This window comes from Carex rostrata, chromosome 18 (genome assembly GCF_964058835.1).
Source record: "Carex rostrata chromosome 18, lpCarRost1.2, whole genome shotgun sequence".
Taxonomy (NCBI): domain Eukaryota; kingdom Viridiplantae; phylum Streptophyta; class Magnoliopsida; order Poales; family Cyperaceae; genus Carex; species Carex rostrata.
The window spans coordinates 8,326,858-8,471,036 of record NC_135935.1 but is presented as its reverse complement, the minus strand read 5'-3'; the positions used below and the strand labels follow the sequence as shown (position 1 = coordinate 8,471,036).

The following is a 144,179-nucleotide window of genomic DNA, read 5'->3' as shown; positions in this document are numbered from 1 at the left end:
TTCTTCTAAGAAATGTACCTAGATCTCACATGTTTTTATGAAAAATTTCCATTCCTTTTAAATGTAACTCAACATGTGCCATCACTAGAAAAATAAACACAATTTTCTTCCGTGATTTTCCGTTCAGTAATTGCTGTATGTTAATTCTGTGACTACTAATCTACATATCTGTGCTTCTACATTAACAACGCCAGCACCATTAAGCTGATAGGTAAAGTATCTTTTTTCAGGCCCTATGATCCGTCCCAAGCCCTATGTATCTCTTCTCGAGCTTTTCAAATTGAGGTCATGTGCTTAAATCAGAATTTCTTACCAAAAGTTATAACTGTTTAGAGTTTCGAAAATAGTGCGTTGACATATTATTACAAAAAAAAAAAGATCAATGATGTGCTGATGTTTTATGCCCTAGTTAATATAGTCTCATTCCGAAACATCGATAACACCAAAACTTTTGTACAATTAATCGTATCAAAACTTCAAATTTTTTGTTTTTAAAAAAAAAACTTGGAACACATGCTTTGTTTGAACACCAAAAAAGGGTGCGCAAACATTGTCTGCAGGCCACCCATATACAAGTGGTGCGCAGATAATGTCAGCGTTCCTACTAACTTTGAAATTTTTACAAATGTGCTGTTAACTTTGGATTTTTATTTTATTTTTAAATGCTAACTAAGAATATATTCGGCTAATAATTGATGTGACAACTTTGATCACATATGATATTAAAATAAAACCACTTAATTTGTTAATGTATAGAAAAAAAAAACATTGGAAATTACAAGCAATACATATATATAGAGATGGGCTATGCTACATTGCAATGTATTGAGCTATCTATGCATTGCATTTCAGGCCATTGGATGTGCTTCGAAAACCGTTCGGATCGCTGATCAGATAGGCTCATTTTAGCGCTGAAATTTTACTCCATTAACCTGGTAATGGAGGCGTCCATTTTCATCTACCCTGACCCCTAGCGAAAGAGAAACCAAATCGCCTCCCCTCTCTCCGTCGCCCCCCTCCGACCCTCTCCCTCGGGAGGTCGCGCTCTCCTCTGTCGCAGAGTATCCAGCCGTTCTCTTCTTACCTCTGCGACCTAGCGCCAGGCTCCAGCACCTGTCTCAGCACCTCATCGCGCCTCTCCTCTTTCGCGCAATGGCACCTGTCCTCGTGGCCGACCCACCGCGTCTCTCCTTCCTCTCGCGAAGTCTGACGACCGAGGTATCTCTCTTTCTCAAAATTTGGACAGATTTTTGCTTATTTCTGAAGTAAATGGCAATACCCATTTTAGGGTTTAATCTAGTTATGTTTTTGCCAATCTAGGGTTTAATTTCTTCCATATTGTACGGTATGGTATATGCTGGTATTCGTTGCATTTTGTATATTTTGTAGAAAGTTAATTGAGTAACAATTAAGGAGATAATAGTATGCTATGAAAATTAATAGAAAGAAATATCATGTATTCCAAGAACAATCTTGATTATCTACTTATATCTGTTGGAACAATTAATATTGAAAATCATGCAATAATACAAACATTGTAGAAGATAAGCACTGACATCCCCTGCCTAGCAACTTTTGATTCTCTTCTATGCTCCTGAAACAACCCTTAATAAGCTTTTACCTGACCCCCATTGATCCTCATGTTTGTGTTCATTTACTCAAAGCAAAACTAAGCTTGACATTTATTGGCTTTAAGAAATGGCTTCACCATCTGATAGGCTAAGTTGATGGATTTCAGCCATTTTTATTTATAATATTAAGGTGATTTCAGCCATTTTCACTTTGTTGAATGTAAAAAATTTGATGTTTGAGGTTGTTTTTACAAAGTATCAATTTTAGTGTATTCATTTGATTACACAGGATTTTGTGGTTGGGTGCTCCCAGCCAATCTGAGGCATATAGGACGCCCATGGTACTTCTCCCATTTTTGGTATGTTAATAAATTTTTTTGTACCTACACGGCTTGTACCTGCTGCAATAAAAAAAAACGGTTTATAATTCAAGGACTTGTCTACAAGTTATTATTTTCTTGTATTATTTACTTTTGCTTCTTTTTAATAATTTTTGCTAATTAATGATATCTTCGTATAATTTACAGAATAAAGAAAGTCCTGGAAAGGGTGCAGAAGGCTTACGATAGTGAGGACGACAATGAAGTTGATGATGAAGAAACTAAGTATAGTGTTGTTAGAGTAATTAACTTCTTTTGTTATTAGAATTTAGTAGTAGTATCAGTAAACAAAAGGCTTACTTGTATTGTGACATTGTAATTGTGAAGTGTTTTGTTCACTTTTCTGGAAGTTCCATGTAATCTATCTTTTGTTAATAATGCTTCTTGCAAATAATTTGATTGATTTCTACAATCTGTAATTCATTTCACTACAGAACGTGTTCCTTTCATAGCTGCCTTTATGCAAATTAATACAAGCAAGCTCTAATTGAGTTGTTCAAATTACTACATAACATCTGTACAATTTGGAGTTGTTTTACCATCTTTTCTTTATGTTTTACAATTTAGACTCTGCTACACGTCGGCACCATATCGAGTTCTACCATGTTTTCTTGTACCAGTATCAATAATAAAAAAAATAATACAATTACTTGTATTAGAAATATACAAGAAAAATATATCAGAAATATACTAGTTTTAATTACTTTGTACTCGACAGCAAAACATAACAAGCAACAATTCTCGATAGAAAATCATTCTCTTTACAGCATATCGGCAAATAATGCTCAATAATTCTGATCATATCAGCATACTAATTTAATAAGAATAAACAACTCAATTTCTTAACAACTAAAGCAATTGAACTTTTAAAGTGCATTCCACTCCAAAATTAGAACAAAATTTGACAACTCAATACATAGGAAAAGATGCATAAAAAATAAAGGGAATACTTGACAGACTATAAACTCATTTATCATCTAAATACAAAATTCTCAAATTTTCAGCTTAAAATTTCTCATAGCATAAACAAATCAACTCCCACCCTACCGGCATCAGTTTTGTGGCATGATGAATTGACAAGTACACGAGCATCCATCAACTAGAAGTTACCAATTCCTGAAAATTGAAATACATGAGACAACCTTGAACATTCTTCAATGCAGACAACTTGGAAAGATGTGGTTAAAGTACTGCAATGCAGATAAGAGGATGCTAATGGGCTCAAACCTGTTACCGAATCCGGATTAGGCTTATTGGATGTTATAGGCTGCTTTAGTGCTGTTGGTTGTATTAATTTCTGTTTTTTTTTCTTGATACTGTTAATTTATCTCAGCTGCTAGATGTTGTGTAGAAATCTATATCAATGGTACTAGTACAGTTCCAGTATTTTAGTCAATACTGGCATGGTACTGGTCAATGGTACCGATTGGTGTCAGCGGTACTGGTAAGACACCAGGGCAGATAGGTACTGTCGGTTGTAAAAAAGATTATTTTGTGAATGTTTGTATAATCCACTTCATGCCTATAAGGAAAGAAAAGAAATCAATAGTCTTCATTTTTTTTCTTAAGAGAGTGCCAAAAGTAATACATTTTGACAGGAACCTTGTTCACTGCCTCTTCAGCCTCTTTTGATGAGAAAAGCTTAGAAGCTTTGATCCTTTCCTACAAAAGTAGAAATTCATCTAGTTTTCACTCTTCATATCAAATTCAAAAGGGATGAAGTGTCGGTTGTAAAAAAGATAGGCAACACAAGTTTAGTTGAGAAGGCAACGCTGAGAGATGAGATCTTACCGAAACCCTAGGTCTCGGAGTGAGAGAGAGGGGATCGCGTGAGAGAGAAATCATGCACTGAGAGAGGAGAGGAGCGGGATCGCCTTGAACAAGTAGCTGGAGATGGGGGGTCGCGTGAGAGAGGGAGGCTAGCGCTGGAGACGGGGGAGGGGGTCGCGTGAGAGAGAGAGGGCTTGGGGTCAGTTTTGTAATAAGTGGACACATCCATTTAAATGGAGATCCGAAAAATCTAATTTCAGCGTCATTTCAGCGAATTTTTTTGAATCAGATCCATCTGATCCGAACGGTTTTTGAAGCACATCCAATGGCCTGAAATGCAATGCATAGATGGCTCAATACATTGCAATGTAGCATAGCCCATCTCCATATATATATATATATACTCTATATATATATATATATATATATATATGTCGCATTTATTTGTATTAATTACCAAAATTATGAAATATCTTAATCGCACATGTTGCTTCAGTGGACCATCAAAGCTAGATCTTCGATCACTATAAAGCAACCATTTTATTATAATTACTAAACAAAACTCAATTTAACAACAGATAAATTAGCAGTAATGAAGCCTCAGTACGTGTAGTTGTCAATGTCATGCCCCGCCAGAAGTTGAGTTGCCAGAAAAGTAAAATTGATGTGTGTCGTATTGCACCATGCAACTAGAATACAGCACCAGGTCCAATCGAATGGTTGTGAAGAACTGGAGGGTTGACGATAGGCACTGAGAGCAATCCGATGGTTGGAGATCCCTTGTGCACTGCGCCAGAGCATAGATCGTGATGTCTTCAGTGTAGTTGGCCTTTCCACGTCCCAAATAACTGCTGTTCCCGGCTGAAACCGCATCTGAAATTGTTGTGTTCACCAGCTCGTTGATAGCCTTCTCAAATGCATCGGTATCTGTGACATTTTTGTCAGAGTATTTAGTGTAGCTGACGATCAGATCGTACTGCCCCACAAAGTTAATGTTGTCGTAACGCATGAAGCAGTAGTCATACCACAGCCTTGCATCGGCTTGTGTCGGGCATGCCTGATATATATATAGATATACAAATAAGTGACAGTACATTTATATATTAAAATTTTAAAATGAATAACAAAATCAAGAAACAAACCACAGGGATCTGCTTAGCAGCATCCGCAAGGCACGAGGAGCAATCGTCTGAACTGACATCCCCTCTGCATTGTGCGAGACCATAAATCGTGTTGCTTCCATTGCCAAAAGAACTCACGGCATAGCCTCCGACCGAGGCCTCAGTTACTAGATCTGATATGACACGGTTTATGTTAGTTTCAATGTCGCTATTATTGTAGCTCTTGTCACAGTGCTTTGTTATTACATCTGCACAATAGCACAAGGGGAGCATAAGAGATAAGAGAAAGATTTGTAGTAGTGGTGCCATGTTTGTGGTGTATGTAATGATAGTTTTGGCTTGTTTATATAGAAGGTATTTTGAAGAGTCCGTGTCCCTCCAGGTACCGGAGGTGCAATTAATAAAAATGGATGGTCCAGATTAATTCCATCCTGGCCAAACTCAATTTAGTAGCTGTTGAGATTGTAGAGAATCTGCTTTGAGATTCGTGCCAAGTGAATGAACGGTCCACATTCACCGCTTGCACCTCAGGTACCTGAGGTGATCTGCTTTGGTCAAATTAGCTATGCATGCTTTTGTTGACATTTCTTAATTTGTTTATTTCCCTTACTATGAACAGGTTCTTCGTATGACTGGGAAATTAAGAAAAAGGAAGAGAGAGAAACAAAAAGATGGAATTTTTTTATCTGTAGAAATTAAAAAAAAAAAGATAGAGAAACAAAAAAAGTATATTGTATAGATTGGTAGAAAGATCAGTAGGAATTCTACTGATTCAAACTTAGTTTTTTTTTTTTTTTTTTTAAATCTGATACAAACTTACTTCTTCTTTTTTTTAAATCTGATACATAAACAGAGATAATTTTTATATTATATATAGATTTTAAGATACTTTATCTATTTTTGTAAAAACCTTTTATACTTTACTAAAAAAATTTAAAGGAAAAAAATACAAGGTGGTTTAAATTGGAATTATTCCTACCGATCTAATTTTTTTATTTTTAGAATCAGTAGTCTACCGATCTTTCTACCAATCAAAAATATGATATACTCTTTCCATTTCTCTCTCTTTCTTTTTCTTAATTTGTACAGATAAAAAAATTTCCTTAAAGATTGCCCAGTCCAACAGCCTTTTCATGTATTCCAATAACAAAGCAGTATGTACGCTTAAGTTTAATGATAAGCCTACAGGCCTTTTCATAAAAAAAATTAAAAAAAAAATAGTAAAGCAGTATTGTTTGATTTTTTTTTTCTACATTATTACCTTTTGCATGATAATTAGCAACCAATTAAGTTTTGTTCTCAGAGAGTCCTTGACAGACTACGACACAATCCAGAAATAAAAATATGATCTACCAAGATGAATCCTTTACGTATGTTGTATTGATCCGATTACTATGATTTTTACTGGTTTGTAACACGTTGCAAAAAGTTTTGACCAACAACTATTAGAGAAATTTGCTTTGACGAAAATTTATCGAGAAATTAAGCATGCTATTACTTTGACAATTACTCCAAATTAAAGTAAGGTAAAAAAACTCAATGTACTCAAATTTATTTTTTCAATGACAACCTTTCCAAGATCCAATTAATAGAACTCCCTCGAGTCAAATGTTAAATTATTTAACAATGAATATCTCTGGAAAATGTGAAGCTCCTTAATTCATTAAGACTTCAATAGGGCATTTTTCTTTCTTTTGAACCAGTCGTGACCAAGAAGATATTTGCATAGTTCTGCAGTATTGCTTAGATAGTTGAAAGTTGAAACAGACATATATATATATGCAGTTTTTCCTGTTTTCTTCTCATATCTCTCTATCTCATAATTAAAAGTAGAGTGTTATTATCTTTCTAAATTAATATCCGGTGATTCCAGAGAGAGATTTCAAGCTAGTCTAGCTAAGGTCCCACCAATCAGTGTTTGAGATACCACCCAGAAAAGGCAGAGACTACTTACTATATTCAATGTCAAAAACAAACCACATGTGTAAAATTTGAATTGAAGTCGGTACATGGATTGGCCAACTTTTAACTTCGAGATGAAGATTGCATTAGCTAGCTAGGGAGGATTGAGCATTTGGCATCCTGCAGCTTTCCTTCTTTCAATCATAGCTAAATATGTTTCAATAATGAAATAAATGTGAAGTAATAAAACGTTAAAAGAAAATTAATAAACAATCAGGGGTTAAATACAGCAATCAATTTGAGTCCAAGCCTTGGATATATAGAGAGAGAGAGAGAGAGATAGATAGAGAGGGAGAGAGACTTGGGCTATGGTGAGTTGCGAAGTAAGAATCTTGTTTTACTTTACGTCCATGTTTTCTATATTTGAAAGTTTAAGAGACGATCCGAACCGCTTAACATGATGTTCATATTTAAATGTGCTAGGAGACCAAATTTTACATTTTCTAAAAATTGTTTACTAATGTTTTACAAGCACATTTCAATATAGATATTATGTTGAGCGGTTCGGATCGACTGTTTGGTCATTGAAAACAGAAAACGTATGGTCTCCAAGCACATTTTAATGTAGAGATCACATCTAATGGATTGGATCGACCGTTTGAACTTTGACAAATAAAAAAACTAATTAATTGCACCACGGCTCTGGAACAAACGTTTTGATATTAACCAATCTCTCCCCCCACCTCTCCATATTAAAATATACTTGGAACCAAATTTTACATTTAAAAAAAATATTTTTTTATGAATTTTTAAAAGTCACTTTTTCATTTTTTTTATTATTCAAAACAGTGATTTTAAAATATCTTTAAAAAATAGTAAAAGTTTATGAATAAATTTTTTTTTTCAAAAGTTACTGATTAAAAAAAATATATAAAATGATGAATGAATTAATTTTATTATAAATTACTAAATAACAAATTATATAAAATGTAATATAAATTATTATAATTTAAAGAAAATTATCTATAAATATACTTACTAGAGGAGGGTTCAAATGCCTTCATTTTTTATGCCTCCATCGTGCCTCCATTTTTAAAAACTTTAATAATTTAAAATTTAAAACTTAAAAGTCAAAATAAAACCAACATCTACATCATTTTATCTATTCACATGAAAAAAATTATGACATTTCAATTTTATTTTGGTTATCATCAAGAACTTGTAAAAAACGTACTAATATGAATAATTTCTAGACGTTGATTTTTCAACTTATTGATTCACATAAAAACAAAATTGAAATGTCATAATTTTTTTTGAGCACATAGAGAAAATAACATAGATCACATCTAACGGTTTTATTTTGACTTTTAAGTTTTAAATTTTGAGTTATTAAAGTTTAAAAAAATGGAGGCATGGTAGAAGCATTTGAACCCTCCTATACTTACTAATACTGCTAAACTAACGAAAAAAAGTTTTATTCATATCTTTCTTATCAAATATGGTATAGATTATGTAAACAGTTAAAAGTACAGATTAAGTAAAGGGTTAAAAAGGATATCATTGACACACCTATGTGGGAGTTCAGATCCAGTGAAGTAACCCAATCTTTGAGTTTTAAATCGTGACCATCCGATTTGAATCCGTGATAATGTATCCGAAGTGGAGCGCACACATCCCGAGAGATGAACTCGAATCGCAAAGCAATCTCGAACGACGGATTCAAATCGGAAGGTCTCGCTCCAAAACTCAAAGATTGGGTTACTTTAGGGGATCCGGACCCCCTACGCAGTACCCTTGTTACTTTTTGTACTACTTTTTCTACATTTTACTTTAGAGAAGGTAGGTTCTCCATTCTGGGCTTATAAAAAGTAATTCTTAAATGGGCTAAATTTCTAGTTTGCAAAGGCCCACATATATAAATGAAGGATCATATTCATACAAGGACTCAAGAAATTGAGCTGTTGGATCTATGTCGGCAGTCGGCATCATTAAATAACCGTGTGATTGAAAAAGTGTTCATTTAAAATATATAATAAAATAGATAGTTTAACCAGTGTTCTAAATAACCGTGTGATTTGAGATTTACTCTCAGCTATTTTGAAATTCGAACTAGCACAAGATAAGTATTTTTATTGGGTTTTGCGATTTGTGCCAAATTAAAAAGAACAGTCCGAATCCACTAATTATAAATATTATTTTTCTCAGATACACAGGGGGATACGGTTTATATCCTGAAACCTGAGAGGAATAAGACTAACTAAAACAACAATACATATCTCGAAAGTTTTGCGAATTTTAAACTAAATAATAATAGAGAGAGAGGAACATAGGTTGTCGCTAGGCATAATTACAGAGAAAAGGATGGAGCTAGTGCAAGTTAAAATGAAATTTTCATTTAAAATATAACAAAATAGGTATTTTAACTATTCAATAGAACTAAATAATTAATCAAAATTTAAAATTTTCATATATAATGAACATAAGAGGAAATAAGAAAGCACGCATCATTATTTTTGGAGCTTCTAATAATTTAGAAATTTTATTAGTTGGCATTTAAAAATAAAATTCAAAATTAGCGTCACATTGGTAATTTTTTTAATATTAATCAGAATGCAAACATTATCTACGCACTACTCATCACCTTTAATATTAATCGAAATGCAAACATTATCCGTAAACAACTCTCGTGTTAAGTGACTCTAAACTCTACTCTTTACTTTATTAATCTTTAGTTTAGATTCAAGTTATTATAATTTCCGATAAGAATAACTTATATACATGCTAGATAATTTAACTTAGAATAAAAAATTAAAAAGACTCTATTTACCCCCTCTAAATATCTTTGGAACCAACATTATATATTGTATTTAAGCTAGTTATAACATAAATCAAATTTGTACAAATAATTAAAGACTTAACAAAAGCATCTATTAAATACTATAGATACTAGAAGATATCATAAGAGAGGCTCTAGTGGAGTAGTTAAAAAATTTGACACTCACCTAGGCAGAAAAAAAATTCAATTTCACCGGTATATGGGCGGTGCACAGGTGTAAAAGCGGTTCACAGTCGCGGCTCATGGATGCGGATACGGTTCACGGGCGCTGATGCAATTTCTGGGTTTGACCATCGGTATCCAATATATTCAGCCGTATCTGGTCGTTACAACGGAGTATCGATGACCGTATCAGCTGAGTAAGGATACACCACGTAAGCAGATACGCCATACACGTATTTAAAAATTCTGGACTATCAAAAAATCAATGTTTTTGAAAATCAGTTTTTGAAATATTCTGGACAATCAAAACACTGACATAATTAGTGACTAATATTTTAATAATATAATAGATGTTTTGTAACCAACAAACTCATTATGAAAAATATCCATATCCGTCCGATATCCGATCCGTATCCGTATCTGAGACTATCCGTATCCAAAAAATTATAACAGATAAAGCTATGGTAAGACCACTATCCGATCCATATTTGACCGTTTACACCTCTAATTGAACCCTAGTATCTTGCCCGTGCGTTGCAACGGAGACATATTATAAGATTGGTAAAGTAACAACGTATTTAATTAAAAAATGTACAAGCTGTATCATGCATCCATGTTCATATACAAGGATCATGCAGATTGGTAAAGTAATCAATCTGTAACTATCTATAGAGTGCTTGTAATTTTCTAATTAAGCAGCAAAGCAGTGACATTTCATATATGCTAGAGTTAAATTTGAAGGTGTGTTATGCAGCCAAAAAAAAAAAAGAGGAAGAAATTAAGGGTAGAAGTACCTCAAGGCCAAGTTCAGAGTAGTCTGCTGGTTCTTTGAGCTGAGGTATTTTCTTCAAATTAACTTCCATTATTCTCCTCTGGAAATGCTGATCTGTAAAAGTATACATGTTAATTATTTTTTACTGGCATTTAATTTATCCATGCAAGTGTGAAATTACCTGGAGAAATTGTTAATTTAACGGTCATAAAATTCAAATATATGAGACAAGTGTTACTACACTAAGATAATATAAATCAATAAAATGCAAAATAGTTGGTTAAATTAATACCTTGGAGATTTTACGCACAAAGCAAGGTACTCATCTCTGACATCTTCGCTTATTTTCTGTAGCATAGGCGTGTCTTGGTTGATCATCAGCCACTAGGTGCAACCCAAATTAAATATAAAAACAAATAATTAAATAGACACAAAAGAAAGAAGCAAGATAATCACAAGTCGAATCTCTTTATATTGATTTAAAAAAAAAAAGAATCTCTTTATATTAAATAACTATATCAGCCCGGCCTGAACATTTTTGCTTCTTTAATTAATTAATTAAGAGGCAACCTGTTGTGAATTTTTAACAATCATTTCATTATTTTGTTATTTATCAATTACTTTTAGTATGTCCGTACATAAGAAAGAAGACTGTAATGTCCTTTTAATTCTATCAATTAAAAAAAATAAATGGCAACTCAAGCATTTACTTACCACTTTTCTTCATTTAATTTAGTTTTGTTTAAAGTCAGTATTAAGTGGGGTTCCGGTCGGATGGTATCGTCTAGTGTTTGGTAAACAGGCCGGGCCGGGCGGTCCGGGCAAAACCCGGGTACGGGCACGGGCGTCACGGGAACACGGGCAAAACGGGCCGGGCATCACGGGTTTTTTTTTCAAAAATCCTGCCCTGCCCGTTTAATACCCGTGCCTGTCACGGGTTCGGGGGCAGGACGGTCCGGGTACGGGGGGCCGGGCGGTCCGGTCCGGTCCGGGTCCGGATCCGTTTTTTTTTTCCTGTTTTTTTCTGTTTTTTTTCTGTTTTTTTTCTGTTTTTCTTATTTCTGTTTTTTATTTCTGTTTTTTTTTTCTGTTTTTTTTATTTCTATTTTTCTTATTTCTATTTTTTTATTTCTGTTATTTATTTTTGTTTATCTTATATCTGTTTTTCTTATTTCTTATTTAAAAAACAGAAATAAAAAACAGAAATAAAAAACAGAAATAAAAAACAGAAATAAAATAAACAGAAATAAAAAAACAAAAATAAGAAAAACAGAAATAAGAAAAACAGAAATATAAAAACAGAAATAAAATTCAGAAATAAGAAAAACAGAAATAAAAAACAGAAATATGAAAAACAGAAATAAAAAAATAGAAATAAGAAAAACAGAAATAAAAAACAGAAATAAAAAAACAGAATTTAAAAAACAGAAATAAAAAAACAGAAATAAAAAACAGAAATAAGAAAAACAAAATTAAAAAACAGAAATTAAAAAACAGTATTTAAAAAACAGAAATGGAGGGAATTTGGGTTTAAATTTTGAATTTTAGACCAAAAGTAAAAAAAAAAAAAAAAATCTGCCACGGGCTCACGGGCGCACGGGTTCACGGGCATGGGCGTCACGGGTACGGGTTACGGGTACGGGGGTCCGGGTTCTCATGGGTATTTTTTCAAAAAACCGGGTCCGGCCCGTTTAATACCCGTGCATACCCGTGGCACGGGCACGGGCGGACCGGTCCGGGTTGGGCCCCCGGGGGCATTTACCAAACACTAGTATCGTCCCAGTTGGAACCGAACCGTTCGATCCATATAAAGTTCGTGTGCAATTGATCTGTACGAATTCTAAATCTGTTCATGCAAATTTTGATGTCGATCAAACGACTCTGACTGATTATTAAATCAAATTTGATCCAATGTGTCCATCAACCGCTCTAATTTCAATATTGACAGCTATCTACGGATACGGATACGGAACGGATAATCTACGGATACGGATTCGAATAATGATATAAAACGAATAAAGGTCGGATAATTAAACTTTAAGATACAAATACTAATTAACAAAATTCAAATATGAAAATAAATAATGTTCGGATAATTTTCGGATTCGGAGTTTTATATATATATATAACTCGTTCCACCCACTCTTCCATTGCCAAAGATTTTTTTATTATTTTTTCATATTTTTTTATTATTTTCTTAAATATTTTTTTATGATTGTTTTGAAAAATTCTAAAAAATTAATAAAAAAGTTAAAAAAAATATATAAAATTTGGTCTCCAAGCACATTCTAGTATGGAGAATATGTTGAGTGTCTCAGAACGACCATTTGGATATTAAAAATACAAAAATGACTTACAAGTATATGCCCTCATATGTTTATGGAAGTAGAGTGGCCAACCTCTCTCTCTCTCTCTCTATATATATATATATATAAAGAGAGAGAGAGAGAGAGATGGGCTACAGTAACACGTTTATACTCCACGCAATATCTTCATTTTCAAAGTTCAAATAGCTGATTCGAACCTTCCAACGTGTTCTTCATAATAAAATATGCTTGGAAACTAAATTTTATATTTTTTGGAATTTTTTTTACTATTTATTAAGCCACTTTGAAAATCTGAAAATCCGGGTGAACAGTAAAAACAGTAAAAATTTATGAACCACCGGATCGGCGATTTTCAAAGTGGCTTAATAAATAGTAAAAAAATTCCAAAAAATATAAAATTTGGTCTCCAAGCACATTTCAATATGGAGATCATGTTGAGCGGTTCAGATCGATATTTTGAGCTTTAAAATCATAAAATATGAGTGTGAAGTAAAATAGTCGCTTTACTTCGCAACTCACCATAGCCCATCTCTCTCTCTCTCTCTCTCTCTCTATATATATATATATATATATATAGCAGTTTGGATCGACATTTTGAACTTTAAAATAGTAAAATATGAGTGTGAAGTAAAATAGTCACTTTACTTCGCAACTCACCATAGCCCATCTCTCTCTCTCTCTCTCTCTCTATATATATAGACACACACACACGCATATATACGAGGGTTTCAATTAGGGTTCAATTAGGGGTGTAAACGGTCGAATACGGATCGGATAGTGGTCTTGCCGTAGCCTTATCTGTTATAATTTTTCGAATACGGATACGGATATAGATTCAGATATTCTCGGATACAGATCGGATATCGGGCGGATATGGATATTTTTTCATAATGAGTTTGTTGGTTATAAAATATTTATTATATTATTAAAATATTAGTCACTAATTATGTCATAGTGTTATATTTGTTCATCAAAATATATATATATCTATATGCAATTTATTAAATAATTGGTACAATATGCAATTTAATAAATCAATTTAAGAACATATAATACATTTGTTGTGGTTTAAAAGTGTAAACGATCGGATACGGATAGTTAAAAGTCTTACCGTATCCTTATCTGTTATAATTTTTGGATACAGATACGGATACGGATCAGATAATTTAGATAATTTTCGGATTCGGATCCGGACGAATTCGGATAATATCCAATCTGTTTACACCCCTAGTTTCAATGCCTCGTGTTTTTCATACCTCATCATATCTTATATTCTATATCTCTGTTTTCAATGTCCAAATTGTCGATCCAATTTGCTCAACATCATATTTATACTAAAATATGATTGATGATGAAATTTTATACTTTTTGTAATTTTTTACTATTTTTTAAGATAGGTACAAAATCACTTTATCTGGATCGTTCAAAACATTAATTTTCTGCCTATCTAAAAAAAATAGTAAAAGATTTCAAAAAATTATAAATTTTTATTATCAAGTATATTTATTATGGATATTATATTAAATGGTTCAGATTGAAACTTTAAAAATAAAAATATAAAATATAAAATATGATAAAGTATGAAAGACATGAGATATTGAAATCCTTCTCGAAGCACACGAAGATGAGGCACAATCAGCCATTTGAAATCCAATTCTGTTTAAATGATAAGTACAATTTTGAATTTTCTTTAGTCACGACTGTCTTTTCTGATCTAGGTCCATGCGCGCGGCTCCACCATGGGATAAAAATCATTCCCATAAGACACCGGTGACCACTGCACGACAGAAGAATTTGAAATCTATACGTAGAAATTTTAGCTATTGCTGTAGCTTGTTTGAATTCCATCGTTGTTAATTAGTTAAATAAATAAGTGAACGACTTGACTAATTAATTTATTGCGCTAGCGTTAGGTATGACTTGTCGAATAATTAACCGGTTAAATAACCGACGTGCTTATTTATAGAGGTGCTATCGGTCGGATCGGATTCAGATACTATTATATTTGGATCCGTACTCTAAAAGTGTTCGGGTCTGAATTTCGATTCATATACTTATTTGTTTCAAATCAGGTCGGATTCAGATTCAGATATTTATCTAACCGTAGATATTTCGGATCCAGTCTTTCGGTTTCGGGTAGATAGATACATATAACTTATTTATAGATTATCGGGACCGGTTCGAATACGAGCGGTTCCGGATTCGGAGCGGATATATGTCACAACTCCAAAACATTTGAAAAATTATTTACATTTAAATATAATAATTTCTTAAACATCTTATATCATAAATCATTATAATATAAATTAAAAATTAGTGCAAAATAAAACTTATACTATTGATCTTGTTCATAAATAATAAAATATATCATGTTACATAACACAATAAAAATAATAACTCTAAATTATTAGTTATCTATCTAAATAAAAAAAAAATACTATCATATTGATTCAACATTTGCAAGTACTTCTTCCATACTACAGATTTTTTTTCTCATTATCTTTAATAATATTTTGTAGAACTTGGGTAGTGTTATTTTTAGAATTTGATTGTTGATTGTTTGTAGTACTCATGGTGTAACAAAAAATATTGATTTTTTGTTTTTGTTTTTTTGTTAATAGCTTTTGAATTCTTGAGGATGAAGAGAAATAACTGTTGAAAATAAAAATATTGAAGAATAAATATAATTTTTAGAAAGTAAAATATTAGAGATGACGATTTTCTTTTCTATGGTTCAAAAAATCAATGAATGAAATACTAATAATTTGTAGAAATGACAAGGGCAATAAATTTTCATTATTATGCAGAGGATATTAAGACAAATATTGAAGGATATATTCATAGCAATAAATTTCATTTAAAAAATTAATGCGACTGTTACGGAAGGAATAAATTTAGCATCCATCTGTGTGTATAAACATAGCAAATATGTGACTGCATTATATTTTCTTACATTCAAGTTCTGAAAAAGTACTGAACTCACTACGGCTTATGTAAAAATTAATATGCAAAATTGTATTTTTATATATTAATAGTTATTAATATATGTTTTATCGAGTATTTATACGGGTATCGGGTCGGGTTTGGTTATGGGTTGGATAATTAAATGAAACCCATATCCTATCCATTATAGTATCGGTTCCGGTTCGGATCCGGATTGAATATTAAATTATTAATTTTGTAACTGTACCCATAAGTTAACCGATTATATTTTTTAAACCATACCTTATCCAAATTAATTGGATCCGGGTCAATTTCGGGTCGGATCCGGTTCGGTTCCAGATCAGATCCGGATAATTGGGTAAAAGTACCACCTCTACTTATTTATAATTGATTTAATTTAACAATTATTTAAACATATCAGATTAATCTATATATAAAAACATATTAAATTATGCATGCAATATTTAATTGGTACTATAGTATATCGGTTTAAGTTTTTCGTAAAACAAGTCACATCATTTTTATACATGTGGGATAGATTCTCACATTCTCATAAAACAATTTACAAAGTTGAAATTCCTGCTCAGAGGTGATTCCCTACTTCCACAACACAGTTCCATTAAATTACAAATTAAATTCAACCTCATATTAGCTATTCCACTAGATGTGCCATCATAATCAATACACAATACCAATATTTACATCAACTATATAAAACGAAAACACATATTATACAGAAGTCTGATTACTTAATAGCGAGATATTCATAATTTCAAATCAGATTACAACGATAGTTTAGAATCACTGCTACATAGTCGGAATTTGAATCAGACATTAAATTAAATCGAATATCAATATTTTTGTCTTGATAAATTCTCTTTATTTTATTCTTTTTCACTTTTCTATTTGATTTCTGTTATATTTTTTGGGTAAGGCTACGGTGCTATGGGTTACATAGAGGGATACGGTACTACGGCTCAATATTTGAGTTTTCAAAATCCTAACGGTCAATCCGAACCGTTCATCTTGTTCTCCATATTAATATGTGTTTGGAGACCAAATTTTATATTTTTTGGTAAAAATTTACTATTTTTTTAGATAGGTAGAAAATCAAATATCTGAATGGTTCAGAATTTTTTAGATCAACTGATTTTCTACCTATCTAAAAAAATAGTAAAATATTTCCAAAAAATGTAAAATTTGGTCTCCAAACACATATTAATATGGAGAACAAGATGAACAGTTCGGACCGACCGTTAAAATTTCGAAAACTTAAATATTGAGTTGTAACACCGTAGTCATCTATGCAACCCATAACACCGTAGCCTTACCCTATCTTTTGTTATTCTCTGAAGAGATAATGAAAGAGAGAGAGAGAGAGAGAGAGAGAGAGAGAGAGAGAGAGAGAGAGACAGAAACAGTAATTAAAAGGGGTTACCAGAGTGCATGGGCAGTTTTTAATTGGAATGGATATATACACACAGACGTGTACGGTTAAAATAATGATTTAAAAATAACAATATAAAAATAAAATAAATTTGATCAAATATTTGATTTACAGAATAAAACAAAAATGAATTTTCGCAATTTTATTTCTCTTTATTTTATTTAAAATTATATTAACCAAGAGTTTGTTTTTCTCCAAAAACATACTAGTGTTGTATTAATAAAACAAGACATCAAAATACCTAGTCTTTATTATATTGTAAAAAAAATGTCTATGTAAACATGAATTATTATAGCTCAATTTTTCGAGATATTACAAATCGCACTTGATTATTTGTTTGTTTAGCACACAACATATGGGGATATATATAGATTTTTATTTGCCAGTAATGACATAAATCGGCTTGGAATTTGGTTATTTCTATCTGATAATTAAAAGTTGCCAGTTGTGACAAGGTACAATTAATGCGATTTATGGTTTTGCCATTTCTACATTTGGACAGCAGAACCGTCTCCTTTCTTGTCTCCTCCCCTTCTAAAAATTGACACTATTAATTAGTCCATGCCAAAAGCTTGAATTTTTTTTTTTAAAAGAAAAAAACTTCACAGAAGCTGCAAAACTGTAAGGGGGAATCCAACTCTCGATTTTTAAATAATCAACAGTTTTGATATTTTTTTCTAACCAACTGTGCCACCTCCTCTTTGAAAAAACTTGAAATATGATATTCTCTCTTTCATGAATAATTTTGTGCAAGGGTAACAATCATAATATCATGCTAGGGAAGAATTACTCCTGGTTTGCAAAATTAGCTGTTTTGGACCGAAATCTAGAGGTACTGATCCGATTTCTAACCGAGTTACGAATTAGACGATTTATTTCATTGAAAATTGGTTGAATAGGCGCTGAATCGGTCGAAACGGACTGATTCTGGTAAAATTTCGGTCAAATAAGCAAGATTCCGGTATCTTCTTCCAATTTTCTATGTTGGGCTCTGGCCTCAGGGCCCAAGAATTGACAACTTTAAATCATTGACCATATTCCTGCTATATTAGTGCTTCTACTTTAGATGTGTTTTCAACACCGTGTGGGACTTTCTCTTGAGCACTGGTGCACATCATCCTTAGGAAGTACATAATTTTCAATTGTACTAATTACATTTAAGAGTGTGTCTTAATTGTAATAATTGTATTATGTTATATAAATGGATTGGTAAACTTTTGTTTAATTATAATTTTTTAACATATTATTTTTTTTACCAAGTTTTTTACTATATTTTAGTGCAAAACAAGTTTTTGTAAGAAAAAAAAAAATCTGAGTTTCCGATTCGATTCTGTCGATTATGATCCCACAATCAAGTAACTGATTCCGATACCGATTTCAGTTTTGCTAGCCATGGATAGTCTATTGAAGGATGTTTCCAATTACATATCTTGAAATTACCAATAACAAACGAAGAGAAAGATATTTTCAACAGAATAATATCCAGGAAACCAAAATGACAACAGAAAAGAAATGTAATACTACTAAGAAATTATTGAGAAAATTAATAAAATATACAACTGACATAAATAGAACAATAGATGTATACGTCATTATGAGGACAACACTTAAAGACACGAATGGTAATTAACGATCGATGGCAATGCTCTCCTCCGCTTCCTGATCTATATTGATATAATTGCCTGTAAGCTCGATATCATTGTCATGGCGGGTTTGCTCGCTGAGCATAGTCTCTGTTTCTTCAGTATTATACTCTTGCTCCCAAGGATGATGCTTAAGCTTGCTGATTCGATGAAGCTCTTCGGCTATGTTCTTCATCATAGGTCGTTCTTCCCTTTTCATGCATAGACATTCCTTTGCCAGCTCAGCAACTGCCCAGATTAATCCCATATCTTCTTCATGTTTAATTTCATCATCTACAAGCTCTTTCATTTTGTTCTCTTCCATAGCAGAGAGGAAGCGAGATGACAGATTCCTCTCGTTTTCTGGTGCGTCAAAATCAATTACGGGCTTGCTGGTTAGAAGCTCCAAAAGAACAACACCGAAGCTGTAAACATCGCTCTTATCTGTCAGTTGACTAGATTGCATGTATTCTGGATCAAGGTACCCGCACGTTCCTTGCACAAGTGTAACGAATTGTGCTTCATCTGTCGGAACTAGTATTGAGGCTCCAAAATCTGACACCTTTGCTGTGTAATTTTTGTCCAAGAGAATATTTGCAGACTTCACATCTCCATGGAAAATTGGAGGAGATGCTGAAGTGTGCAAGTAGGCAAGTGCTTCTGCTGATTCACGTGCAATTCTTAGACGGGTTGCAAGAGAAATGGGTGATCCTTGCTTTTTGAAATGGATATAGTGATATAGAGTACCATTAGGGATGAACTCATATACAAGCATAGGAACCTCCACCTCTAGACAGCAACCTAGGATTTTGACAATATTTCTGTGGTTAATTTGTGATAGGATAAGCATCTCTTTTCCAAATTCTTTTTTTTTGTTCTCATCAACAAATTTACACTTTTTAATGGCAACTGTCTGATCTTTTAAAGTCCCTCTATAGACAGTGCCTTGGCCCCCACGGCCAAGAATATTTGCACTGCCAAAATTATTTGTTGCTTGTTCTACTTGTTGCTTCGTGAAAATTGTAAAACCAAATCCCTGATTTGATTTAATCTTCTCCAACAGAATCCATCCCCCGTGTTGTTGAAAGTACTTTTCTTTTACTTTAGAAAGATTTCTTCGTTGCAGTACCACATATATACCAACCGCAACAAATGATAAAGCGACAACACCAATAGCAGTCCCTACAATATTTAGTGCAAACTAATTACTTTAATTTCCGAAATGAATTTTTTTTATATGTTGTTCTTAATACTTCAATACTTACATAATTTTATTCCTGATTAATATCATACAAGTTGTATATCTGTTTTATTTTTTACTCTCTCTCTCTCTGAGTGTTTCTCTTTCCCAGTTCTCTTAGATTCTTGCCTTGGCCGACTAGCAGGCAGGAGCATGCATGTGATGGTCAAGCACTTAGCATTATGTGGTTTTGATTGATATTGGATAATTCTTCTATATTTATCAAAAACAAAATGATGACAGGATCTCTGATACTATATTCTATTGTTATTAGAAGTTGGTAATGTTATTAGGTGTCTCATTTGTAATTTAGGTTTGGATGTAGACAACCTCAATAGTGATCTACCGTCAATCTAACGGAGTTTAAGCAGTTGAAAAGAACGAGGAGTTAGACTGGATGTTATTTAATAGGGGAAGTTTAATGACATCTGGTGCTTTTTTCCTCAGCAGGAACTTGATCAAATTCTTTGATAACACACTAGTACAAAATACCCTTTCATTGACTATTCAAATACCTGTACACTGACTGTTATAGCAGCGTCAGTAAAGCCGGCGCCAGTGAAGGTTACCCTATACTGACTGTTAAAAAACAGTCAGTGTAGAGTACCTACACTAACTGTTTTTAAAAACATTATAATTAAAAGAAACTATATGTTTGGATGTTGCCCATCGAGTCACCATATTTTGATTCAACAAAATAATGTCTATTTCAATTCCAATTCTGAGTTTCTAAACTATATCTAGTACAGAACAACACAGCACTAACGCTTAATCAGCAACGGTTCTTGTACGTATATATCCTAGCTAAGTGGGCAATCCTTGTTAATGAAAATTATTTATCCTGAAACGATAATAACTTACCTATAACTAGTGCCATGTTGAGGTCGCATTGCTCAGGATTGTTATGATTAGTACGCCAGCCGAAAGAACAAGAGCACCGATATCCTCCTTGAAAATTGTGACACTTTCCTGACTTGGAGCATGTCTCTAGGTCAGCACATTCATCAATGTCTGCAACAATATACCACATATTACTGCAACATATTTTTAAATTGTGCTAGGTACTTGACATGGCAGCCACCGCAAATATTATAAAATATAAACATAATTGAGCAAGAGTGAGCGAGAGAGAGAGAGAGAGAGAGAGAGAGAGAGAGTTGGGAGGATGCGATACTATGGATGCAATATTGCTGAGGGTGCGAAAGCTAAGGTAAAACCAGAATTTATTCTGATAGCCGGTTGTCAGCTGTTTGTTTTTTTCCTCCTTGCTGTTTTTCCTTTGATCTGTGATGTTTTTGTTTCTGTTGTTTTTCATTATGATGTAATAAGAAGGACAAATGTGCTGTAAGGATGTTCATTTATGTTTAATAAAATATACCTTGGCAGCCGCTGCCAAGATTTTCAAAAAGAGAGAGAGAGAGAGAGAGAGAGACCTTGGCAGCCTCCTTCAAGGTAGGGATTGCCTTGATAACCATGGGAGCAGTTGCAGAGATAACCACCATGACCACTGCTTGAGTTTAAACAAACACTGTGATCGCTTCTGCATGCATAGGATAATTTGTTTGTCTGTGCGATGTCACATGTCATGTTTCCTATGGCCCAGTCTATCACCATTGGCAGTGTTGCATTAGAGTAACGCAGCACATCAGTGGTTATGTAAGTGGTGTTGAAGTTGAACTCAGCCTCCTCCACCACCATAGCATAGCTGCAACGACTAAAGTTATACACCTCCAAGTTGTTGTACCTCTCATCAAACTGAAAATTAAACCAGTTTGTTTCTCTGGAGATTGCTGTCTGGCAACAGCCAATTCCAGAGCAGGATCCATACTTCATCACGGTTTGTAGGCTATCACACGAAGAAAGGCACCCTACTGAGTAATTAGTAGTGGCATCAAGGAAGAGATAGCCAAGTGTATTACACCCAATAACTGTAAATATGTTCTTCTCGGTGTTGAGCCAGAATGGTCTCTCACCAAAGCTCAAGTCAGGAAATTGAAAATATAAGTCTGAGTGATTCAAGCGACCATAGTCCGGTACCGAAAATTGATATCCGGCTGGGTAATCCATTGTCTTTGTCTTGCTGTTGTAGCACTGGTAAAATATACGGTTGCTTACACGTGCTTGTCCCAAGGACAGGCTAATATTCAAAATCTCATAGGGAACCCAACTATGATCATTACTTGCATAGTTGCTGATCCCAGATAGGAAATAAGGACTAGGGGTACCATCAATATATAATTCATTGCAATTGATATTGAATTCTTCTGAAAGAGAGCAATTTGTGCCAATGCCAAAAGGAAATGGGATGGGAATTTGACCACAGTGCTCTAGGCACCCGGGAAGAGCGATGGTGTTCTTCACAGATTCAATTATTTTGAACTGCATGAAGAGAAGAAGAGAAAGTTGGGTTAGTATCATTGCCATCGCTGCAGTGTTGGTACGTAGTACTAGCAAGGAGTTTCTTTTTGTTTCGTTCATGATATTGGTAGTCATATCAGCTATGGCAGCTGGAATTCAAAATGAAAGAGGTTGGATTGTATGGTTTAGCATAACCATGGGGTTTGTATGGAAGCAAATGAATGATAAGATTTTTAGAGATAAAGTGTTGCCTTCAAAGAATTTAGTTGATCGAATTCATGAAGAGGGAATTTTGTGGATGAAATTTTGCAAAGGCAAATTGAGATAGATATGAAAAGTTGTAAGGAGAGACAATGGATGTTATTTTTGGTTTTTTTTTTTTTTTTTTTGTTTGGTAGCTAGCTACTACTAACATTGTCAAAAAAAAAAAAAAAAAAAAAAATTGGTAACCATAATAAACAAGTAATTCACTATTTAATCCAGTATTGCATCTTTATTCACTTATAAATAACTGAATAAATAGTCAATTCGGATGTAAAAGTCTACAAGTTGCGACAAAATGTCGTTCTAAATTCTCACAATCAGACATCCAGTCCAAGTTTAGACCGAGTCATAAATGCTATGCCAATAATTCCTTTTCGCTGTCATTTTAAATTGTTAACTCATCAGCTTTTAAGCGTCCACGTTGAGTCGTCGATTACTATTTTTTGTTGAGGATATGGTACTTTGCAAAGAGCATGTGGATCATTGAAAACAATGTCCAAACTGTCACTTCAAATCATTTAATTAGAGGTGCTATCGGGTCGGGTCGGGTCCGGGTACTATTATATTTGGACCCGGACCCTAAAAGTGTTCGGGTCCAAATTTCGATCCATATACTTATTTGTTTCAAATCGGGTCGGGTCCGGATCCGGATACCTATCTACCCGTAGATATTTCGGGTCCAGTCTTTCGGTTTCGGGTAGATAGATACCTGTTGTGTATTTTAGGTATCGAATAATGGGTCAATTTAATACACTTTTTCACTTTTAAATTTATAAAACCTTAGTACACAATAATAGGTCAGTTGCAAGCATACAACCTATCCTTGTAGTAGTTTAGGTATCAATCCAAAGACAACAGGAAATATTATTTTTTACTAAATTAATTGATTCTAAAACAGTGCAATAAAAGTAAATGGGGGGTTTGTTTGAAAATTGGTTTTGTGGGTTCAATACCCGATTGAGAGTCTAAAGTAAACAAAGCAATTTAAACAAACAAATAAAAGGAGTTTTGTGATTTAATGAGATGGAAGTCTAGGGGCTTTTGGCATACAATCACTTGGTCAAATCAATACTTAGTTGGTTTCTAAATTCATGTTTGCAATTATGGGGTTTCTAAGCCTTAAATATCAAAAAGGGTCACTTTCGTGAATTAATGACGTGCCTAAATAATTCGGATTTCACGATTAAGTCCTTCACCCTAGCTATCTAGACCATAAGCACAGGTTAGCCTAGTTTATCCCTAAATATCAATACTTCACGATTAAGTCCTTCATACCAATATTTGGTTCAATTCTAGGGGTCCCAATCAAATATGAGGCTTCACGGTTAAGTCCTTCACCTCAATTCAACCTTTGTTTCTTGTGGTTCCGAACTAAGAAATAGATTTGGTCATTTCTAATCTTAATCCTAAGGTTATTCATGTATACAATTTGGTACCATCAATTCTTTGATCCGAGCACTTTAAGTTTGTTAGACCTAAACGGGACGCTAATTAACGAGCACACAAATCATACAAGCACATGAATTATAAAATCAACAAGAACAAACATGCAAGCAAACAATCATCATAGAGAAAAATATCCAACTAAGATAGATTATAACACAAGTTCATGTTTAAAGCCTAAGCCCCTAGAGAGGAAATCTAGCCTCTCATGGGTGTGTTAACATCCAAGAGAAATACAAGAGTAAACATGATTAAAACTAAGAAAAACAAGAAATAGAATAGAAAACACCAATCTCTTCGCTCGCTGCCCCTTGTCTTCACCTTTGCTCGCTCGAGAAAACCTTCAATCCTTCTCTTCAATCGCCTTCAATCACTTGGGGAAGATAGAAAAGATGTGGAAAGATGTGTAGAATAAAAGCTAAGTTGAAAGATGTCTTCCCCTGGTGTCTCCCTGCCAATATATAGCTATTTTTGTGCCTTGGGAAACAATCCCCCGAAATCTGGAAGGAAATCTGAAGAGATATGATGAAATCAGGCCAGACTGGCATTCGTGCGGCCTCTTGTGCGGCCTTCACAAATTCTCTGCGGCCCACACGAATTTCCTGCGGCCAGCATAGAATGGAGAATTGGCTGGAGATCATGCAGGATTTTGTGTGGCCCACACAAAATTCCTTAAGGTCGCACAAAGGCCCACACAAATCTCTGTTTTGAAAGGAGAAAACTTGATAAATTCCGAATTTTATTTTCGGCTTGAATTTATTTTGTGTGGCCCGCACATAATTCCTACAGGCCACACAAACACCCACAGAATTGCTCCTTTTGCTCGATTTCTGCAATTTAAACAAGGCAAAGGCAGTAACTTGGTTCTTTGGTATATTCTATGTTAAACTAAGCTAAAATACAAGGGATTTGGTGCAGTTTTAGAGGTAAAACCCTAACCGAAAGTATATATAATTGAGGCTTATCAATACCCCTAACTTGTTTGTGGATTATCGGGTCCGGTTCGGATACGGGGCGGTTCCGGATCCAGAGCGGGTATAGGTCACAACTCCAAAGTATTCGATAAATTATTTACATTTAAATATAATTATAATTTCTTAAACATCTCATATAATAAATTATTACAATATAAATTAAAAACTACTGCAAAATAAAAATTATACTATTAATCATGTTTATAAACAATAAAATATATCATGCTACATAGCAAAATAAAAATAATAACTCTAAATTATTAGTTGGTTGTTGGTTGTTTGGAGTACTCATGGTGTAACAAAAAATATTGAATTCAGTTTTTTGTTAATAGCTTTTGAATTCAGGAGGATGGAGGAGATATAATTTTTAGAAAGTAAAATATTAGAGATGATGATTTCCTTTTCTATAATTCAAAAAAAATCTATGAATTGAATGTAATAGAAGAAAAAATGTATAAAATAAACTGGTTATGGAAGAATAAATTTGACAATCATGTGTCATTTGTCACATGTGTATAATATAGAACAAAAATTAAGGGTGTAATTAAAGGGCTAGTTAAGGATGTAATTAAAGGGTAGTGTAAAACAATAGCATAAATTTGGTTAAGTTTTATCAAATTATAGCTCAGCTGAAATATATTATCTAACACAAAAACTTGATGCAGAGTTATTAATATATATTTTATCAGGTATTTATACGGGTATCGGGTCGGGTCCGGTTATGGGTCGGATAATTAAATGATACCCATATCCTACCCATTACAGTATCGGTTCCGGTTCGGATCCGGGTCGGATATTAAATTATTAATTTTGTACCCATACCCATAATTTAATCGGCTATATTTTTTAAACCATACCCTATCCAAATTAATCGGATCCGGGTCGGATCCGGTTCGGTTCCAGATCGAATCCGGGTAATCGGGTAAAAGTAGCACCTCTACATTTAATATGATTTTCGTATGAAAATTTACATGGAGAGCATATTTTATATTTCTTTAAGCTTTTTTTTAAATAAGTAGAAAATCATCTAATATAAAAATTCAAGATAATTCAAAAGTAGTGATTTTCTACCTATCTAAGAACATAACAAACAAAACTATAAAAAAAGAAAAGGTTTTATCCCCCAATTTCATTAGAAAAATAACTGAAGAATTATATTGTGATGTAATTTTTCAAAGAATAAAAAAGATGTTTTAGAAAGGGGAGGTAGCACAATTGGCTAGAAAAATGTCCTAGAGTTGTTATATCCAAAGGTCGAGAGTTCGATTCCCCCTCACGAACTTTGATAGCTACTATCAAGTTTTCAAAAAAAAAAAGATGTTTTATATCTAGAATCTTTTTCTATTTAATTTCACTTAGAAAAAATGACTGAGAAATCAAAATTGTGCTGCATTTTTTTCTTCAAGAAACGTGAAATTTCATAAGCCGAAATCCGGGAAGATAATTAGTGAAAGATTTCTTAAAAATGAGCATTATATTTTGAAACATCAAAATTAAATTTGTGCGCCACCACAAAGTTTATGAAAAGTAATCTTTGGCACAAAAAAGCTTAGGCATCCTTATGATAAAGTATTGTTTATAAAGTCTTAAATAATATTTTAAATTTATCTACTACAACTTATATTAATTTCGATATTTGCAAGTTAGCAAATGTGAAATACCTTTTGATTTAATTCTCTTCCATGTATGGAGACCAACTCCAAATAATTCTTATAATTGATTTGAATATTTTGTTATATTTATTTATATTTTTCACGTGCGATATGGCTATAGTTGCATAGATCAAAAGATGAGGTTTTTAATGACTTTCAAGAATATAAAAATATTCTTGAAAACTAATTCAATACTAAAATTAAAATATTTAGATCGAATAATAAAAACTTGTAAACAACAATTTAACACCTTTTTTTAGAAAAAAGAAAGAAAAAAAAAAAGAGGAATTGTACATCAAACATTCAAACCACTTGTATAAATACTTCTGGACAAATAGAGGTGCTACTTTTACCCGATTATCCAGATCTAATCCGAAACCGAACCGTTTAATGTGGATAGGGTATGGTTTAAAAAATATAACCGGTTAAATTATGAGTACAATTACAAAATTACTAATTTAACATCCAGATCTGATACTGTAATGGATAGGATATGAGTTTCATTTAATTATCCGACCCATAACCGAACCCGACCATATACCCATATAAATACCCGATAAAACATATATTAATAACTATTAATATATAAAAATACAACTTTGCATATTAATTTTTGCATAAGCTGTGATGAGCCTAGTACTTTTTTCATAACTTGAATGTGAGAAAATATAATGCAGTCACATATTTACTATGTTTATACACACCGATGGATGCCAAATTTATTCTTTTTCGTAACAGCCGCATTAATTTTTTAAATAAAATTTATTGCTGTGGATATATCCTTCAATATATGCCTTAATATCCTCTGCATAATAATGAAAATTTATTGCTCTCATTGATATGTTCTTTCTACAAATTATTAGTATTTCATTTATAGATTTTTGAACCATATAAAAGGAAATCATCATCTCCAATATTTTACTTTCTAAAAATCATGTCTCTTCTTCAACCATAGAGTTATTATTTTTATTGTGTTATGTAGCATAATATATTTTATTATTTATGAACAAGATCAATAGTATAATTTTTATTTTGCAGTAGTTTTTAAATGTAAATGATTTTTCAAATGCTTTGGAGTTGTGACATATACCTGCTCCGGATCCGAAACCACCCCGTATCCGAACCGGACCCGATAATCTACAAATAAGTTATGGGTGTCTATCTACCCGGAACTGAAAGACTGGACCCGAAATATCTTCGGGTAGATAGGTATCCGAATCCAGAACCGACCCGATTTGAAACAAATAAATGTATGGATCGAAATTCAAATCCAAATACTTTTAGGGTACGGGTCCAAATATAATAGTATCTGAATCCGATCCGACCCGATAGCACCTCTATGGACAAACTTGAGTATCAGAAAGAAAAAAAATAGACATTCATTAGGAAATGACTAGAGATTTGCTATTTCAGACAAATTTTCCAAAATATTTTTTGGTCAGATGCCATACTTAGTGCTCCATATTTAATTGATAGACTATCAAACACCAAAATAGAAAATAAAACTCCTTTGGAAATTTTCTACCAACGAAAAATTGACACTGCCCACTTAAGACTATTTGGTTGTGTATATTTTTTTCATATTAAAAGAAAAAAAATACTCTTAATCATACGTCAATCAGAATAATTTTTTTAAGATATTCTTCATAAAAAAAGAGTTATAAATACTATGCTCCTACAAACAAAAATTATTTATTTCATGGGCCATAATCTTTTGCCAAAATGAACCATATGTTATTATAAGCGATATACTCTATTTGACTAATTTGTAAAACCTATTATTATTGAATATAACATTTTTTTTTTTTTTGAGTTGAGATATGTGCATGTTCATAAGATTATAATTGCAACATCCACCGTTGAGACTCTTCTGTTTATCTTTGAGATACTTAGCTGCGCCTTTGTCCCAATAACTAATAAGAGTTCAAAATCAATATCTTCTTGATATAAAGCTCCAGTCCAAGGCTGCTATTGACTAAGATAGTTAGTTAGGCTGTTACATGAACTCTAGTGTAATTAGTTACATAAGCTGTGTTCTATAAATAGCTATGTATGCATTGTAACAGATACACTGTTGAATACAAGATTTCTGATTCAAGATTCTATTCTCTTCTCTCTTCTCTCTTCTTCTTTCATCTATCTTTACATGGTTTCATGGTATCAGAGCACCATGTCTACCACCTCTGATCCCCCATCTTCCAATTCTGCTGCGTTTTCTTCTCAGACGGACAAGATAGTCTTGCTCAACCTATCTATCTCCACTAAACTGAATCGCTCCAACTTCTTGGCGTGGAAATCTCAAATCTTGCCACTCCTCCATGGACATGGGCTTCACCAGTACCTTGCCTCTCCACCTCCACCTGCCAAATTGACAACCGAGGGACAATTGCAAGATAATCCAGCTTATGATCACTGGTGTCAGCAGGATCAATTAATCTTAGCATGGCTTCGATCCTCACTTTCAGAAACAATTCTTGGAGAGGTGATCTCCTGCACTTCTATGGCCGAGCTGTGGTCAGATCTGGTTCAATCCTTCTTCTCATCCTCTCGAGCTCGCCTTCTTGAATTGCGCCGACCCTTACAGACAACAACAAAGGGGAGCGCTTCCTACACCGAATTTGTCAAACAAATGTGGGCCATTGCATATGAACTGGCTTTCATTGGCTCCCCGGTTTCCTCTGATGATCTGGTGCTTTACATCCTAGGCGGCCTTGGATCAGAGTACAACTCTCTTGTGACTACCATTATTGTTCGGCAAGGTCCAATCTCTTCTATTCACTCATGAGAAGCTTCTTCAATCACAAAGCGGTAATCTTGCTACTTCCTCTCTCAATTCGGTAGCTTATTTCACCCAACCTAGAAGTTCCTGTTCTGGTTATCGGGCTAGAGGTTCACGACCTAATACCCGACCCAATTACACACCTAGGCACGGTTACAAGCAATGTTATTCACCTAGACCTTCTTCTGGACCGTCTATACTTCCCACTCCCTATGGGCCTCAGATGGATCCTTCACAGCCCAATTCTCAGTCTTTTAGGCCTTACAATCCAGATAGAGACACCTTTTGTCAACTTCGCACCAAAAAGGGCCACAGTGCTCGTAATTGTTGGTATATTGAAGAATATGTGCCTAAGCCTCAGTCCAATTACCAATCAAATTAGGCTCAAACCGCCCAGCCTATTGCTCAGGCTTTGACTACAGTGTCGAACCAGCAAGGGTATGACAGTTCCAAGTGGTACTTGGAGTCGGATGCGACTCACCACAGACACCGGTCCCCACTTCCGTGTCTCTATTTTATTTTTTTTGAATCTCCTTTTCAAAACCTTCCTTCTCCGATCAATTTGTTTCCTTTCTGAAACAATTTGTTTTCGATATTTCTTTGTCGCTTTACGGAGACAGAAATTTGTGGATCTACAAATTGTTCGAACTCTGAAAATTCATAATGTCGACGAAACTCTTAACTTCAATCGCAAAACTATTCCAAACTATCAAACTCAGATTTTGGGATAATAAAGTGTACCAAACTCAGATTTGATGGCTCTTTACAGATCGGGGCGGTGACTTCTGTCTACACTGTTTTTGCATTACATTATTGCTTCGGAAGGGTATGTTTTCTTCGACATGAATTCTTTATTTTAATAAACTATTCAACGGTTCTGACATGGATTTCTTTATTTTAAAATAACTATTCGCTTGTTTTCCTTTAAAGTTTGTGCGAGATTTTTTTTCAGTTTTAATTATTAACTTGTTATATGATAATTCAATTTTTTCTTTGAAATCTTCCGCAAGTTCGTTACTGTATTATATTTATTTGGTAAGCTATATTGTTATCGATTCACTGTTTCTCACGAATCCTAATTCAATCTGGTAATACTTTAAGTCTGATTTGATTTGATCTGACAGGTTAGTTGTTGATTTCAATATCTGATTTGAATTTTTATGACTATTTAACCTTCCTTCCGTGTCTCTATTTCATTTTTTGAAGAGGAGCGCCAGTGATGGCTGCGACGGCAACGAGATGATGTTTTACGGAGATTCTAGTTGATCTTGATCCGATCTAGTAATACTTTGAGTATGATCTAATTTGATCTAATATGTTAGCTATCGATATGGTCTGATTTTCTAATTTTTGATGGATCGACAGTTTATCTTGTTATTTTACAATATTGACCTTGTTGTTTTACAGTATTCATCTTGTGGCTTTACAGTATTCATTTTATGGCTATACAATATTTTACAAAATCTGTCAAATAGGGAGGCTGAATTCGTAATGTCATCGATTTGAATTTTCTGATTTAAGAACTTACAGGATTCGATATTTTGTTTTACAGTATTTGATTTCACTTTTGAAAGAAGAACACAACGAATCATCTATGATCTTCATCATTTGCGATTTGGATTGAAGAGCAGTGGCGAACATCATTTGCAATTTGACAGATATATTTGTGTGTTGAATATTATGTTTGTGTTAAACAGATGCTTTTGAACTGTTATTTTTTGTTGAACAATGATGTATTATAGTTTGCAATTGTTATCTTTGTAGTTAACATATGTCAGTTTATAGTATTGAAGTGTTATAGTTTTTATTTTTTCACTTTTAATTTTTGATGTTCTGGATGTTGTATACATTCAATTGGTTTATAATTTACATCTACCAGTTTTGCAGTATTAGTATTTTGTAGTTTGTACGTTTTATTTTTATAGTTTAAGTTGACGATTTTACAGTATTGAAATTTTGTATTTTCTACGTATTTTTTATCGTTTTCATCTGCTAATTTTACATTATTAACATTTTATAGTTTGTATGTTTTGTTTTTATAGTTTAAGTTGACAATTATATAGTATTGAAATTTTGTATTTTTTACATTTTGTTTTATCGTTTTCATCTGCTTATTTTACATTATTGAAATTTTATAGTTTTTACGTTTTGTTTTCATAGTTTAAGTTCACAATTTTACAGTATTGAAAATTTATATTTTTTAAATTGTATTTAATCGTTTTCATTTGCTAATTTTACAATGTTGTAGATTTATATTTTTTACTTTTTGTTTTCACAGTTTTAGTTTACTATTTTACAGTATTGAAAATTCATATTTTTTAAAATTTTGTTTAATTGTTTCCATGTCCTAATTTACAATTTAGTAAATTTATAGTTTTTACCTTTTGTTTTCACAGTTCAACTTGATAATTTTACAGTATTGAAAATTAATATTTTTTAACATTTTATTTTATCGTTTTCATATGTGAATTTTGCATGTCTGCAATTTTATAGTTTGTATATTTTATTTCTATAGTTGAAGTGGTCTATTTTACAGTATTCATTATTTTGATGATTTATTTGTGTATTCATTAAATAGAGAAAAAAAGAATAAAAAAAATTATTTGAAAATTTTAATTTTGCCTTTTTATCATATTTTTTTGTCAAAATAACTACTTATAACTACTAATAACTAACACTAATTGCCAATAACTTTCTATAACTGCAATTTTCAAAAGTACAGTTTGAAAGTACATTTTTTTGTCATGTTATGCAAGTTGCAATCTATTTCTAACTATCATGGGACCACTTTGCTGGATGTTTTGTGATTAACTGATATATTTTATGTGATATATTGTATAATTATACAGCATGTAGAAGTAGTTTTACAGTATTCGCTCATGTTAAATCTGTAGACAAATAGTGGACAAAGGTCTTAGAACAATTAGATGCTTCCATGATTTTTCCTAGCTTATAAAATTTCAAATTGATAAGGTTAAGAGTTATAGAGGATTTTTAGGCGCAGACAAATATTGTCAATTTTTTGTAGAAAGTATAAGATTTTTAGACGCCACCGCATCTTATGTTGGTTTAATTGTTCCTCTTTCTAGTTAGGACAAAAAATGCACATTTTTAGAAAAGGAGCAAACTAGATATTTTATTTTCTTTTAAAAAAATATTAATGAATTAATTATAAAAATTAAGATTAAAATAACAAATCAAAAGATAAGAAGACCTTGAATTTTTATTAGAAAAAACACAGCAATTAATTCAATAAAATCTGCATTTTTAAGATTTCAACTGCAAATAAATGACCAAACTCTACTGAATAAGGTTTTTCTCTGCTAAAATTGTCAAATTCAATAAAGTCTGCAATTGAGGATTTGAGATCTGGTCTAAGCAAAGAAATTAGATCCGAATTGTACAAATTGATGTGCAACACATTTTAGATTAAAAGGTATTGAGCGCAATGTCTTTTACGATTTTTTGAATTGTATGTATATCTATCAGACTGTCACTAGAAGGAGTTTGCTGTGAAGAAAACATAAAAATAATAAATTTATACAAGTTATTGCCAACATGAGGATACTAAATTTATACAATTAATGTAATTACATGTTGTAATTACCATCATGTAGTTTCTTACTTTCCTTAAAAGAAAAAAAGGAAATTAAAAATATTAAAAGCTTTTTATGCAGTTCCAACTTTTAATATTCAATCTTTCTCCAGACACTGCGAGCACGGTTTATTTCATGATGGGTGCCAGAAAACTTAAGTAAATGAATGAACTGGCGGTGATCTTCTGAGTTTGTGTCTGAATCTGATTTCATCTCGATTTCGATACTGGCAAGGGAGTCAACGGAGTCGCTATACTTGCATTCCTGCCGAAATTCTATTGTAATAGCTTGTAACTCGTGCGTTTTCACTATATCTTGCGGGATGCTCTGTAAGTATCATTTTGTTAAATTATACACGAAATACAATAGTAATAGTGTGAATTAAGGACAAGATTGTCAATTTAATTCAGGCTAAGTCTGGATAAAGAAAATTAAGTAATAGCCTGCTTGATAAAAAAAAAAAACATTTGTTAATAAAAAAATGATTTCATTTTTACCTGAAGAAGCCAACTGTAGTATGTTATATTGTTGACATGTTTGTTCATATCCATATCTGCTCTTCTTGGCTGTAACATTATCATTTAATTTTAGAAGTGATTAGATTCTTATAGATATAAACACACATGGTACTAGTAACTAAGTCATGCTCATTTTAGGATAATACTGATTTGCATTCACCACAATGCAATATAGGCAGTAATTAAGCTTTAAAATTTCTTTTCTTGTTTTTTTATTTCTTTTATTTTTTGGTTTCTTTTTCAAAACAAAAACTTACAACTATTGGTTGTTGATTATTTGATCATTTCCACATGTATAAGTTATCATGCAGGTTAGGAAAGGAATGCATGAAGAGTATGTTTCACTAATGAAGCAATTAACCAGTGAAAAATTTATGCTTATGTAAAGTTGAAGGTGGGTAATACAGAAAATGAAAATTTCACAAAAGTGAAGGATTTAAGTGTAAAAGTACCACAAGGCCAAATTGAGAGTAGTCTGCTGGTTCTTTGAGCTGAGGTATTTTCTTCAAACTTGCATTATTCTCCTCTGGAAATGCTGATCTGTAAAAGGAAAAATTTATTTCGATTGACACTCATTCAGGAAAGTGAAAAATTACCTGAAGAAATTGTTTAATTTGTCATAAATCCAAATATACAAGTTCATGGTGCCAATTTATGTAACACAACTACACAAGATAGCACCTGCCTCAGAATTTTTTTTCAAAGAATTGCTCGAGCATAAATTAAGATAGTTGCCATACCTAGGAGATTTTACGCACAAAGCAAGGAACTCGTCTCTCACCTCCCCGCTTATTTTATGAAGCTTCCGCGTGTCTTGGTTCATCATCAACCATTTGCTGCAACCCAAAATAAACAAAAACAAAACAAATAGACACACAAATAAGCAAGACAATCATAGAACCGCTTTAGGAGGAAGTATTAATTTTAATTCTCTTGTTCTAATTTATGCATAATAAAGAAGGCTACAATGTATTTCTTTTATTAATAAGTCATCCAAAAGGCATATCCTGCATTCCCTAACCAACTAATCATATTCTGTTACAATCAGTACTGACCAAAATTGCAGACAGAAAATAATATTCTGTACCAGATAGAGAGGTACAGAAATGCAGGGGCAGGGGCAGGTAAGTGATCAGCATTTCCTTTCTTATTATACAGAGCCAATTTCCTTATTATTTGCAAGGTGTAAAGATAAAGATGAAAAATGACAAAAGTAACCTTGTTGCGCGACCAATCACTTCACCGGTAGATAAATTTCTTATCATATAATCAAACCTTGAGGCAATTCTCCCATCTGGTTCCCACCAATGTTCTAGTTCTACCACATCACCCCTAATGAAAATTTTAAATAATAGTATATATATTATTAACTATGAAATTATAATAATTAAATAAGCAGTGTTCCATTTAATGTGCAACCCTCTTATTAAGAAACCTTAACATATGATATTAGCCATGCTGAAGAGGAATTTTTTCATTGCCTTTTTATTTCTTTTGATGGCTGATGACTTAATATTTAATAATGTAACCTAGCTTACAGAATTGTTAGCATAAAGGAATAAAGGATAGTAATTAGTATACCAGGCAGGATACTTATACATCTCGATATGTACACGGGAAGTGATCCAAATGAGGCGGTGCTTCTTCATAGTTGGCGGAGTTGGAAATCCATCTGTTGACCACCCCGATCTTTGAGCACGGCTGCAACTCGTTTCCTGTTCAGTCATTACACAGAAACAATTTAAGAGAACATGTCAAAACAAATAAAATACATAACAGATGCAAAAGTTCCTCATAATGGAATATATGTACAATTTGAAAAATCCGTTGGTGATTTAAGGTTACATCAGAGATTTACTGATATATTCCATATATATGTACTATTCTGGAACAATACCATGCTTTATTATTCTGAGAATGAGTTGCAGGCTAAAGCCACCTCAAATCACCCTCGATGCTGGTACTGAGTTCCGAATCTACCACCTTTTACAAAGAGGACTCTTTATTTGAAACATGCATGACAGGTAAGTTTTTCTCATTGAACAAAGCATTACTTCTTCTAATTAATGCAAGCATAATAAATTTACCTGTAACAAGCTAGCAATGGTCTCTATAGTGGCAGTGTTGTTGACACCAACTTGACACCCCCTCACAACAAAGGACTCTTTATATACCAATTCACCCCCTTCCTCGTAGCCTCCGAACCTCAACTTCTCACCAAGCGTCATTTCACGTCTAACCGCACTCTCTGTTCCTGCTACATTCACCTTCTCTAAGCTAGGAACAGGGTACGTCGTTGAGGGTCCCGCATGTGAAGAGCATCTAACAGTACTCCTCAATGCTCCACTCAACCTGTGACGATCTCCGTACTGTACTGATGCTGCTGTACTGAGAGATGTAGTTGCCATTGTAAGGCTGAACATTTTAACCCACTTTTGTTTTTCTTTTTCCTTGTTCTCTTTTTAATTTTCCTTTTTTTTTGTATGATAGCTTTGGTGTTGCACTGGCTGAGTTTTTCTTGATGCATATATACTATAGATGCATGTATTGTTTTTCTCTGGTTTCAGGAAAAAAAAATTACAAAGACTGTCTAGAAATACTGGTTCAGCCCATAGTCAAACTGGGATTCTAGAAACAATGGAATTCCTCACAAATTAAGCATGCATGGTAAATAAAAGCTCTGTGAAGTGTCTAACTAGAGTGCATGCTATTAATATTATCTTTATTTTCATTTTTGGATGTACTTTCCGTTTGCGTCTTGAGTTATTGTTATTCCAGATATCCAATAGGATAATATTTTAGATTTGGAGTTCATAGAAAAGTTTGCTATCTGTTATGTACCAATCAAAGACAAAATAAAACTATCTTATTGGTATAAAATTGTTTCTCTAGAAGTGGTGTATGGTACAAGCATTTTCGCACTTAAAATCGTGTAAACGAGTTCTTCTAGAATTTCGATTTTAGCATAGATTTCTCTAAAAAATTATAGATGTATTATTATTCATTACTTAAATAGGGCATGTATCAAATACGGCTGAATTTAAAAATTATTTAGATTTATATTTAGTAATTAGTTCTAGCCGCTGAGTTTGATAGATATATGAACAATTAAGCTTTAAATTTGATAGGTCATAATATATCATACATGGAGAACACAACAACAATTAAATTTAAATAATTTTTTTAAGTATGTGAAGTAAATGTACTATATAAAAGATTAATATACTTTACGAATGTCTTTTAAAATTTAAAAAGAACGAACATTTAGATTTTTATCTGTGTAATTAAAAATTTACAAATTATAATATTTAGTGAAAACAATTTTAGACTCCAAGCTTGTGAATTCAGCAATTGTAAAATATTTTGGGATGGACTAAGATGCTTTATAAAAACATGGGCTCTTCTGTGTTTTATGTACTTTTGTACTGGTTTTAAAATTTAAATAGCTGATCCGAATTGCTCAACATGATTTTCATATTAAAATGTGTTAGGAAATTTATTTTTTTTAATAATCTATCTAAATTGGACATTCCCACTTAACAATTAACTCCTTAAATTTAAGTATACTTAAAATATACAAATTCAAGCAACATCAGTTAATTAGGAATTAACTATTTAAACATATATTTCTAGATTGCTACTTAATTAAATCAGCGGTCATAATTTCCTTCAATGGGAGTATTAAATTAACATGCCAATTTTTTTTCTTACATTTCACTTCCCCAAAAAAAAAAAATTTAAATCAGTTATCTTTACTTTATATTATTTCTATTAAAAAAAATATTTTATTATCTACAAATAATTATGAAATTATGTTTCATCTTATGCTTATTCCCAATTCCGCCGATTTTTTTATTTATATCAAAAAAATATATATATAAATTTAAAAAACTAACCAAACCTCTCGTCAATTTCGAAAAATACCCAAACCGGAAAAAAAATTTCCAGTTTCAACACCAATTTCCGGTAAATGGATATTAAAACCGGCATAACTTTTTCCGGTTTTAGGATTTTTTTTTTTCGGATTCTTTTTTTTTTCATTTTTCAGTTTTTATAATTTATTTATTTTTTGTATTGAAGTATTACAAATATTTAATATATTTTTTTAAAAATAGATGGAATACTATATAATTTGATTTATTCGAAAGACTGCTACAAATAATCCGGATCAACATTTTTTATGCCAGATTTTTTACGGCCTTAAGAAAAATTAATAAAATATAATATATGTATATGTAATATAATGTAATATAATATATTATAATATAATATAATATATGTATATGTATATATAATATAATATATGTGTATATATATATGTATATATAATATAATATATCATACCCGTGCGTTCCAACGGGGACATATTATAAGAAACAAATATATCAATGAAAATAATAATTATTTAAAAATTAAAACACATGTTAATAGAAAATTTATATGATTATGTATTTTTAATTAACTTTAATCATGATCTCTGATAACAATTTGATGATGTGATGATTTTTTTATTTTTAAGTACCAGTGATATCAAATAATAACTCGATTCGAATCTAATATCAAATATCATACAACAATTCAATATCAACATATAATATGATATCAAAAAACATAAATAAAAAGTGTTATCATGTGTATGTATAGGATACACACACACACACACATATTATAAGAAAAATATATATTTACACACACGTTCCAATTTATATTCTTCTTTGTTTCCAATTTATAACACACACACACACACACACACATTGATATATTCTATATCCGAAATATATTCTAAATTGCACACACCAATATGTATAGAAACAAAGAAAGAGAAATAAGGAACTAAAAAAAATGATTTAATTGTGATCCGTATAGAAACGAAGAAGGAAACAATAAATAAGAAAATGGAAGGTGGAGTTTTCTTAATTGAAGAGGAGAAATATGAAAAAAGAAAAATAAGGAAACAGATAAATATATCGCTAAATTTCAGAATTTATTCAATTTTAATTGTAACATATCATGTGGCAGCATATGTGGTGAGTATATTTTTAACTAAATTTAGACTTCTATACATAAAACAGATGCATTTAATCAAAAGAAGACAAAATATGTAATTAGAGAGCTGAGATCAAATTCAAAGTTTCATCTCTTAATCGTAGCCCTTGGCGGATCGGACACCCAACATCCTTAATAATAGAATAGAGATATATGTTAAAATGTGCTTGAATATTAAGTATTTAACAAAATCGCTATATTCAGACCATTGAATTTTTGTACCCATCTTAATAAATAGTAAAAAAATTTAGAAAAATGTAAAATTTGATCTGCAAGCACATTTTAAAATATCCATCATGTTGAACGGTTTGGATCGACTGTTTGGACTTTGAAAACTTTGAAAATACCGATCGTTGAATGCCTACCGTTGAACAAAAACTTAAACTGAATTTTTGAGACACTAAACGAGGGTTCACTAAACGAGGGTTCCAATGCCTCATTTTTTTATACCTCATCATACCTCATATTTTATATCTTCATTTTCTTCATATTCAAAGTCTAAATTGTCGATCCGAACCCTTCAACATGATATCCATACTAAAATATGGTTAGGGATGAAATTTTATAATTTTTGAAATTTTTTTACTATTTTTTAAGATGGGTAGAAAATCACTGTTTTTTGAACGGTTCAAAAACAGTGATTTTGTACCTATCTTAAAAAATAGTAAAAAAATTCCAAAAAATATAAAATTTCATATCCATTCATATTTTAGTATAAATATTTTGTTGAACGGTTCGGATCAACAATTTGGACTTTGAAAACGAAAATATAAAATATGAGGTATGATGAGGTATGAAAAAAATGAGGCATCAGAATTTAAAAAAAAACGTCGTTTAGTGCCTCAAAAATTCAGTTTAAGTTTTCATTCAACGGTAGGCATTCAACGATCGGTATTTTCAAATTATTTTCAAATCCGGAAAGAAAAATGTTGATCCGGATTTTTTGTAGTCGTCTTTCGAATAAATCAAATTATATAGTATTCCATCTATTTTAAAAAAAATATATTAAATATTTGTAATACTTCAATACAAAAAATAAATAAATTATAAAAACTGAAAAATGAAAAAAAAAATCCGAAAAAAAAATTCCTAAAAAAAAACCAGAAAAAATTATTCCGGTTTTAATATTCATTTACCGGAAAAAAAAATTCCGGTTTGGATAGTTTTCAAAATTGACGAGAGGTTTGGTTAGTTTTTTAAATTTATATTTTTTTTTATATAAATAAAAAAATCGGCAATTCCGTGTAAGTTAAGTCACCTTTAATTGGACATGGCCGTTTCAGTGTGCATAAGTTGGGTACATATAGGAATATATGATAGTGCATCATGTGAAATGTGCAATTTAAAATACAATTAAAATTAGGAAGTCCGATTATTAAATTATCGATAAGCAAAGAGCATTTGAATTTGAGGAAAACCACTTTGAATAGAAAATAAAATATATATTGGAGCTTCTAACATCCAGATATAAATTAATTAAACAATTAGATAGTTATATTATTACTCATTTTATTAAAGCTAAGTTGAGCAATATACATTCAATAATTACTATTCTACATAAAATGACAGTATAATAGTGTGATAAATAATAACTTATATTATGATTTTTGGATGCAATATTTGGATGAGAAGTATAAAAAAAAAAATAGACAAAATAAAATAATTCGAGGATAACTGATTCGATTTGGAATGATCATCTTATTTTTCTTGTCCTTTCTATTTCTTATTTATTTTTATTTTTTTTGTCGTCGACTTCTTTGTTTATTTCCAATAAACTAGAGTCGGTGGGGGCTATAGCCTATTAGAACTTAATAGACTTTCATAAAATAACAAATATCAAAGAAAGGATTATATATATATGTATTTATGTTGACTTTAAGATCTTTGTTCTGAGTTTGTATGTCTCATCACAGGTGATTTAAGTCAAGAACAATATTTCAATTTGATTTTATTAACAGAAATATTTTAATTGTCATTGTTTCATATTTAGATTGTTTTCAAAAATGAAGTATATAAAAGAAAAAAAAATAAGAGGGGAGATATCTCCTCTATATTCCGATTTGAGGTGAGACTTAATAAAAAAATCGCAAAAAATATACAGCAATTTTACCTTCTCTTTCTTTTTTTTTAATATTCACTCTCTTTCTAGTTTTATTGTTCTGAAACTGATAACTAACTGTGGAAAATTTTTTGCCCCCCTTTAGATGTTTGATTTGTAATTTGGGTTAAATTTAGTGTTAAAATCAAAATAAATTTCTTAAATTATGATTGATATTAGAATTATAAGTTAAAGAATTAGAAATTACAAGTCGTATTAGAAAATATAAGTCAAAGCATTGTTTTATTATCGAGTACCCAATTAGTTAATGGATTTAAATCCGATTAGTTATTCAAACCCAATTCGATCTTTTTTTGCCCCCCGACGAAAATTCTGAATCCGCCCCTGCATCCTCTGCTCTCCTTCCTTCCCCTGACTAATTTCTTATAGAGCATTGTTCAAACTTTAAAATACAAAAGTGCTAGAAACATAATGGTCAAAATAATATACTTTGTAAAGCAGACTGCAGACATGTTTTTAATTTTAAGTCACATGTTGTGAATAATTTAGTGTATTAATATAACATCAAAGCGATATACTCAGATAACATTATTTTATTCATTCAAATATGGGATATTATAGAAATTGCACAAAAATTAATAAATACTCACCACAATTTGTATTGACATTTGCGGTTGACATGTCTGTTTATAGCGTGATGCTAATTTTCATAAAATAAAATAAAAAATAAAAAAACATTCCTCACTTATGTAAAGTCTATAATTCTATATATGTTACTTTTGTTAAATGAAAAAATTTACAATTTTAACAAAAAAAATATATATTGTGTGTTAGTAGAATTAAATACAGGTGATTTCAGGCTATGAATTATTTGGGTACTAGAATCATTTCTCGTGTATTAACATACAGACAAGTGATGTGGAATTGTGGATAACGCTTTAATTTTATAACGGTTTTTTATAACCGTTAAGTAACTTTGTCTTTGACCTCATGAGCAGAGGACAGTCGTATTAATTTGAAACGAGAAAAAAAATAAGTCAAAGGAAGAAGCAAATAAAAAGTAGACTATCTATATAAAAATAAAGAATTGTGACATGAACTATTTTACATGATAGCGAAACTGTTGTGAGAAATTAACACCATTTGCATTTCATAGTACCTCTTAAATCTCCTATATATACATGTCCAGAAATCAACACATTCATCCACCAAAAAGAAAAAACCTAGTACAAAAACCAGAATGTTCAGCATCAACACTGCAGCTCCAACCGGTCTCACCGCATCAATGCAATGCCGACCTCACAACATGATTCGAGCACCACACGCCTCTGTAAGGGTCATTTGTGGCTCACTGAACGGGTCAGCGGCCACTTACCCTGCTCCTGGCCTGGAGGTTGAGAAGGAGAAATTAGAGAAGGCACAGGTGACAGAGAGAAGTCCCGTATCAATACTGACGCTTGCTGATAGAATGAGATTTGGGGGTTTGATCAAGGATAAATTAGCATACAAGGAATGCTTTGTTGTGAGGAGCTATGAAGTAGGTTCAAACAAATCTGCTACCATGGAGACCATTCTTAACTTGATTCAGGTAAGTTTGGTTTCGAATTTTTAATCTGATATAGCAAGTGTTAATATTTTCTTAAAAAAAAATTGTTGGTCTGAAACAAAAATATGGGAAGGAAGGGATTCCTAGTATATTACTCTAATTCAAAGCTAGATTCTCTCTGTATAAATAATACTGGTGTAAAATGAGTTGCAGGAAACAAGTTGCAATCATGCGCATAGCTGGGGATGGTCGAAGGAGGGTGAATTTCCCACTCTACCTTCTATGAACAAGTACCAACTCATTTGGGTCAATTACCAAATGCATGTCGAGATGAACGAGTACCCTGGCAGGTATGACTTAGTCCTGTAAAAGCAATTTAATCACAAGTTTTCTTTATAAGGATTTTATCATCGATCATTTTATGAATAATTAGATAGAAAGTCAATAAAAATTCTACAGCGATTCTGATGGTGCTAGAACATAATATGTACTTTATTGGTATCGATACATAAAAACATCGGTCAACTTTAGGATTTTGTAGATCTTACATTCAGATTTTGGCTCTTCATCTTTTCTCATGATTGATAAGACCAACTCTTCTCTTGTTTTAGTTGGTTATTGTTATCTGATTAAAGCTGCGGGTACTCATTTTAATAGGGGCAATGTGGTGGAAATGGAACATTGGTGTGAACCTGAAGGAAGAACAGCTGCAAGGTTTGATTATATCATCAAGAACTTGTCTACCGGTGAAGTAATTGGCCGAGCTACAAGGTCATTGTTTGATTGTTCTTATTCATCTTCTTTTATACCAGATTATATATATTATAGTGTTTAAATGAGAAATCTAGAAGTGCATGGCCCAAAACTGAAAAGGTACTGATACTGGAATGGAGGATCATCAATTGTAATTGGAATAAAATTTACATTCCAAAGTTAATGTAGTGACGCAATACCAGACCACCTTTACGATTCATAGTCCGTGAAATGCTAAAAATGAATCAAAATTCAACAGAAAGTAGTTGGTATTGACGCAACATCTTATTGTTCATGTAATCATTTTTATTCAATTTAGTTTAATATTTTGTCTGTAGCAAGTGGCTAATGTTAAACAAAGTCACGCGCAAGCCTCAGATAATAAAAAACCAGGTGAGAGATGAGTTCTTGGCCTTCTGCTCCAAGTCTTCTAGGTATGTCAATTACTTATCTTCTGCTTGTATTTTGGACAATTTTATCCTCTAACAACAGCACATATTCTGATGGTGTAAATATAGATGAGAGCAAAAAAAATTTGACAATTTTGTCCTCTAACATAAGTACATATTTTGATGGTGTAAATAAAGATGAGAGCAAAATTGAGATGTACATAGACTAAAACTGTACTTGTTCAAAACCCAATTCTATGCTCTCTTTTTTGTTACATTAAGCACCTCAGATTTCTTCCTGAGAAGGCAATTTGATCATTTTGAGAAGGAAAAAAAAAAAAAGTTTTTTTATTTTTTTTTTATTTGACAAAATGAAAACATTCACCTTGGGTAGATTGGCATTTGCAAAAGAGAATAATAGAGGATTGGAGAAAATACCTCGGCTTGATGAACCTGCTGAGTATTCACGACTAAGCCTACTGGTAAATTATTTCTCTTTGTTTTTCATTTCTTTTACTTTTTGCAAAATTATATTAGCCTGTCAGTTCACCCGAATTTGTCGACTCCGTGGTCTTCAACTTGAACCAAAGTTGTGAGGTGGAAATTAATAAACCTTAAGGAACAATGAAGAGAAAAAAAAACTTAAAAGTTAAAACCTTACTGAATATTTGAGACATGTCTTTTTAATAAGCAATTGCTGATGCAGCCTAGAAGGTCAGATTTGAATATGAACAGCCATGTCAATAGCATAACATACTTCAGTTTGCTTCTTGAGGTTTGTGCACTCTTTATTCTTTGTTTTATCAGTTACTTTTGAAAAAAAAAATATATCTCTGTAAGAACACCAGAAACTTGCAAATTATATAAATTAATTGGATAGAATTTTACTTTTGTGATGTCATTTTCCTTCTAATTTTGATGATGTTAACTAACATGATAACATCGACAGAGCATGCCACAAGACATCATTGACAATTATCAACTACACAGTATTACCATTGATTACCGTCACGATTGCCAATTTGATGACTCACTAGACTCTTATACGAGCACCGAGATTGAGAAAGAAGACTTAAATGGGTTCTCCAATGATTTGTGCTTATTGAATTCTAATCCAAATCACGGGAGGTACCGTCAGTTCCTTCATTCCCTCGAGTTGTCAGCTACAAGGCAAGAAACAAACCGTGGTCGTACTATTTGGAGAAAGCATTAGAGAAAAGGATGTTAAATAGGTAGATAAAAGATTCAAATGAGAAATTCTGTGAAGAAAATGAGTGTATTGTAATTCAATGAAGATGATAAAGCTTTCACAATAATTATTTCATATATATCTTCTGAAATTTGCATAATCACGTGTTTTCGAACTAAGAGTATTGCCTTTCGAATTAGTGTAAACGCCATTATAATGGTTCTATACTTAAATAAAAAAAAAACAACTGATATCTTAACAATTTCAACAATATATTTTCAAATATAGTTAGAAAATAAGAAAATCTTTATTGACATATTTTTTTTACCTTATGAATTGCTTGTGTACCATTTCATTCAATCTAAGTGTTACGTCTATTGACAACAATTTATCTTGACAATTAGATGATAGATTGAAAACAATAATCAATGATGTTTTCAGTATTTGCACAATATAATTTATCTTGACAAGTAGATGATAAATTGAAAAAATATGAACCGTTGAAAATTACATTATTACATTATCACATTTTAAAATAATAAAAATTATGATTTGACAATTATCAAATTTATAAACACATTTTAAAATAATAAAAATTATGATTTGACAATTATCAAATTTATAAATTAATCCGTTGCCAATAGGGGTCCCGAATGCACGATTAATCAGTCCATGAATAGAAACTCGAAGCATTTGAACTTAATCTTTGCCAAAAATATTTTACAATTTATACGCCCAATTCAAAAATGGAAATATTTTGTCAAAAATATATTTAAATGCGACATATGCACTATAACATTAAGTCTTACCGATCACCGTAGAAACCATTGACACAGTTTAAAACAGCGTTGAGGCATCTATAAATCACAGAAAACCAAGAACTCAAACAACATTAAGGCATGCTTGATTATGAGTTAAAGTTATGGCACAAGTTACTTATTTCAAGTTATGACGGTATAACATATTCTTGTTTAATTGTGGATTAAAGTTAAGTTATAGTTTAAATCTAAATAAACGGGTTCATTTAGGAAGAGAGATTGTGGCATAAGTTATGCAGCCTAAATAGATGAGTTAATTAATAACGGCATAAGTGATTTCTTATGCTATACTATTCCATCACCTTTATTTATATTTGACAATAAATACTTATTCCATAACTGAAGCCACAATCAAACATGACCTAAAAGATTAATCTCAAGCCAAGCTTCCCCGCTCATGTTGGGGTTGTTTACCAATTACCACCTAGGATTAAAAAAATATATATATATCACATCCACAATTTAAAAGCACCAGCTTCGATTTTTCATTTGCATTCTTAAAGAGGCTAGAACTAGGTGTCCAGATTTTTCTACAGGTGGCGAGAAACTTAGAACTACTTGGATAGAGCTCATCAGAGAGCACACTTGTACAATTTTCTCATATAGAGAGGACTAACTAATTGGCTATACAACACACTCCCATATCCCAATTCCACCAAGAGATTGTAATTACATGCATACCCCTAATCCTAACAGGCTTTGCTCTACAAAAGCCAAATAACTTAGATATTGAAGAGATCGTTTGCAAAATGACTCAAGGTGGGATAAACAAAACAGGGGCAAAAGGGTCAAAAGGTTGTTGCTATCTAAGTTGGTCCAACTACACCATAAAAAGGTATCTCAAGTCCTCCATTGTCAGCCGAGTCGCACGCCCACTACCTTTATCTTCACCAAAAGCTGAAGAAACCATTTTTCTCTTTTCCTCCTACAAAACATGTAATTGTGAATTAAATGAGAAGACTTTTCAATGCAGACTCATTGTTTCCTCTAAAATCAAATATGTACCATCCAGCCCCTTCTTATTGTGTTTTTAATGCTAATGCTATCTTCAGTAAAAGCAATTAATAATAGGAACTAGGATGCTCAGTGCTAGTAATTTGGAGCTGATATGGACTGAGAAATTATACATGACATACTTCTATAGAACAAACAGAAGAAATCTATACATAAATTAGTAAACTTATTTATCCAAGTACTTGAAAATTTGAAGACAAGTGACTACTAATGTCAAAACCAACAATCCTATCAGAAAGCATTTTCTTCTCTTTCTTCAGGAAATCCTGAGGCTGGTCAAGGTAGAGAAGCAAAACCTTCAGGATTTATTTAAAACCCATGTAGAGCTGTTGTATGATTCACCTAATCCTGAGATTAACAGGATAGGATCTGCATTTACCTGAAGAGCTAGAATGCGATCTTCTACAGTGTCCTGAACAGTGAGTCGAGATACATTAACGGGCCGGGTCTGACCAATACGGTGAGCTCGGTCAATAGCCTGGTCTTCAGCATATGGATTCCACCACAGATCAAGGAGAATTACATGGCATGCTGCAACCATGTTTAACCCAAGATTCCCTGCCTTCAATGACATCAGCATTACTCTTACCTGAAATGTTTATAATGATTATTACCACAAATACGAGAATACTATTGTGCCTTCAATGACATCAGCATTACTCTCACCTGAAATTATTATAGTGATTATACCACAAGTAACAGAATACCATTGCGACAAAAACTATATCTTATCCAGTCAAAATTGTTTTAGAACAGTCTCATACATTGCAGTAGATGTTTATACATAAACAGGTATCTTGTAGTCAAGATACATCAAGGGCTTGATGCTAGTTCTGCTACATAGAGCTAGGGGTGCAAATCAGAGCAGATATTATCCGTCTGGATCCATATCCAAATCCGTATCCGAAAATTAGATACGGATATCCAATATCCAAATATCCATGTGGATACCGATATTTAAGTTTTAATTATCCATATCCGAATAGTAAATATATACCATATAGTTTAATATATATTATGAAAAGATTTACGTTATTCACCGTTATAATTAGACGAATATTATGAACTTTGGTATTTTTTTAATAAATAATATAGTAGTATTCAAAACAAGTTATCTGATCCGTATCTGTATCTGTCTAATATCCGATCTGTATCCGTATCCGAATAATAAAAGCAAATACGTATATAGTTTTACCACTATCCGATCTGTTTGCACCTCTACATAGAAGCTGACAACATGCGACCAAGACACAAAAACAAAAACAAAAAAAACAAAATAAAAGAACCTTATAACCCCACGCTAAACCAGCCCAACCCAAATTCAAGAAAGAAACTAATGGACCTAGCCTTCGACGAACCCACAAGCAGGTATCACTTCATCCTGACCAGACCAAAAACTAAATCCAGCTCTTGTAACAAAAACCAGAAAATCTAGAGCATGACCCAAAAAATTAGCATGATCTCACAATGTAAAACTGAACCCGAAGCAAAGTTCATTGGAACAAAGGCATCTTGATTATAAATGACTGAATGGACCTGAGACCAGAGTCCAACCTGAATTAAGGTTCCAAGACATAAATTTGACCCAAATAAAAAACTAACATATCTAAGGAAGACACAAATTGGACAAATAACAGAATATACATCAACCTAAAAGAACCCAAACCAGAAAATGGCCCGACCTAAAGAAGCTAGACCAAATTTTTCCCAAACAAGAATAAACTTGAAGCAAGTCAGAACCACCAGGATTGGTGTTGAAGTCCTTGTCATACAACATATCAGAACTTGATATGGTCTAAACTCTAAAACATACCTGTAACAGAACAATTCTGTACAGTCATTATCAGAATAAAATGAAACACAGAAAAAATAGGTGAAAAAAAAAACCTCAGGATCGGCGTTGAAGTCCTTGACAGCTCGGTCTCTAGCAACAAGCGTCATTGTACCATCAAGCCTCCTATACTGGATCATGTATTGGTTTAAACTCAGCTCCAGCAAGTTAAGCATACTAGTCCATTGCGAAAAGACAATTGCCTTAAAAGGCCCCGCATTGTCCGACTCCCCACAGATCTGTATTAAAATATCAACAGTAGTCTTTATCTTGGATGAGATATACCCACTCTTGCAGATAGAGGCTTGCTTCTCCTCAGAAAAGGGGTCAGCGCCGGTGGCACTGCCAGAGGGGCCTGCATTGTCAGAGACGCAGGCCTTAAGGGTTGATTCAGAGAAGATGGAGTTGGTGTTGAGAGAGTCTCTGCAGCCAGTCGCAGGGCAGGTCTCATCTGAAGAGAGACGCTCATGCACACACTGGTAACAGAACACGTGGCCGCACATACTCACTACCGCATCCTCTGGTGGGTCCTGAGGAAAATAGGTTTGTATTTAGTGTGGTCATAAGCTGGCATTTAATTTTCAGACACAGAATTTTGTTAGATTGAAATATCGGAAAACAAATTCGCATTGCCACACTACATTTCAAGTTATTGTGCACCTGAGCTCCTCAACTAACCCTTGGCTGTGCAACTGCAGCAAATGTTGTCTGAATCAACCTGAATTAGCTCAAACTTACCTTCAAGTAAGCACAAAACAAAGAAAAGAACTTCAAACAAAATAGAATGGTTCAGTCAACCATTACAATGCTTTATCCATTACGCAGTTGAGCCTCAAGACATCTGATGTCTAAATAAACCTTCTACTTGTGCAATGAACTAAACTTTTTTTTCTGAACTGAATACAAATTTAGCCTGATCATTAATTATCCAACACATTCACAAGAATTAAGAAAAACAGAAAAAGTTGGAATTCTTACACTGCAAATAACACAAATTGCAGAGGAACCCTCGAGGCGCTGGAGCAAATTTATAATAAGGTCCCGGGGGAGCTGCCTCGCAATGTCAAAAGAATCACGGCCTACTGTGTCAGACTTAAAACCCTGTGCCAGAAGTGGGTGGTCGCATGCTTGTCGAAGCCTCAGGAGTAACAGAAGGATGTTGGCATAGTTTTGCTTCAGCGTACCAGCCGCAGCATATGCCTAAGAAATTAAATTAAATAAAGAAAAGACTTTAATTGCACGACTACATAAAGCCGAAAATAGAATGCAAACACCAGTGAGATAAGACATCACCAAGATTCTTCTACACAGTTTCCATAGATATAATGAAACCACACTTTAATGTCAAAATACAGTGAGGTACAAGGTAAGTTTGGGTATGATAAATTAGGAAGAACATTTATTTTTATTTATTTTAGTTATGCATGACACTTATTTTGAAGGTATATGCTGAATGTTTCACATTTGGGTTTATAAAAAGAGTAGGGAGTAAATTTCACCTTGAACTGTTGACGAGACCGCTCCTCCAGCCTGACATAAAAAGCCCGCTCCTCAGGTGTGAACTCAACTTTGTTTAGACCAATTGATTTCGGTGGTAAATTAATGATCGGCTCTCCATTTATCATGGTGTCTATTTGTATCAAACAGAAAATATAAGAAGTCATGTTGAAGCATACATACAGTATTTGTAGCAAGACCTCTCTATTCCAAAACTTTAAGAACCAGCCCACTTAAAGTTTTGGAATAAAACTGAGAACTGGAAGAAATAGAACCAGCCGATATTGGTTTTTTATATTAAAAATAAAGCTCTAGAACTGGATGAAATAGAACCAGACAGAGTAAAGTGAGGAACCAGTTCAAACTTGAACAAAATATAATTCGTCTTACAAATGTCAATGGATCATACATAGTGTACTTTCACATAAATGTGATCACAACCCACGCAAATCCAAAACCAGCCAAAATCCAGAGAGAGCTGAACAAAACCAACCCTTACAGAATCTAGCTATAATCCATTCTAATATCAAAGGAACTAACTCCCAAGTCCGATCACCTTAATTAAGGTAATAATCACAAGCAAAACACCAAACCGTAAACCAATAGAAAAGAAAGGGATACACCTTATTAGCGAAGAATACCAAAATTAAAGGGCAACTAAACAAGATGGAAAATATTAGCAATATAACACGATGGAAAATATTATTCTTTGGCCGGGTTTTTTCTCTCCCCTTTTCACTCAATTTTCCTTTCTCTTTCTACTTCTGTTTATTTAGGGCTCTCACCTCACTCATAATGAAATGAAAAAGATTTGTATACCTTTTGTACGGCGAAGAAGCAAAGTTTTCAACACAGCCTGGAGCTTCTTATATCCATGGCTTGAGTCACGAGAAATTGGGTGCTTTATACCAGAGGCAAAGCTGCTGTAAACTGAATAGGGCTCGTACTTCAAGAACCGAAAGTAGCTATATAGATCATCAATGGAATTTTGTATAGGTGTGCCAGACAGGCACCAACGCCGCTTAGCCCGCAACCCGGAACAGGCACGGGCCGCTTGTGTCCTGTAATTTTTTATAGTCTGTGCCTCATCAAGAACCACTCTAAACCACCTAACCCTAGAAAGCGCACCCGCATCGGGAGAATCCAAATCATTATCCTTCACCTTCTTGCCCTTCTTTTTCTTGTTGGAAGCCTGTTGTTTTCGTTTTTTACTGTTTGGTGCAAATTCAGGGGATACACCATGTCTCTCCAGGTTCTTTTGCTCTGCATCCTCATCATTGTTGGCGTCTTTCGTGCTTTGTTTGGGTACCTCATTGGTCACAATGGTGTATGTTGTGACCACCACATCATACCTTGTGAGCTCTTCTGGGTCCCGGGTCCGGGCCCCACCATGGTATACAAGCACCGAGAGTCTACCAGCATCAGTGACCTTGTCAGCAAGTTCATTGGCCCACTGCTTGAGCACACTAGCTGGGCAAACAACTAGGGTGCCAGCTGTTGGGCGTGTGTTGCGGGGCCCACATTGTGAGGTGGATGCCTGACGAGGTGGTGGACAGTCAGGCTCAAGGGGGTCAACAGGAACACTGATATTGGATTTGGTGTCCAGTTCAGTAGAGTCGTCTTCATCAAGGTTCAGGGCTTCGGTGTTCGACTCAGATTTCTTCTGATTGGAGGAGGTATACCTGACTTGTTCTTCCATTTGCTTTTCTATAAGGGCGATCGTGGAAACTGTCTTCCCGAGGCCCTGGTATGGAATTCAAAACAGATAAGTCAGATTACAGTTTTAGTCATGACTTTTCTTCTTGCCTTGCACAGAAAATTGCTAGCAAAGTGAATGTTTCCTGGATATACGGACAGGCCAGTATCAGATAGCCCCACATATAACAACAGAAACACAATACTACAAAAGAAATCCAATTTCTCCTATTTGCCTCCTAAGCCCCAACTCCCACAAATAAAAAAAAAAGCCAGATTATTTCATACATTTGTTTTCCATTTTTTCTCCTCTGAAACACAGATATATGGTGCAAAATAAAAAATATTTATGAACCTGATCATCTGCGAGGATTCCTCCAGCACAATGCCTGCTCTGCTCCTTTTGAACCATCCAGGCTAGTGCTATTTTCTTAAGAACAAAAAACAAAATACAATTCATAATTCAACTGTTTAGAGTTAAAACATATAAGATGTGATGGGGGCAGGGTCCTGCACCTGGTGCTTGAGAAGAGGAACTGAGAGGATACCCTCTGCTAAATCATCTTCTAGTTTTGGTTGGCTCAGATTCTGACATAAAGTTTCAAAAGCAAGTTGAAATGAGACATAAATGGTGTTTCTGCAAATTCTCAGTTATTTGGGTTTCTTTTGAAATATTGGGTACAAGTTTGAGATACCTGCAAAGCTTCCTGGTATATGACACTCTCATCAAAATCAGCACCACGCCTGTCATCTAAGATGGGCCCACTTGGCAGATCCACACCATTAGCAACGGCCCTGAAAGCCATTGAAGGAGGGAGAACCCTAACCGAATTAGGGGTTGCAGTCCTGTTCCCTATTATCTGAACATCATCTGCACAATTTTAAAATCATTGCAACTTACTATTTATTCTTTACTGAATAAATTGGAAAAAGTTCAAGTACTTTTGTTAACTCCATGCGGATTGGTACTTTATCAGGAGATTAGAGGTATCGGTATATACCAGAACATAACCCCTTACCCCTTACCCCCTGCCCCCCCCCCCCCCCCCAAGCGGGACCCACTTCACATCATTGCCACCACTATTGGCCTTTAAGACGAGGTTTCAATCAAATTTCAATGGCATATCTGTACAAGAACCGGTGCATGCATACAAGTATGTAACCACCGATACCAGCTGCCCTGGAGCAGCATGCAGTTATAACAATCCCATACAAACCGTTTTATTGGTACCAAATTAGGCATCACAATATAGCATACCATTGAATAATTGTACCTTCATAATAGCTAGCTGTTGGCTTAGAATGACTACCAATGAATGGCCTCGGCAGTATCGGCCGAACAGAGTTTAGCCTCCCAACACCGTCAGCTATGCTCGTGCCAACTCCATTACTCGACCTCCCATTGCCAATCCCTATAGGACCCACATGCTTCCCCTTATTCATCAGAGAAGATGGGAGAGCCCTAGTACCAGGTCCGCCATGTGCATGGTCCAAGGGACTAGGGTTAGAAGGTGGCCTTCTGGTAGAAGAATAAGAAGGTGCAGATGAAGAAGCTGAAACACTACTTCCAGTGGGCCCCACTGCTGCTCTTCCATGGCCATTTGTAAAGCTTGAGGGGAGAATTCTGTACTTATCAACAGGTTGCTCCATATGAGTAACCTGACTGCCAGACCCCACCGCATCAAATTGAGGTTCTGTTTCTAAGAACCCAATTTGAATATCATCATCACTGTCCTCTGATGAGGAACCAATATCAATGAAGTTGTTCATCACACTACTTGAAAGCAATTGTGTGCAATTACAACTGGTTAACCATCTCAATGGCTGAAATCTGAGTTCGATTGTATGTTTGTTGATAGGGTCCGATTCATCAAATCACAAAACCTACACTTAGCTACACAACAAATGCCACAAGAAATAATGCATTAAAATCACAAAATGTAAGTGATTTAAAGGGTATTGAAACAAATTCAGCCATTTAAAGGGCTAACAAAAAAAATAAAAAATTCTAATTGCAATTCCAATTCCTAGAAATCAACGCAGTGTAGAATCCTAACTCAATAGCATTGCAGACTCCAACAGATTAAAGTTAAATAGAACCTTACCTTGATTATTCAGAATTCCATAAGCCAAAACCGTAAAAGCGATCTGGCCTATTTTCTTCTTCTGCGGTGTGCTCCCTAAACAATGAGAAACCCAAATTATCAAATTTCACACGAAAACTCAAAACTTAAATTTTACATCGAAACAATTACTAGCAAATACATAGAAGACTAAAATCCAACAAGTAGCGGCGACGATGACTTACAAAAAGTACGAAGCAATGTCCAGTCGGTCAAGGGTTTCGAAGTACAAGGTAATGCAAAGAGGTGAGAATTTCAATCGATTTTCTCTTGATTTGGGAGTTGGAACAAAAACCCTAACCGTAAATTGAGTTTGATTAGTGAACTAGAGAAAATTCAGAGCACGGGAACGAACGAGGCGACGGTGACCGAATGCGTTTTGCGTATCCTCTGCATTAACTCAAAAGGGAATCTTTTGTGTTAATAAATATCAACCGTCTGATTTTAAGCGGAGTCAATCCGATTCCTATCTATAACATAGGGGGTCTTTAATATTAGTGCCGATCTAGTTCGCACGAATCTTAAAAATATCGGATGGTCAAGATTCATTAACTCAAAAAATTTCCTTTTGAGTTAATGCAGAGGATACGCATTCCGGTGGTCAGTAGGTACTCCGTTGGAACCCCATCCTCTGTGATACTCAATTGCAGAACCGTGCAATTTACAAAATTAATCCGAATATATGAGATTTATTATCTAACAACTGACAATCGCAGATATTATATTTAATTATGCAAAAACGCAATAACAATGTGACCTTGTTTGTTGTTTTTAATCTTTTGTTCATTAAAAATAATATATAAAATACAAGTAACATTTTTTACCTGTGCAAAAAATTTTGTGCTAAAATAAATGAATACAACAAATATTATGTAATAAATATTATAGAATGCATTACAGTGAATTTGTTATGTCCATATTTTTAATCAATTGGGTGTGGTTGGCGTGCTATCGAGTGTATAGCGACATGGTGTGCTATTGTTTCGAAAATTTATTGTATAGATTTCAAACGACAAAATCACATCGTTGAAACCGATCTACTATTAAATGAGTTTGAAAATTTATAAATTTTGCATATAAATGCATCACTCGTGAACTAGATTAGTTTGCAAGAGTTTGAATTCATCATTTGAAACTTATTCGATAGATTTTCAAGGTGATAGTATGGCTTATACACCCGATAGCACACTAGTCAAACTCTTAATTTATATCTTATTAATTATCATAAGATCATCAAAATGACAAACACAATCTAACTTACCAACTCCAAAACTTAACAGATAGGTTCAAAACTGTTCAAACTGATTTATTTTTATGAGTGATGTGTTTACATACAAAATTTATATTCTTTTTCAAATTATTTTAGTATCAAGTTAAGCAATAAAAAATTAATGAAAAATTAATGCATTAAAATTACTTTAAAAAACTCTCATATTTGACTTGATACTACATAAATTAAAAAAATTAAAAAATTTATATGTATACACACCACTTACAAAGTAGATTGGTTTAAACGATTTAAATTTATCGTTTGAAACCATTTTGATAGGTTTTTGAAATTGGTGCTCTCTAAGCTAAAATAACATGGAGATCACAACAGTCAACTCACAAATATATGCATGAAAATTGCGAAAATAAAAAATTATTGTTACCCTATTTTATTTAAGTCCCATGCGATACTAAAAATTTGTCTTTGGTCTAGTAGCTAAAAATTTTTTAGTTAGCACTCTAATAAATCAGAATTAAATAACTACCACCCAAAATTACAAATTTGAGTTTTTACCATGAACGCATACCCAGTCCACGCACCAAAAAAATTTGATGCGTGGACTCGGTTTGCATACCAAAATTGATTTTTTTTTATTTTTATTTTTCAGTGCGCACTGATTTTTTTTTATTTTGTTCTAAATTGTTTGAAAATGTTGGCCTACATTGTTTTTTGTTCTATTATATTCATTCTGTGGTATTTATAATTATATGTACACATAAAATTTGACAATGAAATTGTAGAAAATAAAACGCACTTATTTAACAAATAAATTTTTGGACTAAATTAGAACTAAAAATTACTACAACAAATTATACACACAATTTTAGCAGCATTTTGTACTAAATTGGTTCACAAATTACTACAAATTATACACACAATTCGATAAACATTTTATACTACAAATTATACGCAAAACAGAAAAAAAAAAATTAGTCAAAAAATTTGAAATAATTCATAACAGAACTAAAAAAAAATCGGTGCGTATATTGAGGGGTGCGCACAGAAAAATAAAAAAAAATTAATTTTGGTACACATACCCAGTCCGTGCACCAAAAATTTGGTGCGCGGACTGGGTATGCGTTCGTGGTAAAAACTCAAATTTAAGAAATTGGGTGGTAGTTGTTTAATTTTGATTTATTAGGGTGCTAACTAAAAATTTTTTGGGTCTAGTAGTAAAGGCACATAACTCTCATGTGAGAGGTCATGGTTTCAAAACCACAAATTAAAAAAATATTCTATAATATATATAGGAGTTTGAAAGTGTGTTAACAACCCATAATTTAAAAAAAAATCCCCTGCGATCAGGGACAGAACTAGAAAATTTATATAGATGGAGCTAAAAACTTAAAATGCATAATTATCTATGTTACTCGGATACGCTGTATAGGGCTCCGTACCCGTGTCGGACAGATACGCCTATCAGAGCTGGCGTATCAGTTACCACCAGATACGGTGTTGAACGGCAACGATACGGCTGTCTAAATGCACGATACGGCAGCTGATACGTTCATCTTGTTTTTTCCAATTTTTCTACCCGTTTTTTTTATGTACCACCCTAATAAATCAGAATTAAATCAATACCACCCGTTAATTCCGAATTCAGATTCCGCCACGTTCGCACACTGGATCTGCGAACGGGTCGCTACCCGTTCGCGTAATGGATAAGCGGACTGACCCGTTCCCGACTGACCCGTTCCCGACGACCCATGCGCGTAACTGATCTGCGGACGGACCCGTGCGCGTAATAGAGGTGCGGACAGACCCGTTCGCAGTGTTGAACTGCGCACGTGGCACGTTTTCCCTATATAGAGATCAGATCAGTTCTGACTTGCAACTCCACTCTCATTCTTCACCAAAGCTGCTGCATAGGTACGTTTTTTTACCTTTTCATCCTTTTTTTTTTAAATTTATTTTTTGTAGTTTTTTTTAATTTAGTTATTTTGTATTATTAGGTTTATTCAACAAATTATGATTGGAATTGCTTGTTATTTTGATGGTAAAGTATTACAAGGACCAAATGGCGCTTATTATAGCCACCAAGTGCCGAAAATGTTCAATATCCGGCTTGGTTTGGATTTTAGAGGTTTAAATAGGGAAGTGTACCAACAACTCGGTATTGACCACCGTAATTATGAACTGATAATTACCGCAAGAATCAATATTGGCCAAGGCAATCAAACCTGGTTCCAACAGCTACCGGTACAAGACGATAGCAGTTGGGAGTTATATGTCCAAATGACAATGAATATGACTTTCAAGTTCCTAGAGTTATATGTTGTAGCCAACCCCAGACAAAACTCTAGACATAACTCCAGACAGAATAGTAGACAATTGTTGCAGTTGACTCAGGGTTTGGGGCTCGAGCAATCTATAACGGGTCCTAGACGGGCCCCATCTGTAGCAGGTCCTAGTCGGGCCCCATGTGTAGCGGGCCCTAGTAGGGTCCAATCTGACAGGGGTCGATCTCAGATTCCATCCTCGTCCTCTAGCCGAGTCCAATCTGAAAGGGAGCGATCTGAAACCCCTGAACGGCTTTATTATGCTGACAATACGGACGATGATCCTGAAGAAATGGAGGCAGAGGCTAATTGGGATGATAATGGGGACGGTGGGGTATTAGATCACAGTGATAATGATACTGGTATTCCTGTGCTTGGTAGACGGAAGTGGCCTATAGTGGATCGTGGGGAAAGACATCCGTTTGAGCAATTTCATGACACATCAGGGTTTGGAGAGGCCGATAGCTCTTTTTTTGCGACTTGTGAGGTATGTTTGTTAATTTATATTTAATTTTAATTTAATTATTAAAATGTTGTTATTAAATTGATGTTGTTTAATTTTTGTTGTTTCTTTTGTACAATAAAAGGGAGAAAGACATGAATTGTCTGAGGGGATGACATATGACAACAAGGATAAGATAAAAGATACAATTAACCACTGGCACATCAAACAAAATAGGGAGATTAAAAATACACACAGCGATACCACCAGGTTGAGGTACAAGTGTGTTAGCGCCCGGTGCAGGTGGGCGTTGGTTGCGAGGGCTACAGGCTTTGGTAATACTTGGGCCATCACGAAGAATGTGGCTAAGCACACATGTCACGCATCGGCATCCAGGTTAGATCATGCACAGTTGACGTCCACTATGGTCGCCAACTGTATAAAATTGTCATTGGAAAAAAATGTTGATATTTCTATCCGGGCAGTCGCTGACTTATGTGCTGAAAGGTACGAGGGCATCGTTCCAAAGTACAACAAATTATGGCGTGGTAGAGAGTTAGCAATTGCTCGGGCCTTTGGTAGTTAGGAGGGGTCTTACGGGCTGATTGTCCCTTTGTTGAAGGCAATAAAAAGGTCAAATCCAGAAACCCAATATAAAATTGTTTCAAAGCCAACCACTAAGCCAGGGTATCGTTTTTTCATGAGAGCAGCATGGGCATTGGGACCATGTATTGCCGCAGTCGGTCACCTCAGACCCGTCATCAGTATCGATGCTTGTTTCTTGTCTGGCAGATACAAGGGTAAGCTGTTAATTGTAACCGGATATGATGCAGAGAATCAGTTAATCCCGTTAGCATTTGGACTGGTAGAGAACGAGGATTTTGAGAATTGGGGATGGTTCATGAAGTGGGTGCGGGAGTTTGTAATTGGGCGAAATAGATACATGTGTGTGGTATCTGACCGACACAAGGGCATAAAAAAGGTGTTTATTCAAGATGATTTGGGTTGGTGTGAGGAGAAAGGAGAGTGTGCTCACCGCTACTGCTCTCAACATGTGTTTGAGAATTTTAGAAAGCACACTAAGGATAAGGTAGCTTTCACTTTTTTCAAGGTTACGGTTAAAAAGAAGAAGAGAAGTAGATTGCAAGAAGGACTTGATGCAATCGGGAGGCGAAATCCTGCTTGGTTGGCTTATTTGGATACATGTGGCAAATATAATGAAAATGACGAGAAAGAACTGTTTGGTGGGGTCTCCTCTGGTATATGTCCAAACAAAACCTCAAGTGAGCTAAGAATTAACGGAGGACCAAAAATAGAAGCTACAGCAGTCTCTGCTAAGGATGAAGCTGTCTCCGTCTGGTACACTGCTGCACTGTCCTCTGGTGGTGGATCATCATGTGTGTGAAACTGAGGATAAGAGTAACCCTGAGTGTATATGGTATCATACGTCGAACCCACGTCAAACTCAAAATCCTGCGATGGCTGAGTCGGCTCAAAATCCTGTGATGGCTCGAACCGGGGCTCATCTCCCTGAAAATAGATGGTTAATAAATTAATAATTTGGTTTCTCAATAAGTAGGTTATTAGAAAAATGCACGTACCACTCGATCTCCAAAACTCTGAAATGCTGCCTCAGGCGTCGGTGCAGACAAGATCTCTGAAAGATCCGGCTCTGGTGTGCTCATCTGCTCTACATAATCTTCATCATTCATATTTGCCAAATCCTCGTATCTTGGAAGATCTGCTAGCCGCATGATCTTGTCTGTTGGTCCTTGTACCCCGCGACGACCACCGGAGGTGCAGATATGCACAACATCATCTTCCCCACCTTCTTCCAGCCTCTTGTGATCCCATATCTTGCAGGTTTCAGAACTGCCTTGATGTTCATGAGTACCTGTGAATAAACCATTTCATCAATATTTCAAAAGATGATTACCATACCTGTATTGAAATAATATAAAAAAATATAAAAAACTTACAATCTGTGCAGCCGGACCACTGCTAGGGATGAAACCGTACTGGGGGGTAGTCGTGTCGCGTGGTACATGAAGCGGCTTCCTATTGATCTCTGACACGAGACCGAACATGTACACCTTGAATGCACAATTTTCCTGGTACCACTGTCGATACTGCTAGTCCCACTCCTCGAAAGCATAAATCTGGTACATATCAGGAACCATGTCGTCCGGACTTATAGCCTCCAGTCGCTGTACATGCAAGGCGTGCTCCGTCCGTCAATCCTTCATCACCGTAGTGCATAACGGTTGGTGAAGATCATACCAGTCGTCCTTTGTGATAGGATCCGGGACTGGAAAATACTGGGCCATACCAAACTGTCTCATTACCCGTTCAGGGTAATAATGCTCAACAACCTGGTAGTAGATAAGCGGCACGGGTCGTCTGGAACGGATCAGTCCGCATATCCATTGCGCGAACGGGTAGCGACCCGTTCGCAGATCCAGTGTGCGAACGTGGCGGAATCTGAATTCGGAATTATGGTATTGATTTAATTCTGATTTATTAGGGTGGTACATAAAAAATAAAACGGTTTTTCTGCTCTGGATTCGTTCCCTCATTGGCTCATTCAAAGGGAGCTTCACGTGGGTGTGGGGGCCTGTGCTATTCTCTCCTCTCTCCAACACCTTCACGTGGGGGTGTTACAGGGAAATTATATTATAAATTATATTTATACTGCAATTTAAGTTTCAAAACTGACGCTTCTCTCTCCTCCCTCTTCAATAAATATGTAAGGCCTGTACGCGAGATTTATATACTCTCGTTTCCAGTTTAGTTTATTCTTGTGGGACTAACACGAAACTATATATTCCGGACTAGTTGATGAAAGATTTTCTGTGGCACTTAATTTAAGTGCAAATGTGCAATAGATTGCTGAAGTGAATATAAGTGTTGAATTTCTGTGACAATGGATCACATAAATTAAATACAAGTGCCACATATAGAGTCGTCACTGAATTAATTTGTAAAACCTATATACATGGTATCGTATTTAGTTAAATTATAAACTAACTTAAATTAATAATGTAAGTGTTGAACTAAATAAATTATTTTTTGTTGCATAATACAAGTGTTGAATTAATAATAAAATTTAAATAATAAAAAATAATATATATAATAGCCGTATCGTATCTAAGATTTTTGAAAATTACCGTATCGCCGTATCCGTATCGTATCCGATACGATACGATACGATACGATACCCATACCCGTATCCATGCAACATAGATAATTATTAATTTGTAGTTAGTGAGATTTGAACTCAAGACCTCACAAGTACAAAATAAAGCCTTAACTACTAGATTACAAGTACACATTTGATATTTTATGAGTGGGGGCTAAACTATATAAAAATTTTAAAAAAAATAAATATTAAATTAAATTTCTTCAACTTACGTAATTAAAAATTTTGAAATTATGGAGTAGCTTAGCACTCACCGGGGCTATGTGTAAATCTGCCCCTGCCTGCGATACTAGAACTTTTCAGGACAAATCTGGAATAATGAAATGCATCAAGGTTCGTGCTCGTACACATGGGCAAATCTATGCATGCTTTAGGGTGTCTAAGTCACATCTCTAAATTAAAATTTTGTAGTTTTGCTAATTATATTTTGTAATTTTGTTATAAAAAATTATATCTTTTTGCTCTCTTTATAAAATAAAATTACTAGTATCTTATTAAAGAGTATGGCTAATATAACATCAGTGTCATTTCAGTCTATACAAACACTAACTTCAAAACCTATCAAATCGAGTTCAAATGGTGAATTCAAACCGTTCAAACTAATTTACTTTATGAGTGATGCATTTATATGCCAACTTTTTATATTTTCGAGTTATTTTAGTATCAACTTTTTAACTTAAAAACTCATACATTTGACCGCTTGACTTGATACAAAATAAACTCAAAAATTTATAAATTTTACATATAAACGCACAACTAATGAAGTAGATCGGTTTGAACGGTTTGGATTCACCATTTGAACTCGATTTGATAGGTTTTAGAGTTGGTGTTATATAGACTGAAATGACACTAATATTATATTAGCCATACTCCTTATTAAACCCTCCAATTTCAATTTGTGTAGTTCCACAGTGCTCGTACACACCTTAAAAGGCCCCATCCGTGCTGGAAACTTTACACTCACAGAAACAAAAATGGAAATTTTACACTCACAAAACAAAACAAAACAAAACCTAACAAAAATATTACATACAAAGGTAATACCCCCTAGTTAATTTACTGTTGTCACTTAACAAGCCACCATTGCTTTACCCAAAAAAAAAACAAGCCACCTTTGCAAGAGTCTCCATTAAAGTTGGTACAATCTGGTGTTAAAAAACTCATCCAACAAAAATCTAATTCATCCATCCAAAAAATGCAGCAGTGAGATAAAAGGGTAGCTGCCAATGATCTAGTCTTTGGATTTTTTAATTGAAATTTGGTTTCTTCTTACCAAATGACCCAGTGAACTGCCCCAAATAAAATACAAAATACTTTTTTTTTTTATTCCGCCCCTTCAAATTTGCATTGACCACCCAAATATCACAACTTTTGAGAAAGGAAATAAACATTTACTAAATTAGCCGGCCATTTCCAAATTAATCTTTTGAGCACATGTACATGTAACAAACACGTACATGATCAATATTTTCAGAATAATCACAAAAAGGAAAGAGATGTGGATTTAGTACAGTAATACGAATTCTCATTTTTCTCCGAAGAGACGCAGGTTTAATTATCGTGAATAGCATATAAAAAAATGGTAGAGTGTATCAGGACTCTTCAATAAAAAAAATCACATAAAACGTGCTTATTATCAAATAAAACCCAAATTTTACTAATGATTTTTATTTCTACAAATTTTGAAAAGGGATGTCACTCTGTCACAACCAATTAAATTCGTTGTTGCTTACACTCGTGAAAATTTCTTTTGAACAATATGATTTTCCATACATTCTAGAATTTTGTTTAAAAATTTAACACACAGGATGTTAATTAATTGAAGAAGGGTAAGGAACAGCTTAAAAAATGAGGTTCACTAATCCTCTTTTAGATTTTTTTTTCCCAGCTCAAAGTTATATGCGGTAAATTGAAACCTCCAAAATACAGAGTTTTTGTACTTGAGAAGTGGAGGAAAAAATAACACTGATTTCTTAATTAATCAAGCCTAAACAAACATAGTAAGCTATTAGCACTGGCAACGAAACTAGCGTTCCAAAAATAACCCTGCAACACAAGCAAATTTTTGTCAGATTTTTTATATTATAAAATCTGCATATTGTTTGGAAATCTATATATATGTTAAGATATAAAGAGACGCAAAAATGAAAAAAAAAAAAAAAAAAATCAGAAACAGAGATGACTTACGCTGTACTGAGCACATCAGCATGCAATCCATATTCCCTTGCAAAAGTGAATGTGGTTACTGATTGTGGTAACGCCGCCTACAAATTTACAAGTAAAATTATTGTTCATTATTTAAATTACCTAGCTTCAATACAAAAGATCATGAAGATTCTTTCATCATCAGTTACGTACAAAGAGCACTTAAACAACTATCCTATTTGCTCACAAATGCATATCATCATATCTTTGTCAAGAGAACAACGACAAGCTTTGAAGACCCATTTTTGGTACCTGGGTACTGTACTGAATTTATTCCTCAAAATCTACAGTTATATATAATACAGATCGACTTGTCTACATACTTTTGTACTAAGTTACTCCTTGAATGTTTTGCCATATTCACATTTAATGCATTTACCTGAATGATAGCAAAACGGAGAACGTCTCCCCGTAGTCCCATGGCTAAGGCTCCGATCAGAGCTGTTGCGGGCCCCACAATGAAACGTAACACCATTCCGAGAATGGTTAAACTGACCCCACATGCTATGGTCTTCTCCTGAAGTGCCATAAATAGTCCTAAACACAAAATTTGCTAATTGGTAAATGGCACAATTGATTGAATTGTTGTAATTAATATTGCTTCAAGTGCTTCACCGTACCCATGCTGAACATTGCGGTACCGGTCCCAGCTCGTGACATGACTTGAATTGAACCTTCTATAACACTTGGCAACTCCAATTTCCACCTATCCATAGAAAAATTAATATTACATATAATAACAATGTAATCTATGATTAAGTGATGATCATGATGATAATGTACAGAGCAGGAAGAATAGATGGCTCAAAATAATTTCCAGGTTATATTGTGCTAGTTTTTGGAACTAATTATTCAATTTATGATTTTATCTAAAAATTGAAGTCTTACTTTTCAGATCCAAAAACAAAATTTGACTATGAGGTTCTAATTATAGCTTATATTTTTATAACTAGAACAAAAGCTATATATCTTGTTGGTATCCAAGAAGATAGATGTCATAGAACATAGATTGGTCGAACTTATAGTCAGACTGTCTGAGCCTATACAAAATCAAATAACAGCGTTCGGAAAATTGGGCCTATTTCGGCCCAAAATAAAATCTACGGGAAATATCTTATCATCGTAAAATGGTAAAACCCTTTTTGTAATGGGTATTCTTTTATCTTTGGGCCGAATAAAGTAAATTTTAACTAAAATCAGAAACTTGACCACAATTGACTGCATCTCCTTATATTCTATGAGGAGGGTTCAAATGTCTCCATTTTTTTGTGCTTCCATCATGCCTCCATTTTTTTAAATTTTAATAACTCAAAATTTAAAACTTAAAAGTCAAAATAAAACCGTTAGATATGATCAACGTCATTTTATTTATGCACATGTAAAAAATTATGACATTTCAATTTTATTTTGATTGTCATCAAGTGCTTGTAAAAAATGCATTAATGTTGATGATTTCTAGACATTGATTTTTGAACTTATTGATTCACATTAAAACAAAATTGAAATGTGATAATTTTTTATGAGCACATAGAGAAAATAACATAGATCACATCTAACGGTTTTATTTTGACTTTTAAGTTTTAAATTTTGAGTTATTAAAGTTTAAAAAAATGGAGGCATGATGGAGGCACAAAAAATAGAGGCATTTGAACCCTCCTCTTTTTCTATTGTAAAGCTTGTGTCGTACCATAGGGCTGTACTTAAACTCGTAATTCATTCATAACTCACTCGCTAATTGCTCATTTTAATTCACTCATTTACAACTCGAGTCAGTTTCAACTCGAGTTGACGGACTCGTTTAATAAATTAGCTGAGTTTGAGTATACCCTAACTCGCTCATTCACAACTCGAGTTATACAAAATTAGTCACAATAAATTTCATGCCCTTCTAAATTACTCCTAAGTTGTTGTTTGAATTTTTTATTTTGTTATTTATATTATTATTTATATTTGAATTTTTTGTGTTTAGAGAAACTCTTATTAAATCATTTAAATTGTTTGTGTTTAGATAAATTCTTACTAATATATAACTATAACTAAGAAAATTGACTAGTCAAATGAGTTGTGAGCCAACTCGAGTTAGTAAAGAGCTGACCTCGAATTAGCTTTACAATTCATTATTGATATTCCAACTCGAGTTGACTCGCTCATTTACTAAATGAGCTAAGCACGAGTTGGAGGTAACTTGCTCGAACTCAGCTCATTTACAGCCGACGTACCATATACAAATAATAGTTAGGATTTCTGAAGCCAAAGGCTTAAGCTCTATTAAAAGACTAGATCTCATACCAGTTGCCATACATACTTATTATCTATTTATCTCTTTTACCTGTTTACAATGCAGGAGAATGTGAGACCGAGGATGCTGGCGTATACATTAGGGTTTCGAGAAAGCCTACGCCAGACAGTCTTCACCAACAACCTCAAAGGAACTCTAGCTTCCACCACTTCCACAACCTCCTCTATTTTAACCGCTGATTCCTCGGTACAACCGATGTTTTTTAATTCTTTATTTGTCAATGGCAACCCAATACTAGCTTTTCTGATCTCTAATCCAAGAAGCAGTGCTGAAAACCATAGTGTTGCCTGCACTACTGACACCTGGACAATCAGGTCCTGGGCCCACTTGCCATATAACGCCTTGAATAGTGGTACGCCGACAACAAGGGTGTTGTTTTGTGTTGAGAGAGAGAAGCTAGTAAGAGACCAAGCATAGCTTCCTTTTCTTCCAAACTTAACCCACACAGCTAGCACTAGTATGGTGGCACTTTTAGCAATTCCATCTGATGCTAAAAACTGGTAATTCATCGTGTACGGGTTGGTATGAATCGTGAAATCAAATACGAAGAAAGGGATGATAAATAGCATGACGAATCGGTTTATTGCCTCACAGTGATCTGGAGTGAAAATTTTCCACCACCGTACTGACCCGTACCCGAGCCCCAGTGCAACATATAGTGGCACCATGGCAGCAACCACCTTATAGATATCCCTCCACTCTATCATGGTTCTCTGTCTTCGATTGTAAGTTGGAATAATGTTTTAATCACATATGCAAGTTTATTTTTATATGTGAATAAAGGGGCATGCATGCAATAGGAAGAAGGAGACAAGGAGAATTTGATAAAGGGAGGAGAAGAGGTTGCTGGTGCATTAGATACTTGTTATCTTTTGTATGCTAAAACAGATTTAAAAGTTAGAAGAACAAATAGTATATTATGCTTTATGGAACAGGTTCAAGTCAGATTAATCAAAAATCCATGTTATATGTAGCCAATTAAATAAATTAGATAGCAAATCAGTTAATTCCAACACCTATCACTGTTGAAATCTTATTTTTTATTTTTTATTTTATTTTTGAAAACCAGGTAGTGACTACCAGGTGTACAGAATTTAAATGTGTTTACAACTACAATAAAGCTAAAACATTCTTATGCAATCACTCAATTCGTCCAGCACCCGCACTCCTTCCGCATCTTAGTCATAGTTCCGTCTCTTCTGTAACTTCCTTTGAAATCTGAGCGCGCGCCATTTGAAAAGAAGAATATATGTTGATTGTAAAGCACAAAATAGGAAATACTTTTTTTTCGGTAACAGCTATTTGACTTTTCCAAATTCTCATATACTAAATTAATTAAGATCATCAGTTGGTTCAGGGGCGGACCCAGCTTGTCCCAGGAGGGAGCAACTACCCCCTCTGGATTTTGAAATTTAATAGGAAAAACGGGTCTGATTCTATTTTGCACCCCTCTGAAAATGAACTTGCCTCTCTCTGGAACCATTGTTGCTGGTGGAAAATAATTGAAGAAATGAAGAAGAAAGTTGCTTAGAAGAAAACTTGCTATTTTTCTGGAACCATTTCATATATAACTTTTCATATTTAATTTCTCTGAAAAAAGGAAAGTTGATTAACTTTCCATTTCATATATAACTTTTCTGAAAAACAAAAGCAACTTTCATTTCCTTCAATATCTATCTAGAAATTAAATGTGAAAGATTATATATCAGATCAAACAAATGGATTTGCTTAGAAGTTAAAAATATGTAATTCATCATAGACAATTTTGCAGCTGTTAAGAAAATTTCAATTTGAGATTTACATGACACAATGACTGGAGCAACTCTTCTTTAGTTAAATGGTTTTGATTAAGATGTTTTTTATATAGTACTGAATAGCTAATGGTTTTGAACCCAATAAGCTATTTGAACCAAATTTCTGTTCCTTCTTGACAAAAATCCTGCGTCTGCCCCTGGGTTGGTCAGTGCTTGCTCCACTAATGACTAATACTGATAGTGGCTATTTTTTTTCACTTTTTTGTTCGTCCTGTTTCCAGATTCTAAATGTGTCACATTTGTAATTAAATTTCAACAATTGGCATTTTTTCTGATGTAATCAGCCTCTCTTTGAACCAATACTATTCGTGAGAATTGCTCTTTAATTCGTATATATTTTGTCTAGAAAAGCATCTGATATTGCAGAATAATATTCTGTCTCCTCAAAACTGTTTCAGAATTGAGATTAATTTACCACATGTTAGATATTGCCATATTGGACTTAAGATTAAATAATTGTGTTTGAAGCTATCATTTAGTCTATACATGATTAATTGTTAGCTAGGTCCCTGCTGGAATAGAAGGCCACTCCGCACTAATGTCTGGCGACGCTCCAGCTAGTGAAGACACCATTGCATGGAGTGACCTGGAGTGTCTTGCCTGGACTTACATAGTTTTGTTTTATATGATGATATGGTTGCTACTTTCATATACTTTTGTTGTTGGCAGTGAACAGTTATGTTTTATTTTTTGGTTATGTGATTTGTATGTACAAACTTATGGCATTTGTTAAAGGTTTTCATTTTGGAGACCTCTGCAGATGTCTTTTTGAGGTTTCTTAATGAAATCGGTGGCGCAGCCACTACTTTTTTTAAAAAAAAAAAAAAAAAATTGTTAGCTAGACCCTAATCTCTCTTAGTGAGCAGTTGATTCTCCCTTTGAAAGATAAAGCTAGCTTCCAACAACTGTCTGCCACATTGCCTGCACTATTCAATTTATTTAAAGGAAAATTCTCACAGTAGTAGGCAGATTCCCTGTGATGTCCTGGTAGTACATTTTGAGCTGATGTATCCATATTTTTAGTTTTTATTGAATTAAATTTGGGAATATAATTAATCAGAGTAGTGTAAGTAGAACTATCAAAACTATAGAATAAGGCATAATGTCATCATTATCAACAATTTCGTCACCAAATTAATCTCAACACCTATTTCACATGTATGCAGTATGTATCCTAACAGGGAATGATACAACACCTCTACCAATGATATAGGTCAGGGAGCCCCACTTATCAGTTTTGCAACTATAAATATCATATTACTGAGGAGATTGTACCATCGTCTGTCGGCTTCTTGTAAGTTGTAAGCTATTGGTTTCCACAGTATTAACTGTTAATATGAGAGAGGTGAGTGAGTGAGAGTTTTGGGCAGCAGGGGAGCAAATGATGTAACAAAACCGGTCAAGTACACTTCATCTATAAATTGATCAAAATAACATTTGTATTTAATCCATAATATACCTAGAGCTCATAAGAATAATCAATTCACAATCTTCTTTTTTTTTTGAGAAACTTGGTAGAGGCTACCAAGGGTTACATTACATTAAATACAACAAAACATGCAAATTAAATACTCTCCTACAGTTTGACATTCGTAATACATGCTTATAGTAGAATTTAGCCTATTCCATCTCTGCTCTTCTGACTACAGTAGAACTTCCAAAGGTTTGCTTCCTCCCTTATTCTCATTACCAACGAGTCTACCAACAATACATTTTCCCTAAAAATCCTTTCGTTCCTCTGTTTCTATAAATGCCACAGTGTTGCCATGAAGATGGTTTTCCTGTTTGTTCTTGCTTCCCGTGTGAGTGTAGGAGAAAACATCTCAAAATGATCCCATGGATTGAACTACGGATCATCTCCAAAAGTTAAAATAATCAATTCACAATCACTGCAAATTAATATTTTGAAGTTAAAATAAGGATCATCTCCAAAAGTTTGACTGAACTACGGATTGCATCCATTACATCTTATTGGGTACCTTGATAGCCCCAGGATTGCATACTTGATTGACAGCCAAAGCACGCAGTATGGTTGAAAACTTGGGCTTTTTTGCTATGTCCGGCATTTCATCGAACATATTCCAAGCAATATGCATTCATAGAAGAGAAATTATTGGGATTAATCATGAAGTGAACAGTCATAATAATTAAAAAATACATATGGAATTAAATATAAACATTCATAGAAAAAGAGCAATAAAATCAATATAAACCATATAATTTGCTAGGGAGAAAGTAAAGATATATGTTTAATTAAGGATAAACCCTGCCTGGAAAATATGAAGAATTAAGATTGATGAATATGCTATTTCAAATATTCTGTAATTTCCACAATTAAAAATACACATCTACTACAATTTTGATAACCCTTTTCCTTACGGCTCCAACAAACTTCTCTGCCTCTCGTAATGCTGAATTCTGAGCAAAGAATAGGAGTTGAGAAACTGCAATAAATCGAGAGGTGCTACAGTTGAGAAACTGCAATGAATTTTCTCTGTGGTGGCCCTGTATCTGCTTTTGTATTTCGACACTTTATTAGGTGTAGTGAAGAACCCTGTATTAATCAAATGATCAGAACCGTTCAACAATAAGAATCAGACGGTTGTGCTTGACACAAAATCAACAAGAAATCAACAAACACAAAGAACACAAGCACTCCCTGAATCTCCCTTCCCTCCCTTGTTTTATTTAATAAATTTCTGTTACAAAAAATTTTCTTTGATACAATGCTCTCTCAAATAGAGGAGAAAGAGCCGAGAATAGTAAACATAATCTTTCTCATTATTTACACAATTTCTTTCCTATCTTAAGACAAACCTAATAGAGCAACAAATAACCAGCTATGCCTATGCGCATCCAGCTGTTACCTAACTTGCCTGCGTCAATAGTGCTACATGTGATTGAGAGGCTAATAGAGTAACAGAGACTCTTTGATTTTGTAAATATAAACCAAAGCCCGGGGAGTTCCCTTCAGCTCGGTATACAGTATATACATGTCTTTTCGTTTTGTTGAATCTTATTGTACTTATAAAGTGATTCATCGGCATTTTTGTGTTCATCAGATTATAAACATTATAATGTACGACGGACGTCTGTTGCCATAAGAATGCTGCCGTATAAACTGTGTAGCACCACTCATGGACTGTCCGATCAAAATTAAACAATTCAGATTTGTTATGGAAGTTTGATCCGAGGCATTGAATTATTATTAACAGCTCACGGTTACTGTCTCAATTGCTGATTTTATTAGCAGTGTGCTTACAAATCTCATGAATAGTAATCGTTTTTTCCCATTCAAATTTGTAATTTTGAATTAGCTTTGGGTTCTCTGTTATTCACAGAGACAGCAATATTTGCAAAAAAAATCCTAGAAAAGTAGGAATTTTGAAATCCAAAGAGTGAATCGACATTAAAATATAAAATGCATTTTTTTTTAAATATCGGCCACTAATGACCTCTTAGCAGAGACAGTTACTGGCTACTGCATAATTAATATCGAAAATGAATACTGTTAGGTTTTCTAGGGTTTGAGAAGAGGAAGAGAGCAAGAGACAAAGAGGCAACTCAAAAATGATTTGTATTAGACTTTTCTTTCATGACAAGAGTCATTACATATGTTACATATTAAAGATACGAAAGCCCAACGGATCTTAATAGCAATTTGGATTAAAACATAACAAATACAATAGAAGTTAATCAAATCAACCCTACAACTATGAAGTAAGCGATAAGCACTGGCAATGATACAAGTGTTCCAAAGATAACCCTGAAAAATATACAATGACAATATTATATTAATAAGGAATCAGCAGATCTATAATTCACATACCAGCAGTGCTGTTTTTAAATTAATGAATTGATGAATTAAACTTTTTCAACCGTAAGCTAGTTCATCTCTTCTTTTTTTTCATTAAATAAGCTAGTTCTTCTATAATTTACATTTTTAATAAATAAAGGAAAGCTGTCTTACGCTGTACTGAGCACCTCAGCATGTAAACCGTACTCTCTTGCAAATATGAATGAGGCAATAGATTGAGGTAGTGCAGCCTATATATAAAAGGAAGTTACCAAATATTAACAGAAAATAAAGTAAACTAATTAACTATTAATTATTAACCATTAGTTAGATCAAATATAGGTGGGCCCAATCAAACTTGAAGAAACTATCTCACAATGCTGTTACTTATTCCGTCAATTCTATGATTTTTGTTTATTTCAACAATCAGATGTTTCTCTTATAAAAAAACTAATAATAAACAGTTTCAAGGGTTCAATTAAAATGTATTAATATGTGAGAAGTATATGTAAGTTATCACAAAATATGTACTGACCTGTATGATTGCCAGACGAAGTACGTTTCCACGGAGTCCCATAGCAAGGGCTCCAAGAGTTGTAGCTGCGGGACCCGCAATGAACCTCAATACCATTCCAAGCATAGTCAGTGATGGCCCGCATGCTATTGCCTTCTCTTGTAGTGCCATGAACAATCCTGTAATTAATTTGCCAACGGACAAAATTTAATTCCCTTTAGCAATATTCAGATTGCCAGAAACTGAATACCTTTAGAATTAGTTTCCCTTTGTGCAAAATTTTATCACTTCTGTTTCCCAGTTTTATTTGGTTGTTTATTTATGACAGTTAACCTCAAGGAGTAATATTGAAGAGAAAGGTAAATTTTGAACCATACCCAGTTAACTTGTACGAGCATTTGCTGAACATAGTTGTGGAAATACTGGTAAATTTTATTTAAATTACAGATGAAAAAAAATCTATCTAGAAAAGTAAGAAATGCTTACCCATGCTAAACATTGCAGTTCCAGCCCCTGCCTTGGACATAATAAGAATTGAGCCTTCAACAACATTTGGCATCTCAATGTGCCACCTATCACAAAAAATATATAGCAACATATATTAGAGCTCCATACAAGTTTAGCGTAACCATTGCCCTTTTTCTTCGTGCAACATTGCCTTTTTTTTAATACTAAGCTATGATCGTTTGTTCAACATAAACTGCCATAGAATGAAGGATTGATTCTGTACCTATTAGCAATAAGCGACCATATTAATCCTAGAACACTCGCATAGACATTAGGATTTCTTGCAAGCTTGAGACAAACCGTCTTCATCAAGGGCAACAAAGGAATTTTACTATCCGTCTCCGCAATTGCCTCCAAATCTTTAACCTCTGTTGCTTCGATAGAATCAACATTATTCACCGCCTTTCTGAGCTCCAACCCAAAAAGCAGTGTTGCATTCCAAAGGATCGACTGCACCACTGACAATTGAACCACCAGGTCCTGGGCCCACTTGCCATACATGGCCATCGCAAGCGGAACACCAACAATGAGGGTGTTGTTTAGAGTGGAGAGAGAGAAACATGTTAAAGACCAAGCATAGCTGCCCTTTTTGTACCACTTTGCCCATACAACTAAAGCAAGTATTATAGCTATCTTAGATATCGCATCAGCGGCTATGAACCTATAGTTCATTGTATATGGGTTGGTACGGATTGTGAAATCAAAGGTAAAAAACGGAATTGTGAATAATGCGACAAGTCGGTTGATTGCATCGCATTGTTCTGGTGTGAAAATTTTCCACCACCGTACCGATCCGTATCCAAGCCCTAGTGCCACATAGAGTGGTACCATGGCACTTGCCACCTTGTACAAATCACCCCAACTTATCATTGTTTAGTATAGTTCACGGTCTTAGAACTCTTAGAACTAATTTATTCAACAAGGCTGATATGTTTCATACCAGTTGGTGTGTGACATCGGTATTGTTTCTCTCTGTATTTATAGGTGATTTGAGACAAAATGGATTGGATTTAATAAAAATAAAAAATATTATGGATTATATTAATTAATGCGTTTGCCCATGCATGCTTACATGAGCAAAAAGCATTTGTTTTGTTTCAGTCTCCCTTTTCTTGGATAGGCTCAAATGACCGTACATTGTTCGGCCGTAGATGGATAAGTAGATATTAAAAAGTGTTAAAATTGGTGGAGGGAGAAACAATTCTACAAGTATTTTGATCATTTTTTTAGGGATTAAGAATCAATATTGAAAAGATTGGATGAAATAGAGGTATATTTTTTAAAACTCTTTGTTTGACACAAAAATAGAGGTAAGCAAATAAATGGATCACAAGAGAAACTAAGACAACAAACAAGCAAGCACAAGAAATTAGAGATGACACAAGATTTTACGTGGAAACCTTTTTGGAAAAAAATCACGGGAGCACACGGCACAAATCTACTAATCAAAGAGTCTTATAAGTACAGGTAGGGGTGATTAATTTGCGAGCATGAGCAAGTTAGGGTATGCTCATACTTGGCTCATTAAGTAAATGAGTGAGTTGTTAATGAGCGAGTTTAAGCGAGTTACAAAATGAGCGAGTTATGAGCGGCTCACGAGTTATGAGTACCAAAATTTAACAAATTGTCATGATTCACGCGATGGTGGAGAGGTTGCCGACTTTGGGTGATTTGGTTTAGGTTTTGGGTGATGGCGAAGAGGCTTTAGGTTTAGGTTTTGGATCAATTGCTATCGACTTTGTTCTGCCGACTTTACAAAAATATGAATGTATGAATATGACATAGAGATTTAATGAGACGAGGCCGCAAGGATGATTTAATATTGCATAAATTTAGTTCATTGATTTAATGCTACAGAAATTTAGTGCTGCAGAAATTTATTTGAGATTGAATATGGTAGGGATTACATGTGGCAAATTCTTAATGAGTGAGTTGGGGCATGCTCATGCTCGCTCATTAAGTAAATAAACGAGTTGTTAATGAGCGAGTTTAAGTGAGTTGATAAATGAGCGAGTTATGAGCGGCTCACGAGTTATGAGCAATTTACTCACCCCTAAGTACAAGAGATTAGAATTCTCAGTAGCACTCTCTTACACACTCTCTTACAAGACTTAGTGAAAAGGCAACAGAGAGACAGAAAAGTAGCTCAATCCTTTCCAAGCTTCTAAATAGCTAGCTATAGCGCCGCTATAGCGGTTTTGGACCCAAAAAGCTAAGCTACGGGCTAAAACTGCGCTAATCAAGCTACGACCGCTATAGCGGTAATAGCGGTCCGCTATAGCGCGTAGCGGCAATAGCGGCAATAGCGCGTAGCGGCAATAGCGGCAATAGCGGCAATAGCGGCAATAGCGGTCCGCTATGCTACATGGGTTATGATTTTGCAATTTTTTTTTTCTGAAAACATAATTTTGCAATTTTAATGGACCTTAATATCTAGATTGGTTTTTTTTTTTACTTTATTAAGCTATATCAATACAATGGAACATGTGCGGGCTATACCGCTATATCAATTAAATTTTGTATCATGCATTAATATATGGTAGTGATATATTTTGAATATAAAATATATCGATAGTTTTTGAATTAGGGATATTTTGAATGACAATTTGAACTTTGTATTGGTTTTGTTACGTTACGAAATTTTTACAATTAAATTCAAATGAATTAAAAGCAAGAATCAAGTTAATTGTGCTAGCAAAATAGAAGTTAAAACCTTAATTTAGGTTCCTCTAATTAAGTAAGTTAAGTGTGAATCGAAACCGCGTCGAAATTTCGAGAATTTGAGACTTTACAGGCTCACTGCGTCCGCACTGGTAGGTGACTGCGGGTGACTGACCCGCACTGACTTTTGTTTTCCTTAAATTGCCTTTGAAATTTCTGTGAGTGCGGGTGAGGCCACCCGCACTGCGGGTGGGTGCGGCCGCACTCATGATTTTCTGTGTTAAACTGAAATTGGCTAAGTACTGAGTGCGGGTGAGGCCACCCGCACTGCGGGTCAGTGCGTCCGCATTACGCTCGGACTTTTTCTGAAATTCTGCCAAAAATCTACTAAGTTCTGAGTGCGGGTGAAGTGACCCGCACTGCGGGTGAAGCCACCCGCAATGCGGATGATTTCTGTGTTAAAATTCATTCCAAAAATCTACTAAGTCCTAACTGCGGGTGAAGCCACCCGCACTGCGGGTGATTTCTGTGTTAAAATTCATGCTGAAAACTGACTAAGTGCTGAGTGCGGGTGGAGGACCCGCACCGACACCGATTTTTGCACTGGAAAGTGCTGGAAGGACCTACAAACTGCCGAGTGCGTCCGCACTCAGATCCAGTGCGGGTGAGTGATCCGCACTGGGTGATTCCAAGGGCTTATTTGCATAATTCCTGCTCTCTCTCTCTCTCCCACTTCATTCATTTACCATTTTAAGTGAAATTTCTGCCAAGAGAAAAGAAAAAGAGCGAGAGAGTTTCCCGTTCCTCTCAAACTCCCGATTGTTGCGAGAAATCGAAACCGGAACCGAGTAAACGCCCGTGGATCTCTTCTAACTCTCCTATTCGGTATTCTTTTCTCTTTTTGTTTCTCTCTAAAATCTACGATTTCTCGATTTCTCTGGTTTTCGTTTTAAACTCGAGATTTGTGTTCGAATTGCTCGAGGACTAGTTCCTCTACACTCCTTGCTTGTTTATTTGTCAATCTTTTTCCCGATTTCCTCCGATTTGTGAATTCTTATTTCTAGGGTTTCGTGCCAAAAAATAAAAGTTGGCATAATCGTGATTTGATTTGCTTAACCCAACCAATTAGACTTGTAATCGGTAGGGTTGCTTCCTAATCGTGAATTTTTAGAACATTTAACGACTGATTTGAGGTTTTGACCAAATTAGGGTTAACCAAACGGTAAATCGAATTGATCCGAGAACCAAAGTAGTGAAACGGTGATTGATGGTTACCAAAGTGAAAGGGTATATGGCTAGAGGGCCTAGATGCAATTGTGCACCGTTCTATGAGATTTTTAATAAGAAAGAAGGAACCGAAAAGAATCGATACCAAGACATAAGAATTGATTTAGGACTGTACAAACCCTAAGTAAACGTATGGACCACTGAATCCAAATTAAACCAAGTATACGTATAATATAGGTGTAGGCTCGGTTGAGCAAGACTTAGCGAGGCAATACGAGACGTCCGATCCTTAAATTAAGCGGTACGCTCGTCATACTAAGGTGCGGGATTCTTGGACTTGTTTGATACTTTATTTTCAGGAATTAAACTGTTTATTCGTTTGTCATGTTGAATGCTTAATTGTTGCATATTTTGGAATTCATGCTGTATATTGATTCTTGCATAAATGAGAATGATTTGAATTGTTCGGTTAAGATTAATTGGCATGTTGGTATGGTTATTATTTGATTAGTTCTATTAATTGTTCTTGATGTGAATGAATCTGCCAGGCCGACCTGTTTAGGTGGCTGGATTAAGGTGACGCTGCTGACTTATGCGTTGACCTATTAGAATTTGCCAGACCGACCTGTTTAGGTGGCTGGATTAAGGTGACGCTGCTGACTTATGCGTTGACCTGTTAGAATTTGACAGACCGACCTGTTTAGGTGGCTGGATAAGGTGACGGTGACTATCCGTTGACCTGTTTAATGAATTGTGCAAAGTTGATTGTGATTCTATTTGAATGAAATTGCAAAGTTGAGCGGTATGGCTGACTTTGATTCCGTGTGATTGCATTTGTGTCAAGTTGACCTGTATAGGTGACTTGTAACCAGACCTTAGGATATGGTTAAGCCAAACAGCTACAGATGGGTGTCGGATAAAAAGGGCCCAGCTTGGTTGGCCATCTGTAGGCGCCTGTAACCCTACAGATGTGGGTTTGATAACGGTCCAGCTCGAAAGAACACCTGTAGTTGCTACAAGCCCTAATGAATTAAGTTAAGCCAAATATATGTTGTGTTTTGAAATTCATCTTGGAAATTCTGTGAACTGTGTTTCAGGTTGATTAATTGTTGTCGAGCATTGGTATACTGTTATTTATGATTATATACATCTGTTTGCATTGTTATTGTTTGGGTTTCATTGTTGAATATGGAGTTTGATTGCAAGTCCAATAGTCTATCTGTGGCAAATTCGCACTGGGAATTTATTCTCACCCCCACCCTCCCGGTTATTTTACAGGTACTGGTGCAACTGATTCCGGAGAGGCACGCGAGTAGTAGGCCATAGTAGCTTACCATCTCAGGACCCTAGATATTTTGGTGTATAGTTTTAGGGTAGGCCTCATGGTTGGTATCCGGATGAGATACTTATGTTGTATTATTTACGGTCCAGACTGTGTACTCTGATTATATATTAGAAACTTGTTTTGAATTGCGTGTTGTTTGGTTTAAATTGTTAATTGCCTTGTAAGCATACACGGCGTTGTATGCTTACGGCGGGAGACTGTTACGACCCGTGGCCGCGGGGTGTGACAGGTTTAATATGAATAATATTAGAACTTCTTAATTAATTTGATATTTTTTTTCTTGATGAGACATTTTTACTAGGCAAAGCCTTCTATGGACATAAGGACCTATTTGTAAAATGAACATATTTTTATTTTTAAAGTTCAAACAGTCGATCCGAACCGTTCATCTTGTTCTCCATATTAATATGTGCTTGGAGACCAAATTTTACATTTTTCTGATTTTTTTTACTATTTATTAAGATGGGTGCAAAATTCAATGGTCTGAATTTGATATTTTTTATACCCATCTTAATAAATAGTAAATAAATTCAGAAAAATGTAAAATTTGGTCTCCAAAGATATATTAATATGGAGAACAAGATGAACGGTTCGGATCGGCTGTTTGAACTTTGAAAATAAAAATATATTCATTTTACAAATAGGCCCTTATGTCCATAGAAGCATCACTCTTTTTACTATTAGTAGAAATATAAAATATAATTTTTGAAATAAAAAAACGCTATTTATAATAGCTTTCGCTATAGCTCCGCTATTCGCTAAAGCTTTTTTTTTTGTCTCCCCGCTACACCGCTATAAACGCTATTTAGAAGCTTGATCCTTTCTGACTTATGAAATGGGCTCAGTTCTGACATTTTTATTTTTACCCATTTTTTAAAATATTTTAATAAAAATAACAAGGGTTTTGAAAAAAATTTAAAAATACCCAAACCGTGGAAAAAAATCCACGGTCCTGAATTTTAATTCAAAACCGTAGAAAAAATTCACGGTCCGGGGGTATAAATAGCAATTTTTAAATTTTTATTTTTTGTATTGAAATATTAGAAATGTTGAATATATTTCTTTGAAAATAGATGGAATACAATATAATTTGATTTAGAAAGACTGCAACAAATAACCCATATCAACATTTTTCAGGTCAAATTTTTCGCGGCTGTAAGAAAAAATAATATATTTCTTTATGTGTTATTGTAAAAAAAATAAAAATGCTTGGATTCTGAGTTATGGATCCCGATTCAAAAGTCATTTCTAGGTAATATAGAAAATATTGTCATCATTCTAGTACATTTAATTTCTAAAAAGTTGTATATATTTTGAGAATTCTTATTGAATAACAATCATTAAATAACTTAGAGTTTTTTTTTTTCAAAAATAAATAAACTTTATTTGTATCTGTTGATAGCTCACAGTTTCATCCTGAGTCCAACCTTGCACCTCTAGTTAACATAGCAAAACATTTTCAAAAATTATGAAAATTGACCGACATACAGTCTTGATATCATAGATCACGACTGCAAAGTTTCATATAAAATATCTAAACAGATCGTGAGATATCAAGTCTCAAAAATTACCCAAACTGCTAAAGGAGTGCACATAGTAGCAATTTTGCATCTTTGGTTAATATAGCAAAACATTTTTAAAAATCATGAAAATTGACCGACATACAGTATTGACATCATAGAACACAACTGCAAAGTTTCATATAAAATATCCAAATAGATCGTGAGATATCAGGTCTCAAAAATTGCACAAACTGCTAAAGGATGGCACATAGTAGCAACTTTGCACCTCTGGTTAACATAGCAAAACATCTCCAAAAATTATAAAAATTGACCGACATGTAGTTTTGACATCATAGAACACAACTGTAAAAGTTTGATATAAAATCTCCAAACAGATCGTGAGATATCATGTCTCAAAAATTGCCAGAACTGCTAAAGGAGTGCACATAGTAGCAATTTTGCATCTCTGGTTAACATAACAAAACATTTCCAAAAATCATGAAAATTGACCGACATATAGTATTGACATCATAGAACACTACTTCAAAGTTTCATATAAAATCTCCAAACAGATCGTGAGATATCAGGTCTTAAAAATTGCCCGAACTGCTAAAGGAATGCACATAGTAGCAATTTTGCACATCTGGTTAACATAGCAAAACATCTTCAAAAATTATGAAAATTGACCGACATGTAGTCTTGACATCATAGAACATGACAGAAAAATTTCATATAAAATCCCCAACCAGATCGTGAGATATCAGGTCTCAAAAATTGCCCGAACTGCTAAAGTGGCAATTTGTGCACTCCTTTAGCAGTTCAGGCAATTTTTGAGACCTGATATCTCACTATCTGTTTGGAGATTTTATATTAAACTTTGCAGTCGTGTTCTATGATGTCAAGACTATATGTCGGTCAATTTTCATGATTTTTGAAGATGTTTTGTTATGTTAACCAGAGGTGCAAAGTTGAACTCAGAATGAAATTGTGAGCTGTCAACACAAATAAAGTTTATTTATTTTTGAAAAAACAACAAAAATTTTAAGTTATTTAATGGTTGTTATTCAAAAAGAATTCTAAAAATAGATACAATTTTTTAGAAATTAAATATACTAGAAGGATGACAATATTTTTTGTATTACCTAAAAGTGATTTTTAAATTGGAATCAATAACTCAGAATCCAAGTATTTTTTTTACAATAACACATAAATAAATATATTATTTTTTCTTACAGCCGCAAAAAATCTGACCTGAAAAATGTCGATCCGGGTTATTTGTTGCAGTCTTTCTAAATCAAATTATATTGTATTCCATCTATTTTCAAAGAAATATATTCAACATTTCTAATATTTCAATACAAAAAAAAATGCTATTTATACCCCCGGACCGTGAATGTTTTCCACAATTTCGAATTTAAATTCCAGGCCGTGAATTTTTTCCACAGTTCCGAATTTAAATTCCGAACTGTAAATTTTTTCCATGGATTTTTTCCACGGTTTGGATATTTTTTAAAAAATTTCAAATCTCTGATTATTTTTATTAATAAATTTTAAAAAATAGGTAAAAATAAAAATGTCGGCTCAGCGGCTGCACCTTTGATTAAAAATCAAAGTAGTCAACAGTACCATCGGTGCATTATCTCTTACCGATAGCAAAAACCATAGGCAGCACTATAATTGGAAACCCATCAAAGTCATGATTTCCATCGACTCCCTTTCTTTCTACCGATAGTAGAAAAGATCAAACTGCATCGGTTGACTTTTTCTACCGATGGCAAAAGGCATCAACGCCAACAGTATGGTTTTCTTTCCGATAGCAAAAGCAAAGTTGGCAGCGCCTATTCATTGGCTTCAACTGAACACTCTTAGTGGCTTCACTACTGACAACAATGCGCAATCAGAGAAAACATCCTCTGTGTTTTGGTCAAAAACGTGATGTCGAACTGAGCCAGCTGTGTATAAGCCGCACCTGGCCTTAAAATGCATTTTTTTTTTTTTTTTCAGTTGTGTGTGTTCCATTTGCATTATTCTTACCTTGACAGAAAATTAAATATATACGTCCTCCAGAGTGTCTGAGACATTTGTAAGGGCCAAGAACTCTCTCTCTTTCTCTTTGCATTTGTGAGTTTGAGAGGGAATCCACCAAACCAAGAGACTCGCCGGATAATTGGGTTGCGGGTAGAGGGATAGACTCGATGTAGTTCGTAGTCTATCTCCATCAACGATTTCTCAGATTGTTATAAATTACATGAAGAACTAAATTAAAACTTGACTTGCCAAACCATAAAAGGAATTTCAAGATCAAGAGATTTAATCTACTCTGCATCTCCAACTAATTCCCTTATCATTCCTTACAAGAAGATTATTATTTATACCCTAAAATTAAATGTTGTAATTAAGAGAAAAAATTATTCAGTTTCCATCTACATTTCACCTCTATAATCTCTAGCTAACGGTTAATTCTACAAGAATCTTTCACTATCTGCAAGGGTGAAAGTGCTTAATAGTATCGGTATCATCGCGGATACTATCATTGTTGTTTGGCAGGTTATAAGAACTTGCTTAAAAGAATAAAGAAAAAGAAAAGAAACAGACTATTTCGAGGCATGAATCAAATAAAATGAATCAACTTTAATCCAAGCATTTATGTGATTATATGTTGATTATAATTACTACTAGTTAAACCAGACATTCAAGTGGGTTTGATTGTTTTTTAAAATGCAAATTGAGCGCTTTGTGCAAAGTTGCATTTGTAAAGCATCAATCATTTATTTTGGAGTTGTGGATTTGCAAAAGAATTTTGGATAGCTCTTACTCTGCATTCAGTGTTAACCTTTCTTTTGTTTATGCTTCCATTGCTGATGCTTGGCTTCAATATCGTTTCTTCATGTTTCAATTGAGACTCCATTTGGATTGCGGGATCATGTATCACACTTACAAGAAGCAGAAGATGGTTGGTTATTAACTGTTAATGAACTAAGAATTTGAGTGGAAACTTGGAATCAATTTCAGTTCTATTTTCTTATTGGTCTTGATCTTAGACTTTCAAATTTATTCCTTAAATTTGTAATTTGTTAATAACCAATTTGTTTTAACATAAGTTTGTTAGTCGTGGTCCTGATCAATTGACTTCCAAATAAATAAATAAATAAAGAAGAAGAAGATAAAGAAATAAAAAGAAATAAAAAATAAAAAAACTTGTTAGTCCTAGTCGTCAATTAATTTGTTAGTCGTAGTCGTAGCAGACAATGGTGTTTAAAAGAAAGATTAATTTTTTGTCATAGTTGCCAATTGACTTCTATTAATTTGTTTATTTAATAGAACTTCTGTCAAACTGACGTGCCAACACTCGATACTTTCACTTGGCCAAATATAAAAGAAATAAAGAAGATGATGTGCGTAGAGTGGGAAAAATGGTAGGGTGGAGCTGGCTCCATCACATAATACGGTATGGTATGCGTGTTGGTTATGTATCATAACTATTTTTAAAAAATTTGGAACGGCACATTACATGAAAGATCTAGTTATGGCACGGCATGTGGTCACACAAGTCACATGTAATTAGGACCGCTACATCTTTATCCAAATGGTCACATGAGTTACGCGAGTCATGTTTGGTCACTGTTCAATGTGATTCACGTGGCGTGACCATTCATGTGTCATGATCACCGCTTGATATTTTGGTCACGGTATGTGAAAAACAGCACGCCATAGCACAAGAGCAAAATCACGGTGTGTTAATCACAGCACGACACAAGACATTTCTTCCACTCTAGATGCAGGGGTGAAAATGAAGCGGATAGTGATAAAACTATATCCATATCTATTTTGAATTTTTTTGAATATGGATACGAATCAAATATTAGACGAACACATATATGGATACGAGTCGAATCAAATATTTATTCAAAAATATTATTTTTTTAAATACTAAAATTTTAATTATAATGGTGAATAACATAATTTTTTTCAATAATATAAATTAAACTATATGGTATATATCTACTATTCGGATACATATAATTGAAACGTAAAATTATATATGTATCCATATCTACACAGATATTCAGATATCGAGTATCCACATCTAATTTTTCTAGTACGGATCGAATATGGATCATATATTATCCATACCGATTTCACCCCTAAGAAGATGATATTAATTTTGGTCTTTCTTGGAGGTGCTATCGGGTCGAGTAGAGTCCGTATACTATTATAATTTGACCTGTACCCTAAAAGTGTTCGGGTCCGAATTTTGATTCATATAGTTCTTATGTTCAAATTGGATCAGGTCCAGATCCGGATACCGCATCTATTAGTAGATATTACGGGTCAAATATTTTGGTTTTGGGTACATAGGTACCCATAACTTGTTTGTGATTATTGAGTCCGGACCAAATTTGGAGACAGATCGGGTATATGTCACAAGCATTCAGAAAGATTTAAGTTTTTACTTTTTTCTTTATTAGCTTTTTGAATTGAAACCAATTTGAGTCTTATGCATGGGTTCCACGTCTATCGTCTGATCTGTTTTAAAATTTGTGCACATAAATATTAAAGTTGAGGCGCATACTTATTGAAGCAGTGCACACAGATCATAAATCGAATCAGACAGACATGGAACCCATTTAGACTCAAATTGAGCCTGATGCCCATCAAACTCAAATTGGTTCCTTTCGAATTTAGTAGGAGAAATATAATTTTTAGAAAGTAAAATATTGAAGGAGAGATATTATTTTAAAAAAGTAAAATATTAAAGATGATGATTTTTTTTTAATTAGTAATCTATGATATGATATTATGATTTTTTTTTTCCATATCCTTATTTCTAATGGAATCAAAATGATCCATGGATCGATTAGATCAGATCTTTTCAAATCTTCTTTCTATTTTTCTTTGTCCAATATTTCTTCTTAATTAGTACTTGCCTTTTGTTTTCCATGCAAACAGTAAAAGAAGAATAAAATTTATTAAAAAAAAAGGTGCTACATATAGTTGTCTTATAATAGTTAATAATCTATATTTTATATTAATTAATTATAAAGAATTATATTGGTATTATACTAAATATTTATACAGGTATCAGGTTGGATTTGGTTATGTGCATCAGATAATTAAATCAAATACATATCCTATCTATTATAATATTGGTTCCGGTTCGAATCCGAATTGAATATGAAAATATTAATTTTAATTTGTAATCGAATTCATAAATTTACCGATTATATTTTTTAAACTATATTCTATCCAAATTGATTGGATCCAGATCGGTTCCAATTCAGTACAAAATGGGAACCAAATTAAATAAACCTCTAGTCTTTTCCATACTAGAAGGCCAGTCTGCCACATGAGATCAGAAGTCAGAAAGAGTGTTGTGTGAGGGAGAACGCACTGGAACCCAGAAAAGAGTAATCTAGGATATGATATTATGATTTTTTTTTCCATATCCTTATTTCCAATAAAGAGTATCTACTTAGGTTGAGATGACCTAATTAACAAGCTCATGCTCCTTTCTGCAATTGCTTCCGTATATTCATGTTTATCATAAACAAACAGACATGAGCTGGATACAAGAACATGGTGTACACGTGTAAAGCGGTGAAGGGGATAAATATATCTGCCGTGGATCCTGCATGGTACATAGCCAATTAACCAAAGAAGTATATGGGGACGTTATCTGGTGTATATATACTGTATAGTTTCAGGTGCTTTTAGGGAAATAGTGTATATTTTGGCAATGCATGGCTTTGGTAATATTCACATTACATATGGGTTCATATCAATTTTTAAATTTTAAACAGTAACAGTTACATAAAAATGTAAGAGTGAGTCTATGGTACTATGCATATTACGATTTGGCACTGTGCTACGGCTATATATTCGAGTTTTCAAATCCTAACGGTCAATCCGAACCGTTCATCTTGTTCTCCATATTAATATGTGTTTGGAGACCAAATTTTACATTTTTTGAATTTTTTCTACAATTTTTTAGATTTATTGAAAATCACTGTTTTTGGATGGTCCAGAATTTTCAGATCAAGTGATTTTCTAAATATCTAAAAAAATAGTAAAAAAATTTCAAAAATTGTAAATTTTGGTCTTCAAACACATATTAATATGGAGAACAAGATGAACGGTTCAGATCGACAGTTAGGATTTGAAAACTCGAATATAGAGCCGTAGCACGGTAACAACCCGTGATATGCATAGTACCATAGACTCACTCAAAATGTAATTGGAAACTGAATTTTACATTTTTTTTTTTAATTCTTAAACAATTTTTTAGGTATTTTTAGGAGTTTTCTATGAGTTTTCTGTAGGATTTTTTTCAATTATTTAAAAAACAGCAAATGATAAATAGAAATGCGCAACTTTAAGATTTTTTTTTCTTTAACCATAAATTTGGCATCAATTGTACGAACTGCGAGTTTTTTATCCAATAATTTGTTTCTCACTATAAAAGTGTATATATCTCTCTTGTCGTGCGCCGAAATTTAGTTATAAAAAATAATACATATATAAAGTGTTGGTTTGAAGAGAATTAAGGTGTCCAGCTAGAGTAGGAAAAATGACACGACAGAGCCGGCTCCATCACGGAACGGAACGGTTATGGCACAGCACGTGTGATTGTTCCGTACCGTGACTCGCGTGTTCCGTGTTATGACTAGCTTTTAAAAAATTTGGCATGACACATCACGTAATCACGCGAATCACGTGTAATTAGGACTATTAGGTCTTAATCAAATGGTGAATCATGAATAAACTTATAACTTAAATTGAATAAACTAACTTAAATTATGAAAAAAATAGTTAAACATGAGAAACGTAATCAGTTACGTTTGGACATGGCACTCGATACGGCACGATACGGCACAGCACGAAATTAAAGTCACCTCTCAACATTTTGGTCACGGCACGATACGGCACGTATCACTGTTCACTTAGTCACGGCACAGCACGAAATTAAAGTCACGGTATATCAATCACGGCACGACACGACACGACACGTTTTTTTCACTCTAAGTCCAGCCCGTTTTGCCTTTTTCATCGGCTAGAAGACGACCGATGTCTTTGATGCTTTTGCCAATGGTAGCAAGTGCAAACTGATGGTGCTTAATGCTTTTCCCATCGGCAACAAAAGTCAAAGTATGTTATTTGACTTTGATTGCTATCGGTAGAAGGTTATAAACCGATGATAAATTGGGTTTCATTTAAGCCGGCCATTTTTATTAATATCTCTAAAAAAAAATTGAAATTTTAAAAATGTCCCTGCTCACAATTTTTTTTTAAATATGCCCTGACCGCCTGAGCTTCGGGCGGCCCAAATACCATGTGAGGCGCCACAGGGCCGGGCGGCCCATACCACAAGTGAGGCGCCACCCCCTGGGGCGCCCCATTAAGCCTGTGAGGCGCCACCCCCCCAGGCGCCCCATATGGAGTATGATTTAAGCCCGTTTTCTGCCTCTGTCACTTCCCGATTTGAGAACTTCTCTCGAGGCGAGAAGCTGAATGAATAGGTATGTTTTAATTATAATAATTAGTCATTACTTTTTAATTATAATAATTAGTCATTACTGTTGCAAATTTACTGTTGCAAGTACTGTAGCGTACTGTACATTTACTGTTGCACGCACTGTAGCGTACCGTACATTTACTGTTGCACGCACTGTATAAAAATTGTAATTTTTTTTAACTTTTATTTATTTATTTTTCAATTAGTCATTTATTACTGTACCCATTATTATGTCATGTAATACTTGTAAAAAAAAATTTAAATGTAGTTTGTTAAAGAAGAGATGTTAGTTGCACTGTATGTCGGCGTCAAGCTAGAAAGGGATGAAGATGGCGTGCATTACACGAAAGAAGTCGCATTTGGCTTCGAGATTAATGAAAATACCACATTTGAGGAACTGAAGCAGCTAATATACGAAAAGACATCTGTAAACCCCAACAGGTATGAAATAGAATTGGCTACACGGATTGACAACTCACGTGGGGGGGGGTAGACCTTACTTTGTTAAGTTTCCAATAACAGATGCCAATTTGTGGAGAGTTGTGTATACTCAATTTGTAGCTTGTGGGGTCCCGGTAATGGACATATATTCGAAGAGGGTTCCCCGAACGAGGGCTGGACCTTCAAGTTCGGCTGGGGCTGGACCTTCAGGTTATGACAATTCGGGTTATGATAACCAGGGGTACCATCAGCACTCCCCTTATGACCACCAGGAGTACCACCAGCAATCCTCTTATGACAACTAGGGATATCACCAGCACTCCCCTTATGACAACCAGAGGTATCACAGCCCCAGTTATGACAACCAGGGGTACCACAACTCCCCAGAAAATACTGAAGAGTTACCACTACCACCCAGACAGACACCCATAATCCCTAGATTTCCAACTATGCCAGAGTCAGGACCGGTACCCGTTAATCGAAATGATATTGATATTGATGTTGATGATATTGATGCCGTACCAGAAAGGGAAATGGAAACGGGGGATGAATACCAAGGGGTTTGGGAAGCTGATGACTTATCAGATGGTGATGCAAATGTACCAGGGTTGTCCAAGGCAGAAAAATTCCCGATTAGAGGTCGGGGGAATAAGCATCCGGTTGCCACATTCAACGACACCACAACTTTTGAAGAGGCAGACATTAGTTTCTTTGGTCCTCGTGTTGAATACAGCAAAGAACTTGCCGCAGGGCAAGTTTATACCAACATAGACGAACTTGTAAAGAAAATAAATAAGACTCATGTTCACGGCAACTGTGAATGTATAATACACAAAAGGGACCGAACAAGGTTAGTTGTGCTTTGTACAACTCACCCGCGCTGCGAGTTCCGCCTTTTTGCAACCCCTGCGGGTTCAGGGGAAGCATGGATGATTAAGAAGTGTGAACCACCTCATACATGCAAGCCTGCGTCCACAAGGACAGACCATGCGCAGCTGACGGCATCATTAATTGTCGATGCAATTGAGGAGGACATTAAGTTGGATCCATCGACGAGCATCAAGGCGGTGGCTATGACCGTCAGACACAAATACAAATATGTAATCCCAAAAAACAACAGGCTGTGGAGAGGTCGTGAACTTGCGGTTTGCAGGATATTCGGTAGTTGGAAGGACTCATATGGCTATCTGGCACCATTGCTCCAGGCCATGGCAAGTACAAATGTCGGCACCGTATATGAGCGATGGCATGGCCCTTTTTTTGATAAAGACAGAGTACTAATAGAGGGAGCTAAATAATTCAAGGGCATAGCATGGGCTTTTGGTGCTTGTATCCAAGCTGTGCCATACATCAGACCCGTTATCAGCATTGATGCATGCTTCATGTCTGGCCGTTACGAGGGGAGGCTACTCATAGCATGCGCATATGATGTTGAGAACCAGCTGTTGCCTTTGGCGTTTGCAATTGTTCATAAAGAGGACGGCGAGAACTGGGGATTCTTTATGCAGTTTTTAAGAAGACGGGTGATTGGGGAATGGAAGTTTTTCTGTGTGATATCAGACCAGCACAAAGGAATAAAATATGTTTTTGATCGTGGAGATTACGGTTGGTCAACACGTACTGGCCAGTGTGTGCACAGGTTGTGTATGCAACACGTTGCGGAGAACCTTTCCAAGGCAACCGGGGGTGACACGTGGGTTACTGATACATTTAGATGGAATTGCAGAAAGAAAAAGCCGAGAAGGGTGGTAGAGATGACTAGCAGTTTTGCAAAGGTACATGTATTTCAATTGTTTACATATATTATTGTACTTTAAGAAAACAAAATTTTTTTACTACAATTGTTTACTTACATTATTCTATTTCCTTATTTTCTATGTAGTACATGCCAAAGACAAATCTCTACTTAATGAAGGTGGGCAAAAATAATCCCCAAGATGTCAACGAAGATCTAGCATACGAGAAAATATATCAATCCCGGGATGGAGGTTGGCGTTGGGGAATTATGACCACCAACGGATCCGAGTCGCTGAATGCAGTATTCAAGCAGAGCCGGATGTTGCCTGTGGCTGCAGTTGTAGAGGACACATTCTACAAGTTAAATGCCTGGTTTCAGGAACGACGTGCTAAGGCCGCATAATTAATAAGAATGAACCAGTCATTTTCAACAAGGGTGGAGGAGAAACTAAGACGACACAGGGACAAAGGTGCAACTATGACCGTGATCCCGATGGGTAATGATGGAACAGAATTCGAAGTGCAAAATCCAAATGAGTACGTTCCTACCAGCCGTAAACCAGACGGCACTATGGCGTTTGTCAAGAGGGCTTGCAAGTACGTGGTTAAATTCGGAGATGCCAGGGCGGTAACCTGTACATGCCAAGGACCCCAGCTAAGTCACATACCCTGCAGTCACGTGATGGCGGTATGCCGAGTGAGGAACTACTGTGAGGATCACTATGTTGCTGACATGTACCGTACCGATTACCTTGCTTCCACTTGGGGTGGATCTTTCCATTCTTATCCTGATCAGCATGAGTGGCCTGCATATGTCGGAGATAGAATATTACCTTCAGAAGGATGGATAAGAAAGGGAAGGAGGAGACACAAGCGTATTGTAATGACCATGGACGAGATGGGTGGTAGGCGACCGTCAGGAAATCGGGCTCGCCGTTCTGTTTCCGACAGGCGCAGGTAGAATTGTACAAAATTTATTTATGCTTTAATTATATTACTAACTGAATTGCATTGTTACATTTAGATGCAATAAACGAACACAACAAAAGAGAAAATGTCAGAGTTGTTGCTGAAGCAACCGGTAGAACACAACCCCCTCCTCCTGTAAGCCAATCATCTAGTAGCCAAGCCTCTACAAGTAATGCCGCACCTGCCACTGGTACCAGAAGAACTAGTCGTTTGTTAGGTTTATTCAGACGTGGTGGCAGATAAACTTGCTATTTTGCTTATGCGAATTGATTTATTTGGTATATGTGTATGTGTATGTGTATGTGTATGTGTATGTGTATGTGTATGTGTATGTGTATGTGTATGTGTATGTGTATGTGTGTATGGATATGTCTATGTATATGTATATGTATATGTATATGTATATGTATATGTATATGTATATGTATATGTATATGTATATGTATATGTATATGTATATGTATATGTATATGTATATGTATATGTATATGTATATGTATATGTATATGTATATGTATATGTATATGTATATGTATATGTATATGTATATGTATATGTATATGTATATGTATATGTATATGTATATGTATATGTATATGTATATGTATATGTATATGTATATGTATATGTATATGTATATGTATATGTATATGTATATGTATATGTATATGTATATGTATATGTATATGTATATGTATATGTATATGTATATGTATATGTATATGTATATGTATATGTATATGTATATGTATATGTATATGTATATGTATATGTATATGTATATGTATATGTATATGTATGTCTATATGTATATGTATGTGTATGTGTATATGTATATGTGAGTTTTTTTGTATGTGTATGTGTATATATGTATGTGTATGTGTATGTGTATATATGTATGTGTATATGTGTATGTGTATGTGTATGTGTATGTGTATGTGTATGTGTATGTATTATACATATAGTTCACCAAAAAAATAAAAATATAAAAAATCAAAGTTATAAAAATTTACGACATCACTCTGTAAATATATCAATTTTTTTTTTTGGCATACGCATATTATGTATATGTATATGTGTATATGTGTATATGTGTATATTATACATATATTATAAAAACCATAATAAAGGCCAAGTCCTTATTAGTGTTATATTTAGACTTGTGATATCCAACTGACAAATAAAATCAAAGTTCACCAAAAAAATAAAAATAAAAAAATTAAAGTTATAAAAATTTGCGACATCACTTCGTAAATATATCAAATATTTTATTTTTTGGCACACTCTAAATAAGAAAACTTTTTTTTTACAAAATTATTCAAATCAAAATACTAACATCTCAAAAAAAAAAAAAAAAAATACCATGGGGTGCCCCAGGGGGTGGCGCCTCACTTGTGGTATGGGCCGCCCGGCCCTGTGGCGCCTCACATGGTATTTGGGCCGCCCGAAGCCCAGGCGGTCAGGGCATATTTAAAAAAAATTTGTGAGCAGGGGCATTTTTAAAATTTCAATTTTTTTTAGGGATATTAATAAAAATGGCCGCATTTAAGCTGCTGCCGTAGCTTTTGGAGATTAAATCTATGGCATTTGTTTTTGCTATCGGAAATAATCATCAAGCCGATATTGTTGACTTGTTTGATTAAAAAGGCATCAGCCACAACTTTGCTAAGAGAGTATTTTCGTGAAATCATTGTCTCTGAGCCTTATTTAGAGTTTGCTGTCTTTTTCTTAAAATTTACAAGAGAGTGTATGAGAGAGTGTTATTGAGAATTCTAATTTCTTTGTACTTGTAAGACTATTTGATTTAGTGAATTTGTACTGTATGTTTCCGTATTTTTTTACTGAAAGGATTTTCACGTAAAATCTTGTCTTTCTTAATTTATTGTGTTTGCTTATTTGTTGTCTTCGTTTTTCTTATGTGATTCTCTATTTATTTGTTTACCTCTATTTTGTTTTCCAACATGAAGCAAAAGCTAAGCCGGTTTTTTCTAATATCCTCAATAAATTAAAAAATTTCAAATATGCAGTGTATATTTTCTTTTTAAAAGTAACCCCAAGCGTCAGGAATCCTGCCGATTATGGTCTTTTTTTTTTAAATTAAGAACTGAGGAGTAAAATTGTCCATCAATAAATTTTTGCAATGATTAATATCAACCTCATAAGTCACAATATAAAATCCTGACTAAATGATATAACAAAACAGAAACACTATATTAGTTCAACTAAAAAAATTAGGAGCATCGTTATTTCGGATGGGTATATATGAATGCTTCAATAATTGTACATGGTTTTACTGTATAATTCGTGAGTGATAAAAGAAATACAAACTTTTCACGTTATCGATTTGTGCCTTTCTGTTATAATGGATCTATGTCTATTTGTTTTAAGTCATTTCTCTCAATTCTAAAGTACTTGTAAGTTGTACATGTATTTCTCAAAGACATCTCTTCTAAATGGACATGGCTAGGGCGATGGATATGGCAAGAGATACGATATCTTCACCGAGAAGACGATCTCTAACGAAGAAACTTCAAACGAGCGTATATCGGCGCTCGAATGTCTGATTTCAGCATATGACCATTTTTTAGAAAGGCAGTAAGGAGATCTACAAGATCTTTTCATAAAACGAATAACCGCATTTTTCAGCTCCAATAAATAAAGGGAAAAGACTCAAAACTTGAGTTGAAGTTTTCAATTAAATTTTTTTCTTAATAATTTTCTATTTTTTTGTCATTTACTATACTTTTTATTAGATATTGTTCATGTAGATGTATGAAGTCTTAGATCTAGATTTTTTTTTTGTTATATTTTTATATTTTTAGTTCAAATGTTATTCACGTAAATGTTTTCATTTTGAAATTTATTTTAGCTATTCTGGTATTTATATCTAGAGTATGCCATAAAAAAATAAAAATAAAAGACAATTATTGAAATTTAGTTTAGTGTTTTCATATGGAGAATTTTCAAAAATAAAAAGACCAGAACTGTCAGGATTTTTAGCGGTTCTATTCTTTAAAATTTGGGGCATTTTCAAAAATAAAAACATCAAAGGCATTTGTATAATTTTTTAATTTATTGAGGATATTAAAAAAATCGGCAGTCTGGGTCCACAACCATCAATTAAAGACGAATTATTCCCATTATCAATTGCGGAAAGAAACCAAATTTGGTATTGAACGTTATCCTCAGTGTACATACATTCAAGTTCCAAAAATGAATCAGTAGATCAATACAATTTGATGAAGGAACTGAGATAAAGTATTATATTATAATGCGGGGCTTTTCTGCATATAAAGTTGCATTCCGCGTGGAAATTTTCTTTCAAGCACTAACAACAATTCCGGGGTTGATTTTCTCTTTTTCTTTCTTCCTTGGAGCGTCTTGTTTGTTTCTGAGGTTTTTGATTCCCATGTTTGTCCCTCAAAAGTAAATAAATTTTTGCAATTTTTTTTAAAATTATTTATATTTTCTGTTGAATCATATACAGTATCCAATGCAATGTTGAGCATATATGTGATATAATTATGAATTGTATATTGTCATGTATGATTATGCTATTAAAGTGATTTATAAGGATTAAAGATATTTAATAATTTATGTATTCATTAGAATGTGAACATACATAAATATGTAGAAATGTGTAGATTTGTACGGATAAAGTTCAAATCTTTGATAAGTTTAATTATTGTGAAATTTGTAATTAAAGAGAACCACATATACAGAGTAAATCAGACAATTTCTATAGAGTTGTGTGGGTTGCACAAATGGATGTGCGGGTCGCACCCTCCTATCTGTAAATTACAAATTGAGTCATCCGAATGTTGTGTGGGCCGCACAAAGCTCTGGTTTTTTCAGAAAACTCGGTTCTCGTGTAAAGTTCATTTTCTAAATCTTTTATTAAAAAATTGTAACGTTTGTCCTTTTCATGGATTTTTTTTTTTTTGCTTTTTTTTTCGTGGATTTCCAATTCTTTTTTGTGAATTTTCAATCTTAAAACTAGAAATGTTTTTAAAACTAGAAATGCTTTAATTAAAATATGATATCCTATTATCAATGTAAAAATTAAAACTAGAAATGCATTAATTAAAATATGATATCCTATCATCAATGCAAAAATTTTGGGATAAATCTGGTTGATTCTACGGGCCAGGCACGCTGCCAGAATTCATGTTTCCTTATTTAAGTGGATTGATTTTCAAGATACAATAAATCATAACACACAACACATAATCAGAGAGGTTATTATAGAATGAGTTAGGGGTGTTCAAACGGTCGGTTCGGTTGAAACCGAACTAAAAAAAACAAACTAAACTTTTTTCGGTTTTAAAAAATAGAACCGAACCGATTAAACTTATAATAAACTGATTACGAACCGAGTTGAACAAACTGAAGTAAATTTTGGTTTGTTCAGTTCAAACCGAAGTAAACATATTGGTGCCATTATTAATGAAAATTAAACATGTTCTTACATAAGTTGTTCAATTCCATACAAAATATGTAGATGTAATAAAATATGTAAACCAAAATGAAAGAAAGGAAGCAATGATTGAACCAAACAAAATATAAACCATACTTTAATCAATATAATTCGGTCGGTTCGGTTTAGTTGATTTTGAAAAGTCTAAACTGAACCAAACCATTTAAACTGAAATAATTCAAAAATTGAACCGAACCGATCCATTTAAACCGAAAAACCGAACCATTTAAACCATTTGAACACCCCTAGAATGAGTTTGGCTAAGATGCTATGGATAGCATAAGACATCCCGTGCTATTGTCTCAAAAACATATCATATAAACTTCAACCGACGAATCCAAACTGTTAAAACTGATGTACTTTGTTATTGATACATTTACATGTCAAATTTATAATTTTTTTAGTTCATTTGGTATAAAGTCAAGCGGTCACTACTTGACTTTATACCGAATAAAAATATAATTGGATTACTATCCATCTAAATCGGATCCGTTTACACCCTAGCTGGATATCATATTATCATGCTCCACAAATTAATGTAGAAAATGCTCCTCTTGCGCTTTAATGGGTACTATCTTCCAAAAATGTACAAAAAGGCTCCTTGTGCACTTTATTCCGTATCTTAGACTAGATGCCTGTGAATTATATCTTCCAAAAATGTACAAAAAGGCTCCTTGTGCACTTTATTCCGTATCTTAGACTAGATGCCTGTGAATTCTTTCTGAATTCTTGCACTTAAAAGTTGAACAAGATTAGAGTTAGAGGGGATCTTTTTGGAGTAAGAAAGTTAGAGGGGAGCTTTAAACAAATTAAGTCTTGAATATTAAAAGGATGGATGTTCAATGTTTTGCATCGATCATCCAATTAGGCCTCTGCTAGTGCTTTGTTAGTTTGTTTTCATTTACATTAAATAAATTGATAATGACAGTGCTTGTGCTTTTTTAAACAAGCAGGATGGATTGGAATATTCATGGTGGCGACTTGAAACAGGACATGCAGCTTTGGTTTCTTTATGTAATCCACCAAGTCCAATTTGAAAATAAGTAAAAATATGGTATGAACATAAGTTTACTAAGTTTTAGTTGTAAATATAGAGTAGAACTAGGGTGCTCTTAAGCTCACCAAAGTTTTGGTGAGCTTAACTCTAAAACTCATCAAATCGATTTCAAATGACGAATCCGAACCGTTGAAACCCGCCTACCTTACGTGTGATGCATCTACATGTGAAATTTTTAAACATTCGAATTAATTTAGTATAAAGTCAAGCGGTCAAAAAACGTTCAAAAATGAATGCACCAAAACTTTGGTGAGCTTAAGAGCACCCTAGTTCTACTCTTAAATATAATCTTAAAACTTTTTTGGTTCAATTTTAAATACTGTATGGAAACGGTTTAAATTTGATCTGCATTTACATTTTATATTTATATTTTTTTTAAATCGTATTATATAAAGTTCAAACGTCAACAAAAATAAAAATGCATTAAAATATTTTCTAGAATATTTTCTTAACCATTTAACTCAAAATGTAACTGATCACTCATTTTGATAGTTTAAAGTTTGAGAGTAACTGATTAGTTAACCATAAGATTAAGGCTTAATTAGGTGCTATCGATAGCATAAGGCCTTCCGTACTATGGCATCAAAAATCTATCGTATAAATTTTAAATTTCGATCTAAGTAGCTTAATAAATTAGTTATATATGAACTTGTAGAATACTAATTTTAACTATTTTTAGAAAAAAAAATTACTACCTTTTATGATTTATGAAAAATAACAAAAAGATGGGCTTTAAAAAAAAAAGAAAACTTGCCAATATTTTAGGTCATTTTTTTCAATCTTTCATAAATCATAAAAAATAATAAGAATTGGTATATGTAGGTTCATTATATAAACAATTAACTAAGTTACTTAGATCAAATTTTGAAGTTTATACAATAGGTTTTTGAAACCGTAGCACAGAAGATCTTATGTTATCTATGTATAGCACTAAGCCTTACTCTTAATATAATATCAAAGACAGATTTTAAGCTCACACTCTCCGTCAAGTCTCAATTATAAAAAAAAAATTATCTTCAAAATAGTGTGATATGTCTTTATACACATAACGTGACATGACTAAAATAATAGCAGACAGTTAAATTTAACTTTTTATTTCCGAATTATTTAAATTGTTTCATTGAAAATAATGTATGAAAATATAAAATAAAGAAATAATGTTGGAAAAAAAATTAGGTTAAAATAATTTTCATATATTGTTTGAATTTTTACAATAACGTGGCGTTACTTGCATAGTTGTATGATTGTAACATGCTCAATCGTCATTGTTTTTAATATTTTTCATGTGTCGTTTGATTTAGGAATCTAACTAAACTTTTGAATTATAAAAGTCAAACACATATAAGATTAATTATGTATATATATATATATATATATTTTTTTTTTTTTTTTGCAGAGAATAAGAATCAAATTTTATAGTATTATAATATATTTTACTCTAAATTATATAAAAAATATACATAAATAAAAAAATGAAGGTCAATTGATTATTATTCCTTGTTCTATTATTGTTATAAGTAATTATTTATTATTCTATTTGACTAATTTACAAAACATATTAATTTAAATTTTTAAAAAAAAATTGAGTTGAGATATTTGCAGGTTCATAAGATTTAGAATTGCAACATAGACTGTTGAAACTCTTAAGTTTGTTTCTCTGCTTAGGCCAAGCCACCATCAGGTGTGCTATAACCATTAATCCCTTGATTCAACCTCAAATCAGTTCACCAATCTCTCAATAGATTAGGTTAGAGTGATTATTCTTGAGTGTTCTTTGTGAGAGTCATTTGTGTGCTCATTTATTCATAGCCGTGTGACTTCCCGCTTATTCTATAAGGGCTCACTGGTTGGAGTTTTCTACGCATCTTTTACGAATTGGTTGCGTGACTTCTCAATGGTTGTAAGGACTCACCGGTTCACAAGTTGTAACATTTCTCATTGGATAATAGAAAGGCGCACGGAGAAAAGTAGTTGCGATGCCCTGAAGACATAGACCTTATTTTACCGAACTCCGTTAAGATATCACGTGTCAATTTCTCTCTCTATCTATTTTACTTGAATTGCGATTTAAATTTTCAGATTTTTAGTATTAAAATACCGTTTGCGACAACACTTATATCCGCCTCTGACTACCATATTAAACATAATCACTCATCACCCATTCATCACCAATTTAGCGTTGTATTTCAAAATTGTAAATTTTGAAAAATTATAAATTATAAATTTTGAAAGAGGTTGACTACGGTGAGCCATGGAGTAAAACGCATTTGTACTCCACGCCGTATTTTTATTTTGAAAGTTCAAAAAACTTATCCGAACCGATAAATGTGATCTCTATTTTTATTAAGCAATTTTGAAAATTATTGTTTTGCTGTGAACAGTACAAAACAGTAAAAAATTATGGACCATCGGATCAGCAATTTTCAAAGTGGCTTAATAAATAGTAAAAAAATTTCAAAAAATGTAAAATTTGATCTCCAAGCACATTTCAATATGGAGATCATGTTTAGATGTTCGGATCGGTCGTTTGAATTTTTAAAATAAAAATATAGTGCCATGGAGCACCAACTCATTTTACTCCATGGCTCACCGTAGCCTATCTCATTTTGAAAAATTATAAATTAAAGAATATGCAGATCCCATAAAAAATTAAATAAATCTTAATAGTTAGCTAGATATTGTTAGTATGTAGCTAGGTAGTAATTGTACAATGGAGATGTCCAACAGTTTGATATATAGGATTAGATAACCAAATAGTAAACCTTTTCTTTTTTATTACACACCTGAAAACTTCCATGACTTTGTTTGTAATTTTTGAGAGAATATTACAAAGTTAAATAATTGAGGATTGGAGGAGTTACTTCTCTATCAATTACTGTGATTTGTTAAAGCGGGAAGCATCAAGCACACAGTTTCAGTCTTTCAGAACTTGCTTTAAAAGAAATACAAGTTGAATAATATCAAGTTGATATTTGCCTCCTCCTTTCCACCTTTCTGATTTCATTTTCCGGGAATAATATTTTGAAGTGCATTGCAAAATTAAAGTGTGATGTGTCCACCAAGAGGTTCTAGTGAGCACAACTTTAAAAATATATCGGATCGGCTTTAAATGACAAATTCAAACTGTTGAAATTCATGTACTTCATGAGTGATGAATGTACATGCAAAATTTTAAAAGTTTCGATCATTTGCTGCAAGGCCAAGCGGTCAAAGAAATGAACATTTTACAAGTTATTTTATAAGTTGTTTTATATATTTATTTGTTATTATTTCTTTCACCGCTTGGCAAATGAATTTGAAACTTTCAAAATTTCACATGTACATACATCGCTCTTGAAATACATAGATTTCAATGGTTTAGATTCTTCGTTTGAAATCAATCGATATACTCTTGGAGTTGTGCTCACCAAACTTTCTTGGTGATTGAGCAGCACATCACACCCTAGTTTTGGTCCATTTTTCGTGTGTCGTTTGATTTAGGAGTGTAACTAGACTTTCAAACTATAAAAGTCAAATACATATAAGATTAATTATATAATTTTATTTTGCAGAGAATAAGGATCAAATTTTTCAGTATTATAATAAATTTTACTCTAAATTATATAAAAAATATATACATAAATACAAAACAAAAATGGAAGTCAATTGACTCTCATTCCTTATTCTATTGTTGTTGTAAGTAATTCTCTATTATTCTATTTGACTAATTTACAAAATATATCAATTTAAATTTTACAATTTTTTGAGTTGAGATATTTTGCAGGTTCTTAAGATTTAGAATTGTAATATAAACTGTGAAGCTCTTAAGTTTGTTTCTCTGCTAAGGCCAAGCCACCATCAAGTGTGATAAAACCATTAATCCCTTGATTCCACCTCAAATCAGTTCACCAGTCTCTCAATAAATTAGGTTAGATTAATTATTCTTGAGTGTTCTTTGTGAGAGCTATCATATGTTCATTTATTTATAGCCGTGTGACTTCCCGCTTATTCAATAAGAACTCACCGATTGGAGTTTTGTGCTCACCTTTCACGAATTGGTTGTGTAACTTCCCGCTAGTTATTAGGACTCACCGATTCACAAGTTGTAAACTTTCAGATTTTTAGTATTAAGATGTCGTTAGCGACAACACTTATATCCACCTCTGACTACCATATTAAACATAATCACTCATCACCTATTTAGCGTTGTATTTCCAAATTATAAATTTTGAAAAATTATAAATTAAAGAATATGCAGATCCCTTAAACAATTAAATAGATCTTAATATTTAGCTGGATATTGTTAGTATGTAGCTAGGCATTAATTGTACAATCTGGAGATGTCCAACAGTTTGATATATATATATATAGGATTAGATAACCAAATAATTAGACAGTAAACCTTTTTTCTTTTTTATTACACACCTGAAACTTCCATGACTTTGTTTGTAATTTTTGAGAAAAATAATTTAAAAAGTTATATAATTGAGGATTGGAGGAGTTACTTCTATATGCAATTATACTGTGATTTGTTAAAGCGGGAAGCATCAATTGCACATAGTTTCAGAACTAGCGCGCTTTCAAAGAAACACAAGTTGAATAATATATGATCAAGTTGATATTTGCCTCCTCCTTTCCGCCTTTCTGATTTCATTTTCCAGGAATGATGTTTTGAAGAGCATTGTAAAACAGCTAGCTATAAGTTTAGTGGAATTTTGGCATGCATGCATATATGCATATATAGCAGCGGCTGATATCAATGGTGCTTTCCACCTGATAGTCCCTATCAGGCTTTCAAAAAAAATATCACTACAACAAAGTAGACACTTTTTGCGAGGGAGAAAACACTTTTATGATAGTCGTTCGTCGCAAAAAGTACCGTCGTAAAAAGAAAAAACTGAACAATGGAAGTAGCCCGTCACAAAAAGTCACTTTTTTATCCTCGCGAAAAGTGTCCCATTATCAATGGTGCTTTACTGCTTTATTACTCTCTTTTTTAACAGATGCGTGTGCATTAATTAATGATGATGTTTTATTAGGTATATGTTTTTGTGTTACATATCTCTCTTCTAATACTCGCTTATCAATATTGATTTATTTATACATCACGACTAGAAAGAAAGAAAGAAAGAAAGAGGGAATTAATGAGCATTCATTGGGCAGCTTAATTATACAGAACCACTTTGATCAAATCCACTATGGGATATTTTATACTTAATCAGATGTTTGCGTTGCCATTTGTCAAAAAAGCAAACTTAAAGATATGTTTGCTCTTGGAACCAGTGTTACGTTGTAAATAATAGTATGTGGTCATCGAATGGACATGTTACGACCATGCGATTAATCGGGAATAATCGGTCATAATTGAAAATATATAATCGGTCAATTAGTCAGACAATCCATAATGGTTAAAAATTTGACATGTAAACACATCACTCGTGAAGTAGATCGATTTTAACGGTTTGAGTTCTAAAACAGAAAATGACAATTTTATAATTAAAAAGTATATTTGAGCTTTCAGCTTAGTATTGAACGGATATAAGAAAAAAATTATGTACAAATACATTTTTTAAATGCTTTGAGAGCCTACAATTAATGTTCCAAATATATATATATATATATAGAGTAAGGCTACTCTACTTTGCAAAGCAAAAGACCCCTTGTGCTTTGTATTTCAGATCATTGGATCTACTTCAAAAACTGTGCAGATGAAGATAGATTTGATTTCAATTTTGTCGCTGAAATGAGAGGAGCGCCTCTCCATTAACTGGACGGTCCAGTAAATAAAGAAGGCCCCAAACCTGTACCCCTCCCTTTCCTCTCTCTCACGCCATGGCAGCGACCTCCCTTTCTCCTTTTCTCCATGGCAGCAACCTAAATCTAAATCACACCAGAAATCTTCACCACCGCTCCTCTCTTCTCTCGGTGCCCACTTCTCCAAGAACTGCTTTTCTCCATCTACAGCGAAAACCTTTCTCCTCTCTCCCGATGAAGCTCTCTACAACGCCAACCTCTCTTCTCTCTCTAGCGTGCTACACAAAAAATTGGCTTCAAACAGTTGAAACGACTCAAAAAATGGGGACGTCTCCATATGGAACGATCTGGTGCCCTGGGTCTTCATCAGATGGATGGTGCTCGTCAGTAGAATGTTCGAGATTGTCTAATATATTTCAGTTTTTAGGAATATCCAGATTTGAACATTTTTGTCTAAATAAATTAGAGCTCAGACAAGCTACTGGTACCAGGTGACATAAGGATCTCAGGCAGGAATATGCAAAATGTCTGAAGTGGCAAAGTGGGAAGGAAGCTCTGGCACTCATTAGTACATGTATGAAGTGGATAAGGTATTTTCTTTAAAATTGAAACCTTATGCTAAATTAATAATGAAAATAAGGAATAAAAACTTATCATATTTTCTACTTCCTGACAGAGCCTTGAAGAATTGGACTTCCCTAAGTTTCGGGACCCCTTGATTCATTCCTTCACGCTTGTTCAAAAATAATGCATCAGTGGATTTTACGGTTCATTTGTGGTAGATTAAAAAATAGTGTCTGGTATTGAGAAAAAGAGTTACAAAAGAAAATGTATCAGATTGGTGAAATTAAATTCTGAATTTTTTTTCTTTTTCATTGATGTTGTTTATCAATGATTAATGTTGTATGGATTATTCGAAAAATCTTGCAATATGCTTTTGTGGTTTTTTCAATTTTTGTCTTTGAACTTCGATTATTTGGTGTTGTATGCACCAAGAAAACGTTTGTCAGAGGAAACTCAGAAGCAGCTGATGCCTTTCTTTGTTAATTGAGTTCATTCTTTGGTCTAATTGTTCCAGCCCTTTCACACAATGATTAAACAACACAATAAGCATTATTTTGGACCACATGCTTCAATGCTAGAAACAAAGTTCTATATACGAACTTTTTTTAAGCTCAATGACGTTTAGAGAGGAAAGGTTTTCGCTGTAGAGAGCTTCGTCGGGAGAGAGAAGAAAGGTTTTCGCTATAGATGGAGAGAAACAGTTCTCGCTGGAGAAGTGGGCGCCAAGAGAAGAGAGGAGCGGTGGTGAAGATTTCTGGTGTGATTTAGATTTAGGTTGCTGCCATGGAGAAAAGGAGAAAGGGAGGTCGCTGCCATGGCGTGAGAGAGGAAAGGGAGGGGTGGGGGTTTGGGGCCTTTTTTAAATTACTGGACCGTCCAGTTAATGGAGAGGCGCTCCTCTCATCTTCTCTCATTTCAGCGACAAATTTAAAATCAAATCTATCTTCATCTGCACAGTTTTTGAAGTAGATCCAATGGTCTGAAATACAAAGCACAAGGAGGCTTTTGCTTTGCAAAGTAGAGTAGCCTTACTCATATATATATATATATATATAGAGGAGGGTTCAAATGCCTCTATATTTTTGTGCCTCCATCTTTCTCCATCATTTTCAAAGTTCAAACAGTCGATCCGAACCGCTCAACCTAACCTCCATACTAAAATATGTTTGGAGACCAAATTTTATATTTTTAAGAATTTTTTTACTATTTTTTTAGATAGGTACAAAAATACTGTTTTTAGATGGTTCAGATTTACTGATTTTGTACCTATCTAAAAAAATAGTAAAAAAATTCCTAAAAATATAAAATTTGGTCTCCAAACATATTTTAGTATGGAGGTTAGGTTGAGCGGTTCGGATCGACTGTTTGAACTTTGAAAATGATGGAGAGAGATGGAGGCATGATGGAGGCACAAAAACATGGAGGCATTTTAACCCTCCTCATATATATATTATATCGATGATGGGGTACTGTACTACAAAAATGTGTTCGTGATAGGTTAAAAAATTTTAATAGCGCAATTAATAAATTACAATATATTGTTTTCTATAGCCATTATCGGCATTATTAAGTGAGAATATTAATCTGATAAACATTTAAATTCCTTTAGTAAAGTGTGAAGTCCGATCTTAGAAAAATCCCGTTCGAAATTGTGGTCGTAGGCTCATAGCCAATAAATTACAAGATTTCGTACCACCACATAATCATATGTCCGAATTGTTCAGCAAATTCAAAATTTAAGTTACTCCAGAGAATATGAAATGTCCTGCCGCAATTTTTATTCATAGAAAAAAAAATATTAAAAATAAGAAGCGTAGGGGAGAAATTTTAAAAATAAGAAGGCAGTATCGTGCCATTGTGTTCCTGCGGGATGCCATGTCAAACTTCGGTTATGCTGAAAGAAAAAAAAAACAATTAATATGCTGCGGGACGTCATGCGCTACATCAAACCCCTCAAACACCCCCCCCCCCCCCCCCCCCCAAAATCAACCCACAAAAAAAATAAAAAGAAAAAAGTTAATATGATACCTGAGACGCAACCTTTGTATAATAAGACTAAGGCGTTTCATATTAACTTCTTTTTTTTTGTGAGTTAATGTATAGCATGGCGTCCCATATTTATTTATTTAATTTTTTTTTTTTTGGCTGATGTATAACATGGCGTCCCACATTAATTGTTTGGTTTTTTTTTATTTTTTCCACAAAATCAAAGTTTGACATGGCATCCCTGCGAGACGCCATGACACGATACTGTCTTCTCGTTTTTAAAATTTCTCCGCAACGGTTCTTATTTTTAATATTTTTATTTATTTTTTTCCTAAATAAAAATTGCGGAATGTCCTGTATTCAGTATTATGCCTTGTGCTAAGCATTTGCAGAATCTGTATCCTCCGCTTTAATGGGCCGTTTGAGTTAATTTTCAACGAACGATCAAAATTCGGGCCGATTAGTTTCATAATGAGTCCGGCCCAATTAGTTTCTTTCAATATTTCAGCCCAATTAGTTTCTTTCTTCTCAGCAACAAGTCCATTTCTTGTCGAGAAAGAAAACCTGCGCATAAACTCCCTTGCAAAGGAAAAAAAAAACAAAAAGGAAAAACCCTCTTCTCTTCTCTTCTCTTCTCTTCTCTTCTCTGCCCCCATCTCCGACCATGGCGCTAAGAGGTGACTGGATGTACGAGAACAATGGCGGGTAGGTGCTTCTTAAAACGCCTCCTCTCTCTCTCTCTGAGTGTTAAGTTTTCCACTTTTCCTTTTGTCAAATTTTGTTGTCTGATCTGATGTGACTGTGCGACAGGACCTGTGTGGCGATAGCTGGAATTGACTACTGTGTGGTCGCTGCGGATACCCGTCTCTCCGTGGGTTATAGCATCCTGACTCGTGATCACTCCAAGATCTGCTCCTTGTAAATCCCTAACTAATCTCCTTTTCAATTTTCTTAGCTGAGCTTTTTTTACTTGATCTGAGTTTACTCCTATAATTCTATTTCAAATTAAATGCCAGGTGTGAGCTTAGCTTGTTTGTCCAATATTTGTGCCATCTAATTTTTTGTTTCTTTTCTGTTCACTCTAAAAGTTAGTTAGTTAGTTAGTTAGTTAGATAGTTGTAGTTGTATAATATTTTGTCTAAAAATGTTGGAATTTTGAGAATTTGGTATTTAACCTCAGAACTTGGCTAAATGCTTCTGATTAGTTTGATTGTCCATTGCTTAGTTCTGATGCTACTTTGCATTAGTTGGTTGCTTGGTGAGGGCCTTTAGGTTGTATTTTGCAGTGTAATGAATATATCTGTTTATAGAAAAGGTTGTAAATCTAACAAATCAACCAATATGTTATATTCAGTTGTTGCCCTACTGTTTGAATTTCCTTAGAATAATTAAGCTAGTACTTGGCCTGACTAAGAATGTTTGAAATATCAAATATGTAATCCACCTCCTTAGGGTTTCAAATTTAAGATTTAGCAAAGTCACAAAATGAACTTCAATTATATACCCACAGTGATGGATTTATGTCCTCTCAATTTCAAAATGAAAAAAAAAAAATGGTTATTGAACCTTTGGGTTGTCAAGTGTTACCTGACATCTTTCCTTGAGCTTTAGATTGGTAAAGTGCATAGAAATCATGTAGCATCTTGCTACATTCTTATCTGTACTGCAAGACAAGACTCTTCATTTTTCCAACTAAATTAGTTGAGCTGTTTCCTGATATAATTGGGGAGAATCTAACACTTGTAGTTTTATACTAAGATAACACATACCAGTACCATAATATTTTGGTACCAGTATTTTTAGGGCCCTTTCTTCTTGCCAATTGAAGGCATTTTTTTGTTCCCCGGGCACTAGCACTTGACAGAGAAATCCTTTTCTTTCTATATTCCTTATTTTGCATAAATAATGGGTATTTTCATTTATGTTTTAATAGGGCTGATAAGTGTGTATTGGCTTCATCTGGATTTCAAGGTGACATCCGAGCTTTGCACAAACATTTGTCTGCAAGGCACCTAGTAAGTATCTATTAGTAAATTTGTTTCTATTGCTTGTGGATCTGCTTTGGCAAAATACTTGACAACACCTACATTGTGGTATGTGGAAACCAGAATTAAGATGTATTGGTGAATTGCTAAAAGCCTAAAACAACGGGGTTTATTCAGGGAAGAAAAATATTGATATCTTTGGTTTCTACCAAATCATGCAAACTCGGCACTAAAGGAATGAGCTATCTGCACCATTACAGAAAAGAATCCAAATTGAATCTTGTATGTCAGGATTTGACAAAACAGTGGGAATGTAGATTGTTACATGTTTCTGAAAATGAGAACAATTGAGGTGAGGTTATCGTGAATTTTTAAAAAAAAAAAAAAACTATTGGTGTTTGTAACCTTTTTTACTTTCTGCTTCTTATGGGCTTGATAGTGCCAGAAATACTTAACTCTCAAATATTCGGCCAGCCCATGAATGAAAGTTGAGGCTGAGTGTCCTGTTGTAGTCTGATACATTCCTTTTACTTCTATGTATTCTAGTTATATCAGCACCAACACAACAAGCAGATGAGTTGTCCTGCCATGGGTCAGCTTTTATCCAATACACTCTACTACAAACGCTTCTTCCCGTACTACGCCTTCAATGTGCTTGGTGGCTTGGACAATGAAGGTACTGTACCAGACTTCAGTACCATTTGTTTTTATATTCACTTCTTTTTTGGGTCCTTCGTTTATGGATTAAAACTAAAATCATCTAAGAAAAACTAATCTTTAGTGAATTGAATAAATTAAACACAAGTGTCTTTAGCCTTTTTTTAGCTCTGGTACCCAAGTTTTGAAGTTCTGTTCTATATACATTTTAATTTTTAGGGACCTAAGTGATTCCCCTAGAAGATAATGGGGATGTATCATAATCATCCTCACCTTCATTTTTTTATTCAAGAGACACCTTTTAATACCATATACTTAGGTCCAAACTGGTCTTAGGAGGTGTAATAGGTACTTCGAGGCTTTTCAGTGGCATATGTTAAACTTTTCATTACATTATTTTTAGCCTTTAACTTGTTTGATTGACAGGAAAGGGGTGTGTGTACACCTATGATGCGGTGGGGTCATACGAGCGTGTTGGGTACAGTGCGCAAGGAAGCGGATCAACACTAATCATGCCTGTTTTGGATAACCAGCTCAAATCCCCGAGTCCTCTCTTGCTTCCAGCCAGGGTATGGTTTTTCTAATGTTCAAAATTTTAGTCTTGTATTTTTAGGACTAACTGGTCATTATTTAGTTTATTGGGGATTTTAGAAGATATTAATTTTGACAAAATCGAAGTCCTTATGTAGTTTTAAGCATTAATATGTTTTTTAATATATGTTTCTAAAGATTTCAAACCTGGTTACGTCTGAGAGTCAAATATCTGGTTTTTGTCTCTTTAGGGTTTGAATTTCTGACTGATATTCAGTTTGATTTTCAAGTAAAGCTTAACTTTAAAAGGTTGCATGGTTTGCACATCTAGTAACCTGCCCTTGAGTCTGCTTTGTTTGTCAAGGTATTTGTTATCTCAGAACTGAAGTTTATTAATTAAATTTGGAACAGGATGCAGTAACGCCTCTATCAGAAACAGAGGCAGTTGATTTGGTAAAGGATGTTTTTGCTTCGGCTACTGAGAGAGATATTTACACGGTAATTTGCTTGTCATATATTAGTTATTTTTCTTTTCTGTTATCTTTGCTCAATGCTCTTTAAAAAATGTTGAATCTACCCTACTAACTGATAATAATTTACATCTTTTTAAATTATAGGGAGATAAGCTTGAAATAGTGGTGATTAATGCTTCTGGCATCAAGCGTGAATATTTGGAGCTTAGAAAGGATTGAGGAGAATTATGTATGTCCCTTGGATCCCATTTTAGTTTGTTGGTGGTCTCATGTTCTGTTTAATTACAACTCTACTTACAAGCTCTGTTTGATTTTTCTTTCCCATATTCGGAGTATGATTGTTGGATATGTGAACTCTGTTGTGAACTTAAGAGGTATGAATTTAAAATTTTCAATTCATGGACGGGTCAATGAACATCATTTTCTAATGGTGGGGAGGAAACGAGGAAACGAGGTATTAATATCGTTCCACTTATTATTGACAGTGCAAGACATGTCCGCTTAAACCAACACGACGAAGCAACAATATTGACTTGTTGAGTACAGCCCCTAAGATTTTGTTGCTATGCCTATTGAAAAATCAAAACGCATGAAAATATTGGTTTTGTGCTCTCTGCCGTTGTTGAATCTTATGCACATCTTTAACCAAACTGAAATAAACAAAATCTTAATGAATCTTCCGCACAAAGTACATAATAGAGATGGAGAGCTAAAAACAAAATAACCCTATGCAATGCTCGCTCAGCCCTGGCTGCTTTCTGTCAGTTTAAATTGAAAAAAAGAAGCCTACTGAACACGTAAAAGCCATGAAATTTGTTCAAGATCATTGGAGAATTGAGTTGGTATCTTCTCACGTAAATGACACTACCAAACTATCGGAACTGTTTTCATGTATTCTTAGACGGGCACATACCATACGAGTACCGACGTGTGAAAAAATTGGTAATTGCAATTGATTGTTTGGCTTGTATGGCATGATAGATCTACACGGTAATTATTCATTTATTGACCATAGCATGTGATCATGACTTCAAGAGAAGGAAGGCATTCTTATTCAGGTATTAAAGACGTGGAAAAATTGGTAATTGTAATTAATGGATAGGTTTTTGTCCTCAAAAAGTCACATTGCAAACTAACACGGTCCCCCAAAAGAGACTTTAGAGGTGCTGTGCTCATGTTAACAATTGGCAGACAGAACTACTAGTTTATGGTATACACAAAACCAAGTTAGTGGAGAATAAAAGTTTCGCTTTGTTAATGATCCGCCAAAAACAAAAACAAAAAAGGGTAAAAAAAAAACATGATCCTCGCAGAACAAGTGACCAATAGGCTAAACTGTAGAAAGTTTCCGACTTCAATTTTCTGATGTATTTCATATTGTATAACAACAAATTCTCAATCAGAAGTAACAAATGTACATTCTCAATTACAGCATCCAAACAAGGCCTTTATTCTGAGCATCAATGTACTCTTGTGAAATCACCTCAAACCAAAGTAATGCGAAAACAATATAATGCATAATTAGGTCCAAAAGGAACATTACTAGATTTTGCATTGAGCTTCTACACTTTTTCTTAAAAGAGAAATCACTTCCTGTGGCTTCACGGCTTTAAAAATTGAACTTCCGGCTACAATACAATTTGCCCCCGCCGAGGCTGCTACATCAATTGTTTTGGGGCCCAAGCCTCCATCAACCTATTAAGAGCCAATTAATTGAAAATTTTAATTTACATACCTCACGATTTTTCTTATATGTAGGTCACTTATGAACTTTTTGTGGTCCATTGCACCAGAAAACTGAGATTAAATTTAAGTCTCTTTAGGCCAAATTCCAAGCTTGATTGATAGTTGGTCTAATTGGGACTGAATTGGGGTTTGAATCCATAGTCCATAGATAAAAATTGCTTAATGTTGAGTTCAGTGTTGTAAAAAACCGCCGTTTAGCCCAACTAATCAGCCTATGAGACGTTGGTGGTGACCAAACCGTTACGTATCGTCCGTTTTCCGTTTATATGGCCAATTAGTTGGTCCTTTATTATTCTTTTTTTCGGCATTTATTTGTTATATGTACTATACTTTGCCTTGTCTCATCTGAGCTTTTCTAAATGATAATTTCATATAAGTTTTTTAATTAACAATGAAACTAAGTAAAATAAGTTTATTTGATAAGTTGATGAGTTAAATTAATCATTTTTAATAGTTACAAGTATATGCACATAACTTTAATGAAAACATAAGAATATCCGCAAAATTTCGATTAATCGGCCGCATACCGATTAATCACTTGACGGTACCCAATCCGTACGACGAGCCTATACCGTTCATTATTTACAACATTGGTTGAATTTGCATTGTTGAGGGTTAATTAAGCAAATCATTACCTTTCATACTGGTACCAAACAACAAAACAACTGCCAGGCAAAATGTGTTAAGCATATGCAAAAATATGAACAATTTGAGGTTCGATTAGAATACAACACAAGTATTACCTCTATGTCAAGGGATGGATATTTCTTCCTCAAAACACGAACCTGCATTGAACAGAAAATAAAAAGAAAAAAAATCTCACTGAGTTAAGAGTTAATAGACAACATAGTCAAAAGTACAATGACATGTAAATTTTGGCAAACTCTACAGACCACAAAAGTGAACACATTTGTCATATAAAGAATATTCTGTAGGAAAGTTTAGGCAATTACAGAAGCAAATTAATTGAAATCTTGGAACTTGTGTTTGCAAACATATTACAGGGTAACCAGGATAGTTCCCTAAGAGGTACAACCTTTGGCAGTCTCATGCAACGAGTGAAGTCCACCAAATACATTATAAAAAATAGAACAAAAGGGAATTGCATAAGAAACTTGAGCTTTGAATGATGAGGATACACCTTAGAAACTAGAGAAAGAATCTCCCGTCTTATCTTCAACTTTTTTAAGTATTGTCAGCTTAAAAAAATGTTTTGACATTATAATTTCAATGAAAATTCAGGATGATATGTACAGGGAATATTTCTCATTTGCAGAATACTATACAAAAATGTGGCATGAAAAAATAAATAAATATGATTGGAACATATGACATGTGACCTTATCCATCATTTCTGGCATGAACTCCTGACCACCAAAGCCGGGTTCTACTGTCATAACTAGTACCATCTCCACGGGTACCTCTGCTTCCACCTAATTTTTCATATGTATAAAATTTCAAAATATCATTAAGGATCAACAATTCTTATAATAGTTTAAACAAAATTTCTATCTAAACATCACACATTTTCATAAGAGTGTCTCTTTTGTAATTTTTGGTTAAAATACCAGATCAGTACAGGAGCTGGTACAAAATAAAGCCTCTTATGTTGGCTTTTGCTCGTCGAATGTATCGACCAAACAGTAAATAAAGCCTCTTATTTTGACAGTATTCTTATAGTAGTAATATTAACACTTACAAGTGGGAAAACTTGTTCGATAGGCGTACCAGGTTTCAAAGCCACACCAGGCCTCATACCTGCTGCTTTGATCTTTTGTATAAGATCTTGCCAATTTTCTACAATAGAAGTTACCATAATAGCCCAAGAAATATTATTTTACAGAATTAAAAGACATGAGACCATCATTAAAGGCCCATTACAGTAGCCTATAAGGTTTCTTAATGAAGCACTCAAAAAAATTCATCATTTGTATGATTTAAGAATGCAATTGTAAAGATTAAGTTTACTTCTGTTTTGTAATTGGCAATACACTATCAATGTGTACCGCTAATTTTTTCTACAGGTTATAGAAACTACTAGTACACACAGGTCCTTGGACAAATACCTTTTGCAGGACCTCAAAACTATTCCAAACAATAACATTTAATAATCAATCAGGTAATTTCAATCACGCATGCATACGAACATTGGATGGTACATGTGTAAGGAAAAAACTCTACATCAGAATTTGTTGCCTACCTTGAGATACTTCCACATGAAATGTGAACCCTGAAGCACCAGCTTTGGATAGTGGTTTTACATAGTCCATAGGGTTTGTGACCATGAGATGGCAATCCAAATATGCCCTTAAAACAGTGAAGAAAAAGATAAAAACAAATTAGTAAATAAAAAGCTAGCGAATTTGAGTAATAATTGAAGTGAGAGCATATGACGTACCTTGAATGCTGCCTCAGGCTCTGAATCACTGGTGGACCAATTGTTAGATTTGGAACAAAATGCCTATTGTTATTTTTTTTTTTTGGTGGGATGGGAGGAAGGGGGAGGGAAAGAAGGAGGGGAGCAAGAGAGAGATGCTTAATATCAATTAAAGAAAGGATTCATAAGAAGCAAAAATAAAAATTCCTGACAAGATTATAATATGCATATCCTATTTAAACCTGGAAGTGTTGACCTCTAAAAAAGAAAAAAGCCCAACAGGAAGTTGCCAGCATACTTAAGAACAGCCAGATCTCAGTTTTCCTGGCTATTTTCTTTACTGGTATTGCTTTCAACATCTTTTCTGATGCTTAATTCCTTGACTTAGTCTTAAACATCAACTTCTATTCAAAAGATTCAGTCTTAACTCACCCGTCCTGTGAAATTTAGAAGCAATAGCAAGTTAGGTAGGATAACAGGCCAAAAATAAGGAAATATTTGAAAATTTCATAACATTTTGAAAAAGGTTAGAATATACACAATCATTTTGGGGTTAATTTTCAGTATACCCTTCAAGTCTTCTTTGGTTTACTATTTATCCCTGCACTCCTTTGTTATATCTAATATATCCCTCAACTCTTTTCATTCTTTTCTATTTACTCACATTTAAATGTTATTAAGATATATTATTTCCCATTATATCCTTGCTCTTTACTTGTAAAATTTTGTATGTTTTATCAGCAACTTGAATAAATTTGTTGAGCACGAATAAATTTGATAATGCCGTTCAGTCGAGATTCTAATAACAACTCCAGCAAATAGGCGAGCATTTCACGTGGCTACCATGGCATAGTAATTTACATAATTTTCCCATGTCTTTTCCAAAACAAAAAATAATAATATGTGTCCATACTCGCTAAAGTAGAAACAACTTGTGTTGATTTGGAGATGTCTGAAGAAGTAAGTGCAGCTTCTGATGACAACAATAGACCCCCTGACTTCACAAGCTTAATTTGAATTTGACAGCTGAGTTGTCCCAATTCTCTCTCGATGACTCTAACTTGGCCGTGAAAGAAAAGGCAATAGTGTTGTTCTAGGTAGAAGAAAGTTGCAACCGTGAAACCTAGTAGTTTAATCAAACACATTTGTGCTTCCATTTCTTTGTTGATCTGGACTGCAGAGCAAAGAAGCATCTATCTGTAGCTGTAGAAGAACCAACCACTGACAACCTCCAAAACCATGCACATGAGGTGCTCAATCAAATGCCCCTGAGACCATTGCTAACTCCATGTGCCTTGATAGTAGGAACCCCATTAACTCCATTCACCAACCTTGCATAAACCTTTGCTACCAAAACTGAAACATCAATTCCCCCTAAATTTCCCATGTGATCCAACACATTAATTCTCATACTACCACTACCACTACGATCCAAAATTGGGCAAGAAGAAATTCAACAGGCTTCAATGGAATGCCTATCGCAACTTTCAGAGATATACTCAGAATGCAAACAAATTTAAATCCTGAACACTTCACAATCGGGTAACAGACCTAGATCTAGATGGTGTTTGGGATACATGATGGTTATGCACACTTGGTATTTTAGATGCTCTGAATTCCAATTTTTATTTAGGATTTTTTTTTTTTCTGTTTTAGTTTTAGGTCTTCAAAAGTTTACTGGCATGTATCAAACTAAAATTGTTTGTTCTATCTATCTATGAAATTGCCTACGGCTCCAATAAAATAAAATAAAATACTCCAGCAAGTTATTGGGATTTGATGAAACATTCAACGCGATATTTTTGTTGCTTTATATTTTTACTCTTTGACCTCCTTACATATATCCAATTTTTAGATTGTATTCTTTTGTTACATCTAGCATTTGTAGTACTGGAAGCTCACACAAAATTTTCAATGGTTGTATTTGCAAATGACCCCCGGCATTATATTAAGCGAACCCTGCTCTTTTCATGGCTAGTTCCTATAATTGGAGCCGAACTTTACCGGAGTGTGTTGAGCAACATTCAATTTGAGCTTTGCATGGAAAATAAATCCTAAATGTTTAATGGAGGAGGTTAAAGATATATTCAAGCTGCTGGTAAAAGATGCAAACTTTATAAGTAAGAGCAAAGATATAATGGGAAAAAATAGATTTTAATAACATATTAATGTGAGTAATTAACATTTATGGTGAAGACATCATTTTACTAATTCAAAAAAATAAAAAATAAAAGTATCAAAGGTAGTTGAAGGAAAGTACCATGATGTCCATGTGGAGCCAATCAGCGCCAAATTGAAGCATCCTTTCGGCCTCAGAAGCAAGATTTGCAAAATCTGAAGAGAGCATAGATGGCGCTATTTTCGCTTTTACCTTCTCCATCTCTCTCTCTATCTCTCTCGTCGAAAATATCAGTAGAGGTTTGGAGTTGGGAGAGAAAATTGTCGGAGTAGCAAAAACAATCGCTCTTTTTTTCCTTTTTCTTCTTTTTTATTGATAAAACAATCGCTCCAGTCCTGTGGGCTATGGAGAGGACATATCATTTTTTCTGGAATAGCATCTTCAATGTAAAAACTATAGCGAGTCGAACCTCAACCGTATAAGTTGAAAAAACGAAAATATGACTCGTTACAATTAAATACATTGAAAAAAAAAGATGTTGAAAATCCTTCGGGCTGCTATTAAACAATTCTTCCTTATGCACACCGAAAATTAACGCCATTTTCCAACGTAGATTTAGATACTGTGCTGATATATATATGTCATTATGTCTGCTGTGTTGATACTTGATATATATATATTCCAATGCCTTCATTTTTGATGCCTCCATCGTGCCTCCATTTTTGAAAACTTTAATAACTCAAAATTTAAAATTTAAAAGTCAAAATAAAATCGCTGGATATGATCTACATCATTTTATTTATGCATGTGTAAAAAAATTATGGCATTTCAACTTTGTTTTAGTTGTCATCAAGAGCTTGTAAAAAAGTACTATTGTGGATAATTTATAGACGTTGATTTTTCAACTTATTGATTCACATAAAACGAAAACCGAAATGTGATAAATTTTCTTGGACAAATAGATAAAATAGCATAGATCACATCTAACGGTTTTATTTTGAAGTTTATGATTTAAATTTTGAGTTATTAACGTTTTAAAAATAAAGGCATAGTGAAGACACAAAATGGAGGCATTTGAACTCTCCTCTATATATATTTAAAAATAAATCTTTTGGCCGTCGAAGTGCGTAGAAACTGCTCGTGACCAAAAAGTAGTAGTAGGTGAACTGACTAACGGCCGTTCTCGCCTTTCTCGGAGAAGGAAAAAGATCCGTGAATTCATATCACAGACGGTACCTCAAATTCTGAGTTTGAATTCCGACCGTCGAATTTGTTTTAGTACGGATATTAAAGATATTCAGTGGATTTAATCGTGTAAATTAACAGATCAATCAAATATTAATTTGTACCGCACAAGTTGCTGCTGAGCGTTCAATTTATTCTAATTAAATCATTCATCCGAGTAAAAATAATACTGTGATGACATGAACTCATTCTGTTGATGATATGAACAATTTTTTATAGGCCATCTCACGTTATCGTCATACTTTTCAACAATTTTGATGATCTTTCTTCGGCATTATATGATAAGGAGGAAAAAAAAATCAACTTATAATTATGTCTGTGGCATTAATAGTTCTCATTTCAAAATTTTAAAAACTAAATATAAAACTGTTGATCTTGTTCTATGCGAATTGAGTATATATATATAGAGTGTGGCTAATTTGCTACCGGAAGCACTTCGGCCGAGGTGCTTCCTGGGTCATATTTTAGTGTGTGATGTTCAAATAACAAATCCAAACCGTTAGATGTTCAATCTATTATAAAATTTGCTTGGAGACCAAATTTTACATTTTTTAGAATTTTTTTACTATTTATTAAGCTAGTTTGAAAACCGCTGTTTTTATTAAATTTCTGAAGCATTGAAAACAACGGTTTTCAAACTAGCTTAATAAATAGTAAAAAAATTCCAAAAAATATAAAATTTGGTCTCCAAGCAAATTTTATAATAGATTGAACATCTAACGATTTGAATTTGTTGTTTGAACATCACACACTAAAATATGACCCCGGAAGCACCTCGTCCGAAGTGCTTCCGGTAGCAAATTAGCCACACTATATATATATATATTAACAAAATTTATTAATTTAGAGTTCGTTGGCATTAATATCAGGAGATGAAAAGATCAACATATATAATTAATTCCAATCAAACGTAACGTGTCAAAAAATATCAATGAGCATAATGTAAAAAGTTATTTTGTACAAAATTGATGTAGATAATTAGGTTAAATTGAGGGGAATGGATGACTAAAATGTATTATTAATTAAACTAAATTTTAAACTAAGACTTTTTACTCATCCACCAAACTATGATCGCTCAAGCATCACAGACAAAAGTTCATAAAATTACTATAAATTATATAACATAAATTTAGTTTGAACAAAACTTATTTGATGTTGACTACTATACAATTTTATAAACTTTGGTACGAATATCTCCCAAAATGATGAATACAAATATTTTTTAAACTAATGATGAATAAAATGATTTCACAAAATGTAAAGAATCATTTGGTACAAATTGTGCTGATAGAATCAAATTGAGAAAATGTGAGAAGTGATAGTCAATTGGCAAGAAGAGAATTAAATTGAAATGGAACAGAATCACAAGACACAAATTATATTATTCTTATTCTTTTTTGGGCCTTCAGTTTGCTTTACAAATTAAACCATTCGGCCCAATTTAAAAATTCGCTATCCAAATCCCTTGGACAAATGCAGAGCATTTTTTTTAGGTACTGTTTTATTTTTGAATAATTATATAAAAACACTACTCTCATTCCTCCATTTTCTCTGCACTCTCTCTCTTCCTTAACTGTCATATATCTCCCCACTAATTTCGTTAAAAGTTTCTTTTTATCCCCGCATTAAATTAGACTGTCATTTAATATCAATTTCCGCATTAATTATGCCTTCATCTAATAACAATTCCCGCATTAATTATTCCTTTAATAACAATCTCCGCATTAATTATACTGTTATCTAATAACAATCTCCGTTAATAAATGCTTATCCGTTAATTGATGTTCAAAAAAGTATTTATCATTATCTCTGATAAGTATTTACCCTTGTAACATAGAGTATCTATCCATGTAACATAGAGTATTTATCATTATGTCTGAGAGTATTTATCATTGATGTTTTACTGAAAGTTGCAAGTATGTATGAGAAGTATTTATCCATGTAACATAAAGTATTTATCCATATAATGTAAAGTATTTACCTATGTAACATAAAGTATTTATCATTATGTCTCAGAGTATTTATCATTGAGTGAGGGGATTGTTTATTTAATGGTCTCCAGTTGTGCGAGGACGATTCAAAAAAAAAGAAAATTTTGTGCAGGGACAATTAATGGATTGATTTATTATTTCATAAATAGAAATCATTGCAGAGGGTTTAATACCTGACAAATTCAAGATAAATACTTTGAAGCTTCAAGTTAAATACCCGCAGTTTTTTAAACGCTCATTAATGATTGAGCGGTCCCCCCATGTTTTTTTTGGCAGTATCTGCGGAGATAAATGCGGGGTGGAAGCTGCGGGGATTGTTATCAGCGTCCTTTATTTTTATCCATATTCAGAAAGTATAAATAGTAAAAAGGTAAAATTAGGCATATTTTGTTTATGAATTTTTTTTAATTCAAAAGGTGAAGATTTAGTTTACCAGCTTTCTTTAATTATTTATGAAAAATATGTCTCATACTCGACATGGCAATACTGTGGTTGAGCTGTTTTATAGAAATCCAACAAATTGGTTACGTATTTGGTTCAAATGAGTTTGTTTATTTTCAAGTTGAAAATTCTCCGTATATACCTCGGATATGAAGAATTTACACACTAACTACCAACTCAAGTACTCAACCAATCAATCCGTCATTGATAAACAATTATGGTAATTTAAGGGGTATATGTGAAAATAAGTGCAAGAGTCAAGAGAGGAGGAAGACAGTTTGTATGACGCGTGTCGCCGCGTGTCTCCCAATTTCTTGTACGACATGGGCGGTGGTCCACGTGCGCATCTCCAACTAAATTCCGTTATCACATTTGCTTTTCTACAAAAAAATAAAAATAAAAAGGAGAAACATAAATGAAAATATTCTATTGGATAAAGATGAGAAAGGTCAAGAGTTCTAAAATTCTAATTCTCAATTTCTGATCCTCACGCTTCTCCAAGGCACCTTAAAAGAAGTACAATATTTAATTCATCAACATTTATAGACCTGGTACCACTTAACTTGTTTTAGAAAAAAAAAATTGAAAAGATAAATAGTACCATTTTATTAATGCAAGGATGCATTATTATCATTACTCTTCTTAAGATAATTATTATCATTATTTTTATGTCCACTGAATGACCTAAGCAGGTCTCCACATATTTCTAGATAAGCTTGTGATAATATCATAAATATATGATATTGTTCTATTTATTAAAATAGACTTATTTTCGTTTTATTTTTATTTCACATTTAACAACTAAAATATAAAGAAAAACATTTACTTCATCTCTTACTCCGCAATCAAACATGATTAAAAAAGAAGAAGACACATCTATTGATCATTTCGACGTATCTACACTTTTCTAATCAAATACAAAAATGTTAATTTATAATAAAATATTTTAATAATAATGTGCTTTATTAATCTATAAAGAAAACATCTTATATTTTTCTCCTGACTTAAAAAAAGTAAGATTCAATTTTTAATAAATACACTAATATTCTTCCGAATTTTCCAATCCCTTCAAAATTAGTTCCAGATTTGAACTTTCTGGGATTTTTTTTTTGGGGCCAGCAAAGCATTTTAATTCTTGTACTAATAATATCTTGTAGGAACAAAATGTATGGCGGTGTATGTGTTCCGGGTAGTCATTTGAAAATGGATCTGGTCGAGTAGGGTCGGTTCGGACCCGATCAGGTTACGATTTTCACAATCTTCAGGTTTGGCGGGTCTATATGTTAGCCAGGGTCGGGTTCAGTGGGTCTCATTTAGGGGACTTGGACCAAATATGTGCTAGACCCTTGCTCCAAAATTGGCACGGGTTGGGTGCGGGTCGGGTCCGGATTTGGATTTTTTTTTTTTATAAGACAGCAGTAAAATGTGCAGTTTCAGCTCCTGTTTCTGGCCAAAACAGGATGTTCCGTCCAGCAACAGACTGTTTCGGCCAGGAACAGAGGTCGAAACTGCACATTTTAAGACCGTTTTGGTTAGGTCCAAGTTTGGTGCGATCCGAATCCGGGTTAGGTCTGGGTCGGGGCTAGGCGGGTCTCGGATTTGAACGGGTCGGATTTGGAGGTCTAGTGAAAAAATCCGGACCAAACCCTTGCTAGACCCAATTTTAGGATTAGTCCGGTTCGGTCCGGAGGTCTAGCAAGGATCGGTCCGGGTCGGGTCTGCCCCGTGGGTGTTTTTTCAATACACTACTTCCGGGTTTCTTTAGCAGATCTTGCGGTGAGATGTCAAGTGGGACCCGCAACTGCACACGAGTACTCGACCACTTCCATTGCACACACCGGTGTCCCCAAAAATTAGGGGTGAACATTTCCTCTGTTATTATCGCCATTCTAGCACCGTACAATGTTTTTTTCTATTCCATTAGAATTTGTTATCCTGCATTTCATTTAATGAATTGGTACAATGGTGCATACAATAAATTATCATCTTAATAAAAATGTTGTCCATGTATAATAAACTAATATGAATTATGTGATGAATTTAACCTTCCATCCATTCAGCTTTCATAATTTACAAATGAGAAGTTACTATATATATATTTTTTAAATATCGCAACTCTTTGTTAAAAAAATATTGTACACAAAATTTTTAATGAAATTATTTTTTTTAAACTGTTTTTGGCTGTTGGAGAAATAAATTAAAATTATCAGTAGCTTCAAGTAGTATAATACATATATTATTTGGGTCCCATATATTTTCATTTTCATTATATAAATGATCATTTTATAAATAGAGTTGTCGGAGTATAATACATATATTATTTGGGTCCCATATATTTTCATTTTCATTATATAAATGATCATTTTATAAATAGAGTTGTCGGTAAATATATGAAAATACTATAAGATTGTAAATTTTATATTTGAAATTCATGATTGCTAAATCTTACAATAAAATGCAATAAATATTAGTTAAAAATTAAAGAAATTATATTAAATTTTGAAAAGACCATTTTATTTATAGGGGGGATTGAAAAAAAAAATAGCAAACTACCTATTGTAGCCTGGCGTCCGATTATCCTTAATACAATTATTTAAATTGCAGAGAATGTAGATTAGAAATTAACGCGTCTCTTTTTCTTTTTTTTTTCTTTTTTTTTTGCAACTTTCAAGTTGCAAAATTGACTGCTTACTTTAATCATCTTTTTTCTGCTCTCTCTTGTTCAGATGTTTAATTACACCGCCGTGTCTACGGAAATTTTTATTCATAGAAATTATAAAATTCGGACGTACAAAAATAGTAGTACATCATTTGTATCAAATAGTGTAACTAAATAAATAAAAAATTATGAATCGGACTCAATGAGTCTGATCTATAAAAGAGTTGGTATTTTGTGCTGCAGAAAATGAACTAGAAAATTTATGGATCTCAATCAATGATTCTGATCCATAAAGGTGTTGATTTTATACGGCACAAAATCATCTGTATCTGTAGAAAATCAATGGTTACAGAAAATTTTGTACCGCAAAAATAACTTCTTTGTAGATCAGAATCATTGAGTCTGATCTGTAAATTTTTATTTTTCCCTCTGTCGTAGTTCAAAAAAAAATTATGAATCGAACTCAATAAATTTTACTATATTTGATACAAATGAGATCCTCTTTTCTATTTGTTTATAATTTCTATTTGATAAAAAAAAGGGGGTTGTATTCAAAATAAATAAAAAAATTTACACCGCCGTTGAAATAATTTATTGGACAATATCTGAGATCTCACAATTGGTTGGCTGGTTTCTACAGTGCGCCATTAATAGATATTGATGGTGTTATTTTGATTTCATAAATCACGGTCAATAAAGTCAAAATAAATAAATAAAATCATGTAACTAGTTGAAAATAGAAAATAAAACATCTTTACATAAAGTCAAAAATATAATAAAAAAAAAGAAAAAAATTAAGTAAATAAAACAGCATCGTCAACTTCTTTTACAGATTCTGTGTGTGGTTTACTTTAACCTCGGAAAATATTCATTTTTTTTAAATAAAAGCGAGGGATAAACATGCAAAAAATGCTTTTGTCATCACTTTTTTTCTTTTTCTTTTTCATGTTTTCATTTTTGGGGAACCCAATAGGTTGCTTTCATTTAAATCTGTAACAAGAAAAAAAAAACCAATTATTTCGTGTGAACCCTAGAAAATAATTATTCTTCTTTTAGAAGGCTGACAAATTGTCAAAGATGCCATGGTTCTTCATTTATTATTTATTTATTTATTTATTTATGATTTCTATAAAATTCTGCCATTCCTCGTGGCAGCCAGCTGTACATCCTTTGGTTTTTCATTTTTTTTTTATAATTTTCAGACAATATTTGCATTATTATCTTAAATTTGAGAGCCAAAGTTAGATATTAAAGACTGATAAAAAACAAATAAAAGTAAAATCACACTTTACTACTTCAGTAATTAACTCAACAATTACTATCTGATATTTAATTAACTTGTTCAATTGTTGAACGCAATTTAAATATTTAATTATTTTTTAAAGCTTTATTGTTCGATTAATCTTTTCAACTTTTGGTAGTATTTCAATATATTCATTAATTTTTCAGCTTATTGGTCCGCCAGTCTATTTATGAGTCCGAATCTCTGCACTGTTGGGGGCCGGAAATTCCTGTTCCTAGAGTCAATGCCGGTTAGGTACGAGGTGGGTCCAGAATGGGTCCGAGATCAAATATTTAAATGTTAAAAGTCACTTGATCCAGACCCACCTGACAGTAACTCTAGGAACATAAATTTTCTGCACCCCTGAGAGCAAGTGATCCGGTTCCCCTATAATTCATACCCATTCCGTCTAAAGTTTTAACCGTTTGACACGACACTGTAACAGGTATGGGAGAAATATCCATAGATATGCTTGACATATTATGTAAGGGAACTTTTCACATAGAGAGAGAGATAGGCGTGAATCCAATATTTTAGAACCGTAATAGTACTAACAAAAATATAAACCTTTTACCAAAAAAAAAAAAATAAGGATATGGATATGAATGTCCGATGCTTCAAAGATAAGAATTTTAAAATCTGACAGTGACACTTTCTATTATAAGAGTGAGTAAATTGCTCATAATTTGTGACTTGTTCATAACTCGTTCGCTAAAAATTTATTAACAACTTGCTCATTATCAACTCATTTGTTAACTTAATGAACCGAGCATGAGTATACTCCAACTCGCTCATTAAGAACTGAGTTATATGAATCTTATCACATCCAATCTCAAACTATATCAAACCCAAATAAATCAGATTTTTGCCACATCCAATATCATGAATGAAATCCTGATTTATTTGTCACTGGAAAGTTTAGGTACTTTCTTGTTATATTAATGATAACCTATGGGTTTTATTGTAAAAATAAAAAGGTTAAATGGATTATGATAATTTGTTAAGTTCTATAACTCGTGACTCGTTCATAATATGCTCGCTAAAAGTTCATTAACAACTCGCTTAAACTCGCTCATTATCAACTCATTTGTTAACTTAATGAACCGAGCATGAGCATACTCCAACTCGCTCATTAATCACCCTACTTTCTACGATAAGAATTTGAAATCTCTATCCTTTCAAGAGTAAGAATTTGATAATCTAGCTGAAGTAAAAATTGAGTTTCCTTTTCTCATTTGTACCAGGAAAATAAAATTAGGTCCGGACTTGAGAAATTTCAAAATTAGTTTAGTCTTTTCTTAACTTAATTTTGAATTTTGTATTTTTTTTTTTTAAAATTCGATCCTTAATATGGTCATATGGATATGGTGCTTTCCAGAGGTGCATGATATTCTTTTCACATAATTGTGCTTTTGTGAAAAGTAAAACACATGGGAGTTCTTTTACCGAATTTTTTATTAATATCCAAATTTAATATTAAATTTCAAAAAATAACCGGGTCAGTAACATTTTTCGAAATCTACCCTTTCCGGAAAATTTTTTTCCGGAACCGGTAGCTATTTCCGGAAAATTTTTTTCCGGAAATAGGCTAAATCCGGAAAAAAAAATTCCGGAAATAGGATTTTTTTTTTTTTTAGGAAATTTTTTTTTCCGAAATTTTTTTTTATAGGAATTTTTTTTTTTCAGTTTTTATTTATAATTTATTTATTTTTTGTATTTAAGTATTACAAATATTTAATATAGTTTTTAAAAAAATAGATGAAATACTATATAATTTGATTTATTCGAAGGACTGCTACAAATAATCCGGATCAACATTTTTCATGCCGGATTTTTTATGACCGTAAAAAAAAATAATATAATATAATATATGCATATGTATATGTATATGTATAGGTATATATAATATAATATATATGTTAAAATGTTCTTGCATATCAAATTTTATTTTTTTTTGAATTTTTTTACTATTTATTAAGTATTTAACAAAATCGCTATCTATATTGAGACCATTGAATTTTTGTACCCATCTTAATAAATAGTAAAAAATATTAGAAAAATATAAAATTTGATCTGCAAGCACATTTTAAAATATCCATCATGTTGAACGGTTTGGATCGACTGTTTGGACTTTGAAAACTTTGAAAATACCGATCGTTGAATGCCTACCGTTGAACGAAAACTTCAACTGAATTTTTGAGGCACTAAACGAGAGTTCCAATACCTCATATTTTTTATACCTCATCATACCTCATATTTTATATCTTCATTTTCATATATATTATATTATATATACATATATTATATTATATATACATATACATATATTATATTATATATACATATACATATATTATATTATATATACATATACATATGCATATATTATATTATATTATTTTTTTTACGGCCGTAAAAAATCCAGCATGAAAAATGTTGATCCGGATTATTTGTAGCAGTCCTTCGAATAAATCAAATTATATAGTATTCCATCTATTTTTTAAAAAACTATATTAAATATTTGTAATACTTAAATACAAAAAATAAATAAATTATAAATAAAAACTGAAAAATAAAAAAAAATTCCAATAAAAAAAAATTTCGGAAAAAAAAAAAAATCCTATTTCCGGATAAAATTTTTCCTAAAAAAAAAAAAAAAAAAACAAAATCCTATTTCCGGATAAAATTTTTCCGGAAAAAAAAAAAAAAATCCTATTTCCGGAAATTTTTTTTCCGGAAGTAGCTACCGTTTCCGGAAAAATTTTTTCCGGAAACAGAGGCCGTTTCCGGAAATTTTTTTTCCGAAAAGGATAGATTTCGAAAAACGTTACTGACCCGGTTATTTTTTGAAATTTAATATTAAATTTGGATATTAATAAAAAATTTGGGTTCTTTTACATAGTGCTTTTGTGATGATTAAAAAAAAATGGGATTTGTTCAAAGAGTTTTGAACAAATTTTATTTAAAACCGGGTCTAAACCGTTTAATCTGTGTTTAAACTTGTTTGAATAAATTCATAATTAAAAATAAAATTAACTATCTGTGTAAATTTTGACATAAATCAGACAGTTTAGATCTATCTTTATATAAGGCTTTGTGTTTCCAATTGAGTGTGAACTTTATAAACTAGGTCGTTGTTTGCTCCGTGTTGGCAATAGTTACTAAAATGTTGAGAATAGTCCGGCTAGTATGATATCAGTGTCATATGACACCAACTATAAAATTATTTAGATATATTTTAAACGATTAATTCAAACCGTTCAAACTGTTTTACTTTATGAGTAATGCGTTTACATGCAATTTTTTTATATTTTGTAGTTATTTTAGTATCAAATCAAGCGGTCAAAAATGTTAAAAATGAATGCATTAAAATTAATTTAAAAGCTCATACATTTGACTGCTTGACTTGATACTAAATAAATTCAAAAAATTATAAATTTTACATTTAAACACACAACTTATGAAATAGATAAGTTTGAACAGTTTGGATTCGATAGGTTTTAAAGTTACTGTTATATTGTTGAAATGATACTGATGTTATACTAGCCAGACTATTATGTGCTCAAAATGGGCAATGACAATTTTATAATCACAAGCAATAGAAATTAATAGAACTAAACTAAAAAAATGAAGACATTGTTTGCTTCAGGGAACATAATTACCAAAAAAAGGGGTCCTTTTTTTTTGCCTAGGTATAGCAAATTAGCATCAAGGTTAGTTCCTTTTCCCCAAAAAAGTAAAAAGTAAAAAAAAAAAAAGTGTATTCTATTTCTAGTACAGTGATGGCTAAGACCAAATGGCTTGTTTTCACACATGAAAATGAAAAGAAGCAACTATAGTGGAAAAGAGACAAAAAGGGCAAAAATCAAGAACAGAGATGAACCGGAAATGATATGAATGGAATTAGATATGAAATGATGTCTTCTTCTCGCTTCTAATTCAGTGCCAATCTGACAATTTACATGCAATAAATCTTACGTGGCAATGTGGCATGCCATACCAACAAAAAGGCAAACTTCGACCCTTCCAGTTCAGAGCGGGTTCTTCAATTAATAAATTTATTTTATCCTGCCGAGGATTAGAAAATTAAATTATAATGCCGATTGTTTTATACTGTAATTATAATTCTAGTAGTAAAATTCTAATCAGAGCTGTTTTTTTTTTATACTATTGTCTAATTTAGTTGGTGGAAAATTAAATTAAAATAAATTATTTTTAAATTACACATTTTTCGAAGTAGAAGTCTAGAAGTGTGTTATTTGTCAATAATATATTTTGTAGGAATAATTATTTTCAAGTCAAAATGTTATTTGTAAATTACTTATGAATGATATGCTGTAATATTTGTAAATTTTCTGTAATATTCTGTAATACCTTTACTTGTACATAAGACGAAAAACATCAAAACATATACTATGATCGAATTAATTTAAATAGTAGAGATGCCTCCGAAATAATTACATAATTTCACAATAATTAGATATTATCTTTATTTGAAAAGACAAAATAAAAAGTATTAAAATTTATTGTGAGCTTTATTATTTATCAATTGACTTAAAATTTTCAATTATATATGTTTTTTTTTTCAACCTTTGATGGAATTTATATTGAGTTTAAAATTACATATTTTATTATCTGTAAAGAAGACTATATATTCAAAAATTGTTTAGGTTGACAAAGAAAAACAATCGGATAAATTTGAAATAAAGAAGTAACATCACAAAAATTTAAGAGCCCACATTTTAAGGCAGGAGTTTGGGTCAGTTATTATCTCTTTTTTAAATAAAATAAATTCAAGAAAAAACAATAATCCATCCCTTCTTCTGACCATCGGTTCCTCTGTATCATTTCCTGTGTGATAACACATGTCGTGCACTAATAATCACTGAATTTATATCAGTTGAGGTATTAAATCCGAAATTCATTTATTTTAAATAGACTCCGAAATAATACAAGTATGCAAGAATTAAATCTGGTTATGCTAATATTAAATTATAAATAAATTTAAATATAATTTGCAATTAATACAAGGTATTACTTTGTGTTATTAATTAAATGGTTTTCTTAATCCTAAAATTTTTTTTGCGACATTAAATTTAAAAAAATAACAAGAGTGTTGGCACACTGACATAGGTAATGCATGTATAATTTATTTATTTTATATCTTGTAAGGTGGTGAATCTATTTAGCTGGATTTTTTTTTTTATGATAGTCCGTAAACTTTATTCATTCACACACTCATACATTTTATTTCTATATGTAGAATTTAAATCCTTGTTTTTACATACAACCATTTATGAAACCTTTTATGAATTATTGTCATTTAAGGAGGAGATTAATAATTTTTGGGACCTAAAAATAGACAAATTTGTGGAGAATTTTAGAGGGTTTGCAAGTAGGGGTGGAGTCAGATTTTTGAACTGTGAAAGTCAAATATATAGTTTAATTATATAAAATTTTCTTACAGAGAATAGAAGTCAATTTACAATATCATAATATTTTATTCTAAATTATATAGAAAATCATACATAAATATAAAATATTTTTTATGAAAATTAATATCAAATATTTTTTATGAAAATTAGTATCAATTGGCCTCTATTTATATTAACTTAAATTCCGATTGTTTGGAAGAGAGCTGAAGTTTGACCGAGGTTTCAACAATTTACCCTTACTTAAAATCAAACCAATTCAAAATTAGACAAATTTTTTAAATGTGGATTCTATTAAAAAAACCGTCCAATCATTAATGAGCGTTTAAAAAACTGCGGGTATTTAACTTGAAGCATTAAAGTATTTACCTTGAATTTGTCAGGTATTAAACCCTATGCAATTATCTCTATTTATGAAAAAATAAATCAATCCATTAATTGTCCCCGCACAAAATTTTCTTTTTTTTTGAATCGTCCCCGCACAACTGGGGACCATTAAACATGGGGGGACCGCTCAATCATTAATGAACGTTTAAAAAACTGTTAGTATTTAACTTGAAGCATCAAAGTATTTAACTTGAATTTATCAGGTATTAAACCCTATGCAATGATCTCTATTTATGAAAGAATAAATCAATCCATTAATTGTTCCCGCACAAAATTTCTTTTTTTTTGAATCGTCCCCGCACAACTGGAGACCATTAAATAAACAATCCTCTCACCCAATGATAAATACTCTGAGACATAATGATAAATACTTTATGTTACATGGGTAAATACTTGACATTATATGGATAAATACTTTATGTTATATGGATAAATATTTCTCAGGCATACTTGCAACTTTCAGTAAAACATCAATGATAAATACTCTCATGCATAATGATAAATACTTTATGTTACATGGATAAATACTTTGTATTGCATAGATAAATACTTCTCAGACATAATTGCAACTTACAGTAAAACATCAATGATAAATACTTTCAGACATAATGATAAATACTCTATGTTACAAGGGTAAATACTTCTCAGAAATAATGATAAATACTTTTTTGAACATCAATTAACAGATAAGCATTTATTAACAGTGATTGTTATTAGATAACAGTATAATTAATGCGCAAATTGTTTTTAAAGCAATAATTAATGCGGGAATTGTTATTAGAGGAATGCATAATTAATGCGGGGATGGGAGTGGGGGGTTCTTATAATTAGTGGGGGGATAAAAGGAAACTTTTAGGGAAATTAGTGGGGGGATATATGACAGTTAAGGAAGAGAGAGAGTGCGGGAAAAATGGGGGGATGAGAGTGGAGGGTTTGTTATAATTATTCTAAAAAATATGTCCTTCTAACAAAAAGTACTATCAGAACCGGGCTTTGATATACCCATTTTACATATTGAACTCTCTTTTTTTCTTCTAATTCCTTTACATTTTATTATCATTAACATGTTTCTCAAATAAAATAATAGGCTTCTCAGTTAATTTGAAAAAAAAAATAGAAATATATAATAAGAAATTATGAAATATATTCATGCCTAAGATAAATCTTATCTATAAAAAAGTAAAGTATTATAGAGAAAATTATGTAAATTTAGATTTTACTTATAATTAATTGGTGCGATAAACAATTGTACTTGTCGTTGACAATTTGTTACATATAGAAATAATTAATTATTACAAAAAAAAAGTTATCCTCGTGTTCTTCTTTCTATGGTAAAACTCAGCCAAATTTCAAAATAGAAATGCACACAATACAACACATCAGAACACAACATATATACGTCAATGAATCAAATCAAATTCACTATTAAAAAAAGAATCAACATTTGATTTAGTAACAAAAGTATAACACCCTTTGAGCGGTGGTTGTGGGTTTAAAATCTGAATTAAAGCACAAGAGATCATTTATAAACATTAAATAAAAGTTGATAAACTAGATCTCCATACCTTTCTTATTAAAATGTTTTAAGTCAAACGATCCAATTCTTATAAATTAACTGCTTATTTATTACTTATGCACATATATCTTAATTAATATATAATTTACCTTAATAATATCTTAATTATTACTTGATTTGAAAATAGTCCAGTCAATTTAACCACTAAGTTTTAAGCACAAGTAATAAATAGTAAAATAGTCCAGTCAATTTACTTGATTTGAAAATCACTGATCCAACGGTAGCTTCTGATTTTACTGTTTGGTTAAGCCACCGTTGGATCAACAATTTTCAAAGTGGCTTAATAAATCGTAAACAAATTCCAAAAAAATGTAAAATTTGGTCTCCAAGCACATTTTAATATGAGGAACACATCTAACGGTTCGAATCGATCATTTGGACTTTAAAAATTGGAAAATGACTTGGTTGCACGGGAGGCGTGGTGCAACGTTTTGATATTAGCCTCTCTCTCTCTCTCTCTCTCTCTCTATATATATATATATATATATATATATATATATATTTATATTTTTAAATGATAGGATTGACTAAGCACTTCCTTATCTGACTCTAAATTAATTCTCCCTGAATAAACAATGATTGACACCCATATACAACATCATCATAACACACAAGCACAAATGATCACATTAATTAGTGTCAAAACCCCATCATAACACAAGCTGAATCATCTTTTGCACTTCTATAAAAGGCGCACTACCACATCACATAAACACCAGTAGCCACTCCAATATATATCAAGTGCATATATTATTAACGCCTTCTACTAACATAGAGGAGAGACCTTAAAAACATGTCATATCATGGCAAGAATATTTTGGTTTCCCTCTCTAACATTCTTCTACTTGCTCTCTTGATGCAAGTCTCCGGAGCACGTCCGACTAGATGGTGGGACTCGACTGTAAGTGGAGACAACGTCGATGCTGGTGCTGGCCTTTGCTCGTTAGCCATTGCACCGCGTGGATACCAATGCGAAGAACATCAGGTGTGAACTTTATTCTTTCACATTATTATGAAAAGAGAAGGAAGGAATATATGATATATATTGTGCCATTTTACAGTGGGAAGGAAGGAATATATGATATTGTCCCAACTAGCTCATGACAATTAATTGCTCACTTTAATTAGATGTATAAATACTTAATTAGTTCCTTAATCCTTACTATTATTTTTGTTTATCTACATGTAGGTGGTCACTAAAGATGGTTACATTCTGAGTTTGCAAAGAATTCCATTTGGGAGGAATGGAAGTGGTGGTGGGACCCCCCGGCAGCCAGTGCTCTTACAACATGGCGTTCTTGTGGTATGCATGATTATCTTAATTAATTTTTTACATGGGATTGGGTTTTGTCCAAACGGCTTTGGACAGAGCCTCATCCAAAGCCAAGATTAAACATCTTATTTGCATTGAGATTCGTGCAAACATATTTAAAACCTAATAAATTTAAATGACTCCTTGAATCTAAATATTTATCCGAATTTTTATACAATTGGACGGTTTAGATCAGACTCTGTCCAAAGCCATTTGTCATTTGAGAAAAGATTTTTTTGTGGAACATTTTTTTTTTTTTGAAAAAACAATTTTATAAGTACCAAAAACTCTTATTTAATAAAGAAATACAAAATATAAATCAATGCTAATATATATATGATTGACCTTGCTATTGGGCCTAAAAATTAAGGTCTAGCCTGCTCATTGGCTCTTTAGGTCATTTACTAACTTAATAAATATAGCTCAAAATATAAAATGATAGAACAGTTTGGGTAATAAAGCACACAGTAGTATTATTCGGAATATAAATACATGTCTGATCTATAATAAAATATAAAGTTCAAGGAAGTACATTATTTACTATATATAGTACGTTCAGTTCATTGAATACAATATATCCATTAATTAAACATTCTTAATTAATAAATAAAACAGTCCAATAAGTAAGGAATTCCCTAAATACCATGTCTCTCTTGCCTCTTCTTTTAAAAGCTAGCAAAATACTATATATATATATATATATATATATATATATATATATATATATATATATATATATATTCTACCAAAGAGAGTGTGGGACGATATCTATATACAAAAGAAAACTGTTTTACATATATATATATATACAAACAATTATGACATTAAATACATTTACTTAAAGCTACAAAAAAAACAACTAACATATATATCAATTCTATTTTCCAATTATACACGATGATGTCATTCGGAAAATTAATTTAAATCGGAAAAAATCCATAAATATATAAAATTACCAAGTAGTTAATTATTTAGTTCATGCTTGACTGTGGAGTATGAGGTGAAGTAATATCTTTACTTCAAATATAAACAGTTAAATGAGAAGTAAAGTAGAGTAATTAAGTTGAGATTAACTTATTCTATTCTTACTCTGCTTATAGGGTTTACTGTCATAAATAAATATTTATTTCTCAAGACTGATTAATTCAAGTTATAATTTAAGTTGTCAAACAAATATGTTCGTTGACGCACATCTGTAATTTTCTATATCTTTAATTATTTTGTGTGGCTCTTTTGGTGAGCATAAAGATTTATATCAAGTACTGTTTGTTTGAATATGAAACGATATATATATATATATATATCATTGTCACACTTGTAGTTGTAAGTTGTGTCATAACTATAGCAGGCAATTCGAAATATCTGATTTAAATTTTAAATTTTTCTAAAAAGATTAGAGCAGATCTCATCTGATGCATTCAATTTGAACCAAATGAATTAGATTCTATATATGTGATAGTTATGAAATCATCAAACATGCATGATAACAGTCTCACATCAATGCATGCACCAATAATTTCATTTGTTTATTCCTTCCATCATTCTTCCTGGGAATTTCTATATAACAGATAACCACAAAAAAGGAAGCATTTTCTTGTTAAATCCTCTCCCCAATTAAATACTTTTCATTGAATTCCATGCATAAACAGATAGCCTCTACTGTCTACTCTGTTATGGCCCAGACTATGAACCAGAATTTTAGGAGGCAGTTGCAAATAAATAATGTCTCATTTATAGCTATCATGTTGAGAAATAATTAAAAAAAAAAATCAGAGCATTTCGCTTATAGTAAAATACTGGAAGGCTGCCTGTAATGCATATCATTTTTTTTCTTTTCTTTTTTCATTTTTGATTTAATTTAAAAGTGGATTATAAGGACATATATTTTCAGTAATAAATCAGTACACATTTTCTTTTTCATATTTTTCATGTTATTTGTTAACATTTGGGTGTCCTTTTTTTTGAAAAAAAAAAAAACTTTAATCCTCCGATTAGCTATTTTCTTAATAATTGTAATAAAATAACAGGATGGAATGACATGGCTACTGAACTCCCCAGAAGAATCACTTGCTTTCATCTTAGCGGATAGCGGGTTTGATGTATGGATATCTAACACAAGAGGCACCCGCTTTAGCCGTGGCCACGTCTCCCTAAACCCCAACAGCAGGGTATTGAGAATTACTTTCAATATAAAAAAAATGTCATTTTTCAGTATGCATTATATATTTTTATCTTACTGTAAGTTTGAGAAACATTTTAAATTAAAAAGCATATATGAAAAAGAAAAATCAAACAACATGTATCAATTTCTGGAGTTATATTATTCCTAGTTATTAACTCATGATACATATTTACAAAAACTGAATTAAACCAACACCAATAATTTGATTATTTCATTCTTTTGATACTAACAAAAGGATATTTTTGTGAGTAACTGTTGTCTCTTTATTGTTTTTAAACTATATATGATGAGCAGAGCTACTGGGACTGGTCATGGGATGAATTGGTGGCAAATGATCTCCCTGCAATTTTCGATTTCGTTTACAAAAAGAGTGGTCAGAAGCTTCACTATGTCGGCCACTCCTTGGTACGCATGCACAATTTTCTTTAGAAAAAAAATATCCTTCTGCAAGTTTTTACATTCAATTATCAGAACGATAACATCTACAGTTTACCAGTTTATCTGCTCATGTTTTGTAATCAATCATTGATTTAATTGGGATAAGGTAAAGGGTAAGGCTAGCTAGTCATCTGTGGTTTTTCTGGCATTTTTTCTGTATTAAGGGAAAATGTTACAAATTGTCAGTGGTGGGATTCATTAATAATTAATATCCTTAAATAAAAATATTAAATTATTCATCTTTTGTATTTATACAGGGGACACTGGTAGCACTGGCATCATTTTCAGAAGGGAGATTAGTAGATAAGCTAAAATCAGCTGCTTTGCTAAGTCCAGTGGCATACTTGACCCATATGACAACCCCTCTTGGTATTATTGCTGCTAAAGCCTTTGTTGGAGAGGTAATATATCCTACTTCTTGTTCCAGTAACAATATCAGCACCAGTACCAGTATACCAGTACCAAAAATATTTCTTATATGAAAAATTATAAAAGAGCTAATTGGATTATGCTTAACTAGTCTGTTACCAGTTCAATTAAGGTAAAAATACATACCATCCCGGTTGTATCAATACTTAACCAAATCTTGCCAACAAAAAAAATACCAGTACTTAATTCATTGCTTCCTGTTCCTGCTAATTATTTCGTGTCGTTACTCCACGTACCAGTCACTTAATGAAGAAAGCCACATGTAATGTAAATAATATTGAAGGAAAGAACAAATTATATATATGAAGATGTATATCATAATTTTCTTTTCTTATTTCTCACGAAACAGGTAATCACTAATTGGCTTGGGGTGGCTGAATTTAATCCTTCAAGGTCTGTCAGTGTAGCAATGGCAATTCTTATTATTTGAAATTCTGAACATTGTTCATATTAACAATATTGGATTTATAAGAAACAACAAAAGAAATCTAAGAAAAAATACTTCATTTTTGTGCAGTGCATTAGTGATCAATATACTAAAGGCATTTTGCCATAAGCCTGGTGTGGATTGCTATGACCTCCTGACATCATTCACAGGTACCAGCACTGAGATTATATTTTCCATAACATGTTGTTATAAAGTTCATAACATCTGATTAACAAAACAAGGAATGGTTTTTACTTTATATGTATGTCAAATAAAAACTAATGTGGGTTTCTGTACTTAAATTCAATATTGGATTCTATAATTGGGGATCATAGCTGAGCTGTACAGGGTATATGGAAGCTGTGAAGTTTTTATTTGCTTCTGGCTTGTAGTAGAATTGGGGCTTATCTAGCTTAAAAGTACTTATTTTTCTTTGGAACAAATTAATTTACTGTTATGTATTGAATAAATCTAATGTGTAGGAATGAATTGTTGCCTCAATGCGTCTACTGTTGAATTATTTTTGAAGTATGAACCGCAACCGACATCAACAAAGACCATGGTGCATTTAGCACAGAGTAAGTCTCTTTGCGTTTTAAATTACTCAGATAGATCCTTTCTATCTAATTTATACTTCTATTCGAGAATTCTAAAATGTACATTCTGCATAATTTTTTACAAACTTTCAACCATCTTTCAGCATTTAGAGATGGAGTCTTAACAAAGTACGATTACGTAAGAAAGGATCTAAACATGGAGAGCTACGGTCAAACCACCCCACCCGTATATAACCTAACAAACATACCAGCCAACCTACCGATGTTTTTGAGCTACGGAGGCAAGGATTGTCTCTCAGATGTTCGTGATGTAGAGCAGTTGTTAGATGATCTCAAGTTCCATCGGACGGACAAATTAGCGGTGCAATTCTTGGAAAATTTTGCGCATGCCGACTTCGTCATAGGTGTCACGGCAAAGCAAGTTGTGTATCCTTCCATGACATCTTTCTTCCTCAATCATGATAATTAAAAAAACCAAGTATGAAGATATGTAAATTTCTATTGATGCGGTATATATATGCACTTGTATGCCTGAAAAATGAAGGGCATTATTGTTGTACAATAAAATATTAAATGCATGTTTCCTTCTTCCATGTAACTCAGAAGAAATTGTATTCCATATTTCCATCATATTGAGCTTTAACGGAATTGTACGCTTATAAACGGTTCTGTATTTTGGTTTTTATATCAAATCATTGGAGGCCCATGATAGGCCCAAAGTAATTCATCCTAAATGGCCTTGTTAGGCTACCTTCTTAATCTTACCCCATAAAATCTCCAACAAATATGAAGCCATAAGATCTTTATGTTTTAAAGTAATTTTTTTTTTTTTTACCTTTTGCACAGAGATTCAAATATCAACTTTTGGGGTTCAATTATATATATTAAGAATATATATTTTATAAATTATAAAGAGTGAGGTTATGGTGGTATGGATATTCCACAAGGATAAATTATAAACATTTTACATTTTTTAGAATATTTTTTCTATTTTTTAGATAGGTAGAAAATCGCTTGACTTGAAAATTCTTAACCATCTAAAATCAGTTATTTTTTACCTATCTAAAAAAATTGTAAAAAAATGATAAATTTGGTCTAGAAATATATTCAATAGAATGGGGTCAAAGTGCGAAATAATGAAAGTGAAAAATGTACTATTCTTTCATTTCATCTCTATATTGATAAATAATCACTTCAACATCACAAGATGAATGGCTAATCATTTTTTAATTTGACAAACATTATATTCATTATTGTAGCTCTTAACTAAATTTATTTATCAATATAATTTAATTCTCATAATGAAATAGCATACCTAACAAATTTGCCTTTAGGAAACACAAGCCAGCAATTATTTAATTTGTTAGACGCGTCACATTTTTTATATTTTAGCTAAGGAAAAGAGTCAAGATGCCACGTAAGCATAACTGATATGTTCATTATTAAAAATGATTATAAAATAAAATAAAACTTTAAGTAGCAGATCTGCAGATGGTATTAAAATTAAGGAAACAAATAACACCTGTCAATTTTCCTCTAGAAACGCCAGAAAGTCTGAGATTTGATATTGCTCTGCTGCGTCTGCGGATAAGAACGGGGAGTAGTTCATTATTAAAAAAAAACTTTGGACTTGTTTGCTCAGAAAAATTGGAATTTTTTTCATAAACCATAATTAATAAATCAAAAATTAGGAAACCAATATGATTACTTTTTTTTTTGAAAAACCATAAGGACCGTATGGTTCCTACGGTCTCCAAAATTGCATTTTTCCAGACCGTAGGAACCATACGGTCTTAACAATTTTTTTTTTTTAAAAAAAAACAGAAATTTTTTAAATTTTTTGTATTAAACTATTAGAAATATTGAATAGATTTATTTGAAAATAGATGAAATATAATATAATTTGATTTATTAGAAAGACTGCAACAAATAACCCGGATCAATATTTTCGAGGTCGGATTTTTCGCGGCTGTAAGAAAAATTAATATATTTCTTTCTGTGTTATTGGAAAAAAAATAAAAATGCTTAGATTCTGAGTTATTGATCCCGGTTCAAAAGTCACTTCTAGTTAATCCAGAAAATACTGTGATCCTTCTAGGACATTTAATTTATAAAAAATTGTATCTATTTTGAGAATTCTTTTTTAATAACAATCATTAAATAACTTAAAGTTTTTGTTTTTTTTCAAAAATAGATACAACTTTTCATAAATTAAATGTACTAGAAGGATCACAATATTTTCTGAATTACCTAGAAGTGACTTTTGAACCGGGATCAATAACTCAGAATCTAAGCATTTTTTATTTTTTTTCCAATAACACATAAAAAAATATATTAATTTTTCTTACAGCCGCGAAAAATCCGACCTCAAAAATATTGATCCGGGTTATTTGTTGCAGTCTTTCTAATAAATCAAATTATATTATATTTCATCTATTTTCAAAGAAATATATTCAATATTTCTAATATTTTAATACAAAAAATTTCTGTTTTATAAAAAAAAAAAAAAAAATTGGTAAGACCATATGGTTCCTATGGTCTGAAGAAATGCAATTTTGGAGACCGTAGGAACCATACAGTCCTTATGGTTTTTCAAAAAAAAAAAATAATCATATTGGTTTCCTAATTTTCCATTTATTAATTATGGTTTATGAAAATAATTCGAAAAATTGTGTTTTAGAAAGACAGGACGGTTCACTGAATCGAAAGGTCACTTTATTTGCTTATTCCCATTTCAACGAGTGATGGAATAAATGTCACCAGAATAGCATATTTCCGCGCATTATCCTTCTTTCATTTGCTCTTGCTAGTTGATAACCCAATTATTTTTAAGGAGAATTTCATGTGTATCCCTCAAAACCTTCAAAATTACGTATTTACCCATCTAAACTTCAAAACTCAAAATTTTATCTATTTTATTGTCATTTATATTAAAACTCATTTAAAATTTATAAAATACCCATTTTAGCTTTATTAAAAGTATAAAAAAATTAATATCTTGTTCAGGAAAATTGTCGATCTTATATTTGATCGATTTTCGAGGGCAATGGGTCATTTCTCTACTTCTAACGTATACATGGTGACATTTAGGTATACCCTTGTGTATGCATAAGAAGTAGAGAAATGACTCATTTGTCCTTGGAAACTAATCAGTTATAAAACTGACATTCCAATTAAACATGACACTTTTTAATGTTTATAATAAAGGATAAATGGGTATTTTATAAACTTAAAACGAGTTTTAATATAAAAGACAATAAAATGAGTAAATTTGCGAGTTTTTGAATTTTAGAGGGGGACTATGTAATTTTGAAGTTTTTGAGGAGTATACATAGGGGTGCAAACGGATCGGATACGGATCGGATAGTGCTCAACCCATATCCGTATCCGTATTTTTTTTTCGGATACGGATACGGATCGGATATTAAACAGATACAGATACGGATCGGATATTAAACAGATACAGATACGGATCAGATATTAAACAGATACAGATACGGATCAGATATTTTCGGATACGAATACATATACGGATCGGATATTTTCGGATACGAATACAAATACGGATATAATTCGGATTTCTAATTCAAAATATATATCTAATTAACTTGTTACATCATTACAAAATATATATCTAATTAACTAAAATTCATCAACATAAATATAACTTTAATTAAAAATACCAACACAAAAGATCATCTTTAAAGACATTCTAATACAAAAGATAAATAGATACAAAAAAAATTCTCTCAAGTCTTAACATATCCGAATATCCGAAAAATTAAAATATCCGGATCCGAATAATTATCCGTATCCGTATCCGTATCCGATTTCGAAACTCAACCCGTATCCGTATCCGAATCCGCATAAAAAAAAATCCGTATCCATATCCGAATATGCAACTATCCGTATCCGAATATCCGAATCCACAAAAATTCGGATACGGATCCGGATTCGGACGGGTAATATCCGACCCGTTTGCACCCCTAAGTATACAAGAAATTGTCCCTTATTTTTACTTCGGTGTTCTGGTGGGTTTTTGTTCAAAACCACTTTCTAAAACTTTATCGAAAGCTGGATTTGAACCTTATAATTTGTGTTAAATTCGGATGGACAATTTAAATTTGCAGACCTCTTTAAATTTAATAAGTTTTATATTAACACAGATTGGACGGTATATGTCCGACTTTGAATAAAACATGTCCAAGGCCCTTTGGATAAAACCCGTTCCTTTTACTTATTTAAATATAAAATTCTAAATTAAACCTCTATTTTTTAAAAGAATTTCAGAATTTTAAAAGGTGAAATTTGAAATTGCGACTATACCATTAAATTTCTGACATGTACAATTTTTTTTTTTAAACTTTTAATAGAATCGTAATTTCAAATCCTGACTTTTAAAAAGGGGTAGGAATTTCAAATTCTTAACTAAACTCGTTTTTTTTTATTTATTTCATATAAAAAGAAGTAAGGTTGGAATTTTAAATCAAAACCTTTGAAGGGCTGAAATTCAAAATAGCGATTTCTGACAGGGCAGAATTTTAAATGGCGACTTTAAAGGGTCGAAATTCCAAATAATAGTCGTGGAGTCCTCCTAAAGTTGGAATATTTTTAATATTATCAAGTTTAATTTTACAAACTTTATGTCTTAACAAAATAAATTTTTGGACTTAAAATATTCGATTCTAAGACTATAAAAGATATCCTTCACTTTACGGTTTGAGATTTACTTCCAACTGCTTTGGAAGTAAACAGACTTTGAGATTCGTGCCAAGTTAAAAAAGAACGGTCCAGATCCAGTAATTGTATAAGATTCCCTATTACCTCATTTTTCCTTTATCATAAATAATATTATGTCTTTTTTATCCTTTTCTTAGTAGAAGCAACATTTTATATCTTTTCATAAAATTATACGTCTTTTGAACCCCTTTAATTACGTTATATAAGGCAATTGGAGAATAAAAAAAAAATTAAATCGAAACTAAAAGTGGTCAATTTTATAGTTGTGGGATTAAACATGGAGTTATTTCAATTATGAGGAAAAAAAAGTAGGGTAATGCCAACTTTACTATAATTAAATTTCATATTTTTCTCTTCGAACTAATAATAATTATATATATTATATATATATATATATATATATAGGGTCCGACTAATTTGCTGTCGCTTTTTTTTATTTTGTGATGTCCAAACAACAAATCCAAACCATTAGATGTTTAATCTATATTATAATCTACTTGGAAACCAAATTTTACATTTTTTGGAATTTTTTTACTATTTATTAAGCTGGTTTGAAAACCGCTGATTTCAGTAAATTTCTGCAGCATTGAAATCAGCGGTTTTCAAACTAGCTTAATAAATAGTAAAAAAATTCCAAAAAAATGTAAAATTTGGTCTCCAAGTAGATTATAATATAGATTAAACATCTAACGGTTTGGATTGTTGTTTGGACATCACAAAATAGAAAAAAGACGGCAGCACCGGCAGCAAATTAGCCAGAGCCTATATATATATATATATATTATACACACACTTATTATTTCATTTTCTTATCAATGTTTGTATGATAGCTTTTAATATTTTAATACATAATTTAATGCTATATGAATTAATTTTAGAATGCGGCAGCATCTACGATTTTTTTTATTATTATTAGTTGTGACAGTATAATTTTAGGAAGTAAATTTTGATACCCGTTCTTCATATATTCCAAATTCATTTGTTTATTTTTTTCAAAATTTAATTCGAACTTAATTTTTTTTATTAAATTATAAAAAAAATAAAACTTGGGCCTTTTAACTCCCGCGTCCACGAAGAAATCGTCAAGACCATGTCCATTGAAGATTTTCTCCCCCATAAACTAAACCCGAATTTTTTATTAATAGAAATAAAATAAATAAAATATTTAAAAAGAACACTACTGTTGAGTTTTTTCGAAAACTAAGTAGACCGGGCCCTGTAAACCCGTCCCACCGGACGGGTCCAATTGACCCGTCCTGGTTAATCGGATTAGCCGTTAACTAACATCACGGAAAAAAAAAAAAAAAATTTCCCGGACGGGTTTAAGCATCCCGTCCCGAGTCTGTTAAAAAAAAAAAAAAAAAAAAAAAAAAAAATCTGGACGGGTTAAGTAAACCCGTCCAAAATTTGAAATATTATATTATATTATATTATATTATATTATATTATATTATATTATATTCTGATTTTATATATATTATATTTTTTTGTTTTTTATATTATATTATTATATTATTATATTCTGATTTTAAACATTTGAATTAATTTAGTATAAAGTCAATCGGTCAAAATTAAAAGATTAATAAATTAATTTTAGTGCATTTATTTTTTGAACGTTTTCTTACCGCTTGACTCTTTATACTAAATTAATTTGAACGTTTAAAATTTTCACATGTAGATGCATCACTCGCAAGATAGGCAGGTTCTAACGGTTTGGATTCGTCATTTGAAAACGATTTAATAAGTTTTGGAGTTAAGCTCACCAAACACTTTGGTGAACTTAAGCACAACTAAACTAGTTCTATTCATAATATAATATATATATATAAGTATATTAATATAATAATATAATATAAAAAACAAAAAATATAATATATATAAAATCATAATATAATATAATATAATAATATAATATAATATAATAATATAATATAATATAATATAATATAATATAATATAATAATATAATAGAATATAATATAATAATATAATATAATATAATAATATAATATAATATAATATAATATAATAATATAATAGAATATAATATAATAATATAATATAATATAAATATAATATTTCAAATTCTGGACGGGTTTACTTAACCCGTCCAGATTTTTTTTTTTTTTAACAGACTCGGGACGGGATGCTTAAACCCGTCCGGAATTTTTTTTTTTTTTTTTTTTTTTTTTTTTTACAGACTCGGGACGGGATGCTTAAACCCGTCCGGGATTTTTTTTTTTTTTTCCGTGATGTTAGTTAACGGCTAATCCGATTAACCGGGACGGGTCAATTGGACCCGTCCGGTGGGACGGGTTTACAGGACCCGGTCTACTTAGTTTTCGAAAAAACTCAACAGTAGTGTTCTTTTTAAATATTTTATTTATTTTATTTCTATTAATAAAAAATTCGGTAAACTAAATCTCAGCCATCTGTTCTCACTAATTAATTCCTCTCCAGTTCTTTAAAAATGCATTATCCATTTTTTTTATTATTAGTTCTACGATCCTTTTTGAAACTTTATGGCAACAAGGTGAAATTAAATTCCTTTGCAACAAATTAACGAATTTTCATCTTAACAATACTCATATATTTTAAAATCCTAAAATTAAGTTTTTTTATTGACAAAATATAATTTATATCATGCATATACAAAAATGAAATTTTTTTCAAAATTGTGAAAGCATAATGACACTTGTATAGTAAATGAAACTGTCAATTTGAGAGGTTCACTTTCGCACAATAATTTTACATTTCAATTTGAGAGTGACGATTGTTGTTAAACATCAACACAACGTTGAGCTTTCTTTCCTCCAAAATTCAAACAGTGCTTGTTCACCTCCGCTCCCTCTTCGGTTCTTCTCTTTTGAAGCAAATGAAACTGTCAGTTAAAATGATTCTTCGTTTTCTTCCCCTGCGCTCCTCCGTCTAGAGCACAATCTTAAACCCCTATTTTTAAAATATCATGTACCTAAAACTTATTTTGTTTTGTTCCAAAATGATTTTGTTTTTTCATTTACCTCTCCTTCCATAAATTAAGATATAAATAAATACCTTTGATATCAATAATATTTCATGATTTGTGTGTCCCTCCTTATTTTGTCGCTTTTCATTTAAATGATATAATATAATATCTCGTGTTATAATCTGAACAGATTCATGTATTGGAATATTGGATAGGATGGTTTAGCTATCTCTATAAATTGAAAATTAGTAGCTTTGTATTTTATATTTTATATTTTTGTAAGTTTTTCTACTTTTTAGTTTCCTTATAAAATAAAATTACGTTTTAATAACTTATTCTGCTTGTAATTGATACGCCATTAATTTCTACATTAACAATTTAAGATTTATTTAATTCTTTTGTTAATATTACAAATAAAGTTATTGTGTGATTTAGAGCTTAGCATTCAACAACTTTAGACTTAATTATCTTTATTTTGATTATTACGCAACTTTCATGTTAAGTTATGGACTTGAGAGTAGGTCTGAAGCCCTTAATCACCGTCCGATCTATTTTAAGATGCGTACGTTTCGTTTTAATATTTATGCATGTCTACTTTAATTTCATGTGCACATATCTAAAAACAGAACGAACAGTTTTGGAGTTTATTGGACCCAAAAGTAAATCTCATAGACATCAAACCTACTATGTTCTTCAAGTTATGATATTGTGACCAACTTTTTTTTTCGGTTGAAAATCCGTAGGCAATTGTAGTGATAAAAAAAGTTACAAAGTAGCTGTTATATAAGATTAGACAATGAGTATTTGTAAAAACGTAAAATTAAACAAAAATAAAAATGCATAGGGGTATGTGTATCATGTGGACACAAATTTGATCATCCTTGCTTGATTAGAGTGATAGGAACTTAGTGATGGTTTCCTCTGTACGCATATTGCAGCCGAGAAGACACTGAATCCAAATTGGACCGAGAACTGAATCGATCGAATTAGGACAATCACTCATCAGCCGAGAAGACACTGAATCAAACCAGACTAGGAACTGAATCAATCAGTCCATGATAGTCACCTTTAAGCAAAGAGAGAAGAAGAGAGGCAGAAGAAGAGGTAGGAAGTAGCACAAAACAAGACACAAACATCAAATAAAAAATAGAAGTTATACTTACTGTACATAAACAGGAGACCACTTGCCATTCTGTCACCGAAGAGAAGAAAGCACCCGCAACTGATCCGTTACTTCAGTCCGACACCCAACAAAAGAAGCTAGAAGCGACAAAGGTGGCTATAACACTTTCCTTTCCTGGTCGCCTCGAGTCGCCTTTCCTTTTCTTACCGCTTTAGGTACCGCTAGATTTTGCAAATCTTGTTGATTCCACCATATTGTGACCAACTTATGTGTTACTATCAAGAACTAGCCTTTGATCTAGTAGCAAAGACACATGATCTTTATGTAAAAGGTCATAGATTCGAAACCCAGATGAAAAAAATTATTTGTTATAATAATAAGAGTATTAAATAATTGGATGACTTGACTTCCAACTTTACTAAAAAAAACTTATGTGTTACTATCAATGCAAGAATTTATTTTTCTTCCTCTTAGCTGGCATCTTTTATTTTATTGTCCATCTTAGTGAGAGTTAAAGATAACACGAAGAAACAATAAATTAAAGATATAATTGATCCATAGGTCTAATGCGGATGGTGATAATTGGTAAGTCTCGTTTTAATTTTTACATGAAGCGTCTAAAAAAAATGTTGAAATTACAAGAGATTTTTGAAAAGAGAAGATATCGGTATTTGGTTCATGTTTTTAAAAAAATAATTGCCAGCTATTGTAATTTCATTATTGTGTTTGGCCAAAATAATAAGGAAGTGAATATGATAATAATAAGTTAATAACGAATGCTTGATCATTACGATTTCATTATTGGTAGCCATTATATTAATTGCTCATACTAAACATGAATTTTTTTATATTCCCTCTCTATGACATCACTCTTATTCTATCGGCATCAATCTTTCTTCCTTCTTTTTCTCCTTTCTCTCTCTTTCCATTACTCTCTCTTTCCTCTCTCTGCTTCACTTTCACGGTTGATTTCTCCTCTACCATTTCTTGAAGTAGTGCTGACTGTACTCTTTTTTTTTTTTTTTTTACTATAGACTCATATCCATATCAGTTTTCTGTATTATTATTTTTTGTCGACACATCATGTATATTTCATCTTATTTTCGTTTTAATTTTTTTTATTGATTTTTTATGCATTATATTAGTTTGTACTGTGATAATTTGGGGGCAGTTTGGTCCTCAGACATGTCATCTCATATAATAATGTATATTTCATTGAATTTGAGCTTTCATTCGATTCATCGAATGATTTGATTGGTTTGGCATACATTTATGCGAATTAAATAATTTATTTTTGAAAAAAATAGTTCATGATTTAAAAGTAGTGAAGATATATCTCAATAGCCATATTGCTAATCAAATACGATAATGATATAATTTCTAGAATGCTGAAGTGGTAACCATGCGCGAACCAAACATTATAACAAATATTCTGTGAAATAGTATTCATTGGTATTATATTTTATGAAATTCTTCTATTATCTGAAATTGTCTATAGCGCAATGGAGTAAATGATAAGTCCAAAATTGAGTATAACTTCTTTTTTTTTATATGAATTTTCATAATAACTTCATGATAATACATAAAGTTAAATGTTAAAACTGAGATACTATTAACATTTAATAGAAATATATATTATATAAAGAAACCTCATTCTTTTTAAATATGCTAATAATATTCGAATGATTTACGTGCCTCCGGTTGATCCACTAATAAATGTAAACTATATAGTTATATTAAGTTTGAATTTAGTATAAAATTCATACTTATCAAACAAAATTATTACTTTAGCAATAAGCATGATCCAATGCATGTTTTTATAGACAAAATCAAACTAATTGAATCCGAGCGAACACAATTATCTCACCCATTTTATATTAGCTGCAGCAACCTTTGAAATATCGAGTCAAAATCCTCTGCGGTAACATAAT

General features: G+C 32.9%; 9 protein-coding genes and 3 long non-coding RNA genes across 12 annotated transcripts; 4 read left to right on the top strand and 8 right to left on the bottom strand.

Moving 5' to 3' along the window:
• Positions 1 to 931: 931 nt before the first annotated feature.
• On the top strand, positions 932 to 2,345 carry LOC144569583 (uncharacterized). Its single transcript, XR_013516097.1, has 3 exons — positions 932 to 1,218; positions 1,861 to 1,930; positions 2,099 to 2,345. It is a non-coding gene; the product is annotated as an uncharacterized LOC144569583 (long non-coding RNA).
• Positions 2,346 to 2,426: 81 nt separating this feature from the next.
• LOC144569584 (uncharacterized) lies at positions 2,427 to 3,909 on the bottom strand. The gene is made up of 3 exons (XR_013516098.1): positions 3,743 to 3,909; positions 3,540 to 3,613; positions 2,427 to 3,067 (listed from the first exon to the last, which is right to left on the bottom strand). It is a non-coding gene; the product is annotated as an uncharacterized LOC144569584 (long non-coding RNA).
• Positions 3,910 to 18,718: 14,809 nt separating this feature from the next.
• LOC144569676 (wall-associated receptor kinase 2-like) lies at positions 18,719 to 22,612 on the bottom strand. Its single transcript, XM_078320129.1, has 3 exons — positions 21,527 to 22,612; positions 20,955 to 21,104; positions 18,719 to 20,035 (listed from the first exon to the last, which is right to left on the bottom strand). Exons 1-3 carry the CDS (start codon positions 22,584 to 22,586, stop codon positions 18,858 to 18,860), a joined length of 2,388 nt encoding a protein of 795 aa, XP_078176255.1. The 5' UTR covers positions 22,587 to 22,612; the 3' UTR covers positions 18,719 to 18,857.
• Positions 22,613 to 33,120: 10,508 nt separating this feature from the next.
• Positions 33,121 to 35,978, bottom strand: LOC144569517 (oleoyl-acyl carrier protein thioesterase 1, chloroplastic-like). Its single transcript, XM_078319899.1, has 7 exons — positions 35,765 to 35,978; positions 35,259 to 35,392; positions 34,896 to 35,009; positions 34,418 to 34,513; positions 34,130 to 34,217; positions 33,657 to 33,725; positions 33,121 to 33,486 (listed from the first exon to the last, which is right to left on the bottom strand). Exons 1-7 carry the CDS (start codon positions 35,903 to 35,905, stop codon positions 33,250 to 33,252), a joined length of 879 nt encoding a protein of 292 aa, XP_078176025.1. The 5' UTR covers positions 35,906 to 35,978; the 3' UTR covers positions 33,121 to 33,249.
• A 6,044-nt stretch (positions 35,979 to 42,022) lies between these two features.
• LOC144569825 (oleoyl-acyl carrier protein thioesterase 1, chloroplastic-like) lies at positions 42,023 to 44,770 on the top strand. Its single transcript, XM_078320300.1, has 7 exons — positions 42,023 to 42,370; positions 42,542 to 42,678; positions 42,986 to 43,099; positions 43,420 to 43,515; positions 43,865 to 43,952; positions 44,177 to 44,245; positions 44,420 to 44,770. The coding sequence occupies exons 1-7, from the start codon at positions 42,023 to 42,025 to the stop codon at positions 44,681 to 44,683; spliced, it is 1,116 nt and encodes a 371-aa protein (XP_078176426.1). The 3' UTR covers positions 44,684 to 44,770.
• Positions 44,771 to 45,938: 1,168 nt separating this feature from the next.
• LOC144569231 (helicase-like transcription factor CHR28) lies at positions 45,939 to 54,002 on the bottom strand. The gene is made up of 12 exons (XM_078319476.1): positions 53,823 to 54,002; positions 53,620 to 53,694; positions 52,789 to 53,408; positions 52,210 to 52,385; positions 52,031 to 52,102; positions 51,870 to 51,944; positions 50,639 to 51,563; positions 49,822 to 49,952; positions 49,301 to 49,522; positions 48,379 to 48,852; positions 46,871 to 47,080; positions 45,939 to 46,402 (listed from the first exon to the last, which is right to left on the bottom strand). Exons 3-12 carry the CDS (start codon positions 53,282 to 53,284, stop codon positions 46,298 to 46,300), a joined length of 2,886 nt encoding a protein of 961 aa, XP_078175602.1. The 5' UTR covers positions 53,285 to 53,408; positions 53,620 to 53,694; positions 53,823 to 54,002; the 3' UTR covers positions 45,939 to 46,297.
• An 8,623-nt stretch (positions 54,003 to 62,625) lies between these two features.
• LOC144569095 (putative auxin efflux carrier component 5a) lies at positions 62,626 to 66,154 on the bottom strand. The gene is made up of 5 exons (XM_078319275.1): positions 65,362 to 66,154; positions 63,653 to 63,738; positions 63,412 to 63,569; positions 63,015 to 63,091; positions 62,626 to 62,873 (listed from the first exon to the last, which is right to left on the bottom strand). The coding sequence occupies exons 1-5, from the start codon at positions 66,036 to 66,038 to the stop codon at positions 62,801 to 62,803; spliced, it is 1,071 nt and encodes a 356-aa protein (XP_078175401.1). The 5' UTR covers positions 66,039 to 66,154; the 3' UTR covers positions 62,626 to 62,800.
• A 4,669-nt stretch (positions 66,155 to 70,823) lies between these two features.
• LOC144569096 (auxin efflux carrier component 5-like) lies at positions 70,824 to 72,912 on the bottom strand. The gene is made up of 5 exons (XM_078319276.1): positions 72,186 to 72,912; positions 71,942 to 72,027; positions 71,477 to 71,634; positions 71,116 to 71,192; positions 70,824 to 70,911 (listed from the first exon to the last, which is right to left on the bottom strand). Exons 1-5 carry the CDS (start codon positions 72,830 to 72,832, stop codon positions 70,842 to 70,844), a joined length of 1,038 nt encoding a protein of 345 aa, XP_078175402.1. The 5' UTR covers positions 72,833 to 72,912; the 3' UTR covers positions 70,824 to 70,841.
• Positions 72,913 to 103,707: 30,795 nt separating this feature from the next.
• Positions 103,708 to 107,219, top strand: PBF1 (N-terminal nucleophile aminohydrolases (Ntn hydrolases) superfamily protein). The gene is made up of 7 exons (XM_078319274.1): positions 103,708 to 103,879; positions 103,985 to 104,092; positions 105,108 to 105,189; positions 105,706 to 105,835; positions 106,243 to 106,385; positions 106,759 to 106,845; positions 106,965 to 107,219. The coding sequence occupies exons 1-7, from the start codon at positions 103,839 to 103,841 to the stop codon at positions 107,037 to 107,039; spliced, it is 666 nt and encodes a 221-aa protein (XP_078175400.1). The 5' UTR covers positions 103,708 to 103,838; the 3' UTR covers positions 107,040 to 107,219.
• LOC144569094 (uncharacterized) lies at positions 106,451 to 106,798 on the bottom strand. Its single transcript, XR_013515973.1, has 2 exons — positions 106,683 to 106,798; positions 106,451 to 106,613 (listed from the first exon to the last, which is right to left on the bottom strand). It is a non-coding gene; the product is annotated as an uncharacterized LOC144569094 (long non-coding RNA).
• A 946-nt stretch (positions 107,220 to 108,165) lies between the features above and the next one.
• LOC144569091 (ribulose-phosphate 3-epimerase, cytoplasmic isoform-like) lies at positions 108,166 to 113,420 on the bottom strand. The gene is made up of 8 exons (XM_078319273.1): positions 113,204 to 113,420; positions 111,376 to 111,380; positions 110,965 to 111,027; positions 110,767 to 110,873; positions 110,266 to 110,363; positions 109,907 to 109,999; positions 109,310 to 109,351; positions 108,166 to 108,515 (listed from the first exon to the last, which is right to left on the bottom strand). The coding sequence occupies exons 1-8, from the start codon at positions 113,321 to 113,323 to the stop codon at positions 108,363 to 108,365; spliced, it is 681 nt and encodes a 226-aa protein (XP_078175399.1). The 5' UTR covers positions 113,324 to 113,420; the 3' UTR covers positions 108,166 to 108,362.
• Positions 113,421 to 128,718: 15,298 nt separating this feature from the next.
• On the top strand, positions 128,719 to 134,083 carry LOC144569090 (triacylglycerol lipase 2-like). The gene is made up of 9 exons (XM_078319272.1): positions 128,719 to 129,060; positions 129,265 to 129,378; positions 131,415 to 131,555; positions 131,864 to 131,974; positions 132,265 to 132,408; positions 132,786 to 132,829; positions 132,954 to 133,033; positions 133,346 to 133,441; positions 133,564 to 134,083. The coding sequence occupies exons 1-9, from the start codon at positions 128,869 to 128,871 to the stop codon at positions 133,887 to 133,889; spliced, it is 1,248 nt and encodes a 415-aa protein (XP_078175398.1). The 5' UTR covers positions 128,719 to 128,868; the 3' UTR covers positions 133,890 to 134,083.
• The last annotated feature ends 10,096 nt before the right edge of the window (positions 134,084 to 144,179 follow it).

Excerpts from the sequence above, each read along its gene's own strand:
- LOC144569096 (XM_078319276.1), bottom strand. The coding sequence starts at position 72,832 with ATGATAAGTTGGGGTGATTTGTACAAGGTGGCAAGTGCCATGGTACCA. Across the intron at positions 72,028-72,185 it reads TGGTCGCTTATTGCTAATAG|GTGGCACATTGAGATGCCAA; the intron begins GTACAGAATCAA and ends TTTTTGTGATAG. Across the intron at positions 70,912-71,115 it reads GCTGAGGTGCTCAGTACAGC|GGTTATCTTTGGAACACTTG; the intron begins GTAAGACAGCTT and ends TATATTTTTCAG.
- LOC144569090 (XM_078319272.1), top strand. The coding sequence starts at position 128,869 with ATGTCATATCATGGCAAGAATATTTTGGTTTCCCTCTCTAACATTCTT. Across the intron at positions 132,409-132,785 it reads CTAAAGCCTTTGTTGGAGAG|GTAATCACTAATTGGCTTGG; the intron begins GTAATATATCCT and ends CTCACGAAACAG. Across the intron at positions 132,830-132,953 it reads GCTGAATTTAATCCTTCAAG|TGCATTAGTGATCAATATAC; the intron begins GTCTGTCAGTGT and ends ATTTTTGTGCAG.
- LOC144569517 (XM_078319899.1), bottom strand. The coding sequence starts at position 35,905 with ATGACGCTTGGTGAGAAGTTGAGGTTCGGAGGCTACGAGGAAGGGGGT. Across the intron at positions 34,218-34,417 it reads TTGTGCGTAAAATCTCCTAG|ATCAGCATTTCCAGAGGAGA; the intron begins GTATGGCAACTA and ends TTCCTTTTACAG. Across the intron at positions 33,487-33,656 it reads ACTACAGTTGGCTTCTTCAG|AGCATCCCGCAAGATATAGT; the intron begins GTAAAAATGAAA and ends TGATACTTACAG.
- LOC144569825 (XM_078320300.1), top strand. The coding sequence starts at position 42,023 with ATGTTCAGCATCAACACTGCAGCTCCAACCGGTCTCACCGCATCAATG. Across the intron at positions 42,679-42,985 it reads ATGAACGAGTACCCTGGCAG|GGGCAATGTGGTGGAAATGG; the intron begins GTATGACTTAGT and ends TCATTTTAATAG. Across the intron at positions 43,953-44,176 it reads ATTCACGACTAAGCCTACTG|CCTAGAAGGTCAGATTTGAA; the intron begins GTAAATTATTTC and ends TTGCTGATGCAG.
- PBF1 (XM_078319274.1), top strand. The coding sequence starts at position 103,839 with ATGGCGCTAAGAGGTGACTGGATGTACGAGAACAATGGCGG. Across the intron at positions 103,880-103,984 it reads ATGTACGAGAACAATGGCGG|GACCTGTGTGGCGATAGCTG; the intron begins GTAGGTGCTTCT and ends ACTGTGCGACAG. Across the intron at positions 106,846-106,964 it reads CTGAGAGAGATATTTACACG|GGAGATAAGCTTGAAATAGT; the intron begins GTAATTTGCTTG and ends TTTAAATTATAG.
- LOC144569231 (XM_078319476.1), bottom strand. The coding sequence starts at position 53,284 with ATGAACAACTTCATTGATATTGGTTCCTCATCAGAGGACAGTGATGAT. Across the intron at positions 52,103-52,209 it reads TATACCAGGAAGCTTTGCAG|AATCTGAGCCAACCAAAACT; the intron begins GTATCTCAAACT and ends ACTTTATGTCAG. Across the intron at positions 47,081-48,378 it reads ACTTCAACGCCGATCCTGAG|GTAAGAGTAATGCTGATGTC; the intron begins GTTTTTTTTTTC and ends TAAACATTTCAG.
- LOC144569676 (XM_078320129.1), bottom strand. The coding sequence starts at position 22,586 with ATGACTACCAATATCATGAACGAAACAAAAAGAAACTCCTTGCTAGTA. Across the intron at positions 21,105-21,526 it reads CCTTGAAGGAGGCTGCCAAG|ACATTGATGAATGTGCTGAC; the intron begins GTCTCTCTCTCT and ends ATATTGTTGCAG. Across the intron at positions 20,036-20,954 it reads CAACATGGCACTAGTTATAG|GGACTGCTATTGGTGTTGTC; the intron begins GTAAGTTATTAT and ends TAAATATTGTAG.
- LOC144569095 (XM_078319275.1), bottom strand. The coding sequence starts at position 66,038 with ATGATAGAGTGGAGGGATATCTATAAGGTGGTTGCTGCCATGGTGCCA. Across the intron at positions 63,739-65,361 it reads TTCTCCTGCATTGTAAACAG|GTGGAAATTGGAGTTGCCAA; the intron begins GTAAAAGAGATA and ends TTCTATGGATAG. Across the intron at positions 63,092-63,411 it reads TCCGTTTTGCTATCATTCAG|GCGGCGTTACCACAATCAGT; the intron begins GTAAATGCATTA and ends GTAAATTTGTAG.
- LOC144569091 (XM_078319273.1), bottom strand. The coding sequence starts at position 113,323 with ATGGAGAAGGTAAAAGCGAAAATAGCGCCATCTATGCTCTCTTCAGAT. Across the intron at positions 110,874-110,964 it reads AGCCTGAGGCAGCATTCAAG|GGCATATTTGGATTGCCATC; the intron begins GTACGTCATATG and ends CACTGTTTTAAG. Across the intron at positions 109,352-109,906 it reads TGCCAGAAATGATGGATAAG|GTTCGTGTTTTGAGGAAGAA; the intron begins GTCACATGTCAT and ends TGTTCAATGCAG.